The sequence below is a fragment of the Phocoena sinus genome, chromosome 1 (assembly GCF_008692025.1).
Source record: "Phocoena sinus isolate mPhoSin1 chromosome 1, mPhoSin1.pri, whole genome shotgun sequence".
NCBI classification, from domain to species: domain Eukaryota; kingdom Metazoa; phylum Chordata; class Mammalia; order Artiodactyla; family Phocoenidae; genus Phocoena; species Phocoena sinus.
The window spans coordinates 508,338-632,766 of record NC_045763.1 but is presented as its reverse complement, the minus strand read 5'-3'; the positions used below and the strand labels follow the sequence as shown (position 1 = coordinate 632,766).

The window sequence follows — 124,429 nt, the reverse complement described above, 5'->3', positions numbered from 1 at the left end:
TGCTCAGGGCCAGCCCCAGCTGGACCTCCCAACGTCGAGTGCCCGCTTGCTCACCCAACAGGAGACCCGGGGGACCACGTTATCGTTGCACGGAAACGGTTTCTCCTTCCTTGTGGTCTCTGCCTCACCTTGCTGGCCCCTTGCAGGAAGCTGAGCCCTGGGGTTCAGTCTGTGTCCACAGTCCACAGCTGGGGAAGGGGGCGGGCCTCTGGACCCCAGCCAGGGTGGGGGGCGGGTGGGGCTGGGGGAAGATGCTCAGGTCTTCAGGGACGGATGTCAGGCAGAGGGAGTGACCTGGGGGTTCTAGGAAAGGGAAGGGGTCAGGGTGGAGGGGTGGGAGGTGGAGTTGGCAAGGTCAGCGGGGCCGGCAGGCCACGCGCTAGGTGGGACTCTGAGTTGCAATGGTCAGAAAGCTGGTGTTCCAGTGTCTGCACAGAGGGGCTTTCCTGGCCCCTGTGCCTTTGAAGTCCAGGGGTGGGCTTGCTTCAGGCCATGTTGGATCCAGACACTTGGTGCAAATACTCTGGCAGGTTTCTTTTTTTCCTTTTTAAAAAAAATTTTTTGTATTTCTTTATTTATTTGGCTGCGTTGGGTCTTAGTTGCGGCATGCGGTCGGCTTCTCTCTAGTTGTGGCTCGCAGGCTTAGTAGTTGCGGTGTGCAGGCTTAGTTGCCCCGTGGCACGTGGGATCTTAGTTTCCCGACCAGGGATCGAATCCGCGTGCCCTGCACTGGAAGGCGGATTCTTAACCACAGCACCACCAGGGAAGTCCCTCTGGCAGGTTTCTTGCCTCCCTCAGGGGATGGCTTCATTCTCAGACCAGCTCTTCCCCTGAGAGACCTTTCGATCAGCAGCTGGACGTCTACTTCTGCCAGTAGAGCAACCACACTTTCCCGTAAGCTTCGGCAAAGACCTCGAGGCCAAGGGGACGACGGTCTGAATGGCCAGGCCTGGGTGCTCCAGCAGCCCCTGGGCGAGGTGGGTGAGCCCACCCAAAGCCCCACAGCCTGAGAGCAGAGAATAGAGGCCCCCAAAGGGAAATGGAGGCGCTAGCACTGGGAGTCAGGACAAGCGTGGGGCAGGAAGGTGCCACCTGCCCGCGACGTGGTGTGGGGTGTGGGGGCATTGGGTTTGCCTTCAGCTCACATGTTGGTCCCTCTCTGTCTGCTGCCCCTCCCCTGTCTTCACTCCAGCCTGGCTGTGCCCAGCACTGGCTTCCGTGTCTGCACAGCCGGGGCTCCATCCTCTGGTTTCCAGTGCAATTGCCTAGGAAGCTGGCTCCAGCCAGAAGGAGGGTCTCTGTGCAGTGAGGGAGCTACCCTGGTGGGTGAGCAGCAGCTTAAAGGTGGGCCATCTGGTCTTTGAGGTCTTGCCCACGTGCCCTTTCCGGTGGGAGGGAGGCCACTCGTGCCACGGTCGGCTCCCTGGGGAAGGTGGGCACTGACCTTGACTTCCCCCTCACCTTCCCTGATGGGGCAGGAACGACAGCAGCCCCAGATGCTCCTGTAAACCCCATTAGCTCCTACTTCTGGGCAGGGAGCTGTCGGGGGCTCTGGCTGGGGGATCTCAGGGCTGGTAGGTCCAGGATCTGAGATGGGCTGTCTCTATGGGGCCAGGGGAAGGGGCCCAGGATCCATCCACCTTCCTCAGAGGCTGTGGCTGGTGGCAGAGGGAGCTCCAGCCCCTCCACAGAGCTAAGCCCTGGTACTGGGCCTTCGGAGGACAACAGACGGCAACCCCGCTGGCCACTGGCAGGGGCAGCTGCAGAGGTGGGTATGGGGCCTGATGTGGGGTGAAGGGGGGGTCCCCCGTGATCTCTGGGGACAGTTTGCTTCACCAGCCCAGAACCCTCAGCTGGGAAGCAGAGCTTTCTCACGTCTGCCCTCCCCAGTCCTGCGGCAGCTCAGGAGATCCTGCACAGGGACACGTAGGGCACAGCCCTCCCCCTCCCCTCCCCTGCTCTTTGCCCAAAGATGCCCTGCACAGAGAAAATGCCCAGGTGGGGGAGCAGCAAAGCTGGCAACCCCATGCCTGGCCCTTCCACCTAGCCAGGAGCTGCCAGACCAGGAAGAGCTCAGCCTGGTGAGCCCCCAGCCCCAGAACAGGCTAAGGGCATGGGTATCAGGCTCCGCAGGGAGGCCTCAGGCTGGATCTAATTGGATTCTCTCCCCTACCCCCCACCAGCTGCAAAAGCTCTGAACAGTCCCGTTTCTGCCCAGCTCCTCTCTGGAGTGGGCAGGTGGAATGGTCACCTGGCTGCTCTCTGGCCCAGAAGACCTGGCAGTGGAGACCTGGGCCACCGTAGAGCATGGCACCCTCTGACCACTGTCCCATCCCTACCCCTCGGGCAGAGCGGCCACAGCGACCTCAGCTTCCCCAGGAAACCGGTGTGAGAAAGCTGGTCGAGGCCCCAGGGAGCTCGGGGTGAGGACGCGGGGTCCCTGGACCACGGTCACTTTCTGCCCCCTGAGTCCCCCACAAAGCTGGGCAGGAGTCTGAGCCCAGGGCCCTCCCTGCCTGGGGAGGGGGTAGAAGCCAGGGGCAGGGCCAGGGGTGCCTCTCTCCAAAACTTCCCCCCCAGGCCTCCCCCACTAGGTGCAGCGGCCTGGGGAGACCCTGCTTGGGGTCTCAGGGAGCTGGAGAGGCCTGGTGTTGGGGGCAGGGTTTTCTGGCCGGTGTGCTGGGTCTGGGTAGGGGGCCGCTGACCCTTGGCTTCAGGCTCTGGTAGAGGGCTTGCGATCTGGTGCTGACCTGGAATTTGGGGGGATGACCAGGAAATAGTGAGGCGGGGGTGGAGGTGGAGTGCTCCTTGGATGGGTGAATGGGGACCAAGGACTCAGTGAGTGTTGCAGCCCACCTAGTCCCTCCTCTCTCTCCCCCAGATGAGAACAGCACCTGGAAGTGGCTGCTGGGAAACTACAGTCCACAGGACAGTTGCCAGGGACCCCTCCTCGCCTCCCTGCCCAGGGCTCAGAGGTGTGCTCCCTGCACATGGTGTGCTACTTCACATCCAGTCACGTCAGGCAGGCCTGGCTGCGTGTCCCCCGGCCCTGGAGAGGTGTCTTGAGCACGGGACGGTTAGACTGGAGGGGATGGAAGGCCTACGGTCTCAGACCTCCTGGACACCGGAGTGGGGGAAGGTATGTGTCCCTCCTTCCCCGGGTAGTGATGCCCACCCTCTGCACCAGGTGGACTTGTGGCGGGGCTGTTCCCTTTGTCCAGCCTTGGCCCTCTTCCCGGGCGATCCGGAGGGCTGCCCCAGGGCCATATCTGCGGGGAGGCGGGGGAAGGATTAATTAGAGCCGAGAGTGGTCCACCCTGTAGCTGCCTCTTTGGTGCGGAGTGAATAGTTTTCAGCAGAGGAAGTCTCATCTCTCTGGCGCCCCTCCCAGGTCGGCGCTGTCCACTTCGAAATGAGCAGAAGCCCTGAGGGCGGAGGAGTTTCCGTCCTCACCCCCTCCAGGTCACGACAGATGGTACCCTTTCTTTGCCGGTCCCCACCGCGGGTGTGGGATGGGGCGGCGTGGAGCTGCGCGCGCTCGCTCCAGGCCGCTGCTCCCCACCATCTGGAGGCACGGCATCCTTGCCAGGTGTGGCCAAGGAGAGTCGCGAAGCTGCCCCCGGGTGCCACGACTCGAGACCCCAGCCCGCCGCGGACCACTGGAAAGCCCGGAAAAAGCCTGTTAGGGGAGGGTAAAGGGCAGGGCTCCGAAGGGCGCTCACACGGCGAGAGGCCGAGGGGCACAGCCGCCCCGGCAGCGCCGGGCCTCTCCCGACCCGCGCGGCCGCCCCCTCTCCTTCGAGGTCCGCCCTCCGGGGGGGCCGCGGCCCGGCGAGGGTTAAGGGGGGCGGGGCGGGGGTGGCCCCGCCTCCGCCGCCGCGCCGGGTCCGAGCGCGCACGGGGCGCGGGGGCGGGTCGGAGCGGGCGGCGGCGGAGGGCGCGGCGAGCCGGGCGAGCGCGGGGAGCGGTGGCGCGGCCGGCGTGACCCACTGCCCGCGCCCGTGCGCCCCCGAGCCCGCGCCCCGCCGCCGCCCGGCCCAGCCGCAGGATGCGCGCTCCGCTGCTGCTGCTGCTGCTGCTGCTGCTGCTGGCCGCCTGCGCGCCGCCGCCCTGCGCCGCGGCCGCCCCGACGCCGCCGGGCTGGGAGCCGTCGGCAGACGCGCCCTGGTGCCCCTACAAGGTGCTGCCCGAGGGCCCCGAGGCGGGCGGCGGGCGCCTGTGCTTCCGCAGCCCGGCGCGCGGCTTCCGCTGCCAGGCGCCCGCCTGCGCGGCGCACGCCTCGGCCGGCCGCGCGCTGCGCGCCAGCGTCCTGCGCAACCGCAGCGTGCTACTGCAGTGGCGCTTGGCGCCGGCCGAGGCGCGCCGCGTGCGCGCCTTCGCGCTCAACTGCTCGTGGCGCGGCGCCTACACGCGCTTCCCGTGCGAGCGCGTGCTGCTCGGCGCCTCCTGCCGCGACTACCTGCTGCCCGACGTGCACGACGGCGTGCGCTACCGCCTGTGCCTGCAGTCGCTGCCGCTGCGCGCCGAGCCCCCCGTCGCCCCGGAGCCCGCCGTCGTCCCGGAGCCTGCCGCGTCCGCCGAGTGCGTGGAGTTCGCCGCCGAGCCGGCCGGCATGCGGGAGATCGTTGTGGCCATGACGGCGGTGGGCGGCTCCATCTGCGTCATGCTCGTGGTTATCTGCCTACTCGTGGCCTACATCACGGAGAACCTCATGCACCCGGCCTTCGGGCGCCCGGGCCTGCGCCGGCAGCCCTGAAGTGCGAGGCGCCCGCCAGACCGGGCTCTGCCTGCCCGACTAGGGTGCGGGAGGCCCCAGGCCCTTGGCCCGCTCTCCCCTCCCCGCTCTCGCTCCATCCTGAGGATCTCCACGCAGGGCCTGCTGGAGATAGATGGGGCACCGGCCGGCCCTTCCCAGGGCCTTGGAGTCACCGCACGACCTTTCCAGCTGAGCAGCCGCCTCCCAAACTCCAGCTCGGGACTGGCCCTTGGGCCTGAGTGGAGATGCCAGCCGCGTGCAGGGCTCTCCCCGCTCTCCAGAGCCCTTGGGGGGTACCATCAGAGCACAGAGACCCTCTTCGCAAGAGCCATTGGCACCCCCGGGCCGTCACCCTGCGCCTCCAGTCTGTGACGAGTTGGAAAAAACCAGGCTGTCGTTATGGCTTGGTCACTGTGTGCTTTTCCCACTCAAGGGGGCCGCTTGGAGCCTGTCCTCTCCCCGCCCCACCCCAGTGGGCTTAGGTAGCTTCGTGCCTTAGTATCTCGGGCCCACTGCGGGAGCCAGCCACCCTTCCAGTGCTGTCCAAGAGGGTCTGTGGCCCCGATGCTGGCAGCTTGCGCGTGCTTCTGGCCAGAGCCCCCCTGGGGACCCTCCCTTCAAGCTTTGCAGGAACATCCAGTTTGGGTAAGAAGCGTCCTGCGGTGTTTCCCTGTGTGGGCATTTGACAAGTTGGGAGCCGTGACTTAGCTCGGCAGGCGGCCCAGCGTCCAGCTGTTGTTTCCGGGGGTGAGTGTCCCCTGACCTCGGGGGGAGCTGGCAGTTCACCAGGGCTGGGCTCCCTCCCCTTCCTTTTGTGTGTCTGGTGAGGACTTTCCATGGGGACTGGGGGTCTGAAAGAGCAGTGCCGTATCCAGAGGGTGAAGGATAGATGCCAACTTGCCCAGCTGGACCTTCCACTGTGATCTGGATCCCAAGCCTCAACCACGGCATGACGGACAGCACCATGCCACCCCATCCCCGAGCCAGTGGCCAGCTGCCCCGGATCTGGCTGGGTGCTGCCCCCTGCCCACCTACCCGCTCGCCGTGGACTGAAGGCTGGCCTTGCCCGTCTCCGGGCAGACCTGAGCATCTTGGCCGAGGTTCCCTCCTGTGCCAGCCACCTGACGATGCTGGGCGCTGGGAGGGGCGAAGCATGGCTCGCCCGGCTCTGCGTGAGCCCCCGACTGTGGCTGTCCTGGACCCGGCACATCTGGAGTCACTGTGGCGAACTCCCCCTCCCCCAGCAGCCACCAGCGACCCTCACACCAGCAGCCTGGCTGGTGCCCCTGCAGCGCCCACTCCCTACCTCTCTGTCCTTGCTCTGCCCGCCCCTGGTGTGGCACTGGTCAGGCGTGAGCCTGGCGCCAGTGTCTAAATGTCTATCATTCTTAGACCCAAACCACTGTCTTGTGTACTTATTTGGGAGGGGGGAGAGAAGGGTGAGGGGGAGAGTTGAACCCCTTTTTCCCAGCTCCTCAGGCATCAGCCCAGTGGTTGGCCCTGGAGCCTTTGCAGGTCACGTGGGGTTAGCCCAGGCCGGGAGCACAGGCACCCTGCCCTTGTGGCTTGTGGCAGAGGGACAGGCAGGGTGTGTCTCAGCTGGCCTGTCCGCCTTCAGAGCTTGGACAAGCATCTTCTCTGGGGTCTGCTCTGTGGGGCGGGGCTGGGGAGTGGCACCTGCCGCAGTTGGAAATAGCCCCGCCTCAGGAATGACCCGCTTGAGCTGTGACAGGCAGCAGTGAGGTGGCTCCAGAAGGGCCCCCTCCCCGGCCCGGGCATCCCCACGCGGTGCTAGAGCTGGGGGGTGGGGGCCAGAGGACGGACCTGGGGCCCCTGTGTGTGGCGCACACTGTGTCACCCCCTGCATTCCCTACTGGGCCTCCCCCACCTGGGCTAGGCTGTCCTTGAGATCCTGGAGCCGGCTGTGACCCTGAGGGGCAAACAGCTGGGGGTGGGCCATGCTCTGAGGAGTGACTCATCCCCCCTTCCGCCAAGGGAGCGGGGTGCAGTGAAGTGTCTAGACAGCCAGCAGGAGTGGAAGGGGTTCCAATTCCTCCAGCCTGGCTCCCTGGGGGACCTTTTCCTCTTGCAGCTTTAGGCTACCCGCGACAGGCGCTGAGGTGTCTTCCACATGGGTGGGGCTGGCAGCCCTGGTCCCAGGCCCTGGTGCCCTGCTGTCCATCCTCTAGCTCCTGTGTGCAGCTGGGTTCACAACCGGCCACTGTGAAGTACTTGGAGGCCTGCCCTGGGCCCTTCCCCCAGCCGTGCAGCTGATTTGGGGCCCTGTCTGTGGCCCTGACTGGGCTCACGCCAGCTAGAGCCACAGGCCTGTCCTACCCGCCGATTCTCGAGGCTGGTCAGTACGGACCCGCAGCCCTCCGCCCCAGAGATGCCTCTTCAGGGCTCTCTTCAAGGGCTTCTTGGAGGCCCAGTGTCCAGCCCAGCAGGGTCCAGTGGGGGAGCCCTGGCCTGGAGACGGCATGGAGCTGGTGTCCATGAGGAGCACTTCTGCTCCTGAACCGTTGCCACCCCTGAAAACTGCTTCCCCAGGTGGCCCTTCCATTCTGGGGGCGCGGGGACACCCAGGCTCCTCCCCTACGAGCCCCCAGTCCTCCATCCCCACCACATCCCGGTGGCTCTCTCTCTGACTCGTGGCTGGCGGGTAGACGTGCGGCTTCCCTGTGCCCTGGAGGTGGAGGTCCGGATGCCTTGTCCCTCAGTCAAGACTTCGTCTTTCTCGTGGTGCCTGAAGGTAACTACCTTAAGCTTATGATTTCCTGACGTGGAGTAGAAAGAACTGCTCTGATTCTAAAACACTGAAGGGTTGCCTGGGCTGTCAGCCTGGCCCTGCCTTTCAAGAGCCATGCACCCTTTCAATGCCTCAGTCTCCTTGTCTGTGAAGTGGAAACAGTCATAGGACCTAACTCAGAGGCTTGTGTGGAGGCTTATGTGAGATCAGCCAGGCGGAGAAGCGTAAGTGGTCCGTGCTTGGTCCCGTCTGTGCCACGACTTGATGCGCATCCAGGCCAAGACCACCCCCGCCCACGGCTGCATCCCTAGCCTGACCCTGCTCAGAATCCCGAGGTCCTTGAAATTCCACCACCAAACACACTCCCTGCTCACTCCCCAAAGCTGACCCACAGCTTGTGTTCCTCACTCAGCCAGCAGGAGGGATTCACGGTCATTCTGTGGACGAATGCCCAATGCCCTGTGTGGCAGGCTCTGGGGGCCCAGCAGTGACACCGGAGGTAAGATGCGGGCCGGCCGGCCTGCTCAGGCCCCTCCCCACGGCCCCCAGGGCAGCTGCTAACTCCCCGGGTCCCCCGGACATTCAGCCCTCCGGCCTCCGGCCTCCGAGGAGAAGCTGGTTTCATCAGCGCTGGCTCGTGAGGACCTCACACTCCCGGGGGCCGCTAAGCCAGGGGGTGGGGGTGGACACACAAACGCGCAGGCAGCATGAGGTGCGATGGAGGAAACGTTTCCCCACTGGGGCAGGGCTGTGCGGCTGGCGTTTCCCTGGTGATCTCAGGATTGGGGGACTGGGCTGTTGGAGTTGGTCTACATGGACAGCCAGGGAGCTGCTGGAGACCCTGGCCCGGGGGATGGGCATTTTGGCCCCTTCAGCCTGAGTCTAGAGAGTCCTGGGTCCCTGACACCCAGAGCCTCCTCCAGCCGCATCTCTCTGGGGACTGGAAGCGTGACCCCAGCAAACGCCGGCCAAGAGGGGAGGAAGCGTCCACATCCCAGGGTGGGGTCAGGCTGCACCTTCTGAAGTCAGGAGCCCAAGGGCCACACACACACTGCCTCTTTCTTTCAAGGTCCCCCCAGATATCCCCCCTCCTTTAGAGATCTGTTATTTCATTTCTATGCTGTATCGGCTGTCTTTTCAAACTTTCATTTTTTCTAATGACCTCAGTAAAATGTTCCCTCCATTTCTGATGCGGGGTGTTCTTTCATAACTTTTGTTTTCCTAACTCTGTTTAGCTTATGACGAAATATTCAGTTAAAATGTCTACTTATTTTGGGGGCATGCCTCTCTGGCTTGTCTTCTCTACCTACAGGGATGTCAGCACGCTTCTTTTTTTCTTATGGAGAGTCTGGGTGGGAGTCACTCGCTGCTCTGTCCCCTTGGCCACATGTAACGAAGCTGGGTTTCCCTCGCTCTTAGGTGGGGAGTGGGTGGGCTGGGATAGCGTTCAGAACTTCCCAGCTCTGCTGTTAACCACTGCGTTGATTACGTGGCCTCACACGTCTGGGATCTGCCTTTCCTTCCCCTCCCCCACTTTTATCTGGACTGTCTCCTTCCTTTGTCCCACGTGTCTCTGTCCTGCTCAATTTGGATCCCAGCGCGACAGATTCTCCCCATGCCGTTCCCTTCCTCCCTCATGGCAACCACTCCGATGTTGTGCTGCTGGGCTTGTTTTTAATTTTTACTCAACACCGTGTCTTTGAGATTTATCCATGTTGCAGAATGCACAAATGTTTAATTGTTTCTGTTCATTGCATGCAATTTCTAGTGTGTGTCCACCAGGCTGACTTGTCCTCAGCCCTGAGGGTACACGGGTAACTGCAATGCTAATCACAGTGTCGCCATGATAATGCCCATCCACATTCCTCAGGGACCCGTGTGAGGATTTCTCTAGGTGAGGGGCAGTGGATCTTAGGGGTGTGTGTACCTAACCACCACCATTATCAGTTTGTCCTTAACGGCCAAAGCAGTCAGCACTCCCGCCAGCAGGGCAGGTAGGTTTCTACTTCCGCAACCTCTCACAAACACTGTGTATTGTTTGGTTTCGTAGCTTTTGCCCATCTGTTGGCTGTGTAGCAGTAACTGGATTTGATTTTAATTTGCTTTCTTCTGATCACTGGAGAGGCTGCACACCACTTACTATTCAAGTGGCTAATACCACTTGAATTTCCCTGCTGAATAACTGCTTATTCATAATTTTTGTACATTTTCCCATTGCTGTGGCTTTTTCCTCTTGATTTTCAAGAGGTCCACAAATAGTGCTGTCCAACAGGACTTTCTGAAATTATGAAAATGTTATCTGTGCTGTATTAGTTTCCTGGGGCTGCTATAACAAAACCACAAACTGGGTGTCTTAGAACAACAGAACTTTATTCTCTCATGGTTCTGGAGGCTGGAGGTCCGAAATCAAGGTGTTGCCAGAGGTGGCTCCTTCTGGAGGCTCTGAGGGAACGTTTCATGCCCGTTTCACGCCTCTCTCCAGTGTCTGGTGTGGCCGGCAATCTTTGGGGCTCCCTGGCTAGCGGACACATCACTCCAATCTCCAAGGACACCCCTGTTATGGCCTCCTCCTGTCTGTCTGTCTCCTCTGAGGCTCTGTGTCTGAATTTCCATCTCCTTTCTCTTATAAAGACACCACTCACTGTATTATTGCCCACTCTAATCCATTATAATTTTAAAGTATTTTATTTAGTTATCTATTTATTTGGTTACACCAGGTCTTAGTTGTGGCTCACCAGCTCCTTAGTTGTGGCATGTGAACTCTTAGTTGCGGCATGCATGTGGGATCTAGTTCCCTGACCAGGGATCAAACCCGGGCCCCCTGCATTGGGAGCACGAAGTCCTAACCACTGCACCACCAGGGAAGTCCCCTAATCCATTATAACTTAATTTTATTCCATCTGCAAAGACCCCTATTTTCAAATAAGGGCACATCCACAGGTCCCAGGGGTTAGGGTATCAACATATTCTTTTGAGGAACATGATTCACAGTAGTCACTAGTCTAGTCAGTATCTACTAGTCATTGTGGCTCTTTGGGGACTTGAAATGTGACTAGTATAACCAAGAAACCACATCTTAAGTTTTAATTAATTTAAACGTAAGTTCAAATAGCCGTATATATTTAGTGGGGCTGTACTGAACAGCACAGTTCTAGATACATACCTTTGACTATTTATTTTTTAATTAATTAATTTATGGCTGCACTGGGTCTTCATTGCTGTGCACGGGCTTTCTCTAGTTGCGGCTAGTGGGGGCTACTCTTCATTGTGGTGTGTGGGCTTCTCGTTGCAGTGGCTTCTCTTGCTGTGGAGCACGGGTTCTAGGCACGCGGGCTCAGTAGTTGTGGCGCACGGACTCTAGACTGCGGGCTCAGTAGTTGTGGCGCACGGGCTCTAGACTGCGGGCTCAGTAGTTGTGGAGCACGGGTTCTAGGCACGCAGGCTCAGTAGTTGTGGCACACGGGCTCTAGACTGCGGGCTCAGTAGTTGTGGCGCACGGGCTCTAGACTGCGGGCTCAGTAGTTGTGGCGCACGGGCTCTAGACTGCGGGCTCAGTAGTTGTGGCGCACGGGCTCTAGACTGCGGGCTCAGTAGTTGTGGCGCACGGGTTCTAGGCACGCAGGCTCAGTAGTTGTGGCGCACGGGCTCTAGACTGCGGGCTCAGTAGTTGTGGCGCACGGGCTCTAGACTGCGGGCTCAGTAGTTGTGGCGCACGGGCTCTAGACTGCAGGCTCAGTAGTTGTGGCGCACGGGCTCTAGACTGCGGGCTCAGTAGTTGTGGCGCATGGGCTCTAGACTGCGGGCTCAGTAGTTGCGGCGCACAGGCTTAGTTGATCCGCAGCATATGGGATCTTCCCAGACCGGGACTCAAATCCACGTCCCCTGCACTGGCAGGCGGATTCTTAATCACTGCGCCAGCAGGGAAGCCCCCCTTTGACTGTCTAGATGTTGCAAGTATTTTCTCCTATACTGTGAACATTGTTAACAGTGTCCTTTGTTGAAAACAAATCCCTAATTTTGATGACATCATCAGACCTATCTTTTTTTCCCTATATGTTGTATGCACTTTTTTTTTGGTCTTAAGCAATCCTTGCACACCCAGATAATACATAAATATTCCCCATGAGAATATTTTTTTCGACTGGCTTTATGACTTTACTTTTCATATTTAATTGTCTAAAGGTCACATTGTATATGGTGTGAGGTAGGGATCCAACTTTTTATATCAGCACACTGAGCCGATTTCCCCAATCCAGTCTGCAGAAACAATCCATCCTTTTCCATATGTGGTGGCCCCATATCATACACCACAACCCCACAGGTGCATGGGCCTATTTATGGGCTATTGTATTCTATTGGTCTGTTTGTCTTTTCGTACAGTGGTACCATATTATCTTTATTGTTATGATCTTAACATCTGTAGGGTGAGTTTCCACACTGCACTCTCTTTAAATTGATATGTATGTTAAAAATATTTATTTACGTATTTATTTATTAACATCTGTAGGGTGAGTTCCCACACAGCACTCTCTTTAAATTGATATGTATATTAAAAATATTTATTTACGTATTTATTTATTTAGGCTGCACCAGGCCTTAGTTGCAGTATGCAGGATCTTCGTTGTGGCATGCGGGATCTTTTTTTTTCAGTTGTGGCATGCGGACCCCTTGGTTGTGGCATGCAGGATCTAGTTCCCTGACCAGGGGATTGAACCTGGGCCCCCTGCATTAGGAGCACAGAGTCTTACCCACTGGACCACCAGGGAAGTCCCACATTTCACTCCTTTAAAATGGACTCAGTGAGACTTCTGATTCCAGCCAAGATGAAGTAACAGGGACCAGAATTACCCTTTCACCTGAAACAACTAAAAATTCATACAAAATATGTGAAACAACAGTTCCAAATACATTGGCTATAATGCAATGAAGGGCCATGACCTCTGAGAGAAAGGAAAGAAATGAATTGAGTTCTGTGACTGCTCCAGCTTACTGTCTGGAGGATTTTCAGGATGCAGAGCAAGGAGGAGGGACTCAGGCAGAGCCCAGTATTGTCCTGAGTTAAATGGATGGATCTGGGAGGCCAGGGAGGCCAAGATGGCTGGAGTTTGGGGGGCAGAACACAGAATAAGAAAGAGGATGTGAAGATCTATAGCTTAGGACTGAACAGTGTGTGTGTGAGGGAATCACCAGGCCAAGAAAGGAGCCAACAAACAGGATTAGAGGCAAGACTCCTCAGAGTTCAAGCAGGGCCAGGAGCAGTGTCTCTGACAACCAGCCAGAGTGCAAACCCACCCCCGGGGCACCGATTACACATGTATCAGCTGCTGGAGGTTGCCCCACAACCTGATGCTCTGTTTATTTTTTCTCTTTCATTTTGTTTTGCTTTTCTGTTTCATTTATACTTTTTATTTATATGTCTTCAATTTCACTAACCTTCTCTTCTTCAATGTCTAATCTACCATTAAACCCATCCAGTATATTTTTCATATCAGATATTTTAGTGCAATGTATAAGAGAACAAGTTGGTAAATTGTACTTTATCAAACTTAAGAACTTTTGTCCTTCGAAAGACATTGATAGGAGAACAAGACGAACCACAGGGAGAAAATATCTATATATCACATATCTGGAATATATATACATAAACTTAATAACAACACAATGATAAATGCACAAATGATTTGGACATCTCAGCAAAGAAGACGTAGTGACGGCAAATAAACACCCGAAATTATGCTCCATTTCATTAGTCACTAGGTAAATACACATTACAAACACACTGAGATACCGTGAGGTACCTCGTCTAAAAATGTCTAAAACTGAAAAGACTATCACATCAAATGCTGGCAAGGATGTGGAGAACCTGGAACACTGCTCATGGGAATGTAAAATAGTGCATCCACGGGACTTCCTTGGCAGTAAGACTCCATGCTTCCAGTGCAAGGGGTGCAGGTTCGATCCCTGGTCGGGGAACTAAGATCCCACGTGTGGCGTGGCACAGCCAAGAAAATATGAAGGAAAAAAAAATAGTACATCGCTTTGTAAACAATTTAGCAGCAGTTTCTTAAAAAGTTAAACGTACATCTAAACATATGATCCAATCATCCTACACCCAAGCATTAGGCCAAGAGAAATGAAAGAATACGTCCATACAAAGACTCATTCATGGGGACTTCCCTGGTGGCGCAGTGGTTAAGAATCCCCCCGCCAATGCAGGGGACACGGGTTCAAGCCCTGGTCCGGGAAGATCCCACATGCTGTGAAGCAACTAAGCACGTACGCCACAACTACTGAGCCTGCACTCTAGAGCCCGAGAGCCACAAGTACTGAGCCCGTGAGCCACAACTACTGAAGCCTGCATGCCTAGAGCCCGTGCTCCGCAACAAAAGAAGTCACCGCAACGAGAAGCCTGTGCACCACAAAGAAAAGTAGCCCCCGCTCGCCACAACTAGGGAAAGCCCACGCACAGCAATGAAGACCCAAAGCAGCCAAAAAAAAAAAAAAAAAAAAAGACTCATTCATGCATGTTCACAGCAGCCTTATTTGTAATAGCTAGAAGCTGGAAACAACCCAAATGTCTATCAACAGGTTAATGGATAAACAAAATGGGGTATATCCATATAATGGCATACTTCTCAGCAACAGAAATGAACTATTTATACATGCAACATTATGGGTGAATCTCAAAATGATTATGGTGAGTGACAGAAACAAGACCCCCGAACCCCCCCCCAAAAAAGTACTCTATGATTCCATTTATATAAAATTCTGAAAATTACAAACTAATCTATACAACAGGAAGCAGCTCAGTGGTCACCCGGTGAGATGGGGGGTCAGGTGGAGGGGAGTGCAGGAAGGAATTACAAAGGGGTATGAAGAAACTTTTGAAGGTGATAAATACTATCTTGTTGCTATTTTAAATAAATTTAATTAATTAATTAATTGGCTGCATTGGGTCTTTGTTGCTGTGCACGGGCTTTCTCTAGCTGCGGGGAGCGGGGGCTACTCTTCGTTGTGGTGCACAGGCTTCTCATTGCGGTGGCTTCTCTTGTTGTGGAGCACGGGCTTTAGGCACCTGGGCTTCAGTAGTTATGGCACGTGAGCTCAGTATAAAGAACGGCACCAAGAAACGGAGGAGAGCTTAAACAAGCTTTATTTGGGAACACTCCCGGGCGAGGTTCACTGGTCCGAGAGAGAGGGGCCAGAGAAGTCGCGCCCGGGCGAGGGTTTGGGAAGAATTTATAGGGGAAGAAGGGAAAGGGGTGTGGTGAATCCGGGAGGGCGCAGGTTATTCCTTATTTGGTGGTCTCTTCGGGTACCGTGGCAATATCCGGTGCCGGTTGCATCAGTCTTGGGACCGTTAGTCCCGCCCCTCGAAAGGCGGGAAGGCTGGGCCGGGTGGAAAGTCCCCACTGGAACTGGGTGGTCCGGAAAGTGTCCAGGTCAGTTTCTGGAACTGGGTGGTCCGGAAAGTTTCGGTCTGATGCATCCTGTGAGTCTGATTGCGTTCCCCTGCCTCGGGCCAGTTGGCCTTACAAGTAGCTGTGGCTCGCAGGCTCAGTAGTTGTAGCGCACGGGCTTATTTGCTCTGAGGCACGAGGGATCTTCCCGGACCAGGGCTCGAACCCGTGTCCCCTGCACTGGCAGGCGGATTCTCAACCACTGCGCCACCGGGGAAGTTCCCAAGACTAGTTATATTTCAGCTTGGGGTTCCCACATCATGATGAAAGTATAAAGTTCATCAGATGCTGGTAGCATAAGCACAGACAGTGCACAGAGGGCTCTGACAACCACCTGGGCACCTTCTCCCTCATGTACCTGCCCGATGAGTACTCAGTGAGTGCCTCTAGAGGAACATTTCTAAATGCACCACACATAAGGCAACAGAGCCATCTGGGCTGGAAGTGGAGTCCCTAGCCCTCTGTAGCTCAGAGTCTATGAATGCAGTGGGGCAGAGATGCACAGAATGCTAAGTGTTCAGAACCAAACGAGTAAGTTGAGGGTGGTGCTGGGAGCAGAGAAAGGCCAGCAGGAGAAGAGGAGGACGCAGGTAAGCTTTCTTGAGGCTGGTGACATCTATCTGAACCTCAGTGCCTGGACTACGACTTGAGGTATGGGGGTGGCGTACGCAGAGGTAAGAAAGGCATGGGACAGTTTCCAGCTGGTGCTCCCTTAAGTTCTAAACAAGAAGCAGGGAGAGGTGAGGTAGGAGAGCTCGGTATTGCACCGGTACCGTCAGACCATAGTGTCTTTGAATTCAGGAGCACATACGGGGGAAGCCGTGGAGGGGGCTTTCCTTTCAAAATGTAAACAGCGCTATTATTTGTGGTGGGGGTAAGAGAAAATACATGTTCATCATAAAATACAAAGTTAAGGAATTCAAAAAAGTATAACGGGCATTCAAAGCACTGTTAACCCTACCACCCATAAATGCCCTCTTTCCGGGGCTTCCCTGGTGGTGCAGTGGTTGAGGGTCTGCCTGCCAATGCAGGGGACACGGGTTCGAGCCCTGGTCCAGGAAGATCCCACATGCCGCGAAGCAACGAAGCCCGTGCGCCACAACTACTGAGCCTGTGCTCTAGAGCCCGTCCTCCGCAACAAGAGAAGCCACCGCAATGAGAAGCCCATGCCCCGCAATGAAAAGTAGCCCCTGCTCGCCAAAACTGGAGAAAGCCCGCAGCCCGCGTGCAGCAACGAAGACCTAACACAGCCAAAAATAAATAAATAAAATTAATTAATTAAAATAAATAAAAATAAATGCCGTCTTTCCCACTGCCAAATTTCAGTGTATGTCTTCCTGGATTTATGTCTGCATATATTCAAATACATACAGAGCAGGGTGCGGGGAGTGGGGGCAGATGCCCTCGTTCCTCCTCATTCATCCCTCAACCCCCAGGTCCTTCCAAGTAAATGCTTCCTTCTTGCAGTCACGCACTGTCCCTCCCATACACTGTGCCCGAGGGTCCTTAAGTATTCTGAGCGTCTGGTTCTCGGCTTTTTTCTCTGTGAAAACATCAGGAGCAATGGTAGGACATCAGTGAGGATGGGCCCTCACTGCTCTGGCTTCTGAGTTTCTCCCTCTCCAACAGGAAGATTCTCTTCTGCTCTTGCCTGTGGTAACGCCTAACCTATAGGTATTCAAAAGGCGGCCCCCTCCACACCCTGTTTCAAGTATCCTGCTCTACCACCGTTTGGCTCTGGTGACATTTCTTCCACTGGGATCTCCAATCCAGAGCACACAGTACCTTTCCACTGCGGCACCCCTTCATGTCCCTTCATATCTCATCATTTCTGGATCCACGGCGGAGAATCGCCATTCCCTTGCCCCCTCCCTTTGCTGCGCTTCCAGATCAAAACATCAACTCATTGGCCACTCCAGGCGGCCGGACGTGGCTGGAGAACAACAAAACCGGGTTGATTAGTTTCACTGTCATATCATTACCCCAAACCTCACGCCCGCAGCGCCTCCAAACCAACTCAAGGATCTAAGTCAATTTGCTCTCCCAACCCGAGAGGTTTCCTCACACCTCCTTACGCCTCCTCTCTAATCATCTCTTTAAATACTTTCACAACATCACTTAAATGTCAAACTTCCCAAGGCTTTCAGAGGACAGCCACGCGCTGGCGTCTGCGCGAGCTTGGGGACGGGAGGCCGGTAAGAGGCCGTGGCAGTCGTCCCAGGAGGGGCGCGGGGGCTCGGCCTAGACCGGTGGAGGCGCGCAAGGAGCGACATGGAGGATCTCGGGGACTGGCTGAGGGCGAGCGGAGAGCGGGCGAGGGAGGATCGCCGGCTCGGGCGGCAGGTGCGAAAACCGGGGTGGACGGAGCGCGCAGATCGGTACCTGTAGACGCCGAGCACGACCAGTCACCTCCAACGCCCGCCCCAGGGGCCGCGGCGCCTCTCGCGTCACTCCAGGCGACGGCGACGGCGCGCGTGACGTCACAGGAGCCGGCGCGACGCCTTGCGCGTCACTAGCGGCGACGGCGGCGGGGGCTTGTGACGTCAGGACGCCAACGCAGGGCGCCAGGAGGCTTCCGTGCCAAGCGCCGGCCTCGGCGCTCGCGCCCGAAGGAGCGGCGCGCTCGCTGGCCGGTGTGGCGCCCGGGGAGCTGGGCCTCCCACGGTCCGCAGTCCAGCTCTCTGGGCCGGCGCTGGGAAGCCGCTGGGACGCCGTACACACGCCAGCGCCGCGCCTCCTGACGCGCTACGTCGCCGGCGCCGCCGCTTCGCGTAATGACTTCCGGGCGCCGGGGCCGCCATCTTGCTCGCGCGGAAGCGGCGCGGCTGGGTGGGAGTCCTGAAGCGGGAGTCGCGGACCGTGCGGCCACCGCCATGCCGTCATCGCCGTTGCGGGTGGCGGTGGTGTGCTCGAGCAACCAGAACCGGAGCATGGAGGCGCACAACATCCTCAGGTAGTTGGGGCCTCCGCCCTGGCCCAGCGCGCCCCGCGGACGCCGGCCGACCGGCCGTCCCTACGGCCGACCGGCCCGTGCTGGGCGGTTCCGGCTCCCGGCCCGTGCTGTGTGGCGGCGGCCGCGGTTCCCGGCCCCGGTTCTCCCTGACCCGTGCTGGGCAGCCCAGGTTCCCAGGCGGGCGGTGCGCGGCGGCCCCCGAAGGACGGCCGAGAGGCCTCGCCGCCTCCAGGCTCGTTGGCTACAGGGCCGAGCGCAGCGAGGAATCGACAAAACTCGGTCCGCCGCGCGGTCCCCCACGTGTGCTTAGCGTCGCGAAAAATTCACATTCTGAGCCGAAATGTTTCCGGGTCGCTGAAACCTCAAAGCTGCTAGTAAACCTGAAAGGCTGATGCTGTTCGCATCTACTTCGTACGCACGTCTGTGTATCTGAAAATCATGGCCTCTGTAAAATGCTCAGCAGTGAGGCGGTAAGTTGCAAGATGAAGGTTAGGGTCCACGAGAGGATAGGCCGGTTGTGTCCAGGGCGTGTCGCCTTTTTATCAAATATGGAAAACTTGCGCGACAGGATCTCAGGATAGAACAAGTCGTAAAAACACGGAAATGGCCTATTTTAATTTCATGCATTTGTGTATTTGCTTCTATCTACATTTTTCAAGTCTCATGCAAAAAAATCCTTTCTCCTCCCTTGGAAAATCTCCAGTCGATAATTTCTGAACCACACGTGAGTTTGGTTTCACGTTTCAGTGCTAACTACCCTTTTGTGACGCTGGTGTTGTATATGTTTAATAAAATTTTATTCCCGTTTGATAAATTTTTTTTCGTTCAGAATCACTTTACAGAATGTGAAATTGACACCTTGCATTACAGTTAAAGTTTGGTGTACCTGTCAACTTTGATAGTAAAAGTTGAAACTGCCGTTTCTTCTGAAGTTTTCTTATGTGGACATTACAGGACAGCCATGCCTCGCTGCTTCTCCTACTACGGCAGTCAGCTTTGACTCTACCGAGGAAATCAGAATTCTCCCTCGCCCCTCGTTTTTAATGAAGCTGGACGCACCAGGTGTCCACGATCTGCTAGTTCTGAGTTTAATTCTTCCTAACATCTACCACACTGTCTGCAGTATTCAGTTAATGTTGTTGTTGGGTCTAGTGTGATATGCTTGCAACCTTACAAACCAATGTGGAGTTCGTTTCTAAACTAGAATTTTTTAAACTGTAAAGTTGTTTTAAAATTGGAAAAGTGCAAGAATTACAGTGTGTTGGATCTCATCCCCAAACTGCATCTATCTGTTCAGAGTCACTAAAAGTGGTAACTTTAAGGAAAAGATTGCAAGGTTCACGCTCCAGGAAAATTATTCAAGGAAAATAAAATTTAATGTCTTTAATTAGAATGACAAGTGATCTGGAGACCACCTCATTCTGCTGGTTCTGGCTGGTGATCCTTTATTTAAGCTCTTCTCTATCTGCATAACAAAGTTGGGGTGAAATGTTACAAAAGGAAATGTTTTTAAATTTCCTGTAGCAACTTTGATAGTAAATCTGTTCCAAAGTCTTGCCTATCTGATAGCCCTGAGACAGTCACCAGCAAGATTTAAGCCCTTGCTTAGTTCAGAGTAACTGGCACAGCCTTGGGTCTCCTGCGGAAATGAGGGTGCAGAAGAGCCCCCAAATAATCACCAAGTAGGAATGCTTGTGTACTTTTACCCATTTTACTATTTTTCAAATTTACTCATGAGAAGAGTAGATTCAGAATGAGGGCAAAAGGAGGTAAGTTTAGGGTAACATACATTATTTGTATCATGAATGTGAAGTTATTTTAGACATGAATCTTTAATTTCTAAAATGCTTATATTTGGGGGGTGTTTTCCTTTGTTAAAATGATAGTATTTGCTTGTTGCAAAAAATCCTCGCTGTAAAAAATATAGAAGATGAAGAAGATAAGGATCACGGTACCATTTTGGGGTACACCCTTCTTTCTGGATGTTCTTGCAGACATCCGGACACACACTGAAGGGAGGCCAGAGCACTGTTAGGTAATCTCTCCACAGAACGTGAACATAGTTTGATTTCAATATTCATTTCTGCTTTTATTTTTATACATTGGATTTGAACATATCTATTCATGTTGAGTAATAGCAGTGGTTACAAAACCACGAGCCAGTACTCAGAGCAGTCCTGTGCAGCAGTCACTTTGTACCCACTCCCCGTAACAGGTGGTTGGTTTTCAGTTTTATAATGTCCACATTCTTGTGCCATTTTAAGTATCTTTGTACTTTTCTAGTTATTTCCTTGGCATAAATTGCTGAGTCCAAAACTAGGCATATTTTACATTTTCATACATTCTGCCAAACTGCCTTCCAGAAAAGTACCTGTTTATAGAATTCCCATTTCCTCACAATACGGGCATTATTTATATCTTTTCATGCTGCTGGGGCAAAAGTATCTCGCCCTTTAGTTTTAAAATTGCCATTGAGATTGAACAACTTTTTGTGTCGTTTTCACTTCTGAAAATTATTTATGGCTTTATCTCTTTCGATAACTTACAGGGTTTAAAAAGATGTTTAAGAAATTTATATGATGGTTTTTGTTACAACTAGTAGAGCTTATAAAAGATTTAGAGACTTAGGCCTTGAAGATGATTGTGAAAAGCATTTTAAAATGGTACGATTAAATAAATAAATAAAATTTTAAAAATGGTACGATAGGGCTTCCCTGGTGGCACAGTGGTTGAGAGTCCGCCTGCCGATGCAGGGGACACGGGTTCATGCCCCAGTCTGGGACGATCCCACATGCCTCAGAGCGGCTGGGCCCGTGAGCCATGGCCGCTGAGCCTGCGCGTCCGGAGCCTGTGCTCTGCGTTGGAAGCGACCACAACAGTGAGAGGCCCACGTACTGCAAAAAAAAAAAAAAAAAAAAAGGTACCATAAGGGGCTTCCCTTGTGGTCCACTGGTTAAGACTCTGAGCTCCCAATGCAGGGGCCACAGGTTCAATTCCTGGTGGGGGAACTAAGATCCCACATGCTGCAGGGCGTGGCCAAAAAAAAAATGTATAAGTGAAGGAAAATTGTGTATGCAGTTTGGTTACAACTAAATAAAACTATGCATAGGAAAACTTCTGAAATGAACTATCATAAGGAATGTAGTTGATCAAGCATACACACTAGGTCATTTATTAGTGAAACCCAATTTTATTTTTGCCTCCTTGAAAATCTGCTCAGGCTGTATTTTTCTGAGAAGTCAAATACAAGTGTTAATAAATGTTGGCATTTTCTAGAGCTAGTCATAATGTTCCCTGGGGTGATCATTTTTGATCTTTTGAGACTAAATTGTTTGAAATACTAGTCCTGGAGCCATTCAGGTTTTTTAAGGGGTGCAGGAAGCCTATGTTTGTTTCCACAGAGCCTCCTGTTCTTTGTACTCTGTGGATTAAGGTGTCCCTTTGGAACCAATTAATTTATTTTTTTGTTCCAGACTCTCTGTTAGAGGTCAAGGGGCCTGCTGATTTTTGGAAGCTGGTTGTTTTTTTTTTTTGCTGTACGCGGGCCTCTCACTGCTGTGGCCTCTCCCGTTGCGGAGCACAGGCTCTGGACGCGCAGACTCAGCGGCCATGGCTCACGGGCCCAGCCGCTCCGCGGCATGTGGGATCTTCCCGGACCGGGACACGAACCCGTGTCCCCTGCATCGGCAGGCGGATTCTCAACCACTGCGCCACCAGGGAAGCCCTGGAAGCTGTTTTTAATTGTAGGAATTCAAAACAGATTTTAAAGAAAGACTTCTCTAAATTACTGTTTTCAATCATAATTTCCTGGGCAGTTTGATTTTGGGAAGATGAGCAGAGAGGCTGCAGATGTGGAAGAAAAAAGGTTAGAATCAGTCTCTTGAGCTCCTCTGTGCCAGGTGCTTTGCAAATGCCATCTGATTTCGTCCTCACAACTCTTAGGATGTGCACATGTACACAGGTGAGGAGATAATACCCAGAGCAAGAAGCCCCAGCTCATGTGTGACAGCAAGGATCTGCCTACAAGGGGCTCCAGTGCTGACGGATGAGTGACAGAACTGATGGGATAGAACGCGGGCTGGAGGAGGATCCAGGCTGCGGGGAGTGCAACAGTCAGCTGAGATCCTGTGATTCTCCGATTTGGGGTGGGGCGCTCAAGTCTTAATGTCATGAGTAGAGTATGTGGACCCTAGCCACACTGGGATGGAGGTACTCAGACAGCCTCTCCCAGAGGGGACTGAGTCTCAGGGCTGCTGGGATCTGAACACAGGATCTGAGTGAGCCCAGGCGGCTTGACACAGCACTCTCCCAGACGGTGCTAAACTCTCCCCTTGTCTTGAACACATTTCCAGAAGCCTCTTGTTCTAAACCAGGGAGGGATTGTCCGCTATCCCCTGCGGCCCCTTTGGCTGCATTTTTTTTTTTTTTTTTTTTTTTTTTTGGGCTGCATTTTTGATACTTTGTTTCTGGGTACACTTGAAGAAGGTAAACTGGAAACTATCTGGGGAGGTGGAAGATTTGAAATTGTGTGTATAAGGATAGAAGAGGTGCCTACAGGGGACACGTTTGCCATCATAGATTTTAAGGGACTCTGCATTGTTTTTTTGCTTTTTGTCTTCAGGAGGCAGAACTAAGACAGAAGTCTTGGTTGGAAGAAGGTAGATTTCTGTTTGGATGTGAACATTGAGACGAAACTGGGTAGACCAAGCATGGTATCAGTTCCAGCAGCTAAAACATTTTCCCCTGCCTTAAGGATCATCATCTCCAACCTTCTGTAGGTGAGAACAGGTCGAGCCCAGGGAAGATAGTTGAGCGGGTTCACCATGGTTAGTAGCGCTTAGCGCAGTGCTGGGACTGGAACAGCTTAAGTACCAGATCTTGAGGCCCTACTTTGCTGGCCCTGCACCCTGGGGAGGCCGACAGTGGCCGGCAGAGCAAGCTGGCCTTCAAGAAGTCAGGGTCGAGGAAGAGCAGGCCTGGAGCAGGGACATCTAAGCAGGAGCTCTCTTGGGCGCTAAACAAAGTGGCATGTTTGACAAGCTCTGTGCATGGTGATCTCATGCTGAGAGGCCTTTTGTTTTCTTCTTGACCTATGGGAGGGTAAGAATAAAATAAACCCTAGAAAACATTGGGAAGTGCTTAGGCTGACGTTTTACTAGGGGTGACATCAACTTTACTGGAATATTAACATTTCAGGAAGTTGATCTTCCCAGCTTGTGGCTATACCACAGTGAAACTGCGGGCGGGTGTTATAGTGTCTTGGCGCTTGAGCAGTTGGTCTGTGTTGGGTAAGCGTGAGGTCATTGTGCAGCTAGAAACGGCTGATTGAGTAGTGGGCGACTTTACCTGTAGTAAAGGTGACTTATGCTCGTAAGCATCTTGTGTCCTACTCAGGGACAGGTCCTACTTTCAGAAGGTTTGCAGTGGTCTAGGATTTCAGTCTTAGCCACAATAATGCTTTGAATTAGGTTAATAACCACACTATAGAAAATAGAAAAAAAATGGCATAACCCATACTGTAAATTTGGGTGTTTTCTTTTTTTTCTTTTTCTTTTCTTTTTTTGCGGTATGCGGGCCTCTCACTGTTGTGGCCTCTCCCGTTTCAGAGCACAGGCTCCGGACACGCAGTCTCAGCGGCCATGGCTCACAGGCCCAGCCGCTCAGCGGCATGTGGGATCTTCCCGGACCGGGGCACGAACCTGTGTCCTCTGCATCGGCAGGCGGACTCTCAACCACTGCGCCACCAGGGAAGCCCTGGGTGTTTTCTTGATTGGTATTCATTTTAACTTTATTATTTTACCTTTAGGCATCAGGATAACAACGAAACAATTCTGTTTCCCAAAATTCAACTTTTTTTTTTTTTTTTTTTTTTTGCGGTACGCGGGCCTCTCACTGCTGTGGCCTCTCCCGTTGCAGAGCACAGGCTCCAGACGCACAGGCTCAGCAACCATGGCTCACACGCCCAGCCGCTCCGCGGCATGTGGGATCCTCCCGGACTAGGACACGAACCCGTGTCCCCTGCATCGGCAGGCGGACTCTCAACCGCTGTGCCACCAGGGAAGCCCCAATGTTTTTTATGATAGTGTAGTCTTTTCTGTAACTTAACGTTTCTGTATCTTAATGTGTAACATAATTTCTATATCTTTCTGATAGATTTTTGATACCTATAAACACAACTTTGGTAAATACTTGTCTGGAAGATTTGTTTAACATACAAAATAATTGGCCCCTGAGACAAAGCCTTTTGGTGGTCAGCAATATTTTTACGGCGCTCAGTCCTTTTATGTAAGAAACACATTGTCCCTGTACATAGTCACACGCGGGATGGGCTGTTCTGTCAGTTGCACGAGCTTAGAAGAAACAGGGCTTCTGTCGTTAACTAGCCTTTTTGCCACTTGGGACCATTTTGTTGGGGGAAGAACAAACTGGGTTTCTTTTTGTGTGTGCAGTTTAAATTCTTCTGCCAGTAAATTCCTCTTTTGGGGTTTCATTTTACTTTTAAATATGCTTGAGTAACATTTCAGGCAGTTAGGGAGGGCAGTGAGGAGAAGGCAGCTGCGGCCCCCCTCCCCCGACGGTTTCTAGTAGGACAGACCTCACCCAGCCTTTCAGACCTAGCAGGCATCCTCTTAGAAGCCCTGTTAGGGATCAGCTGTGTGGAAAATGGGCCCAGGTTATCTTCGGGGTGATCTACTTTTAGGGATATGGACAGTGTTTCACTTGGACACCTAGCGCACACCTCAGCCCCTGTTGTGACAGGAGGTGAGGGAAGGAGATTGTCCACCCGGGCAGTTCAGGCTCGCTGCCCCGGCAGGAGGCGGGGGCATGGGAGACCCTGTGCTGGGGCCTCTCCACCTAGGGCCTCTTGGGAACCCTATGGGCAGTTTTTCAGTGGCACACATGCCCTACACCAACCCCAGAAACACCCTGGGGTCCTGTCTGGGGCCTGCATCACGGGGTGCAGGATGTGTTGGGAGCCCCCAGGCACCCTGTTTCCCATCACCCCCAGCCCCGCAGCTTTGCCATCTCTGTGCTTCCCCCGTTCTGTGTCCTGGAGGGTAACCTACTTTGTTCCCACTCCCAGAGCATCTGAGGAGAGGGATTTAGGTCTGTTGCGATCACTGCTGAATCCCCAGCACATATAGTAAGCTCCAGAAAATACCATTGGATCAAAAATGGAATGGCTAACCTGCCACCAGTAGAAGTGGTGGTGGCTTTTCAGTCTTAAAACTTTAGCCGTTGGGGATTTAACAGTCTCTTTTCCTGCTGCCTGGCTAAATTAAGACTTATTCAGTATATATTTCATTAATGTATTTCAAGAGTAGTTGTGCTTGGGCTCATTTTAATAAATTTGAACTTAGGTTTAAGAGTTGGGCTCATGTAAATACGTTCTTTAATTATGAGTAAGTATCTCAAAGGAATGACCAGAAGGAAATGACTGAGATGTAGAAATACTGATTTTTTTTGAAAAAGTGATGGAGAAACTGTGTCTAAATGAATCTTTCACTTATTTTTGTTGGGAAGCGTTTTGTTTTTCCCACTGTTCCCCCGGATGATTTTTGGGACCCCTTTTGGAGCAGGCTTCTTGGGTAGCTAGCTGAGAAAAGTGGTCTCAGCCGTGGTTTCTTATTCTGACCTGTAAAGGCACTATCTCTCACATATTTAACTTACTCATTATTTGGTTTCAAATGACTTGTTTTAAAGCATCCACCAGAAGACAGGCCTTTCTCCCAAGATCTTGTGAACAGATAACGTGGCCTTTGGAGACAGGCCCGGGGTGGCCCCAGGAGTGTGTCGAGCAGTTGGCTTCACGCAGTCACTGTGTCGCTTCCTGGCAGGGTCACACCTTGGGCTCCCTCTGCAGGGACTGGACTCAGCTCCAAGCCCTCAGGGACCTTGCTTCTGTGGGTTAGTGTTTTTCCATAGCACACGTTCCTCCCTCAAGGACCTGCTCCCTCCAGGGTATTTTTGGGGTGAGGGGCTTGGCACTACGAGGATAAGCTCTCTGTTTCGGGCAGTTCTTGTGGAGTAGTGGCAAATTATGAAGCCGGCAAGACAAGCGTGGCCCACTGCTGTGTGTTCCCATGGCACCCGTGGCCGTGACCTGTTCCCGGTCACTGTCTCGGGAGAGTGTGACCCCCGCACGGCTGTTGTCAAGGGGGCCTTCATCCCTGGCTTGTTGGTCCTTTGACAGAAAACATTTCTTTTATTGTACGTACCTGACCTGCTGAGGAAACGGGTTGGGTGACGTGGTCTGTTGGGCACCTGCTGGAGCCTGTGGGTGGAGGTGCCCGCGTAGCTGGGCCCCTGCATCCCAGCCTCCCTGTCCCCGGGGCCCGGAGCTGCACGTAAACTGGGGCTGGGTTGGTTGTGGTCCGTTTACAGCTCAGGTGGCCATGGCCCCATTCACTCCTCAATCGTGCCTGTTGTCCCCCGTGTTCTCCATCACAGTGACCTCTGGGGCCTGGTTGAGGGCACAGCTCGGGCCTTCCAGGGACAGAGGGACATTACCAGCTTTTACCAGCTTCAGAGGACTCAGGCAAGGTGTTTGACCCAAACCGGATGAGAAGCGCTTTAAAAACGTGTGTCCGTGAGGCTCTGTCACACCAGGCGCAGTGGCTGCGCTCCTCGCGTCCCTCCCCGTTCTCACAGTGACAGCAAGTGACCTGTGGGTCCTTCCTGTCTTTTGTGGGAGGGACAGTGACTCTCGGGCTGGGCTTCTAGAAGTGCTGTGTGTGCTGGGAGAGACCACGGGTCTTGCTCCACGGGCGTCGGGGGCCGAGTGAGGTTTCCTCCCTTATTTGTCCGCCTTTCAGCAGAGAGGCATCGGTGCCCGGGAGGCATTGGTGCCCACGAGGGATCGGGGGAGTGGCGCCTGCAGACCTGGGCTTCCCCACGTGCTGGGATGTGTGTGCATGGACACGCTCGCTCCTCCGTGGGCCTCCAGATGTGGCCAGACACCTCTGAGCTGCAATAAAATGTGCAAAAAAGCTTGAGACAGTGACTGCGGCCGCCTCAGAGCCTGCGGGGCCGTGAGGAGAACGTCGGGGCTGGTGGGCCTGGGGCCTGCTCCCGAGTTGGCAGGCAGGGATGCTTCCACACGGACGTTTTAGTGATGTATAAACACGAGGATAGGATGAGAAGGCCGTTTCACGTAGACGCTTTGAACACTCCCAGTGTTGGCTTTCACCGCTTGTGAGTTTGAGGGAATGTGGGGTCTGCAGCTGGGGTCTGAGTGAGGATGGCGTTGGGGCCGCGGTGTGTGCGATGACCTTCCTTGCTTAGGGTGCAATTGTGGCTCGTGGACGCTGCCTGTCAGGGAGGTTCCCTCAGTTTATTAGGAGACACTCAGCCATTCCCTTATCTCTGGCCCTCGCAGCTGGCGCCTTGAGGTTGGAGGCCGGGGGAGTGTCCCTCTGCTCCGGGGCTCCGGAAACTCCGTTCTTGGTCCTGGGAAACCTGCATCACAGCAGCTGGAAACCTGGACAAATGGTTTCCTTCTAGAGACCAGGACAAGAGTCAGATGACAAGACGTTCTAGGTGAAATCTTCCCTCTACCACGTGTCTATCCTGTGGCCATCACAGACATCCACCTCGTTCCCTTATGTTCCAGGATCCTTTGTCTTCTGTTTGGATTGGCTTCACCTAGCTTTTGTGTAACGTGCTACAGGATTTTTTTAAATTTGCAAATAAAATACTTAGAGTTAAGAATTGAGAAACATGTTCTTTGAGACCAACAAAATTGTTCATATAGTCCCATTTCCCATTTCATTTTCCTTTTTAGCATTTTGTGTCTCATTTAATCCAACTGTGATTCTCTGTCGTTTTGTGTCTTTCAGCAAACGAGGATTCAGCGTCCGGTCCTTCGGAACAGGAACTCACGTGAAGCTTCCAGGACCAGCACCCGACAAGCCAAACGTTTATGATTTCAAAACCACATATGACCAGATGTACAACGATCTCCTTAGGAAAGACAAAGAACTGCATCCCAGTGGTTGCCCTTTAACCCTGTGTGCTTGTCTCTGACAGGTGTCACCTGTGGGCACCACTCAGGGGCACCTGTGAGGCAGGGGACGCGGCGGCCCATTTGAGGTGTGCGGGGTCACTGGGTTTCTGTTCTGGTGCTCACGGGAACGTCCAGAGGTTGGAGCCACTCGGGGCCGTGGGCTGCAGTTCACGTGGACACAGTCGGGGAAGGTTGTGATACAGTCTTAGAGCAGCTTAGGTGAGGAAGGTGGGACCCCGCCATCCGTGGCTTTGCACACTGCAGGTAGGTGTGGGCGTGGGTGTGCACTGGTTCACGGGCGGCTGCCTCACACTCTGGTGCTCTTTCTGGAGGGTCAGCTCGTGAGAGGGCCGCATTGGGTGCCGAAGGAAGCATGTTAGAAGCAGGGAATTTGAGAGGACTTGACTTCCTTTCAGGAAGAGACAAAACAGACTTTGTTTGCTTCCTAAGACTCACGGGAAAGGAAGGTATTTTAAAGCCAGATTCGTGTGAGTGTGACCCCAGGCTGTGGATATTAAGATCATCCTTGCTGGCTGGGTTTTGACCAGACACTTCACGGTCACCCCAGGCTGCTTTAAATTCCTGGGACACCTCATGTTACCATGAGTGATGGTGGTTCTCAGGATGGAGACCAGACACATCCCAAGCGAGAGGAGTATAGACCCCAGGTGGAAAGCTTCCTTCACTTCGGCATTCTTGCAATTGTGAATAAACTACGAACGTTCTCTGTACACCTATAGATTAATTAGTTAGCTGCGAGGGGCCCCGGAGGTCATTCCAGCGAAACGCACTGGGCGCTGGTGGTGGCTGCACGCTCCACCCCGTGCCCGCTCCTCCCCAGCTGCAAGGGAGACGTCGGGTGGGGGCATTGGGGCAGAAATGCAGGTATTTCTCGTCAGTGCCCCAGCCGGGCACTGATGCTGGGGGTCCAGGACTCACGCCCACCAGAACCAGCACCCCCCGCTGCCCCATGCAGTCCCAAGGCCCTCCCGGGGGTGTGGGAGCCCCAAGAGACCCTGCAGCGCACCTTGCGCACACACTCCTTTCTCAGAAGGCGCAGACCACGTTAGGAACAGCTCTGCGTACTGCCGGGGAGATGCCAGCTGTGTCCTGGGCTCCGCGTGGTGGTGCCGTGTGGTGAGAGCCGTCCTAACCTTGTGGAGAGGCGCCAGCCACGGCCGCTCCCCTGGGAAAGCTGTGATCCAACTGCAGGCTTTTGGTTCTTGCACTGAAAACTCTCTGTTGATAAGCTTAACTTGAGACCCCATCTAGTGAGTTGGCCAGAAATTTCTTTGGGCTTTTCTGTAGGGTAAGATGTTACAGAAAAACCCGAAAGAACTTTTTGGCCAACCCAGTATTTTTTAAGATTATTGTTCAGTTAGCGCCATTCGTTTTTTAAAGACTTAAACTCAACAAGAGAAACGACAACAGCTAATGCATGCGCTTGTCTGTACTCCCTTAATTATTGTAAGTTAGGTCTTTCACATCAGAGCTACTTCTGGGAATGGGCAGCATTTACACGTTGTAGACCAAATCTGGAGGGATTTTGTACGTGTCCCTGGTGGCTCTGAACGAAGGGGCAGAGCCCAGCCTCTCAGAACTCAGACTCTCCTCTTGGGGTGACTGTACAGGCCCGTGGTCTCCCCAGCAGCATCCAGTCCAGGGGATGGTTGTGCCTGCCGTCCGGGCCCCGTGTAGGGAAGTTGCCTCCATAGACCGCCCCCCCCCCACCCCCGTTGGTTGCCCTTCACGAGCCTCTGGGAGGGAGCCTTGCCGCTTTGCTGGCTTCACTTGGGTGGGATTTCTACCTTCTGGGTGGGGTGGGAAGGGGCAAAACAAGGCTGTGTCTGGCACTATGCCCAGCTCTGCTTGAGTCAGCCCTTGGCCAGTAACAGGAGCATCTGCAGGCAGTGGGGGACAGGGAGTCCACTGGGACACTGGCAGGATGCCAGGGGGCGGGGGGCCGGAGGCCCTGCCAACTTGGGCAGGGTTGATGATCAGGTGTGGGGCAGGGAGCCCCGCGTTTCCCCATGTGCTCAGGACACAGCAGACGAGGTAAAAAACCTAAATCTGTAGCATAGAATACCTGGACATTTGCAGAAGTGGTGGCTTTTGTAACAGTGCAAAGCTAGGAAAATATTGTAAGATGAAACCCAAGGACAAAACAACATTCAGTAAATGTTTGAATTTTCAGGGAAGAGAAGATGCCCCTTGTTGGGCAGAGCCGGGGAGTTGAGGCCGAGTGGCTGGCAGGGACAGATGGGCCCTGGAGACGTCTGCGGGCTTTGCCTGGGCACCGCTCTGCCCCCTGTGGGCTGGGGCCTGGGGCCCTGTGCTTCTTGAGCCCTCAGTGAGTTCTGGTCTGTAGTCGTTAGTAGCCAGGCAGTTTATTTGTTAATTATTTGGCTGTAAATAGGGGTTTTGCTTTTGGTTTTCTCGCCACAAGCAGGAGTGGGTTGGGTTGAGAGGCTACGGCCTCGGTCCTACGCTGACAGGTGTGGCCGCAGAGCACCTGCCTGGTGTCGCCCAGCCCTGTGAGGAGCTAGACAGCCTGGTGAGGTTTACGTTTCCCTCCCCCTGTGGGAATTCTCAACGATAGTGCAGGAAATCTGGGTTCACCTGACCCTCCCCAGGCATGTAAGAGGGTCTTCTCTTCGGACGCCTCTAAGGCGGGAGCTGTCCTTGACTGTGAGACGACCTACCTGCTTCAAGTGCACGGCTTCGCGGGTCCACGGGGCTGTGCACTCAGCAGACTGTAGGATGTTTTCCCCTCAGGAAGCCCCCTGGCAGCTGCTGGCCCAGTCCCCGCCTGTGGCTCTGCCTCTTCTGGACGTTTCTGATCCACAGGTCGTACAGCACGGGTCTTTAGGAGCTAGCTTCTGCCTAACGTCGGAAGTTGAGCTGTCCTTTTGTCGTTGTCGTTGAGCTGTCCTCTTTTATGTGTAAATGTTCCCGTGGGCCTTAAGTTTTTTCATCCCTTTGCCTTGGAGTCCTTTTGAATACAGAGCAGCTTCAAACTTGATGTTCCGTTTGGGGGCTGTAGTGTACCTCCTGTGTCAAGTTGGTGGAGGCTTCCAGATCTTTCCATTTTCTGCCTGAGCCACTTTCCACACTTGAGCTTCCTCCCGGGCTCTCCAGCACCAGTTGAGCAGAATCTGCACCTGAACCTCAGCCTACTTGGAGCACTTTTGGGGGAAGATAAGTCATTTTCTTCTAAACGTAAGACTGGCCAACCTGTGACCTAAGGAACAGGGTCCCTGGGCCCAGTCACGGAGGAGGGGCCGCCAGGAAAGGTGAGGCTGGCAGTGTCCTCGTGGCTCCAGGAGAGCTATCTTTCATTGGTTTTGGATAATTGCTTTGTGAGTTACAAAACCACTTGTCTTAAAAAGCAAGTGAATGTGTAGCTGTAAATATAGTTCATGTGATTTTTAATACATGTGACCAATTGCTCCCCAGACAGTGAGTTGAAGTGCAGATACAACTAACACTCGCCCAGATCCTGACTTTACCCTGTAAGTGGAGGCTGCGTGTTGAACTTGTATCTCGCATACTTTCCCTCTTTCTCCTGTGGCTCTTTTGTAATTAAATACCTCTGGGGTTAGATTGTTTTTTAACTATTTGTTTATTCATTTTCAGTTTCTCGATTTCATTGTCTTTTAGGCCTTAGATTAATTTATGTGTATACTCACTTCTCCACTGTGTAATTTTTGTTGTCTTGGGGTAAAAGGTAATAATAAATGTGATTTCTAAGAGTATAAATCCCACAGCCTCCGGGCCTCCATCCTGGGTACGAGGTTAGTGGACACAGCAGCTCCGTCCTGCTCAAGGCCCCTGGGCTTTTCCAGAACCTTGTTCTTGGGGTCTCGTCAGACCCTCCTCGCCTTCTCCTGCTGCGCTCGGTGGCATGGGGTGGCTGCCCGGCCCTGCCCTGAGGACACTTCCTGCACTTCAAGTCCAAGCCCCTTGGGCTCCCACCTTCAGCGTGTCCTGCCTGACCCCCGTCGTGGACGGTCCCTGGTCACCCTCACTGGCCCCGTGCGTACCTGGCGTGAGCTCGCCTATCTGACCCCATCTCATTTCACCCTGGTTGGCAGCTGTGCTTTCAAGTGGTTACTGAAAACAGTGTCTGTTTAACATACGAGTGTGTTCCTAAGCCAGACACTGGTTCCCAGGGAAACTCTGATCTAGATTTACTGATGCTTAAGGTTTTGGATTTTAGAAAAGCACTCAAGCTTAAAATAAACATTAAGGCCTTCAGGTATTTCAGATGTGGCCGGAAGAGAAGCTTGCATGTCTGACAGGCATTGCCCCGAGTCGAGCAGCTGGCCGCCCGAGGTGGCTGCGGGGTCCCTCCTGAGGCGACAGCAGGGCAGGTCGGGCCTGGTCCCCCACAGCCTGCGGCAGGTGGGGTGCAGGCGCAGCGTGTAGCCGGTGGGTGACGCCGCAGCCCACGTTGGTGGGTTCACTTTGGGGACCGGGGTGGCGAGGCCATTGCAGACCACACCAGAGCTCCCGCCGCCAGCCTCAGGAGTGGTGGGGCCTCGTGACAGCTTGTGGTGAATCGGCTCTTCATGTTCGAGGGTCCCAGCAGTCGCCACAACCCTTTGAGAGTATTTCGAGCCTAAAGCTGTTTGCTGTCGGCCTTGCTCATGCCCAGGCGTGCTGAGGACGCCGCTCCCACGGCTGGTGGCTGAGTGTGTGCTCGTGACCACGCACAGCAGCTGCGGCGCCACCTGCCCGCCTACCGGCCTCGCCCCCCGGCTCCAGGGAGGAAGGGGCCCGATTCAGAGCCATGGGCGGCCGCAGTTGGGCCCCTGTGCTGCCCCAGCCCCGTGGCTCGAGGGAGACCTCTTGCATCCATGCTGCTTTGCCGTGAAAACACAGACTGGGTGCCTTGGAGGGGAGGGTGTCTCCATCCATAACAGGTGAGGGGTTGTCAGGGTTCCCTGGGGGGGGGGGAGCAGTAGTCAGCTCTGGCCCCTCCCGTTGGCACCTGGCATGTGTCTGTAGTCTGAATTCGAGGTGGCCGTGGCCTGTGGCCAGCGTTGAGGGCCGGCCGGCCGGTGGGAATCTGGGTGAGCTGTGACAGCTCCGAGGTCGGGGGCCGGGTGGGCATCAGGAATGCCCTCCCCCCCGCCTCAGGGCAGGGCTTGTGAGGAGGTGTGGGAGTGGGCTGGGCCGGCCTTGCCGCGGGCGGGTGTGGGTCTAGGTGCCAGCACCGCGTGGGTACGGCTTTCCCCCTGGCCCTGAACCCTGACGGGGTCCAGCCACGTCCACCTCGGCACTGACCGCTCCTCGTGTGGATGGGGACTAAAGGAGTGCGTACACCAGCGGCCTTGTGCCCAAGCTGTGTCGCCATTAGGTGCCCCACGCTCCTGCCCCCGAAATGCCCCGTCCACACGTGAACCTGCACCTTCCCGATGCCATCCTCTAAAGCAAGGGACTTGAGCAGGGCGTCTTCGGGGACACACATCCTGGAAACTAGAGAAGCACTGTCATGGGGGCCTTCAGGGAGGGTCTGGGTCACACGTCCGTGTCTGGGGGCAGGGCCTCTCGCTGGCACGGGGTTGGGCTCGAGGAATCTGGCCCCAAAGCGCCATCTCCGCGGACACTTCGTGGAGCATCTCCCTGGTGCGTGGGCGTCACCTGTAAGCTCCTGAACTCCGCTGTCGGCCTTCCCTGGCTCGTGTGTGGGAGCACAGCCACCCCGCCCCAGCCCCATCAGGACAGGCAGGGCGTCACCGTGACCACCGGAATAAGAACGGACAGTCTGTCAGGACAGGCTCTGCCAGGCTGTGTCGGGCAGCCCTTGGTGTGTCCCAGGTAGCTGGGGTCACTCGGCAGCGCTCCTCCTCTCAGCTGCTTCCTGCCTGGGAGGCTTGCGGCCCTTCCTTCCTCTGCTGTGTTTCTCAGAGGCCTCTCGACCCTGGCTGCTCCCGCGGGTCCCCACGGGGAACCCTGCTGGGCACAGGTGGGTTGGTTTGCAATGACCACTGGCCTCTTGGCCAGCCCCCCACCCTCCCTCCATCTTAGCCAGACGGTTTGGTTTCTTGTGCAAACTGCGTGGTCTCGAGAACGCCAAGCTTGGCCAGGGCTCGGCAGGGAGCACGGGGGGTCATCCAGGGACATCTGGGTCGGTGGCCACCCTGGGCTTGGCCACCCTGGGCTTGGTGCTGTTCCTGCTTAAATCACTCAGTAAGTGGAATTTCAGTGAGGGTGGGGGTCATTTTATTTTTCCTTGAACTCACAGTGTTTGGGGTGGATCTCGGGCGCTGCTTGGAGGTGGGCGGTAGGCGGCCAGGAGATCGGCACCTAGAGCATCACCACGTTGTTCCCCCACCGCACCCTCCCCACCCGCCCGCCGCCCTGTGATGTTTGGGATTTAGTCTGTTTTGAACCATTTATGTAGAAGTGATTTGGTATTTGCAGACTAATTCATGATCTGAGGGTTTTTTCTCAAAAAGTAAGTAAAATGCTCCAGCCTAGGACTCAGGTTTTCTCTTTTGTTTTGAGATCAAAATTTTTATGATGTCACACAGCTGGAGGGTAGGTACGTGTCTATTTGAAACAAAACACTAAGACTAAAGATATTTTTCCCATTGCATTTTTATTTATCCAGCCAATTTATTAAAAAAAATATTTTCTTGAGCTTCCTCTCAAATTTAAATAAATGTAGCATTTTACCCTATTTGGACAAGTGGTCTACCACTTTTATTTATTTTTAAAAATAAATTTATTTATTATTTTTGGCTGTGTTGGGTCTTCGTTGCTACACGCAGGCTTTCTCTGGTTGCAGCGAGCAGGGGCTACTCTTCGTTGCGGTGCGCGGGCTTCTCATTGCGGTGGCTTCTCTTGTCGTGGAACACGGGCTCTAGGCACGCAGGCTTCAGTAGTTGTGGCACACGGGCTCAGTAGTTGTGGTTCGCGGGCTCTAGAGCGCAGGCTTCAGTAGTTGTGGCGCACGGGCTTAGTTGCTCCACGGCATGCGGGATCTTCCTGGACCAGGGCTCAAACCCGTGTCCCCTGCATCGGCAGGCAGACTCTCAACCACTGCGCCACCAGGGAAGCCCTACTTGTATTATTTAAAGTCTGCTAAAGCCGCACCTGGTTACACGGTGTTGTCTGTCTCTGCCATCTGTCCCCTTCAGGCTGACTTAAGGCGGCTTCTGAGGTCGGGTTTCTGAGGAGGAGACATTGGACTGGAGGGTTGCAGAGTCTGCTTTCTGGTCGTCACTGTTTTGTTTTGTTTCTAACACCATTGTGCAGGGAGTGTTTCCTTTGAAGAAGAGGGATGGCGGGTTCTTACCTCCCGGGCCCCAGGCCCCGTGCAGAAGAGGCCGGGCGAGCAGAGCCCCTAGGATGCTGTGCCCGTCCCGGGAGGGCTGGTGGAGGGGCCCTGGTCGATCAGACGGGTGAGTGTTCCTCGCCTTCCGGTCCAGGCTGTGTTCTTGGCGGGGGGTGGGGGGATGGCAGCTGCCCTCCGGGGGGCTCCACACGACCGGGACGTGCTCTGGAAGCTGGGCCTGTGACTAGTGTGTGTGGAACATGATTACGGATGAAACGTATTTGCTACTTCCCAATTCATTTTTTGCTGACTTTGGCCCGACCAAAGCGACCTCGCTGCTACGTTGCAGTCTGGGGAGTTGTAGTCGCTCCTCTGCTTCGGTTTGTCCTTTCCTGGCTGCCTGTGGCCCTGCTCGCCCAGCCCCGGCCCCACGGGCGGCTCACGAGACAGAGGCTTCCGGTCCTCGCGGGCCTCAGGCCGTTTGGAGCACATGCTGCTCAAGAGGTTTGTTTTTCTCATTTTCATCATTCTTTTTCTACGTGATACCTGCTCCAAAAAACGGCCCAGTTATGCATCCCGTGGCTCCCTGCGCTGCCCTCCAGGGCGTCCTTTGTGCAGCACGTGTGTCTGCGGCACCCAGTTTGTTCTTAAGTTTTCTGTCTGGGGATGTGGCCGTTTCACAGACACGAGGCTGTCACCCATCCTGCCTCCCCCAGTGGCCAGTGACTGTGCTGCTTGGGCTTGTCTTTTCACGAGGCCTTATGAGGCTAATGGCTCTGACACAAAACCCTGGGGGTATTGTGACAGCAGACTGTTGGCGGCACAGGGAAGGCATGGGTGAGGGCTGGACCCGTGCAGCCGCGGTTGGTGCCCATCCGAAATGAAGGTGGCGAGGTTGTCGTTAGGTAGTGAGGCTAAAATTTGAGCAAAATGATTTAATTGTTCCCGAGATGGGGTGGGAGGCCCATTTCCCTGCAGAGCCGCACATCCACTCAGTGCCCAGGAGGCTTCATGTGCAGGGAGGGAGCTCCTGGCTGCCTCCCCCTCCCCCGGGACGGGCACCCCAGAGGGAAGCCCCACAGGTGGGCAGGGCTCTGAGTGGATTCTTGAATCCAGCAGAGAAGAGCGCAGGGCCGCTGACCAGGGGTCCAGACTCCTGGATTTGGAGTTGGGAGGTCACCGTTGGCTTCCAGAGGCACAAGGTCCTGCTTACCTTGGTGCTGTGCTCGGCCCAGTGGGTTTGCACAAGCCCCAGCTCTTGCCCGTGGCTGGCCAGTGGTCACCCGTCCAGGCCAGCGGGGGGCTGGTCCTTGTCTTTGAGGACCTTTCCCCAGAGGCACTTGGGCCCCTGTGTGAGGGGTTTTGCATCTTCTGTTTCAGTTGGATCAAGCTGGGTACTGGAGGTAGAATTAGGTTGGAGGATGCCTGGGACGAGTGTGTTCTGGGGCACAGCCCAGTTGGCCAGCTCCAGCCGTGGGATTTGGGTTCACACCCCGGGCTAAGCCTTGAGGCGGGAAACGCCTGGTGCCATTGGGGGGCAGAGGTGCTGTTGCCGATGGACCAGAACGTCCCTGGGCTCCGTTTGGTCAGCATCCGAGGAACAGTTCGGACGAGGGCATCCTCTCTCGGTGAAGCACACACCGCAACGGTCCAGCCAGGGCCTGCCCGAGCCGCCCCCTGCCCGCTCCATTCCCAGAGCCCCAGTGCGGGGGCAGAGCCGGGCTCCCGGGCCTGGCTGTTGGGAGAGAACACAGGTGGTAGCGGCCGGCGGGCCTGGGAGGCCACTTGCCGGAAGCGCCTTCCCGACAGGGCTCGGCTGGCACTGCCTCTGGCCCCCTCGCCCACTTCCTCGGGGTTCTGACTCCACCTGGAGATCCTGCTTCTGTTCTCGGTGTTCCGAAGCTGTCTCTTCCCAGGTTTGTCTCCATCACGTGCGCTGGGTGATGTTTGTGGGCGACCAGGCTGAGGTGTGTCACTTCCGACCCTAGGAAGGGAAGCACTTCTGTCCCTGGGGGAGCGGGAGCCTGGCCGGTCCTCGGCAGAGGCCTGGGCCCTGGGCTGGGAGGGGACGTGGGGGCGTGGGCTCCACTGTTAAACCTCCGAGGGAGCGTCTGACCCCATATGTGGGTTCTGTCGGCGCCTCACCCCTGCCCTGGAATCGGCCCATCCGTCTCCTCACTGGTCGGGCCCCAGCCTCTGCCCTCAGCCACCTGCCTTCACAGGGGGCATCTCTGCTTTGACCCCAGGTTCCCAGCATGGGCTCCGCGCACCGGGGCCTGCTGTGTGCCGGCCTGGCCCCCTCTGCCCACCTCCCGGGCCCTCCTTGTCCGACGGGAAACAGAACCGCATCCTCGCCGAATCCCCCCACACGGCTGGGCTGGGGCAGCAGGAGGAATGATGTGCTTGCGCTCCGAGGGCTCGGGAAGGCGTTGCCTCGGGCGCCCAGAAGTCACGTCTGCCAGACGCACTGTCAGGCCCGTATCTCTCAGCATCACTGTTGAGACAGAAGCGTTCAGCTGAACCTGTTTTCCGTGCTGAGCACACGTATGTAGGATGAACTCGTGGTTGGGGGCTAAACCTCACATCTGAGAAGTTGCCTTGAACTAGAACAGACTGGAGCCCTCGGGCACCCGGGTCAGAGCAGGTTCTGCCATTCCGGACGGGCAGCCTCCAGGCCCAGGTCCTGGCTCAAGGCCGGTCTGTGGTCCCTTTGGGTGCATCTCAAACCCTCCGGTATGTTTGCCTTTTGCCCTTGAACTTTGGACACAAGCCCCCTGTGCCTGCCGTGTTCCCCTCAGGACAGTCCCTGGGCCCATCCTGAATCTGAGTGTCCCCCGCGGGGTCGCTCCAGCAGGCTTGCCAGTGCGCATGTAGCAGTTTCGAGAGCATGTGCTCTCCGCTGACAGGGTCTGCATCGTTTGATGGGTAGGACCCCAGAGTGTTTCAGAACGATCCTTTGTTGTCGTACTTCCTGTGGCAGCAGACAGAACCTCTCGTCTTTCTGGGGCCCCCACCCTTGAGGAGCTGCAGATCTGCACCGCAGAGGAGGTGCCCACGCCGCCCTTCACCTGTCCCAGGTGAGAGGGGGAGACCCGCCCTCTGAAGGTGCAGCAGCTCCAGGCGTGAGCTGGGGTGCACAGCCGCAGCCCAGAGACGTGGTGCAGGGGCAGGGGCCCAGACACCGTGTTCCCTGCCTGCACCCACCTCGGCCTCCGTCCGCCTGGGTTGGGCTCTTGAGCTAGCTTTCCCCGCCTCGGGGGTTTACTTCTGACAAGCGTGTGAGCTCAAAGGGAGGCCCCAGCCAGCTCTCCCTCCCTCAGGGAGGCTTCCTGCCTCGGCAGGTCGGCTGGCCCTTTACCCACTGTGGTCAGCCAGGCCTGCCGCTGCCTCTGGGCCCAAGGTCGCTGTTGGCTGGGGGAGCACCCGTGTGGGGTGGGAGTGGTTCTAGGGACCTAACGTGTCCTTCGCACCCCGCAGGGCCCCAGGGCGTGGTCCTGGCTGCCCGGCTCCCCTGCAGCTCTGGTCCACGGGCTTGGCCTTGGTGGGTTCGGTGCAGATGCCTCGAGTGGCCGGGGCCCTGCTGCCTTGGCCCCTGCGGGTCGTGGCTCAGCTAGGAGTGCTCGGCCCCTGAGTCTGCAGCATCCCAACCTCCGTGGGGTGAGCACGCCCCCTGCCTCCCTCCCTCCCTCCCTCTGTGCACAGAGCGTGGGCCTTCCCTCAGAAGCCAGGCCCTAATGAAGGCTTTGTCTTGGTGGCAGACAGCTGTCGCCATCTTGATCCCCACTTTTCCTGTCTCACCCTGGTGTGAGGCGGGAGTTCAGGCAGGTCCCTGGGAATCCAGTGTTTCGTTGTTTCATCCTCAAGGACCCACACCCGCACCCAGCATGCGCTGTCCTTGGTCCTGCCTGCCACGGCCTGGGCCCTGCGTATCCGGGATTTGCCAGAAAATAGTCTCAAAAGGTCTCTGTTACTCCTTCCTTGTTACACTGATGAAGGTGAGGCTTTGATCTCTGAACTAGGCCTTTTGTCCTCAGTTACGTGCAGCTGACTTTCATTTGTTACACCATCTATGTGCATAACTGAGGGTCAAGGAAAGAAGGAAGGGGCTTTGCAAGACTGCTGGGGACCCTGAGGAGCCCCCCTAGCACCTGGTGGCCTCCCCTCTGAGGGAGCCATCACCGTGAGCCTTGGTGTCACCTGAAGCCGGGCTGTCTGGGTGGCCGGTCTTGGAGCCACTGTGGGCCTCCACCACCAGCCCCGCACCACGTGGGGCCTCCCTGGCCTGTGTCTTTCTGCCGGACGTAGATGCCAGGTGTCCGAAGGACCAGGTTCTGGGGAGGAAGACCTAGATGTAGCAGCGCAGCCTCTGTGGGCAGCCAGGAGGCGGCAGGGCCAGCCCGGGGACGCAGGCCAGCATGAGGTGGCCGTGGTTATTACGCTTGTCTAAAACATGGCAAGAACCAAAAACGCCCCACAGCTAACAGTCAAGTGTCTTTTCAAGTGAAAACTCTTAATTAAATGTATTTTAAAAGCCATTTTCACCATCCAAGCAGGTAGGAAATGTATTTTGAGTAATACGAGCTTATTGGAATAAACTCTCATAACTTAAAATCTGGGAAAGACAGTGAATGTATCCCTCAGAGTTCCTAAATCAGCTCGTCTGTGTCCGAGTAGAGTGGACAACATGCTTGTTTCAAACTATCCAGAATGACCCTTAGAGACCACGGGCTTCGTCTTTGGGGCAGTGAGCCCTCTCCTGGGGCCAAGGACACATCGGGGTTGGGGGTGGTGGTGGGGTCCTGTCTGGAGGGTCCCAGAGGAGGCACTTCCAGCTCAGGGCCACCTGCTTGGCACAGACCTTGACTGCGGGACCTGTGTGGCCCATCCGAGCTCCGAGGGACTCGGCCCTTCCAGGTCCTGGGCCTGGGCTCCCTTCACTCTGCCCTCAGTTCACCCAAGGCTTCTCCCTCCTGGACACTCTTCGTGTCCTCTCTTGGGTGGGCTTCCGGATTTTCTCACTGCCATGCTGGGCTAGGCTTGGGATTGGGTTTCCAGGTTAGCTTTGTCTTTGCCGAAGGGCTTGGGTTCAGCATGAGCGTTTGCCAAGACTGCAGGACGAAAAAGGCCATCAGTGACTTCCTGGCGGCCCAGTGGTTAAGACTCTGAGCTTCCACTGCAGGGGGTGCAGCTTCGATCCCTGGTTGGGGAAACACGGACCTGGGAGAAGGCTGCAGACACTAGGTCTGCTTTCTGGAGAGGCGTGGGTCCGAGGGCAGCCGGTAGGCTGGGCTGGGGGCGAGCACCCTCACCTGACTTGTCTCCTGCGGGTGGGATGGGGGATTGCGGCCCAGCCTGCCCCCACGTGCCTCCGTGCCTCCGTCGCCCTGATGCTCCTGCTGGGGGGGGGGGGGGGGGCGGGTGGCTGCACCTACGCGGACGCTGGGGGGGGGGCGGGGCCTTTATCCAGAGTTCCTTAACTCGGGCACTCAGCTACACGCAGAATGGCATTTTACACATGCTGGACAGAAATAAGAGGATCAAGCCCCGGCCAGAAAGGTTCCAGAACTGCAAAGATCTGTTTGATCTGATCCTCACCTGTGAAGAGCGGGTGTACGACCAGGTGGTGGAAGGTAAGCGCAACAGCTGCAGCGCCAGGCCCTGTGCCGTGCCCTCTGTCCTGCTGTGCGTCCAGCGCCTCTGAGGCAGCCGGGCCATCCTGTGCGTGGTGTCTGTTCCTGGCCCAGGGCTGGAGAAGGGTTCCCGGTGTGTCTGTGGGCTCCGACAGGCGGGGGAAATGGGGCAAGGCCACAGAGAGGTGGACAGAGGGCCCCTGACCTGTGTGGGCCCTGGGAGGAGGTGGGGGCAGGAGATGGTGGCCTTGGGGCTGACCGTGTTCACCAGGGCAAAACCACCTGTGCCAGCCAACAGCACAGTGCAGGTTCAGGGTCTTTGTGGCACAGCAAGAGCACGTGTGGTGCAGAGGGACCGGGGCCTGGTGCTTTGTAAGTGAGGGTGCTGTCAGCTGCTGTCCCGCGGGACAGGCTGGAGTTGGCGGGTGTGACCAGGTGGCCTGGGGTCCACTTCATGAGCGCGAGCTTTCCTGCGGTCCCAGCCGTATTTGGCGTGAGGCTCCTCCCGGGGTTGGCGAGAGGTGGGGGGGCGGGGAGCGCTCGGCCTGGTCGGATGCTCTGATGTTGGTCCCTAACTGCATCCCCGAAGGAAGGCTGGGCAGCACACAGCCTCCTGCGCTCTGTTCTGAGGCCTCTGACTTCCGTCCTCTTGTCACGGTCAGATCTGAATTCTAGGGAGCAGGAGACGTGCCAGCCTGTGCATGTGATCAACGTGGACATCCAGGACAACCACGAGGAGGCCACCCTGGGGGCGTTCCTCATCTGTGAGCTCTGCCAGTGCGTGAGTATCGGGCCCTGGGCGGGCCTGCGTCGTGCACACAAGGGCTTCAGCATGAACGTGACGAGCACACCGCTCGGTTCACGGTCCACTTATTGCCAAACGTTAAAACCCATAAATGCAGAGGTGCCCACAGGTGAGAGTCACCGAGTCAGCTCTGGCTAAAGAATCCACCTTTGAGCGTTTTAGGTTGATTGCAGGGGTGAGTGACCTGCCGGGGTCTGGCTTCTGTGGAGATGGCTCCCAGGACTTAGGCCCCCTGCCAAGACCCCAAACAGCTAGAGGAGCCCGGGAGCCCCCAGAGATGGCGTCAAAGGGCTCTGGTCCTCTTCTGCCCCCGCACTTCTCATTCCAGACATCCAGCCCTCCCCAAGTGGCCCTGGGCGTCTTCCCTTGTACAGGAAACCCCAAGAGCTTTTGCAGCCACTGTGCAGCTGTGCTCAGAGCCAAACATTTCCTCTTAGATGTGACAAAAGGACCGACCCAACTCACATGTCTGGTCATATCTTTGGCCTGTGGCTTCTGCATTTAGGCCAACTAACTGTGAGTGATAGAAAAATGAAGAAAACGAGGCTTAACCAAGAAGTCTGGAGACAGGCAGGCCTGGACGGGTTTGCTGTGTGAGGGGCCCAGGCCCCTGCTCTCTTGTTGCTTTGCCCAGCACAGCTTCTGTTCCCAAGGTGTCTCATGGTCCAGGGTGGCTGCTGAAGCTCCAGCAGTTGTTCCCATGGTCTGGCCATCATGCAAAAGACAGGGCTGAAGGGGCTGACACGTCCCAGAAATAGCACACGTGACAGCCACTTGGGTCGGGCTGGCGAGAGCTTGCAGAGGAGAGGCACTGCTCACAGGCCGAGACTGGGGGCAGCGAGGGGCCTCGGCCGCAGGCCAGCCCCTGCCAGGACAGGCGGGCTGAGGAGCTGGCCCCGGACGCCTCCTTCCAGGGCGGTGGTTCTCCACCAGGGGACATCTAACCGCACACACGGTGGGCCTCACAGCCGGGAGAGACGCTAGTGGCAGCTGGCGGGTGGGGGCCACAGGCGCTGCTTGACCCACTGCAGTGCACGGGACGGCCCCTGGGCTTCCTCGCTGGCTGACCGGGCCCGCGACGGTACTGTCTGGGTCGGGTCTGCTCGTTTTCAGGGTGGGGGCAGTGCAGGCGGCGAGCGTCTGCAGTGCGCGTATGTGTGGCATCTGAGGCCACCCGCCCTGCTGCAGCCGCTCCGTGTCCCGTCCCTGTCGGGCTCCCCTCGGCCCTGCCCCGCACACGCACGGGCGGCACCAGGCCGGGGCGGGGTGGGGCTGCCTGTTGGGCGCGGGCGGCTCAGGGCGGCTCTCCTCTGGCTCCAGATCCAGCACACGGAGGACATGGAGAACGAGATTGACGAGCTGCTGCAGGAGTTTGAGGAGAAGAGCGGCAGGACCTTCCTGCACACCGTCTGCTTCTACTGATGGCCCCGCCCGCCTGGAGCCACCTTGCTGAGCTTCCTTTTGTTAATACTTCTTCCTTCCTGATATTTGTTTTTACCTTTAGGTATTCTGCCGATGGACGGACGGTGGCAGTGCCCAAATAAACTGTACATATGAAATGAGAAGATAAACATAAATGCCAGATTACAATCAAGTTTTTCCCATCCCACTTTTACTTACGAGTGGGATATTGATTATAGTTTTTTTTCTTTAACCAAAAAAGAAAAAAACGGTTGATAGCACATTTCCCCCCAGCCGTCTGCCTCTCACTGAGCACCCCTTTCCCGTCTCCCCTAACTGGCCGCAATGTACAAATCCCTGAATAAAGCAACAGGCTGTACTTTTTGGGAAAGAACCTGCCATTGTCTCATCAGTAGATGTTGCTGGTCGTCCTGGCTTCATCCAGAGTACCCTGTCTGGCCTGGACCTCCCGTCAGGGTCCTCAGACGGCAGTCCGGGCCTGTGGGTCAAGCTGAGCTCTCTAGCACCACCCCGAGGGCCTCCCGTCCACTGGGACTCTGGAGGGATGTGGTACCTGCTCCCTGGGCGGGGACCGCTCTCGCCTGGTGACCCCTCCTGGTCTCCGTGGCACAGAGGTGTTCCGGGGACTCCTCTGTGGGCGGTGCTGTCCCCCGGCCTGTGGATGGTGGGCTGGCTCAATGACCCCTCCCCAGCCCCCAGCAACATGGGGCAGCCATATCAGGGCTACGACGCGGGCCTCTGAGCTTCGTGGCCCACCCCTGAGGAGAGCCGGGGCTGACGCTGGCCCTGCCCCCGCAGTAGGGGATCCTTTAGCCTTTGTTGGGCCCCGTCCTTGTGCCATGTGGCCATGGCTCCGGAGTGACCTCCCTGGCAGCGACCCTGCGGCCCCTCCACTAAAGGCAGCCTCTTGCCGGAGGAGGCTGGGTGCTGACCAGTCTGCCCGCAGCCCCTCACCCGGCGACCCCGGGCGGGCGGGGAGGAGGGGCCTCCAGCTGAGAAGTGGGGAGGAGGAGAGCGGAAGGAAGCCCGGGGCCTCTCCGGGATCGCCCCGGCGGGTCGGGACGGGACGCGGCCCGTGGTCCGGGGGCGCTGGGCAGGCAGCCAGGGCCGGCACTGGCCAGATGGGGGCGAGCGGGCCCTGCGGCCCCCGGGGAGGGGTCCGGCCGGCGTCGCGGGGGCGAGCGGCCGCGGGCGGCGAGGTCCCTCCCGGGAGGCGGGCGCGGGGGAGGCCGCGGGGGGAGGGGGCCGGAGCCGCGCCGCGCGCAGAGCGGGAGGCAGAGCCGAGGGCGGAGCGGAGCGCGGCGGGCGCGGCGAGCGCGCGGGCCGGGCGGCCGAGGACCCCGGGAGCGCCGCGTCCCCTGCCCCGCGCCGGCCCCGCGCCTCCTCCCCGGCCGACGGCGGTGGGTGCGCGGCGGGCTGACCTCTGCAGAGGCGGCGGGGGCTCAGCATCGGGCCGGGGCCGGGGGGGCGCCGGGGCCGGGGGGCGGCGCTCCGGCCCGGCCCGGCCCCGCCCGATGTCCATGAGCGCCAACACCATGATCTTCATGATTCTGGGGGCGTCGATCGTGATGGTGAGCGGAGGGGCTTCCCGCGCGCCCGCTCCCCGCACCCGCTCCCGCCTCCGCGCCCGCGCGCCGCCTCCCCCTCCCGCGCCTTGTTTACCGGCCCGGGCGGCCTGCGCTCCCCCATCCCCAGCGCGTCGGCCCCCGCCGGGGGGCGCCGGCCCAGCCTCTCGCTCCTCGGCGCTGACCGGTCATGGGCTCTTCCAGGCCATCGCGTGCTTGATGGACATGAACGCGCTGCTGGACCGATTCCACAACTACATCCTCCCGCACCTGCGGGGCGAGGACCGCGTCTGCCACTGCAACTGTGGCCGGTGAGTCTGCGCCCAGAGGGGCACACGCGTGATCACACATGTGGGGGGGAGGTGGGGCCGACTGGGGCTCCAGCGAGCGCCATGCAGGCCGGGCTGCAAGGCCCAGCTGGGCCAGGCCGGTGGGGGCTGCTGAGGCTGGCGCCAGGCCGGGTGGGGGAAGGACCGGCCAGCTTCCGTGGCACAGAGGTGTTCCGGGAGTGGGGAGCATGCCCGAGGCAGTAGGACCCCCTCCCAAATCGCCTTTAGAGAAAGGGCCCGCGGGTGATGGGCAGAACGGGTCCAGGGCCTCCTGGCCCGGGGCGTGGAGACCAGGAGAGCAGCAGGCCAGCCTGGTGTCCCGGGAGGGATCCTGCGCACGGCTATGCCCACAGAGGACACCATCCTCCTCCCTGGGCCCTGAGCTGTGTCCGTGACATTTCCTGGGAGCCAGCTAGGGGGAAGAGCAGAAGGTCAAGGTGGGCAGGGCCTACCTTGAGGGGCATCTGACCCAACCCCCTCGCTGTCCACGGGAGGAACTGAGGCCGGGGGTGGAGTCTGCTCAAGGTCACACAGAGAGAGGGGAGAGCCCAGGTCCCTACACCCACTGTGTGACCCCCCCCATTCTGTGCACATGTAGTGATGGAGTCTTCCTGGCCATGCATGTTTGTATGTCCACGTACGAAATAAACATCTTCTCATGAGACGCGCATGTGTGTACCGTCTGTGCATATACATGTGCGTACACGCAGCAGCCCCTCAGCCCCACGCACGCTGGGGCCCCGAGAGAGGGGACGGAGGCTGAGCAGACAGACTTGCCCAGGGCCGTGCGGCCGGCAGGGAACTCGTGTTCTTGACCCTGCCCTGTGCTGCTGCTCCAGGGACGTGTGCACACGTACTGGGCGACGGGTGTGTGAGAGACAGGACAGTTGCATGCCTCACTAAGCATGCTACATGCCTGTGTGTGCAGACCGGGTGTCGAAGCAGAACATGGGCAGCAGGGCAGATGGAGATGGGCGTGTAAACGGCCCTCACGAGTGTTGGCCGGGAATCATCCGGAGTGCTGGCTGGGCGGCCACACCCTCGCGGAGATCCGCGTGTTCCTGCCTGGTGCGCACGGCCCGAGGCCAAGGAGCGGCAGGAGGTCAGCTCCACGCTCCCTGGGCCGACCCAGCCTGGGGGTGTGAGCGGGGGTCCTGAGACCCTCCCGGAGACCGGAGGTGTGCCCGCCACCGGCCCGGGGTTCAGCTCCCTAAACATTAGTGAGGCCCATTTTCCGTGCAGGGCTGTTGCAGTGTGACCTGCACATATGTGCCTAAGACCTCACACTGAGGCCCTTCTGGGCAGACAGGGTGTGTTTTCAGAGTGTATTTGCTCCGGGTATGTGTACGGGTCATGTGTAGTGTCCAGAGTACACGTGGATTGTGTAAAACAAGTGCCCATGGAGTGCAAGCCACAGCGAGGCCTGAGTGCACAGCTTAGACACAGACAACACGAGAGCCACGCCTGCTGTAGGCGTAGAGTGTTTCCGTGTGTGTGTGTGTCCATGTATGTGTGCTTTGTACACATCACTACATACAGGATGTGTAAATTCCGTGTACAAAGTATTCTGGTATATTGACGACACGCATGTGTGCGCGCAGTACATGTGTGTAACACAATATACAGCACCCGTGTGCGCCCTGTGGGCACAGTGCATGTCTGCAGGGTCCAGTCTGGCATATCAGGCCCCTGTGTACAAACCATGTACACATGTTGCCACAATGAACTCTACTTGTGTGTACACCCCGTTTGCAGAGAAGGCGCACACACGCTTGTGTGCCTTCTACATGCCGATACGGAGAATTTCATACAGAGGACACGTGTGTAAATGCTGTGAAGCGTGCGTGCCAGCAGGCTGTGTCTGTGGGTGCACGCCCGTGCGTATGCCACGGTGCCCACAGAGAGGACGGCTGTGCGCAAAGCCCCGCGCACGTGCGTCTCCGTGTGACACGCAGCGTGCTCGTGCCCGGGCGAGCGTGCCCATGCACACATGTGGAGCTCATGGGCCGAGTCCGTGGTATACACGCCACGTCCTGTGCATGTGGCCGGCGTGTATACACAACATGCGTCCGACCTCAGGGAGACACATGCAACATGCGTGGCCCAGGCAGGACACATGTATGTACACATCACGGAAATACGTGTGCACGTGGGTGACCTGAGCCCCCACCTGCCCCCCCCCCCACCCCGGGGCCTGCCTGACTTGGAGGAAGGAGGAGGGCAAGGAGCAGGGGAAGAGCGGCAGGTGCTAGGACAGCAATGGGGGCACAGGTCATGACCTTTCGCCCCTGGAGGTCCCACCCCCACCCCCCACCCCCGGGGCGGTCGGGGCCCTGGCCTTGTCCTACTTGCAGGGGCGTTTCTGGCTTCCTCGGTGACTCCATCTTCAAGTTTCCTGCCCTGTCCAGGGGTAGGAAGTCGTGGTCCCGAGGAAGACCCTCCCTGTCGGGGTCCGGAAGGCAGGAGGGCAGGAGATGGCGGCGACGCTCAGTGTTATCAGCTGCTGGAGGCCTGGCCTGGCCAGGGTGACGAAGGGCGTCCTCTGCTGCTACGCATTCCGGGCGCTCATCAGTGGTTCTCCGTCTCTTATTGATGATGGATAAAGGCCATTGGCGAGCTGTGGCCACGTGAGCTACGGCCGCCACCATGTGTCAGGCAGTCCTCTCCAACTAACCCAGGTGTGGTGGCCCCTGCTCAAGGGGCCGTGGTGGCTGAGGCCCCACCTACTCTGGACAAGCTGAGCCGGATGGGCTCCAGGAGTCCCCAGGGGAGCGGGAGGGGGGTGACATGGGGCCTGCCCGCTGCTGTCTCCACGGGGTGGAAAGCAGTGTGTGGCCCCCACTGGCACAGGGATGTCGGTGATGGACGGGCAACAGGGGCCTGGGGTCAGGGATGTCCTGGGGGGTTTCCATTTGCAAGGGCGGGGACGGGGACCCATCTCAGCTGGAGACCAGGCAGAGGTGTCGACATGTAACCGAGGGAAGATGGGGAGAAGCAGGTTGGGGAGGGAGGAGCTATTTTTAGGTGCAAATTTGAGGTGTCTGTAGATCCCACGTGGAGACGCCATGCAGGCAGCTGGAGCTCAAAGCAGACGTGGGGTGCCGCGGGGACGTGCTGGGGGTGGAGAGTTGGAGAAGCCAGCTGAGGGGCTCGGTAGGAGGGGAGCCAGGCAGGCGCACCCCAAGGTGGCTCCTGCACTTCGGGGAAGGAGGGGCCCCAGGGTGACTGGGGGCTCAGGGTGCACGGACCCCACACGCCTCGGGCACCCAGGGCCTGCAGCTCCTTCTCCCCGGCCCTCCTGTCGGTGGTGGGGGGGGCATGGAGCCCAGAGTCTGTTGCCCTGGGTACTGGTCTCTGGGCAGGGCCACCCCACCCGGGATCGTGGGGCCCAAAGGGCTTCCTGGAGGAAGAGAGGATCCAGGCAGGCCTGAGGCTAGAGGGAGCCTTGTGGGGAGGGTTCAGTGTGGCCTCCGCCTGGATTGTCAAGGGAGGGGAGGCTGAGGGGAACGGCCCAGGCCTCAGTGGGTGCTGGGATGCAGGGGACAGACCATGGTCCAGGGTCTGTCCCAGGAGCCGGGATCTGTGTGGGGCACGGTTAAGGGGGTGCCCCGGAGCCTCAAGCACAGAGAACTGCGGCAGGGGAGGTTCCTGCAAGGGACAGAGGGGCAAAAGGAAGACCAGAGGCCCAAGGCAGGGCTCATCCCATGCGGCTTTCCTTGGAGGGGAAGCTGAGGAAAGGGCGGAGTGACTGCAGGGTGGGAGGGAGAGGCCAGAGGGGCAGTGCCCCAGGAGCCAGTGGGGGCCTCTGGGCACAGGCCCACGGGCGGGCTGTGACCCTGTCACTGGGCGGGGGCACCCCGCCTGGGCCCTCGCCCCGGTACGCCTTCTCCACCTGCGCTGTGCTGTCACCGTGTCAGGGTTGACTCTGAGCCCCGGGATGGGCAGAGGAGGGAGGAGGGTGATGCGTGGAGGCCAGCCACTGGACTTCACGCTGACCTATGACCTCGCACACTCCCATCCTGCGGGCAGCCTCCCACCTGGTGACCTGGGTCCTGGGCGAGTGCGCTGGCCCCTCCCGACCTCAGCACCCCACAAGGTCTGCTTCAAAGACCCCTGCAGGCAAACGGGTGCAGCTTGCTGCGGGGTCCCCGCCCGCCCCGCGGGACAGGTGCCAGCCCGCCCTGCCGCCCCCAGGCACCACGTCCACTACGTGATCCCGTACGACGGGGACCAGTCTGTGGTGGACGCCTCCGAGAACTACTTCGTGACAGACAACGTCACCAAGCAGGAGATCGACCTCATGCTGGGGCTGCTGCTCGGCTTCTGCATCAGCTGGTTCCTGGTGTGGATGGACGGCGTCCTGCACTGCGCCGTGCGTGCCTGGAGGGCCGGCCGGCGCTACGGTGAGTGCGCGGCGCGGGGACCCGGAGACAGCCTCGTCCGCGCCGGGGCCACGCCCTCCCCCACGCCCAGGCCATGCCCACTCCCGGCCCCGCCCACCAGCCCACGCCCTGACCGCGCCCCCCGCCCCGCAGACGGCTCGTGGACCTGGCTGCCCAAGCTGTGCAGCCTGCGGGAGCTGGGCCGGCGGCCACACAGGCCGTTCGAGGAGGCGGCCGGGAACATGGTGCATGTGAAGCAGAAACTCTACCACAACGGTCACCCGAGCCCGCGGCACCTCTGAGCCGCGCGCAGGACTCGCGGGGCCGCCGGCCACCGCGCCCACGCTCACGGGACTGGACGGCCGGCCCGGGCCAGGGCGCCCGCGGCCGTCGGGCGCGTCCGGCGGAAGGTGCTGTCTCCTCTTCTTTTTATAAAGGGGGTCGGGGTGGGGCCGGGGCGGGGGCGCGGGGACAGCGGCACCGGGGGCGCGGGTGGGACCGCCCGCCCAGCCCAGGACCACGTCCGCCGCTGGAAACCGGCGGCTTCCTGTGCGCCCGCGTCTGTCTCTCCGTCCGTCCGTCTGGTTTCCGGAGCCGGAGCCGGTTCTGCCGGAGGCGAGCACGGCCGGGAGCCGGGTGCGCCCACGTCTGCACACGGGAGCACGTGCATGAGGCGTGTGCGCCCGCGGCCCGCAGTGGGGGCGCGGGCAGGGGTCCGGGGGAGGCCCGGGCCCAGCGGGCGGCAGCCCAGCTCGGGCGCCTCACTGTGACTCCCACCCGTGCTGGTCAGTAAATTCTCTAGAAAGCTCCAGCCTCTGCTTCTCCTTTTTGCCTCTGACCCAGGGATCCGCACATCAGCCATGAGACAGACACTGAGACGTATCTGTCAGTTTTTATTAGATTCTGGATAAAAAGACCCCCAATTCCAATCCGGGAGAGCTTCGCCTTCCGTGGGCTGGGCAGTCCCCCCGCTCCACACGTCCTTGGCCATCGCGGGTCGCTGGGCTGGTTCTTGGCACCCGGCTTTACGGGTTCACAGACCTCAAGGGCACTGCCCTTCCGAGGACAGCTGGGCTGCACAGAGGCCAGCTCTGCTCATCGTGGGCTCGGGTCTGGCCCTGGGAGGGACTGGGCAAGGTCAGGTCCCCTCCCTTGGCCGGGCCCCCTACTGCTGGTCACTGCTGCAGCAGCCAGCATCTGCCTGGGAAGCTGTACTGCCAGCTTGGCCACTGCCCCCGGCATGGCGGACAGTGCCTGCTCCCCGTCTGGGCCGGGCTTGGAGGGACACGTCTCCCAGGAGTGTCCTGGGGGCGGCTGCGGGGTCAGGGGAACCAACCCCACCTCGAGGCTGCACCGCGCTGCTGGTCCTGAGCCGAGGCCTTTAATGCTGCCCTGCCGCCCTGGGCCTGACCAGAGGAAGGTTACACACGCCAGGAGGGGGGCGGCTGTGTGGTGTCACCACATCCGCTGGGAGCTGGGGCACCAGGTCAGCGTGCTGCAGGTGTCCAGGCCCGGCTCACTCGGCCTGTGAGCTTGGGAGCAGGGGTCGGCTCCCCTCTGCCTGCAGCCACTGCATCTTCTGCTTGTGCTGCTGGATGGCATCCTGGACCCGGGCGTCCATCATGGCCTCGGTGAGGACCCCATCCTCAGAGGCATACGCCATGGCCTGGCAGGGGAAGAGAGCACTGAGGCAGGGCAGCACAGCGGCTGCCCGCGTGGGGCAAGGGCCTCAGCCTGAGGCTCAGGGCCCACCAGTCACCACTCACCCGTGTAGGCCAGGCCCGGCCAGCCCCGTCCTTGCTGCACTCGCCGCCCACCGTGGAGACACCCCCCGGGGCAGGGGCAGGTGGGGCAAAGCGTGGACTGCTCTCCCGGGCCTGCGCTCAGCTGCAGGAGGGGCCTGGCCGCTCAGCACGAGGCGCACGCCGACACGCGGCAGCACACACGTGCTCGCAGGCGACCCTGCAGCCCAGAGCAGCCGCCATCCCTGCAAAACCCGGGGACCTGCCCGCGCCCCCGGCTGGCGCCAGTGCTGGCTGCTCCACTGGCTTTCTCAGTGGCTTTTGAAGAAGAGAAACCCAGAGGCCCGCTGTCAGGGGGCAACCCAGCCCCCAACCGCAGACCGGAGGGCCCTGCCCCGTGGACAGCAGGGCTCAGGGCCAACGAGCAGCCAACAGAACCACCACAGGCCACGCAGACACCAGGAGAGGCAGAGCGCCCAGGGCCCCACTGTCTGCAGACGGTCCTCCCAGAACCACGGGCTGCCGCGGTCCAGGCTGCCGGCGGCCCTCTGCACCCGCGATGCCCAGGCTCCCGGGCCGTGCACGTGGGCGGGGTAACCGAAGTTCGGCTCATCGGGCCCCACTGTGGTCCACAGCACTTCAGCTGCCAAGGCAGGTCTCCTCTGGCCAGGCTGCACGCCTCCTGGGTGACCCCGTACCCCATCTGCTTCCTGTCACCCAGCCTGTGGCTCTGACATGTGCACTCAAGTGTCCACCGAGCAGGGAGCCCAAGCCAGTCCAGATGTTTCTCTCTAGGTCCACGCAGGACACAGGGAGCAAGTTCCCAATATCCGAGATGACCAGTCACTTTGCTCCCCACACGGCTGTCCTCAGCGCCTGGCTGAAGCTGCAGAGGGAGGGGCCGTCCCTGAGGCCTCCCGCGAGGAGCCTGAGTTCTGCAAAGCAGCTGAGGAGGTGGGGTGGCAGCCAGAGGGGGTCCCTGATGGGGAGGGGCAGGTAGAGGGTGTGCAGCGACTTTACCACAGAGAAGCCAGGTGGGCACCAGGGGATCCAGGCCAACATCCCTGTGATGTCGTGTGGATGTCTGGTGCCCCCTGATACAATGTGACCAGAAGGGGCCCTCACCTCTGGTTTCCTCCAAAAACCCACAATCCCATTCCACTCATGAGAAAGCCATCAGACAGACCCAACGAGGGACGTCCTACAGGACTCCTCAAAACTGCCGGGATCGTCAGAAACAAGGGACGTCTGAGAACTGTCACAGCCCAGAGAAGCCCAAGACAGGAGGACTGAATGTCATGGGCATTTGGGTGGGTTCTGGGAGAGATCACGTCTGAGGTGGAATTGAGGGATGTGGTGAGACGGCCACCGTGTGGAGGGAGCTGTGCTAGCCTTGCGACTTTTCTGTGAACCTGGAATTATTCAAAAACAGAAAAAATTCACTGAAAAAAAGCTTAAAGGAGAGCTAACACCCATCCTTCTCAAACTCTTCCAAGCACTGGAGAGGAAGAAACACTTCCTACTCACTCTGAGGTCAGCATCACCCTGATACCAAAACCAGACAAAACACCACACAGAACCAGACCCTCTGTGAAAACTGATGCAAAACGCTCAACGAAATACTAACAACCAAACTCGGTAGCGTATTGAAAGGATTATACACCGCAACCACGTGGGCTTTTTTTCCCTGGAGTGCAAGGATGGTTCACCTAGGGAAAAAAGTCAACCTAGGCAAGTAATTAAGAGAATGAAGGACAAAAAGCACTTGATTGTCTCAATTAATACAGGAAAACACTTGGCAAAATTCAACACCCTTTCTTGATGAAAACAATAAACGAGGGGGAATTCCCTGGCAGTCCAGGGGTTAGGACTCCACACTTTCACTGCCGAGGGCCCAGGCATGATCCCTGGTCAGGGAAGCACAGCCAAACAAACAATAAACTAGGAATGCGAGGAAACTTCCTCATCCTGATAAAAGCCAGATAAGAAAACATCAGCAAACGTCATCTCAGTGGTGAGACTGAAAGCTTTTCCTCTGAGATCAGGATCAAGGCAAGGATGCCCGTTTTCATCACTTCTAGTCAACAGAGCACTAGAGATTGTAGACAGATCAGGCAGAAAAAAGAAATAAAAGACATCCAGACTGGAAAGGAAGAAGTAAACTTAACTGTCTGCAGGTGATATGATCTTATTATATATACTAAATCCTAAGTAATAACTTCAGCAAAGTTGCTAGACACAAAATTAATGCACAAAACAATTTGTGTCTCTACACAGTAACACTGAATAATTGGAAAAGTAATTAAGAAAACAATTCTATTTACAACACCATTGAAAAGAATAAAATACTTAGGAATTACCTTACCTAAGAAGGTGAAAGCCTTGTACACTGAAAACTAGAAAATGTTGCTAGAATTAAGGACATGAAAACACAGAAAAATATCTGCGTTCATGCATTGGAAGACAACGTTGTTATACTACCCAACGCAATCTACAGATTCAATGCAATCCCTATCAAAATTTCAATGATGTTTTTTGCAGAAATTAACACAAAAAAAATCCACCCCAAAATTCATATGCAATCTCACGGGGCCCCAAGCAGCCAAAACAATCTTCAATAAGAATATGTTGGAAGTCTCACATATCCCGATTTTAAAATCTACTACAAAGCTACAGTGATCAAGACAGTGTGGTACTGGCACTAAGACAGACACAGGCCAGTGGAATAGAACAAAGAGCCCAGAAATAAACCCTCACATATGGTCAAGTGACCTCCAACAAAGATGCTGAGATCACTGAATGGAAACAACAGTCTTTTCAACAAATGGCGCTGGGAAAACTGGGTATTCATATACAGAAGAACAAAGTTGTACCGTATATACAAAAATCAACTCTAAATGGATCAGAGATCTAAACATAAGACCTCAAACTATAAACCTCATAGATAAAAACAGACGGGAGAAGCTTCCAGACATTGTATTTAGCAATGACTTGTTGGCTATGACAGTAAAAGCAGGTGACAAAAGAAAAAAAAAATAAATATTGGACTTCATCAAAATTAAAAACTTTTGTGCTTCAAAGGACACTATCAACAGAGTAAAAAAGGCAACCCGCAGAAAAGAGGAAAATGTTTGCAAACTACTATCTGAGACAAGGTTAATATCCAGAATACATAAAGAACCCCTACAATTCAACAAGAAAAGCTCAAACAACCCAGTTAAAAAAAGGTCAAAGGACTCGAACAGACCTTTCTCAAAGGAAGACACACACATGGCCAACAGGCTCATGACAAGACGCTCAGCATCACTGATCATCAGGGAGCGCGAATCAACAGCACAGCGAGACACCACCTCACACCCATGGCCGCCATCAAAAAACAGAAACCAGGGCTTCCCTGGTGGCGCAGTGGTTGGCAGTCCGCCTGCCGAGGCAAGGGACACGGGTTCGTGCCCTGGTCCGGGAAGATCCCACATGCCGCGAAGCGGCTGGGCCCGTGAGCCATGGCCGCTGAGCCTGCACGTCCAGAGCCTGTGCTCCGCAACGGGAGAGGCCACAACAGTGAGAGGCCCGCGTACCGCAAAAAAAAAAAAAAAAAAAAAGTTAAAATAATGAGTTTTATGTTTAAAAAAAAAAAAACAGTAGGTCCCCATGATAGGTAGCTGCAGGGTAAGAAGCACGGACCTGCACTGACAAAACCATCGCACAGGGGTGGCAGCTGCAGCGGGGTCCACGCGACACCAGCAGGTGGGCTTCGGGGAGCAGGTGCACAGGTCCCCGGCTGCTCAGCCTGGAGGGAGGAGGGTGGGCAGGAGCCACCACAGCAGCCCAGCCCCGTGCACCTGGGGCCACAGGGGAGAAACTCCAAGGGGACACACTGACAGGTCCTGTCCCAGACGGTGGGACCCCCAAGGCATTTTGGCCCTCTCTCACCGGGGGTGGGGGTGGGGACTAGCAGACGTGCCCAGGGCCCAGCTGCCCAGGGGCTGGACACACAGGGAGCGCCTCCACGGGCTCTGGGCCTCCACACGCAGACGCTCACCCTCACATGCCCGTGCGGGGGCCACTATCCTCAGCTCCCCATACGCATGCACACAGGCCTGTCCCCTGGTTCCCCAACGAGCAGGGAGGGCAGGGCAGGGCGGGGGAGGGGAGGTGCGCCAGGGCGGCTCCCCACCACTGGGACTGGACGCCACTGGGACTGAGCCTTTGTCGCCCCCCAGTTCACGCTGAAGCCCTAACCCCCAGTGTGGCTGCACATGGAAATGGGGCTTCTAAGGAAGCGATTCAGGTTGGGTGAGGTCCTAAGGGTGGGGCCTGATCCTACAGGACTGGCGTCCTTGTACGAAGATACCCCCAAGGGCTCTGCACAAGCACACAGCAAGAAAGCGGCTGGAAGGCAGCCAGGAAGCGGACCCACATTGGAACCCCCCTCGCTGGCATCCTGATTTGGGACCTCCAGCCTCCAGAACCATGAGATGAATGTCTGTTCAAGCGCCTGGCTGTGGCATCTTGTCATGGCCGCCCAGGCTAAGACACCCTGTTCGCCACTCTGTTGGTCGTGGAAACAGCCAACCTCGTGAGGCCTGGTTCCTGAGTGAGGCCAGCCTGGAGCAGGGCACCCTGTGACTCACATGAGGACAGAGTTTGCAATCTGGGGCTGTCTGTTACAACAGCATGACCTAGTTCATTCTGACTAATACAGCCCCCCTGTGTATCTAGGCAAGGATGTTCAAATCCAAGCAGATGTCTACTTAGCATTCATGCTAAGTTAACAGTGGCCAGGTTGTCACGTGGCCACAGACATGAGCCACTCAGCACCCTCCACCTGGCAAGGACCATGGGGAAACTTGTTCTGAATGGCTGCACCCAAGGCTCCTGGGAGTCAATGGGCTTCCCTGCCCTGGGCACCCATGGAACCACCGCCGGGATGTTTCAGATGAAAGCCTGGGTATTGGGAATGACAAGGGCCGCTCTGGCCTGTGTGCCCTGAGCCACAAGGTGAAGATGGAATCACCTCCCGTGGTCCAGCTGTCCTCAGGCCCTCAGGACTCAGCAAACCCATCCAAAACGCCAGAACGCCTGAGGCCTTCACGCCCCCGCAGACAGTCCCGAAGGCAGCAGTCTGCCTCTAGGGGCTGGGAAGGTGACACCTGACTCCTCATCAGGTCAGTCGCCTCCCGGCTCCTCACGTCCTACGCCCTCGGATGAGCCCACCGACAGCTCACGGTGCTCCATCCCTGGCCCAGGCAGTGTCCCCCGGACCCTCCACCCGTCTGCAGTTTGCTGTGCCAACTGTCCTGGGCCCCAGCTTGGGACAAAGCCCGGGTTCCTAAGACCCTGAGCTTGACGACCACTGGACACGCTGCTGATTTGAGAGGGCCACGCCTGACCCGGGCCAGAATGACACCGGGAAGGACCGTAACGCGCGAAGCCACGGACGGCCCCGGCCCACTCTCCCTGCTGCGGGGGGCAGAGGGTGGTGGCGGGAAGGGAGGGCATCAAGTCACGTCTGTGCAGAAAATCACTCAGAAACACCCTGGGGGGGGGGAGGGGCAGGTGCCAGCCCAGTCACCTCTCGACAACTCTGAGGGTCCCTGGCTCGGTCGGGCTCTGGCCTGCGGGGTGCATCCCCAGCTCACCTGCCACGCCACAGCAAGCTGGGAGATCTCCCGGCCCGACATGCCCTCCGTCAGCTGTGCGATCTCTGAGCACTTCTTCCCGTAATCAAACTGGGCCAGCTTCAAGCGCCTGGTAAAGAGTTCCCAAGTGATGCCTGGGCACCCACAGGACCCGGGCCAGAGCAGAGGCCCGTGAGGGACCCAGGCTCCCACACAGACGGAGAGCAGGAGCCTGTGCTGGGAAACCCCAGGCGGGACACGTCCGACCCCCTCACTTTAATGAGCTACCCCCTGCCAACGTCCACTGCTGGGGCCAGGTCTGGCCGTTCCACCTTCCTACCCTGCTGGGCATATGTCCCTTCCTCGTGGAACCCAAGACGGGGCCCGGGTGGGGCACATGCTGCGCTCAGGGGCAGCCGTGGGGCCGCTCAGAACGTGGGAGAACGGAGGAGCTCTGGGGGCCTGTTCCCAGCTCCACCGCCTGCCTGGGGGCAGGGACCCCGCCCAGCACTCAGACAGCGGCCGAACTCCTAATCCCGCCCCCGCAGGCGGATGCCAGGCCCAGTCAGGCCTGGCTGAAGGCCCAAGAGAGCCCGCTCAGACTCCTGTGAAAAGTCCTCAGAACCTCAGGCTACATGCAGTGTCCAGGCTGCAGCTGGGCTAGGACGTGCCATCGGGAGCTGGAGTAGGGTGTGGAGGTGGGGGACTGGGGCCAGCCAGGGGCAAAAGGAAAAAGAGACCCAGATAAGAGAGCTTGGGGGCAGCTGAGAGACGGGTGGCAGGGGCAGGCAAAGCCCGCCGCAGAACAGAAGACAGCTCAGCAGCGCCAGGCGGGAACCAGGTCGGTGGGGCTGAGAGCTGGTCCCCGGAGAGGGTTACAAATAGACCAGCGCTGGCTTATCTGGAACGCTCCCGACAACAGTGAGAGAGAGCCTGGACGAGCAGGGAGGGCACCCCCGGCCTGGTGTGTCCCGCTGTGTGCTGGGGAGGGGCCCCAGAGGGAGGCTCAGCGAGGCCAGAAATGGGCCGGCACAGCCCGCCACTGCCAGAGCCTGACTGTGGCCTGGATCTGAGCATTTCAAAGGCAGGATGGGGCAGCAAGGCCTCCAGTGATGGGCGATCATGACCCCACACGTGAAACCCAGGGGCAGGGGCACGGGCGGGGAGCGGCCGTGGTGGCGGGACACTTACTGCTTTCCTTCTGTGGCTGGTTTAAGAACATACTTGTCAAAATACAGTCTCACCAGGCGCTCCCGCGCCTCTCGCCGCGGCAGGTCAAAGCCGACCATCTCGCCGATGCGGTCGTTGATGGCCCAGTCAAGCTGCTCGGGCTGGTTGGTGGCCAGGACCAGCATGAACCTGCAGCCAGCACACGGCAAGAGCTCAGGGCTCGGGGCCAGCAGAACCCGCCACGCGGCGTCCTCACACGCAAGACCCCGCCGCACCGGCGCTGCCCTCTGCCTCCCATCCCTCCCTGTCTTGCCCCAGCTCATGCCTCTCCCCGACTGGTGGCCCAGCCATGGAAGCCTCCCTGTGTGCAAGAGGGACGGGGACCCAGGGACCCAGGTCTGAGACAGACCCCTGCCCCTCCCACACCAAGTGCTGGGGTCTTGAAGCCTGGGGCTCAGCTAAGCAGACGTGCCAACTCAGCAGGAACTCGACACACCCCTGGGGGTCTCAGTGGGGGTACGGTCTCCACTGGCAGCAGCTACAGCAGGCAAGGCCAGTGAGTCTGGCGTGGTAGCCACGTTGGCTGACTGGCAGGGCTAGATGCCACCAGCGGGCAAGGGGCTGGAGGGGCCTCACCCACCTGGAGGAGTGGGATTAGGGGGCCCAGAAGGGCCAGCCCAATCCTAGGGCAACCTGCAACCTGGGGCCCCTGGCTGTGGGGTGAGCCCCTGACAATGCCTCTCATGGGCAGCCGGAAATGCCCAGGGCCTGAGCCAAGGGCAGTAGCCTGTGGACGAGTCTGTGCCCCTCGGCTCTTCCTCAGAGACCCCAGCACATTGTCTCCGCAGCTCCACAGACGCCCCACGGCGCCCAACGGGCCGTCCCACTGCGTCCGGCCACGTGGGTCAGGCGTGAGCCTGCTCGGTCGGCTGCCCCGCAGCAGCCGCGTGAGCTGAGGCAGTGCCACGGCCCCCGCACATGGGCTCTCCTCACTTGCTGCTGTGCTGGCCTGTCCGGTGCAGGAACGCGTTCAGGGTGGCCCTGAGGTCCTCACTGATCTTCTCCTGCAGAGACAGAAGTCCAGTGTCAGGTGCGCACGCCGGAGTGCTATAAGCAGCCACGGGGGGCGCTAAGGAAAGCCTCCGCAGAAAGGCGCAACCCCCGCTCGTCCACGACAGAATGAATCTAAGTTCGAAGGCCGAAGCTTGACTCCGAAGGCGCTGAACTTCCACTTTTCAAACAAAATGGACGAAGAAAGCGCAGCTGAGGAGCAGGTTCCCGGTGACCTTCCCAGGAAGTGCAGACGCCGCGGCCCAGGCCGCCCGCCCTGCCCGCTCCCCAGGCCAGAGGGCGGCCTCCAGACACTCACAGTCGCCCGCTTCCTGAGAAACGCATCTGCTTCGTCCACGAAGAGCAGGAGGCTGCAAGGGCAGGGCCGCGTGAGGCGGGCAGGGCACGGCCCCGTGGGAAGCCCGAGCTTTGCACTGCCCCCACCGGGGCCCAGACCTTGGCCGCAGACCGGGGCGTGTCAAGTGCCAGTGTCACGAGAAAGTAACTAAAGATAGGCTGGTAACCCCTTGTCTTAAACATTTTAAAGTCTCCGGGACTGGGCCTCCCTGGTGGCGCAGTGGTTAAGAATCCGCCTGCCAATGCACGGGACACGGGTTCGGGCCCTGGTCCGGGAAGATCCCACGTGCCGTGGAGCAACTAAGCCCGTGCACCACAACTACTGAGCCTGTGCTCTACAGCCCGCGAGCCACAACTACTGAGCCCACGTGCCACAACCACTGAAGCCCACGCGCCTAGAGCCCGTGCTCCGCAACAAGAGAAGCCACCACAATGAGAAGCCCACACACCACAACGAAGAGCAGCCCCCGCTCGCCACAACTAGAGAAAGCCCACGTGCGGCAACGAAGACCTAACGCAGCCAAAAATAAAATAAAAGAAAGCCTCTGGGACCAAGAGGCTCCCGGACCTTGGGGACAGGCTGTGGGGAAAGTCACCAACCCCCCTTCCCAGCAGGAGCCCCAGGGCCACCCAGGAGGCACCCAGCTCACCCTCGCCGGCTGGTGTTGGCCCAGTCAAAGACCTTGTGCATGGCGGTCACGCCGTCCCGCCCCATGGGGGCCACATCCCCACCCGTCATGATGGCGTAGTCCATGCCTGAGTGCAGCGCGAGTTTCTGGGTGGGAAAGGCACTTTAATGCCTGCTCCGTCTGCTCTCCAGCCCACCGCCCCGGTCGCTGGGGACCAGACCGCGTGTGGGGAGACACCCTTCCTGGAAGAGCTGGGCAGGGGCTGCCTCCCACGTGTCCCCCGCCCACGGCACCTCTCCCCAGTAAGTGAGACTCCATAACCCCCAGCTACTGTGCCCTCACCTTGGCAAACAGTGTCTTGCCCGTCCCAGGTGGCCCGTACATGAGGATGTTCCGGTACACACTCCTGTTCTTCCTGGTGTTCCTCGTGGCAATGGCGATGTCCCGCACGCGAGCCTCCAGGCTGGGCTGCCAGGGGACACGAGGTTTGGGGACGCTCTGCCGCTGAGTCCATCCCTCCTGAGTGCCTGGGTCAGTGCGAGAGGCCGCCTCTCCCTGGCTGGGGCTCAGCCAGCAAACCGGACTCCAGGAAGGTCGAGCAGCCCCGCCCGGGCGGGAAGGTCCCAGGGATAGGCAGCCCCACTTACGCTGAGGACGACGCCCTCCAATGCATCCTGAGGCTTACTGAGGAGCCGCCTGCTGACCTGCGGGGCGCGGGGGGTATCAGGGTCAACGGCGGTGCCCACGGCGCAGCCACCCCAGAACACGCATTACCAGCCGTCCTGGAGAAGGCCGGCAGGGGAGACTGTCGGCGACACTGACCTCTAGCAACGGCCCACAGCACCGCCCGTGGGTGCACAGCACCCGTGCCAGGCAGGAAGCCTGGCTCCCCTCGAGGAAGGCAGCCGACACAGGGCTGCTTCCAGCGACTTATCTTATGGGTAGATGGCTTGCTGAAGCCCCAGAAATTTGTATACAACCTCCAGTCCACCCAGGGGGACGGTCATGCCCACAGACCCACAGAGGGATGGAGCGGACTGGCGTGAGGGTCCCCCCAGTGCTGACGCCACAGGGCCAGAGGAATAGCGTCAGGAAGAGAAAGCCAAATGCAAATCTGTGAGCAGGGGAACGGGGCAGCATTGGGTAAAAAGGGGAGAAGGGCCCACGTGTGCGACTCGGCTGTAAGGCCACCCGGACCCAGGGGGCCCGCGGTCACCTGCACAGGGTGCCGCAGCAGCTCCAGCACCGTGATTCGCGAGGTCTCCCGCACCAGGGACGGCTTCCCCAGCCGGGTCTCCACGTAGCGCCCTATGGCCGACGTGGCGTTCTTGGCGGAATAGATGCCAACGGCCAGCAGCGTCAGCCCAGCCACCTGGAACAGGGCAGAAGCAGGTGGCGCCCACCCCATCCCCGGCAGTCTTGGGGCTCCCCCACCAGCTCCCTGAGTCTCAGCCGGGCCCCACCAGTACCTTTCCAAAGGGCAGGCACTGGTGTGGAGATGAAACGGACGCCTGGCACCCCTCCCACACCCTCCTCCCAGCCCCACCAGGGCCAACACTGAGCTGTTCCGAGCGCCCCAAACCCAAAGGCTGCGTCACTTGTGGTTTTCCAGTGGCAGTGGGGGGCGCGGGGGCAGCGACCGCCTCAGCCGTAGGTCTATGAACGCTCAGAGCGCCAGGCGCCTCTCACGGCCAGCAGAGACCCCAACACGTGACACAGACCGCAAGGAAAACGGCAGCGTTGTTTACCGTGGCTGTCACTTTGTCCCAGTCTGTCACAAAGGCCTGGAATCCTTCACCAAACACGGTGCCAGCCATCCTGTAGGGGAAGCAGTGGCATGACTGGGAAGGAATCGGGCTGTGCCCGTGCGCCTAGCCCAGGCTCCAAGGTCAGCCCCAAAGGTCACCGCAGAAGGACCGGCCAGGGGAGTAGTGGGGTGCCTGCTCGGGGGAAGGGGCGAGAGGATGCCCGCTGGGCACGGCCTCACCTGATGGACTCCAGGATGGTCTGGCGCTGCTCAGCAGCCTTCAGGCGGATCTGCTCACGGGTGATGTCAGCATTGTCGCGCTCAGCCTTGGCCCGGGCACGCGCCTCAGCCTCCACCCGCAGCATCTCGTTCTTGTGCCGAAGCTCCATCTCCCGCTCCACGGTGGCTGCCCAGGGAGAGCGGGGAGCAGCGCTCATCCCGAGGCCCGTGGCCCCCCGACCCAGGATGAAGCGCAAGCACAGGGTATCCCCCGGGTACCCCCCCACCCCCCTCTCCCAAGGGTCTCAGCGCGCCCGCTGCTTCACGCTGCTTGGGAAGCACAGGGCCTGAAGCAAGGCCCGTGGCCCTTGGCCCGTGAGCTCCCAGGCCAGGGCCCTACCTCGCCGCAGGGCCTCCTGCTTCTGCACGGACTCCTCCTGCTTCCGTAAGTTCTCCTCGTTGAGAAGTTGCTGAAAAGGAGCCACAAGGGAAAGGGAAGGGCTTCGAGATTAGGAAACGGTCAATATCACACCAACAGGTTAGCTGCTCTGGCCTCAGAGATGTCCCCATCGCCCCGGGGGCTCCTACCCCATGGGACGGTCACCTTATGGCCTGCAGGCTGCATGGCCCGAGGCAGGAGCCACGGCCGCCAGCCTAGCTCGGCCTCAGGGCAGCCCTGACCCACAGCTGTCCTCACAAAACAGGCTTTTTGCTGGACTGTTTAATTTAAAAACTAAAGTGCCCACAATAGGCTCGACGTTTGAATGCCCCCCACAGACCCGTCAGTCAGGGTCCCACCCGGGAGACCCTCGGGGCGGCGCGGGCAGATCCCCACCCCTCCAACGCAGTGGTTACTACCGGGCGGACCCCAGCCTCTGGCCCCTACCCGCCCCAAGGGATGCCCACGCCCTCAGGGAAGACAGGCGGCTGGGCAGAGTTCACCTGCTGCTTCAGCTGGTCCTCGTAGCGCTGCCGGGACAGCTTGTCCTGGTACTGGGCCCTCTAGGGAGGGAAAGGGCGGTGTGCACACGGCCCGGGCACAGAAGCCACGGTCCAGGGTGGGACTCGGCGGGCGCGGGACCCGAGGAGCGCCCCGCGTGCCCCACCCCCGCCGCCTTACGGCCTGGTGCTGCCGCGTCTCCTCACTCAGAGTCTTCCTCCGCTCCTCGGCCTGCACCCGGACCTGCTCGCCCTTCAGCTGCTCCACGGCGGCCTCATACTCCTGCGCGACACACCAGCCGCCCTGAGCCCAGGGCCCGGCCAGGCCTCCCGCCCTGACACCCCTCCCCTGCGTGGGCTCCAAAGGAGCCGGACAGCCTGTGCAGCCCCTGGGCAGGGATGCAGCCTGGTCTGCACCCCACAGGCCTGTGGGTGCTCAGCTGTAGCCTCACCTAGGCCCGGGAGGACCCAGACCCACAGGCAGAGAGAAGCCAGGAAAACGGACAGGGCCAGGCCCCAAAGCAGCCAGACGGTCTCCTGGGGTGCCTGTCACTCCCCCAGCCCCCCACACCGTTTCCGCTGCACTTATGCCACGTGCTTGCTTTCCGATTCGCTTTACAACAGCCCGTGGTGGAGGGCAGAGCCTGTGCTTTTCCTACACTCGCTCACTACGTGCTCAGAGTGACGGCAGGCGTCCCCCCTCGGGGAGACCAGCCTCCTCACCCACATCTGCCCTTCCAGATAGTTCTGTACAAAACTCAGGCCGCACACCTGTCTTTGATCCCCGCTTCCCTCAAATCCTAGAGGGAGGTGCTGCACCCACCGCCCACGTTCTGTCTGTCCGGGGGCCCCTCAGCCTCGGGGCTGCAGCCCACCTCTGCCAGCACCACACCCACACTCACCTTGAGCTTCGCCTGATGTTCCAGCTGAAGCGTCTGCTCCTGCATCTGTGCCAGACTCAGCGCCTCCTTGGCGTGTCCTGCAGCGGGGGCAGGTGTGTGGGCTTCAGGACACCGGGCGAGTGTTCACGAGTGCCAGGGGCTGCTCAGGGACACCACAGCCCACCTCGACCTGAGCACACGCGTGGCCACCCTGGTCGGACCTGCTCAGCCACCCATCCCTCCAAGGGCCACCTGTGTATGCTCCATCCCCAGCGGAAAGCGTGTGCGAGGTCTGCCCCTCGGGGACTGTCACACTCCAAAGGGTTCCATCAGAGAGGCTGTCCCCCGCCCGCCTGTTGACAGCAGGAGGGTCAACATGGTGGTCGTTTCCCCATTAAACAAAAAGCAAGCCTGTGGCTAGAACGTCCTTTATTTTTCCAGTGCGAACGTTTTTCCTGAGCCTCTGATACCTGTTACTGATTCACAGACAGGCGAGCGCAGGCAGGCAAGAACGTAAGGGGCAAACGAGGATTAAACCAGGAAGAAGGGACTTCCCTGGTGGTCCAGGGGCTAAGACCCTGTGCTCCCAGTGCAGGGGTCTAGGTCCCTGGTCAGGGAACCAGATCCTACATGTCACAACTACGAGTTCACCCGCGGCAACTGAGACCTGGTGCAGCCAAATAAATAAATGTTAAAAAAAAAAAACCCAAACCCAGAACGAAGCCGATACACACAGGCTGACAGCTCTTCACAGGCCACATGTTAGAAACACGTGTGTGTGTGAGTGACAACTTCCAGACGTATTCTCTTCATCAGGGGAAGTCACATGTGGAGATATGTGGGTATCCGGTACTCTCCTTGCTAACAAAGCCTGCACGTCGGGCCTCTCTAATAGATCCGTGATGACAGAGTTCTCCTGTGCGCCACGCTTCACTACGAAAACTTTCTAACACATAAAGGCACGGAGAGAAGGTTGGGACCCCATGAGCCCACCTCCCTGATGCTACCACGCTCCCAGGTTGCTGCCCACACGTCCACCCTTCTACCCCCCCACCACAATCTGTCTTATTTTTTGAGGCCTTCAGGGTAAGCTGCAGACCCCAGGACCCCAAGCTGCAGCACCTGCATCACTGACTGCAGCGTAACCCCTGGGGCTCGCTGGCTCCAAGCACGTGTTAGGCATGTGGTGGAAGCTCTAGGGCTGAGGTAGGCTGGGGCTCGTGGTTTGGCTTCAGAGTTTGGGGAGGACCTGCAGCTGGCCTGCTTACTCACGCCGTGACCTTTGACAGGTAGGCTGACTGCTCCGAGCACCTTGCCTGCCAATGGAGCAGGGCGCTCCCTCCCCCGACCCGTGGAGTGAGGTGGAGAAAGCACGTAAATCGCTCAGCACAGGCACCCGTGAGCCCCCCTAATCACAAGCTACGACCTCAGTGCTGACAATGATGACTGTCACCTCGAAGTCGTCCTACACTGAGATGTGCGAGCCGCCACGTTAACTGCACCCACCACAGGCAGGCACCCTGTACGTGCGTGGAGCACACAGCTCAAGGCCAATGTGCTGCTCTGGCGTCCAAGGAGGGCCTGGGAAACCTGGGGAACTGGGTAGCGTCAGACTGGGCCCCGAAGGACACAGACGGTGGTCAGGCTGTAAGAAGCAGCTGGGGACGTCTCTGGTTTGCGTGGAGAGGGCAGTGAGGTGAACAAGAGCAGGTACAGGCCAACCAGGGCAGGCACTCTGGCTGTGAACTGGGAGCATCTCCAGACAACAGGCCTGCAGAGGGGCTAAGGACAGAAGGGGCTCGGGCACCCTGGGAAGGAGGGTTTGGGGACAGAAGGGGCGGCAGCCCAGGGTGAAACCTCCCCCATCGGCCAGCAAAAAAGCCAGGAAAGATGGCAGGAACAAAAATGACGTAGAGTCCGCACTTGAGACAGTATCACCGGATGTGGAGGCCAGCGGGGTGGACCATGCTTCTAGGTGGTGGTAGCTGGGGACTCTGCAGGAGATGCTGCTTGGTGGGGAAATGGGGGAGCAGAGGCCAAGGCTCTGGGGACCCAGATGGAGAACGTCCTGGGGCAAGAGCTCTGGGGCAGCCAGTGCAGGGAAGGTCATCAACTGGCCCAGGGCTGCTTGATCTGTTGCTTTATAGACCTCGCCTACCTGAACGTTAACCTTTTCCAACGATAAATGCAAATGTGCTTTATTTCCCTTAAGACCAACGCCCCTCAAACACATTTCCCTTCTTAGGCGGAAAACTGCCAAGCAACCACCACGGACGGCTCCCCTACCTGGCCACCCTTGGCCGTTCCACGTGGAGACGGCAAGAGGCGGTAACTGGAGACCAGGGTGCAGCCCTGCCAGCTGCTGCCTGTACCCTCTGAGTCCCCTCGGCACCGGTTTCCCCACTTGAAGGACGCGTGGCAACTGGGAAGATGCCAGAGAATCAGGGGATCCCGAACCTCCCTGCACGCAGGGTGGCTCCGGCTGGCTTACCGCTGGAGACCGGTTTCCCCCCGACGGCCACTCGCCGCTCGATCCCTCAGACCACCAAGGGCCACCGTGCCCCCGAGCCCGCCGCCCGGCCGCCCTCCCCGCGCCCAACCCCCGCACTCACGCGAATGCTCCAGCTCGCGTGCCGCCTTGGCCGCGCGCTCCAGGCCCGTCGGGTCGAAGTTGCTCCATTTGTCCTTGGGCGCAGGCCGGTCCCCCGCGCCGCGGTCCCCGCCGCCCTCGGCCCCGGGCTGCACGGGCGGCAGCGGAAGCGGCGGCCCCGCGCCTTCGCCCTTGGGGCCCTTGATGCCGAAGAGCCACGACATGTCTCGCGAGCTCCACGCGCCGCCGCCGGAACCCGTAGCCGTGCGGACGCGCGCGACGCAGAGCACGGTCCACGCGCCTCGAGCCGGCGGCAGAGACTGCGCAGGCGCGGCGGGGGCCCTTCCTCCAGGGCGACGGATGCGCGTGAGGTCCATGCCCCCCCGAGCGGCCCTCGGATTGGCTGCGAGGACCGTGACGTCACGGCATCGCTGCAGCGATTGCAGGAGCTGGCTCGGCGGGGGGGGCGGGTAGGCCGTCAGGGGGCGGGGCGAGGTGCCAGGTGACCGGGGTTGGTCAGGGACGAAATTGAGGGTCTGGGCGCGTGCGCGCCCTTGGGTTCGTCATTTCCGCGTGGCAACGACACTGGCCCCGTTGCTATGGGCGCCCACAGAGTTCCGGCCCCCGGGGCCGCAGAGAAGCCAGTGCTGGAGCCGAGGCCACTTGATGCGCGGCGTCCCGACCGAGGGAGAGGCCTACGAGAGGAAGAGTGTGGGAGGCGGCCGATAGGCGGGGGAGGACCCCGCCCGGGGCGGGCGCGGGGTCGGGGGTCCGGGGACCGGGCCCAAGAGCAGGCGCCGGCGCCGCGGGCTGAGCGGCCCCCTCGGACAGCGGAGCACGGGCTGGCCGTGTCCAGCGCAGAGCAAACCGCCCTACGGGCCGGGCGTGTCCGGCGCGGGGCAAGCCGGCCCGGTGCTTAGTGGGTCTCGGTGCTAGCGCATACAGTCAGTGCTACGGAGATGATGGAAGAGCGGAAGCGCGGCCCCGGCCAATCTCCCGCAACCGTCAGTAGAATGAAGGGCTCTCCCGAGCCTCCTCTTCGGCGTCACAACAAAACTCAGCGGTCCGTGGTTGTAGGTAAAGTGGCTCCCAAGGGAGGGGACAGAGCTCTGCAACCCCAGAAGTATGGGACGGCAGAGCCCCCGAGGCCCCACAGAGGGCGCCGTCGCGGAAGGAGAGCTCCTCAAGGCCCAGGGGTCCTGGCTCTGGTCTCTGCCTGGTGAGGTTTCTCCTTGGGAACCCCCAGAGGCCACGTGCCTGCTTCAGGGACCAAGGTGCAGGCTGGACCGCCTGGGGCAGAGGGAGACAAGGATGGACAGAGGCCAGCGTTGCTCTAGAACCCAGTGTCCAAAGTTAGCAGAGTTTGCTTCTTGGGCCAAAATCCAAGTTGCCCCTGCGTTCTTTCCCTGATGTAATTTGTTGAGTTCCCAGTATTATACGGAGTTTCTCCACTAGATTGAAAACAGTCTTAATCTTAAGCCTGAAGAAAAATAGGAAAAAAAAAAATTCTAAGATAATTCTGTCTGGGGTTTGTTGTTTGTTTCGTTTCCCCAAATCAAGAGAAAAACCAAAGATGTCCCTCATTGGCCATCATCAAGGCCTCTACAGACCAGCCACAAACCATACAACCAATAGAACTACGGGCTGGCTTTGCTGGATAAAGAAGAAATGGGTAAGAGAAGTGAGGTCCTGGGTCACAGGCAACTCTCTAGCTCCATCCACAGGCCAGCATTTGGAAAGCTTGTGTACTTTTGTATGACAAGGAATAATTGAAAATAAAGCTCTGCGTTTAAAAAGTCAGTTTCAGGGACTTGCCTGATGGTCCAGCAGTTAAGACTCCATGCTCCCAATGCAGGGGGCCTGGGTTGGATCCTTGGTCGGGGAACTAAGACCCTACATACCCCAACTACTGAGCCTGCATGCCACAACACAGAGCCCGCATGCTGCAACGAAGACCCAGCGCAGCCACAATCAATTAAAAAATAACAAAAAATTAAAAAGTAATAATAATAAAAATTATTTAAAAATAAAGATCCCGCATGCCGCAACTAAAGATTCCGCAGGCTGCAACTAAAACAAACAAAAGATCCCACGCGCTGCAACTAAGACCCAGGGCAGTCAAATAAATAAATAAACATATTTTAAAGTCAGTTTCACAAAAAAGTCAGTTTCGTTTAACTTGGCTTAAAAAACAGAAATCTTAAGATTTAGGTGCTTGCACCGCCCCCCCTTTGATGGAGGGGTTCCTTCCGGGTTCCCTCGTCACAGCGGTGCTGCTCACACTTTCCGGTTTCCAATGGGCCCACAGAATGGTCCGCTTGTGTTTGTCCCTTAAAGTCTTAGGTGGAAGCCACTAGGCAGGACAGACACCGCTTTCCTAAAGACACTAAGTTAATAAAAGGGAATTAGGATGATGCTTTCTACCTGACGTGTTCATGTTTTGTTCTTTTTTTTTTTTTTGCGGTACACGAGCCTCTCACTGTTGTGGCCTCTCCCGTTTCAGAGCACAGGCTCCGGACGCGCAGGCTCAGCGGCCAGGGCACGAACCCGCGTCCCCTGCATCAGCAGGCGGACTCTCAACCACTGCGCCACCAGGGAAGCCCCGTGTTCATGTTTAATTGACAAACATGGGGTTCTCAGCCGCCCATGCTGCACTGTTTTGCTGACAGGATTCCCCCAACATCCCCCCTCCCCACAGGACGTTTTTTTCCTCTGAAGGAGTCCTCCAGCTTTGAAGACCTGGAGGAGAGACTGCAGAAGTTAAAGGTGCAGGTGGACAGCTTGGCCTCCAGCCTGACCTTGAGCCCAGGGTGAGGGGACACAGCTGCCCCCGAGAGCCCAGGCCAGCAGGAGCAGAGTGGGCCCCACCCAGGCCCAGTGCAGAGGACTCTGCCCCCAGAGCCTGGGCAGCAGGTGTGGTTCCTGAGTCCCCTGCATCTGGCCAGACCCTTGGGGAGCTGGGGCCTTCCATCAGGCCCCAGGACTTCCCAGCACTGAGGCTGCAGCGCCAGCTGCCCAACCTGCCCAGTGTCTCCCAGGGACAGAAGCCTTTCCACTTGAATCTGGAGCCCCCCAGCATCACTCTTCGGTCTTGCTCTCCTAGGACAGTTGGGCCTTCAGGGGCTGATCTCTCTCCCTCACCCAGCTGGGGCCCTTCCGCTCCCATTCTCTCTTCAGGCTCCAAAAGGACCTGCTGGTTCCAGTCTCTGGAGCCCCAGCTCATGCGCCCCAGTCCAGCAGAACGAAAAGCTGCTGGCTCGGCCTGGTCCCCCTGGGCCCGAGCCCCCAGGGCAGGGCCTCTGGCTGCTGGTCCCCACCCTACCGAAGCCCTCTCCTAGGGCCCCTGCAGCCCCTCCCCTCCTGGCTCCAGGGTGAAGAGGCTAGAGGGGAGGGAGCACGGAGCCCTCAGGGCCTCATTTTCCCCGCACTGTGTTTGCTGTTGGCGAGCAGGCAGCTCTCTCCTCCCCCCTGGAGCTGCACCGCACCTCCCCACCAGCTGGACCGACAGGCCCACCCGGCAGAAGGCCAGCACAGCCAGGCCATCCCCAGAGGCACGCGAGGTGGGGGGACCCTCAGCACAGGCACTCAGCTGCCTGGACACCACACTGAGGACAGGAGACAGGCCGTGAGCATTGGCCTGCCCCTTGAAGGGCTGAGCTGGGACCTCTGCCTTCCCAGGGGAAGAGCAGGGTCAGCTGCATAGTCTGGACAGAACTTGGAAGCAAGTCGCTCAAGCCCTGTGGCACTGATGGAGCCCGGGGGTCGTCTGGGAGGGGCTGGGAGTGGCGCCTTTGGGACCGGCCTCCAGTACCCTCACGTCCAGTAGGGGCTGGCCCTGGCAAAGCAGCGGGACTGGGAGCTGGCCAGGGCCCCAGGCCCACAGCAAGTTGAGAAACTCGTGGCTCTCACCCCCTGCCCTAGGAAGTGCCGTGCACCCCACGTGCGGCACCAGAGCCGGGTGGTCATGGCCTCCGCTCCCGTGGACACTGTGGTCAGGGGTTCAGGCAAGCCGCTGGCCACCCGCTGCTCTCCCTGTGCTTGTGCACACAGCTGGTGGGCACAGGGGTCTGTCCTTCCTGCGAGGCTTTAGTGTCTGTGGCTAGGACGATATGATTGGCATGGGTGCATCCAGACACTTCTGAAACATAAGCAATGAGTGGCAAGAGTTTTAACTCCTGGTGAGAACATGTCAGTGAACAGGGTTCCCGCCCGCCCCACCCTGCCCCTGCCTGGGAGACCTCAGCCCTCTCCCTTCCCAAGAAGGGCTCCGGCCTGGGAGCCCCTGCCGGTGGCCGGCAGCCAGAAGCACACCCTGCCCTCTCCACCTCCCACCCAAGGACTGGGACCTGCGGGGGAGGGTCTCCCGGGGGCCCCTCCTCACCACACTCACCTCTAGGGGGAGCTATGACTTCCACTGGCATTTTTGTTTTAATGGACGTTGGAAGAAAATTTTTCATCCCAGAAGAAAAGCACAGACACACAACTGTCAGCCTCAAGCTTCCTGAGCTGCCCCCTCACCACAGCAGGAGGCTGTGAGGACACACGTCTCACACAGCAGCCCGACACCATTTCTTTCTGTCGCCATGGTAACAGCTAGTGCTCCAGGGAGCTACCAGTGGCTGCACCACCCACTTCTGGACACCCACCTCCAGAAGCCTGATCCAGACCCAGCAGCCATCTGGCCTTCTCACAGACAGCCTTTGTCCATTACCTGGCCCTTGCAGCTTCCTGCCATCGGGCAAGCCCTGGGCTGCAGGGAAGAGCCCACACGGGATGAGTGTGACATGCAGCCTTGGGGAAATCCTTAGCTTCTCCTCGTCAAGTTAGGAAGCAGCAGCAACCTTCGTGAGTGTGAGAACTGTGCCCGCCCAGCATCACCAGAAGAGCCTCCCTTTGGGGTCCCCCAGAAGCAGCAGGATCCTCCCCTGCCTGGCCCACTCCTGCTGCGTGGACCTGGGCTGCCATGTGGATCATAAACTCTTGCATGGCCCTTCCTGACTTTCATGTGCTCCCAGAAGCTCGTAGTTGCCTTAGGAAGTGGCACGTGTAAGTCCCCGCGGGCCTCAGCCTGGGTCCCAGACCCAGAGTGGACCACGGAGCCAGGGCCTGCGAGTCAGGGGCTGTAGAGGGGAGGGGTGGAGACCGGGACAAAGCTGTTTCCTGGAGACTCTTTCCAGACGTGGCCCAGACTCCAAGACCTTTAAGAACTGCCTGGGATGATGCAAGGCCGGCACTTCCGAGACAAGGGCTTCCAGGAGGGGCGTTCCTTGGCCTGGAGGTAGATGTGGGGCTCCTCTCTCTGGGCCTCAGCGTCCAGCAGAGATGAGGCGAGGCTGGAGCCTCTTCCAGGGGGTGGGGGCGTGCGTCTTCCAGCTGCTCTGCCCTCTCTCGGGGTTGGAGGCATGTTTGGGGGGCAGGGGCTCACAGCTCAACTTGTCTTTAGTGTGTGACTGAGCCACTAGGAAACGCCCCGCCAGCACCTCCTGCTTTTTCTCCTGCCGCCTACACGGTGCGCTGCAACCTGGGCTCAGGGGTGCAGCGTCAAAGGGGTGCCTCTCTGGGTGCCCAGTGGGCTGTGACCCGCGAGCACCCAGGGGATTGGAGTGGGGGATGCAGGCCTCCACAGGGGGAATTCTGCCCATCAGGGATGGATCAGGCCCAGGTCCCAGCAATGCCCTCAGAAACGGGGCCTGCGCTCTCTGAAGAGGAGATGCACAGGGCGGCCGCAGGGGGCACAGTGGCCTGAGCCCCAGCACTGGGAGGGGGAGGCTCCCCCCTCCCCTTCTCCAGCACCAGCCGGGGTACCATCCGTCCTCCACCCAAGACGTATTTTTTAACTTGCAACCTTTTATGGGGCTGGCGTGTTTTGACAAGGAATACACTCTCAGGAGACTGCAGGACTAAGTTTACATCTGATTTACTGTATTTTAAAGTCTGGTGTGTTAGTGGGGAAGAGGCAAAGTGAGCACTGAGTCAGCGCAGGCGGAGGAGGAGGTGCGGGGTGGGGCTGAGGGAGCGCAGCACTGCCTGCCCTTGGGACTTGCCTGGTGGCCCCAGGATAAAAGCAGTGACAGGAGGTGGGGTCAGAAGGCCCTGCAGAGAATGCCTGGGGTGCAGCACCCAGGGGAATCTTGCTTGTCCCTGCCCCTGCCTGGAGGTCCTCCAGCCAGAAGCAGGGAAAGCTCCCTCCAAGTGCCAGCCGTGGGGCCCCGCAAGAACAAGCTCGCCTGTCTCCAGGGTCCCAAACGCCAAGCTCCTGTCCCATTCCTCCCAAAAGGGGCCATCTGCGTCCCAGTGGCTGTGGCTGGGCCCAGTGGGGTCCTGGGTAGGCAGGAAGGGCCACTGTTCCCAGCAAGCACTTCCCCCAAGCCGGCTGAGCATGCCGGTGAAGACTGTCCCTCCAGCCACCCAGATGCTGACCACACGATCAACTCCCAGCACTTCCCCTCCCCATTCCCAGACCCTGCGCCCTCCAGGAAGCCTCTGAGGACCTGGCCAGAGCCACCTCCTTCCTTTCCCATCCAGGACCTGAGTGGCTGGAGGAGACTCGGAGCTGCCACGGAGACCAAGCTCCTTCAAACAAATGCTAGCCTTTGCCACCAGAGGGTGTGGCCCTTAATACAAGTGTGAGGTCCGGCCGCCCCGGCGCCCTGTGGTCCTGGGCCCAGAGCCATCTCGGGCCTCACGTTCTCAACGGGACCCTGACTCCCTGTCCATCTCCCCGCTAAATCCTGCCCAAGCTCTAGGCCGGGCAGGGGAGGGAGTCGCGAGGGCACGCGCCGCTGCCAGAGCTGCCGCGGAGGGTCAGGCGAGGCCGCGTCCTGGAGGGCCGACGCCGGAGCAGGGCGCCCTCTTGCGCGGGGGTCCCGCGGGCCAAAGGCCGGCCAGCATCCCACCCCTGGGGCAAGACCCACCGAGCTCGGGAGAAGGGCGCCCTCGGGTGCGCGGGCGCGGCCTGCTCACGGCTCCCGGCCCCCAGCGCCCGGCGACTGGGGGCGCGGGGCGCGGCTGCGCTCGCCGTCGGGCGTGCAGGCCTTGGCCGACAGCGCCCTCTCGCGGCCGGAGCGGAAGGCCGCCGTCACGGTCACCAGGTAGGCGGTGCCCGGCGCCAGGCCCTGCAGCGTGGTGCTGTTCCGGCCCGCGGGCACCTCCATGAGCTGCGCCGCGCCGCCCCGCAGGGGCCCGACCTGCACGTGGTAGCCGAGCGCGGCGGCCGGGCCCAGCGCCGGGGCCCAGCTCACGCGCAGGCTGCGCGGCCTGGCGTGCGAGATGACGATGCGCTCCGGCCCGGTCTCCTCTGCGGGGGAAGTGCCTGTGAGCTGGGAGGGGGCCGCGCCACCCGGCCCCGCGCCCTGCCCGGTCGCGCCGGCACCCCCAGCCCACCCGGCCCCGCGTCCCGCCTCACCCGGCAGAGTGCGCACCCGCAGGTGCTGTGGCCTCAGGAGCCGCACGTTGGACTCCGGCACCAGCGCCACGTCGTAGTCCGTGTCGGGGTCCAGGCCGGCCCAGGCCCAGCCCGTGGCGTTCCCTGGCAGCTGCTGGCGGCGCGCCGTTCCCGGCTTGGCGCTGGGCGCCAGCTCCAACAGGTAGTAGCCCGAGTCGGCGGTCAGTAGGGGCGGCCAGGCCAGACGGAAGCCGCTGGACGTAACCTCGGAGGCACGGAGCTGATGCGGCCACATCGCGTCTGCGGGGTGACAGGGCAGAGAACAGAGATGCCTCCTCGCACCGGACCCTGGGGCACTGACTGTTGACTCCCGGAAGACACCCAGAGGCGGGGAGCAGGGCGCGGGGCGCCAGGCCGGCCCCGGCCACGCCCACCAGATGCTAAGGATCCGCAGAAGGACATAAGTGCAGCCAGTCCCCTACTTTGCCCGGTCAGGAGTTTCCCTCCTGGCCTCAGCTCCAAGCTCAAACCAGTGTGGAGGTATAGCAGCCGCCTCCCACCCAGTCCAGTGGCCTGGACAAGGGCCCCTCAAAGGTGGCAGGATCCAAACTGATGTCATGATGTCAGAGAACAGAGGACCAGCCCCCAGTCCAGCCTGAGTGGCCAGCACAGAGTCTGGGGTCAGCTCAGCTCTGAACAGTCAAGGAAAAGGGGGCCCACGGTACAGCCAAGAGACGGGGAGCCACTGGAGAATGCCCCGAGGGGCAGCAGAGATGTGACAACCCCAGGAGCAGCTGGACCTGGAGTTTCGGGTGCTGCCGGCGTCCAGTCCCCAGGAGAGTGTGTTGGGAGCACTCCAGGGTGGGACCCCCAAACGTGTGTTACTCCTGGGCTTTGATGCCGAGCACCACAGGGCCGTCTGAGTGACGGTGCAGGGGGGTGAAGCTGATAAGTGTCTGGACAGGGTTAAGCCCTTCGGGACCCCATGCTGCCTTTAATGCTGGGCGTGCAGCTGCCCGGCTGGCACGTCCTTGCCCCTCCCCCACACTCAGACCCTGCCCCCGCTCCCGGGAGCCCCCGCCCTACTGCCTCACTGCCCTGCAGCCTTGGGTTTTTCCTGTGTAGCTGCTTGCCCTTTCTCCTGCTGTTGCCTCCAGGCTCAGCCACAGTGGTTGACCCAGGGGCCACCAGGGCCAGGTGTCCTGGAGTAAATCTTCGGAAGGACACTCTACCTCCCTCCAACCCACAGTTCAACCCCTTCCGGTTTCAGGTGGACGATTAACCACAGGTGGAGACTTGGGAGGACCCTGGGGTCGTTGGCATTTTTCAGTGGCTACAGCCAACCTTGCCAGTGGCCAGGCCCTTCAACACCAGCTCCCTCTCCCGCCAGGTTTAGCTGGGTCAGGGCGTTCCACAAGAAACTTGGAGGGGAGCTGCTAGCCCCCGCAGCGGGCCCTCCAAGGCCCGGCCTCCTCTCCAGCAATCCCCACAACCGCCTGCAGTGCTAGTCCCACTCCAACCCTCCGCGGCTGCCCTTGTCCCGTAAGCTCTTGGGGGGCAGTCTCGGCCCTTCCTGACACCTGGCCCTCCCCCTCCCTCCAGGCTTGGTGGGCCCCTCTGCAGAGTCTCCAGGCTTTGGAAAACCTCCTACGCTTCTTCTCCAGGTAGACACATTCCACCAGATGCAGCGCCTGAGTGTCCCTCAGCCCACACCAAGTCCCCCACTCTCCAGCAGAGAGCCCCAACTGGAGGTGTTTTACTCAAGCCTGCCCCTCTGTCCGGCCCTCAGCCCAGGTTGGGTGGCACGTGTGGGGTGAACGGCTGGAGTGTGTCCCTGGAGAAGCCGACGTGTGCACCTCTGTCCCCTGCAGCCCTGGCCTCTGCTCCAGGCATGTAGGTCCTCCTGGAGGCTCACCTGGCCCTCTTCCTGAGTTCCCCGCTGGGGCTCCCCGGGCTCCGCCTCCTCCCACTTACCGAGAATGGAGCCCCTCAGCGCCTGGGTTGATGATGTGCAGGGTCATCCACATCCACGAAGTGCAGATGCTTCTCAGTGGGGGCCGAGAGGCGGCGGCCGACAGCTCCAGGAGGTTGCCGCGGCCAGTGCTGACGACGAAGACTGGTGGACGCCCAGGTCCTTCAGCTCCTGCATGGGGGGCCCCACGGGGGTCGCTGGAGCCGCCGTCTGTCACCCACACCAGCACCTTGGGCACCCCCGGCCGGGCCCCCGCCGCCTTGGCAAACAGCTGCTCCTTGGCATATGCCAGCGCAGGCCAGTGGTTGGTGTCACCCATGCGCTGGGCTGCAGCGTGTATGGCGTCCTGGATGGCCGAGCCTGAGCTGTGCTGGCCGAAGGGGAACTCGGTGTGCGGCCGACTGCCCACGTGCACCAGGCTGGCACGCAGGGCCCCAGGGCCCAGGGGCAGCAGGGCCGCCAGCCGCCCCAAAAACTCCCGAACTCGGGAAAACTCATAATGAGACACGCTGGCCGAGCTGTCCAACAGAAACAGCAGGTCCCCCTGGGGGGCAGATGCCGGGGGGCCTGGGGGAGAGGGAAGGGTTCAGCCCCAGGTGGTGGCCCCCAGACAGCCCCACACCCAGGTCAGAACCCCCAGGGCCTGAGCTTTCCCTAAGCTGGTATTTGCCCTTACCCAAGAAAGCCCTGAAAGCCTGCTCAGTCACACCCCAAAGGTCCTGGGGTGGCACCCCAGAGGGGAGAGGGGTCCTAAGCCAAGAAGAGGTCCACACTCTCAGCAGTTCCAACTCTGCATCCTGGCCACATGCCTGGGGCACCCCCTGGGCTCATGTCTCGTCTGCAAAGGAGAGCTGACCCCTCCAAGCCCCCACACCCTCCCTGTCTTCAGCAGACTCTGTGCGCAGGCTGGACCCGGCCCAGCCCCCAGGAGTGGTGGGTGGATGGGTCTGGGCCACCAAGGCTTAGCTTTCAAGAAGCAGCCTACACCGCTCAGCCTCCAGGTAAAGCAACCGGTGGGGGCACAAAGGCAGCTGGGGAGACTGGGGACAGAGGTGGAGGCATGGGGGGGGCAGAGGTGGAGGCATGGGGGGAACAGAGCGCTGACTGCAGCCCCTCCCACAGCCCGGAGTCCCGGTTGGAGTCCTGACCCCACTTACAGATGATGTCACCCCTCCCCTGGCCCCCATCCTCTGCTCCACCTGGACCCAGGAAGCAGGTTACCTGCTGCAGCAGCCCGAGGGCCCTATATGTCCCTCCGGGGCCTCCCCCTTCCTCCCGGCACCCCGGGGGGCAGACGGGGCCCTTCGCCAGTGTGTCATGAGCAGACAGCGGCCTGGGGTGTCTCGGTTCTGGTCCCGGCCTTGCGGCCTCAGTTTCCCCCAACCCAGTGGGGCGACGCCAACCCTCTCACCATCCCTCTATTAACGATCACGCCAAGGAAAGGGAAACTGAGGCAGGGACAAGCCTCCCTGACAGGCCCCTCCCCCTCCCCGTCCAGGCCCCAAGATCCCGCGGAGTTGCCGGCGGGGCCCGCGCCGCAGGTGGGTGTGGTCCCCTGCCAGCTGCCCCCGCCCTACAGCCGCGGAAAAGAGAGCGTGGCTCGGTGCGGACGGGGGGGGGGGGGGGGGGGGGGGCGGGGCGCTGGGACCTGAGTCCGGCCTGGCCGCCCGCCGCACTCACCACGCTCCGCGCCGCTCCGCGCCAGCCGCAGGCTCAGGGCCAGGCCGAGCACCGTCCAGGGCAGCATCGCGCGCGACGGGACGGCCACGCTCTGCCTCCGCTCGTGGCCCGCTCGCTCCTGAGCTGCGGGGCGCGCGGCCGATGAGGGTCGGACCTGGGCCCCGCCCCCGGAGCCCGCCCCCGGGAGCCCCCGCCCACCGCGGCCCCCGCCCCGAGGTCCCGCCCCTGGCGCTCGCGCTACCCCGCGTGCGGAGGAGCGCCGGCTCCGGGGAGGCGCGCGCACAAAGGGCCCAAACGTGCGGCGACACGCGGCTCTCACCGGGATGCCGCCGAGGCACACGCGGGTGGCATGCACACACAGACACTGAGGTCTCCCTTTCCGGCTGTAAGGCCTTGGAGTCAGCCCTGTCCCCTACCCCCTGCCCCCTGCCCCCAGCCAGGAGCCGAGCAGGGAGCCACCAAGCTGGGTCATCCCTAGGCCCGCTGCCCTTGGCTCCGCAGTGTTGGGAGTCCCTGAAGCCAAGCCCAAGAGAGCCCCAGGGGGTATGAGAGTGTGTGGGTGACACCAAAAACAACGTCCCCCCAACAAGTCCCAGGCCACAGAGACTGGGGAGGGGCAGGTGTATGGGAGCTGTGACATGTTCCTCCAAGGAATGACCAACAGAGATTAGGAGGGTGGAACTCAGAAAGGAGACAGGGCGTCGGGAGAGGAAAGAAGCCTAAGACCTTCAAGGGGAGCTTCCGGGGGGCACCTCACCTGGCTTCTTAGAGGAAGAGGCATAGGAGCCGAGGATGGCTGGTTCAGGCCTGTCCAGTGTGATCGTGCTGGGCATACCGCTGTCCCCATAGGCCCTGCCCAGTGAGGGGCCCAGGGCTGAGGCCAAACTCCAGGACTGAGGACAGAACCCCCCAGGCAGCCCACTGGGGAAACCCTCCACTGTGACCAGGAGCCGCGCATCTGGGATCCTGGCTAGACCAGAGCAGAGGTGGTTGGCTGCAGGGGACATCCTGAGGGACACTCAGTGCCCCCAGGGCAGATTCCTTGCCCTTAGGTGAGATGGGGCAGTGTCCCGTGGGCAGGAGTGAGGTCCAAGAGAGCCTGCCCCCCTCCCTCCTAAGATGCCTTTCCTGTGGGGTCACCGCCGCCCTCTCCCACTCCTCTCTGTGCAGCTGGGTGGGGGGCACAGGTCCCCCACAGGGAGGAGGCAGGGCCATCTCTGCCAGGATGTCCCCTCCCTTTCCTCCCTCCCCAGGAGGATGCCCAGCAGGGAGGACGGATGGGACTCAATGGTTTTCCTTCCTCCTCTCTGGCAGGTGAGACGCCAGGCTGGGAGACAGACTGGAGCTCCTGACTTTTGCCTAAATAAAGGAAGCAGCTCAGCTGAGCCTGAGGAGCTGGGGCAGGAACAAGCCAGAACTGTGTCCCCGCCGTCCCACCCCACCCCCCCCCACCCCCCCCCACCCCCCCACCCCCCGCCGGGAATCTTGGCAGTGCTGGGCTGGCTCAGCTCCACAGACCTCAGGCCTCGGCTGGGACCAGAAACTGCCTGGTGCTTCCGCCTGGGCCCCGGGGGGGGCGGCAATGGCCTCGAACCCCCAAAGTTCAGGGTGTACCGCCCAGAGGGACCGTGCCTGGCCCCCAGCCCTCCGGCACCGGAGGCTGAGCAGGGCTGCTGCGGAGGTGGGGCTGTGAGCGGAGGCAGCTGGAGGAGAGCCGGGGGCCCCGCGGGGAGCTGACCCAGGTGCAGACGGCCCACACTGGCTGGCTGGCCTGGCTCCTGTTCTAGCTTGATGGGCGCCCACCAGCAGGGAGCGGGCAGCACCGGATCTGCCCTGTGGGTCCCCACTCCTGCCCAGCGGTGGGCCCACTGTCACACCTCGGCTGTGCTGCTGGGCTGACGGGGCCTTCTGGAAAAACTGAGCCACTCTTCTTGGCCATGACTCAAGCACTCGAGGAAGCAGGCGTCCTCCTCCCTCCAGCCTCTCTGTCAGAGGGAGAAGGGACGGGGGCCTGGCCTTGGGAGTGGTCAGCCAGGGCCTCTCCCTAGCCTTGGCCGAGCTCGGCCACCTGCCTTGGCCACCTGATGCTCGTGCTGAGCTCTGGCCTGACCCCCGCAAACTGAGACCACCCCACCCCCACCGGGTCAGCTCTGCCCCCCTCAGTCCCCTGATCTGCTCTGTGGCTCAGCCGGCCACACCACCCCCTGCTGCCAGCATCACGGTGAGTATCCTCACCACCACCCCCCCCCCGAGGTGAGACATGGGCAGATGGAGGGTCCCCAGAGAACACAGGAATCAGCCAGGGGTGTAGTGGTCAGGGCCAGGGCTGGGCTTGAGACAGACGCCAGAGGAAGCACAAATATAATGGCCGGGAAACATCCTTTCTGAAGCAAGACAGGCCTGGGGGCAGGGGGGGCAGAGAAGGACGGAGGCGTCCTGGACACATCCGGCTCTGGCCCCAGCCCCCTCCCTCCCCCGGGGCCAGCCCCTGCCTGGCCCTGTGTTCTGGGGACCAGGAGGAGGGAGCAGCCTGTGGCCTTGGCCCAGTCCGGGAGTCCCCAAGCATCACTTCCCAGAGCTGGCGCACCCTGCCTGTCGGTTCACAGGCAGGTGGACAGGGCTCCACAAAACCCAGGGACAACGTCTGCTCTCCAAGGCACCGCCCCTGCTCCCCGCCGGTCTGCAGGAACGCGCCCTCCTCCACACCGTCCAGGCCTCTGCAGAGAAGAAGGGCCTTTTGTCCCCAGCTCACTGTGGTCATGTTGACCCCTGGGAAAAGGGCAGCTCCCGGGGCCTCTGACCCCACCCCTGACCCCAGCTGAGAGTCCGAGAGGCAGAGTGGCTCGGCCCCGCCCCGCCCCACAGAGATGCCTATGATGCTGGTTTTCGCGTCAGTTGTATCTTACACAGGCACCCACACACACACAGCTGGGAACACAGAAACCAGAAGTGGGGGTCGGCTGCTGTGGGCCTGGAGGGTAGCGTGGGCGAGCCCGAGGCCCCCTGACTGCACGCAACAGTCACAGGAGCAGAGGGAAGGGGTGGCCGAGAGTGGCAGGGCCCAGAGGCCCCGGCCGACACCCACCCACACATTCTTCTAGGCTCGACTTGCCTGTTTGTGGTCAGGGACGTGCCAGGGCCTGAGGGCCAGTCCTGGGGGTCTGGTGGTCCCATCGTCTCGTTCCCTAGGGGCCCGGGCCTGCCCCTTCCGGCCCCAGAGACGACCCCTGCCCAGTCCTTCAGCCAACAACACCCAGGGTGGCAGGGAAGACAGCTGATGGGGTGGGCAGCCTGGGTACGGGGGTGGGTGCCACCCCATCTGCATTCATCAGTTATCTGTGTGCTGGGCCCAGCCACACGACAGGCTCTGTACTGGGGATGTGCAGGCACTGGGCAGAGCCCCTGTCCTCCCAGCCCTGCCGGGCTAGAACGAGGATGGGCAGCGGCGAGTTTGCAAAGATGCATGTCTACTCATCTTCCCCTTGGAGGGTGGGGTCATGTCAGACCACGGGGCAGGAGCTAGAGGAAGTACCAGAGCCCTGGGGTGGGGGCCTGCCAGTGTATGTGAGGGCAGCAAGGATGCCTGGGAGGCATAAAGGGCAGGGGCAGGCTTCATGGGGGAGGCGAGGGCCTAGGGGCAGGATGGGGACTGATGCCAGGCCTCGAAGAAGTAGAGGCCCAAGGGCACAGCTGGGAGGCAGAAAGACAGGCAGGCAGCAGGTGCTCCTGGTTTTCAGCCTGTGCAGGGTACTGAACAGTGGTGCCCTTCCCGAGGGGGGACCCCTCCCTAGTTTGGGTTCCCTGTGCTGGAACCTTCTGTAACAGGGAGGTGACCCTCATACCCTGTCCTAGCCCCAAGCAGGGTTCAGGCAGGCTTACATAGGGAAAGGGAGAGCAGGGAGGGACAGAACTGTGTCAGCACCTTGGTTGGGGGGAGTCCCCGGGGTGAGCGTGGGACCATGGGGCAAGGGGAGGGGCCTCAGCCCCCAGAGTCAGCACAGGGCTGGCTCTGCCTGTTCCTCCCCAGCCCACCCAGCACAGCTCAGTTTCTGCCCAGCACCCCTTGCCTGGCCCACATGCCTGGGTGGGGCCGGGCTCACACCTGGGGTACAGACCATGGGGACAGAACGGGCCAGCTCTCCTAGCCCTGCCTAGCTGCTCACCACTCAGAGTGTGCCTGCAGACACCTGGGCTGCTAGGAAATGCTTTGTGAATCAATAAGTGGCCTTGGGCAGATCAGGGAACCTTGCGAAGCCCAGACTCTACACCTGTGGGGTCTGGACAGTGCCCCCCCCAGGGGTGTGAGGGCCGTCAGACAGAGGCGATGCAGGCACGCCCTCACATGCACACACATGTACACCCACACACGATGCACACGCGCGCACACACGCACAGGCACGCGCGTGCACGTGCACCCCCATGGCCAGGCACGCTCTTTCAGGGCAGGGGCTTGGGTACTTGCAGAAAGAGAATTTTTTGCCCAAAGTGGAGGTCACCTCTGATCCACCCAGTAGCTCAGGGCCTCTACCCTCCACTTTACCGTCCTCCCTGATGGCTGGCCCCCTAAAGCAGACCCCTAGGCTCCTCTGTCAACCTTCCACAGCCTCCCACAAGTATTCCTTTTGTGAGTGGGTGGGAAGAGCTGGAGCTGGGGCAGACTGTCCCTGGGGCCAGCTGGAGGCCATGCGGGGCTTGGGCAGGCCTGGGAAGCCGGCACACACCTTAGGAACCAGTGGGCTCAGCAGCTGAGCTCCCCATGGTGGCCTCCCCACCCCCACCAGGCCCAGCTGTTGTTTTGATGACTCCAGGGCCAGGCGGATCCTCAGGACAGTCCTCTGACGCCTGGCCAGAGCCTGCCCAGCCCTAGGCGGGAGGGGAAGGAAGGCGGCTTCGGACCGGGGAAGCTCTCCTCGGGCACGGGGCAGCCAGCCGGGCTCCCATCTGACCGGCCACAGACAATAGGAGAACCCCAAGGACTCCTGCTGGACCTGAATCAGCCCCGCTTCAGGCCCTGTTCAAGCCACGAGTGAGCCCTGAGCGCTGATCCTTGGGCACATCTGGGCCCTGACCTCCTGGTCACAGGTGGAGCCCTGGTGGCCACATGGTGTGCTAGATCCTTTCCAAGGCCTTCCACCTATTACTAGATTCGGGACGAATTACAACAAACATTTTTTTTTTTTTTTTTTTTTTTTTTTTTTGCGGTACGCGGGCCTCTCACTGTTGTGGCCTCTCCCGTTGCAGAGCACAGGCTCCGGACGCGCAGGCTCAATGGCCATGGCTCAGGGGCCCAGCCACTCCACGGCATGTGGGATCTTCCCGGACCGGGGCACGAACCCATGTCCCCTGCATCGGCAGGCAGACTCTCAACCACTGCGCCACCAGGGAAGCCCACAACAAACACATTTTTAATACACTGCTGGGCTTACAAGGCAGTAGATATCTTCCAAGCCCCCTCCCCTCAGGAAACGCTAGAAAGAAGTGCATAAATAAACAGAAGAATAGGGAACAGAAACCCAGGATGATGAACGGAAACAAATGGGAAAGCAGAGAATCCCCTGAACACAGGGATGGAGCCACAGTGCATCAGGGCCACAGTGGGGGTGCCCTGCACAGCGGGGTACTAACCAGGACCCTAACGGGGGCCCAGGTTGGTCACGGCTCACAAGGGCATCCTCTGTGGAGGGACGTGGCCTCAGAATGTTCACAGGTGGGGGCTGATGCTTAACAAGTACAAACGTTCAAAGAAACGACATGCTGTTACTGAGTCAGCAGAAGCAACAAATAACAGATTTAGGCCCCCAAAGGCAAAGGGAGTGCAGTTGTTAGGCACAGTCTGTAAAATAACTATGTGTGCGGCTTCCCTGGCGGTCCAGCGGTTAAGACTCCACGCTCCCAGTGCAGGGGGTGAGGGTTTGATCCCTGGTTGGGGAGCTAAGATGTCGCATGCCGCAGGGCACTGCCAAAAAATAAATAATTAAAAGAAAAAAAAGAAACAACTACGTGTGAAATGTTCCAGAAGTCGAAGCTGGAACCCAAATCACGAGCATATGCACCAAGAGATCATCAAAATCATCAGATTTGAATAAGAAGTGAGTAGTATAACTTTTAGATAGGGCGACATCATAATTTAAGTTAAATGGATGTGATAATCAGCAGATTAGACTCAGCTAGTGCTTAGTGAACTCAAAGAGGGAGATGAGGAAACTGCCAAGAACGCAGCACTGGGAGACAAGGAGATGGAAAACACAGAAGAGAGTTGAACTGACACGAGTGGTGAAAGCACAGTGGGAAGCATTCACATAATAGGTGTTTCCCAGGAAAGAATGTGTAGAATGAATGAGACAGAATTGAAGAAATAATGGTTGAGAATTCTCCAGAACTGCCAAAAGATGTGAATCTGTAGAAACGGGACACACCGTGTGTACCAAGGGGATAAATAAGAACATAGCCACAACCACAAACATGCTTAAAAGCACAGAAAGCAAAAGACGGAAAAGATCTTAAAATTATCCAGAGAGAACAGACAGAGCCCTCACTCTAAACGCTGACCCCGGTCTCGGGCTGAGCCCTGCATGCCCTAGTGCTCTGGCCGCTGAAGTTCTGGAACCGTGGAGCGTGGAAGTCTCCCCACCTCTGGCACTCGCTGGAGGCCGCTGCCGGACCAGACAGGGGGCCCGCAGGGACTGCCCGTTGTCGGGGCACAGGAGCCCAGGACAGCCACAGTGGCAGAAGCCAGGAAGGCCGCCTCTCTCCGAGCCTGGCCACGCGCCCCTTCTCCGAGAGCCATCTCCCTGTTCTCTGGGGGCGTCCCAGCCCCTCGGCGGCTGCGGGGACTGCGGAAGCCGGTAACGGTGGGGAAGGGCCGTCCCGGTCCGGGGGAGTCCGGTGCCACCTCGCGGCCCCTCGGAGCACTGCGCACGGGGCCGCGCGGCACGCACGGGATTTCCCGGCCGGGACCTGGACGCAGACCCTGAGCTCACCAGCCTGGAGCCACCGATGGGGGACACGGGGGGAGTTCGGGGGCCTCCGGGATTTGGAGAGGCCTCTGGGGTCACACCCAGGCTTAGAGCTGCTCCTCCCCGTCGGGGTGGCGGCAGGGTCCGGGACTCCAGGTCGGGGGTGGCAGCAGCGAGCGGAGGCGTCGGGCCAGGCGGGAGCGGGCGGCCGAGGCGAGCACCAGCAGCGGAGGCAGCGAGAGGAATCCCAACACGATGAGCGCCGCGGAGCCGCGGTCGGACAGCAGCGCGCGGCACGCAGGGCGGGGCGCCGGGTGGACCTGAGGGCGGGGCGGACGGTCAGGCGGGGCGGTACGGCCTCAGTTCCGAGACGGGGCCTGGCAGCAGGTGGACGGAGCGGGAGCTAAGCCCGGCTTCGGCTGTGAGTTGGCCGGGGGCGGGGCGGAGCCGGTGCAGCTGGACCGGGGCGGGGCCTGGTTACAAAAGGACCGGGAGAGGGCGGGGCCTCAATTCCGGGGCGGGGCCTGGGGGGGCAGAGGGATTGGGGCGGGGCCTGAGAGCAGGGGGACCGGGGCGGGGCCGGAAGAGGAGACAGCGGGGCCTGAGGTCTGGCAGAGCCGGCGTCAGGGGTGTGGGGGGGGGGGCGCTGGGGCTGGCTGTGAGGCAGGCATTTCTCAGCCGAGGATGGGAGATGGAGACCCAGGCGGTAAATGGCCCGAGTAGGAGCCCCTTGAGGGGAGGCTCAGATAATAGCTCTCTCTGCTCTCCCATGGCCCTTTCCTAAGTTGGCATCTGACCCTGAGGCCCTACCCTGGGGTGTTGCCAGCTGGCGCCACCTTGTCTACTGCGGCCCAGCGTTCGGCCCTCTTCCCCCGGCCCCCCCTTCCCCAGATGGGCAGAAAGGGGCCCATCTGCCTATACCCTCCCTATCCCAGACCAAGCCATAACCCCTTCCATACGTGGGGAAAGCCATCCCAGGGGAGGAGGGGTCTTCAGGGGGGCTGTGTGTTGGGGGAGGCTGGGAGGATGGGGACTGTGGACTGGTTAAATCTGACAATATCTTTATCTTCTCTTCCTGGAACCCTTCTCCTCTTCCCACCCTGCCCAGCTGTCCAGGCCCTGGCAGCTCCTGGTACAAGGCTGAGAGGCCTCAGGGGAGGGGAGAGAGCCTTCCCCTTGGGTGGCAAACAAAAGCCCTTCTTTTGCTGTGGCCAGTGGCGGGGGGAGGGGGGCTTGGCAGGAGAAGGAGCTCTTCAGGGAGGGGCACACGTGCCTCCAGGGACCTGCACTCCCCGAGGACCCCAGACAGTCCCTCAGCCCCGCGCCCGTGGACGGCTCAGCTCACCCTCGAGTGGCACAGGAATCCCAGGTACACAGTGGTGGCTGCGGGCAGCAGCAGCAGCAGGAACACGGCTGCGGGCAGCAGCAGATGGAGCACGAGCCCAGCCAGGGCCCGACCCAGCAGCAGCAGGACCCCCAGGCCTTGGGCAGCCAGGCCTGCCCACCCTGGGGACATCAGGTCTGAGGCCTGGCGGTCAGGAAGCCTTCGGGGCAGCATGGGTGCTGTGTCTGAAGCACCTCCTCCCTCATCCTCCTCTGTCTCCCTCTCCTGCTCACTCATGCTCTCTTGGCAGTGGGCCTGGTGGGCGCACAGTGGTGGTCACGTGGCTGGACTGATGCCCATCCTCCGCCCCCCGCCCAGGTCGGATTAGCAACCTTTTAACCCCAGGTTGCCAGGTCAGACCTCCACCCAGACCCCAGCAACCAGATAGTGGACTCAGCTGGAGGGCAGGGCCCTGGTCCAGTTAGGTCCAGCCCTGACCATCAGTCTCCAGGGTCACACCTGAGCCTCAGGTCCTCGCTGCCAGGCTGACCCTCTCTCTGCCAGGTTACTACAGCTCCAGCCCTGCCCAGTCTCCCCCGCCAGCCCCTGCGTGCTCTGGTCGGAGCCCTGCACAGCTGTCCTGAGAGCTCAGCACTGGGCTGTCCTCACCCCAGGTCCCGCCCTCTCCCCACTTCCAGACCCTGCACACAATGGTTTCATTTCATCAGTCTCAACTCTGGCAACTGCCCCATCCGTAGCTGCCACGGGAAGGTCAACATCTGACCTCGCCCCCTCTGGTTCCCTCATCCCCAAACCTGGCCCCTATCAGCATCAGAACAGCCCCAGAAGATGCTGGGTGCCCACACTGCAGGGCTGTTGAGAGGGTACATGGGTAACGTATGTGAAATGCTTAATGTGGAACTCAGCACACAGTAGGTGCTCGATAATGGCAGCTGCCATTACAGGTATCCTTGGTGTCAGAATCCAACCCATCCTGAAAACGGGGGGAGCGTGTATTCTGTGATTTCAAGTAAGCGGGGAGGAGGCATTCCCAGCCCCTCCGAAAACCCCAACTAATTTCTCCAAATATTACCAAAATACTCTTAGCACCTAACAGCCGCCCGGGGTTTCCGTGCACGACATACAGTGTTTTAAACACCACTTACAGGGACTTCCCTGGTGGTCCAGTGGGTAAGCCTCTGTGCTCCCAATGCAGGGGGCCTGGTTTTGATCCCTGGTCAGGGAACTAGCTCCTGCGTGCATGCCACAACTAAGAGTTCACATGCTGCAACTAAGAAGCCTGCATGCCTCAACTAAAGATCCCACATGCTGCAACTGAGAACCGGCGCAGCCAAAATAAATCAATAAATTAAATTATTTGAAAAATAATAGCAAATAAATAAACACCACTGACATTACTAGCTGACACTTAAACCACTGAGTGGGTTGTCTGGGAGCTGGATGAAGGAGGCCGGGTGGCACCAGATGTGAATGTTTCTCTTTCCCTCCCCCTACAGTCCGCCTCATCCCTTCCAACTTTTCTTCTAACGTTTCCCAGGCCTCTCAAGCTCACCAGCACCCCTCAGACACGTAGGGATGCTGGACGATGACAGCGACATGCACAGCTTGTTCAAGGGACGCGGTTGGAGACACGCCGGCCGGGACAGCTGCTGAGGCCCCCTGCAATGCACGCCAAGCCCTGCTGCCCAGCACGTGTGCAACTGAACTGCTTGCACTGGCACACGCGTGTGAAGATTTCACGGTAGCTGTTTATTTATTCTGATAGTGAAGTTGCGGTAAAAAAGAGAGTTCAGACAGCAAGTGTAGTGGACTCATCTCCTTTCTAAGCCCCACCCTCTCCCCCAGGTCTTCCACTCATTCATTCACTCACTCAACAAGTACTCCGCTGAGCTCCCGCTGTGCGCCAGGCACGATGGATGCCTGTGGATTCAAAGCGGAGGGAGGCAAACAGAGGCCTCTGCCTGTAGCGGGACAGCTCTTTGCAGGTCACTGAGCAAGCTGCAGTGCCCAGGCCATGGCAGAAGCGGGGGGACAGGCCCCACGGCCCACTCTCACTGCCTTCTGCCTGTGGGGAGGCCACCAGGAGGCAGTTTCTAGCTTCCGTGCCTCTGAGGTGCAGGACGGTGCACGGGGCCCCCAGGGCGCGGCTGCAGCACAGAGGCTGCTCCTCAGCAACGGGGTGCCCCTCCCACCCCGTGTCCTCGTGCCCCTGTCATCTGGCCCTGCTCCTTTCAGCGTCTTCCTGGGTCATCCCGTGGGGACAGAGTGCAGAGGCCTGACACCCTTGCTTTTCTGGCCTTTGCCGGCTGCTTAACCAGTAGACTGTCTGCATCCACCCAGAACACCTTGCTCCTTACGGGACGAATCTGCCAGCCTGTGCGACGTGCTCTCACGAAGCTCTCATTCTAGAGGAGGAGTGACCGTGGCGTACGGGGTGGGACCCGTGTGGCTGGGGAGTGGGACGGGGCCTCTCAGCTCCTTGCCTGGAGACCCACCCTTTGGATCCGGCACCTGGAAGGGCTGCCTCTCTGGAGGGCAGGGCCCTGAGGACACCTCGTCCGTCTCCGGAAGCTGGGGAGGGGCTGGGGTGGGAGCCACCACCCCAAAGCCGTGCTGCCTCTTGGTGAGCTGTCATGAGAGGCGCTGGAGGGACAAGGCTGCAGAGGCCGCCCCACGTCCTTCTCCCGTCTGGGCTCTGGACGGGTGGCCTCACCCAGGGATTGGGGGATGGGAAGGCACCCTCAGGGCCTGCCACCCACCCCGGCCCACCCCGCCCCAGGGCCCCAGAGCCACGGTGACCAACCTGGAGGCCTTACTGAGGGCTTCCTGCAGCACCACGTCCACCGTCCAGATGTAGCCCGTCTCCGATCAGTCCTCCCTCTGCCTGGCTCCCTCCTTCAACTGCCTGGGGCTCTGCCCCTTCACAGCCCCTGGAGACCTGCCTCAGTCTCCTCTCAGGGGGGCTTCCTATCCCACCCTGTGGTCCAGGTTGCCTGCCTGGTGTCCCTGGAGAATCTTCTGTCCTCATGCGGCATCTGGGTGGGGGGAAGGGTCCCACCTCACCCCGCCCACCACCCCAGCCTGGTCTTAGCCAGCAGAGACAGGAGTGGGGCTGGTGGGCAGGGCTTGAGCGGGAGACCCGGGGGAAGGTGTGTGGGTGTCTCCTGGGGACGAGTCGTGGCACATCAAAGGCTGTGCTCCTCGAGGAGCTGTGGTCCACGGGCAAGTTCCTGCCTGCCTGGTCTTTGTCTCCCGGGAGGGAGGACAAGCCAGAGGCCCTGGCAGTTGGCAGGGGCTGACGGCTGCTGGGACAGGGGCTGTGGCCCGCAGGCAGGGCCTCCCCCTTAAGTTGCTGGGTAAACAGGTGGAGAACTGGCCCTTAGCCCGGCCCCCGGGAGGCCCCACCGCCACCGCACAACTGCAGCTCCAGCCTTCCACCTTCTGGGAGCAGATACCCCACCGCTGTGCCTTCAGGGGGAGTTTCATGAAAGGGCCACCAGGCTGTGGCTGGACCGGGACGGCATGTAGAGGACCCCCAGACGGAGGACAGAGCCCCTGGGTGGGCTCGCTTTGGGGGTAGCTGAGAGCCAAGGCCGTCTGAAGGCTAAGTGGTAGCCAGGTTCCCCTGGGGAGATAAGGGGTTCATGTCGGCCTGGGGACAGTGGGCTGGGTCTGGCCTGGGCCTCCAGCATCCATGCTGTATTCCTGTTCTTTCCAGATGGACTCTAGGGTCTCTGAGCCCCGGGAGCAGGACCTGACAGAGGCAGGGGCAGAGCAGGAACTACGGTGGTTGGAGCTGGGCTCCGAGGAGGCCCCAGGAGCTGGGACAGAGGGGCCCAGCGCCCCACAGGCCTGGGGGCGCCTGCTGCAGGCCGTGTGGAAGGGTCACGTGGGCCTGGTGACTCAGCTACTGCGGCAAGGGGCCAGTGTGGAGGAGAGGTGAGCCCAGGGGTAGGACCGGGTACTCCACGGGGGTGGGGGTAGGGATGGTGGCTTGTGTCCCTTCAGTGGGAGATGGAGGCATTGGTCCCTTGCGGGGTGGAGAGGGTTCCCTCCTGGGCAAAGGTAGCAGGTCTCTTCCCCGTGCCCCGCCCTCGCCCGTGCCGCCCTCCCCACCCCGTAGGGACCGCGCGGGCAGGACCCCGCTGCATCTGGCCGTGCTGCGTGGCCACGTGCCGCTGGTGCGTCTCCTGCTGCAGCGCGGGGCCCGGGCCGTAGCTGCAGACCGCGCGGGGCGCACGCCGCTGCACGAGGCCGCCTGGCACGGGCCCTCGCGGGCGGCCGAGCTGCTCCTACAGCGCGGGGCGTCAGCGAACGTGCGCTGTGGGGCCGGCCTCACGCCACTGCACTGGGCCGCCGCGCTGGGCCGCACGTTGCTGGCCAGGCGCCTGCTGGACGCACCGGGCCCGGGCCCCGCGGCGGCGGACGCACACGGCTGGATGGCAACACACTGGGCGGCCGCGGGCGGCCGGCTGCCGGTGCTCGAGCTGCTGGCGGCGGGCGGTGGCGCGGGCCTGGACGGCGCCCTGCTCGTGGCGGCCGCGGCCGGGCAGTCGGCAGCGCTGCGCCTCCTCCTGACGCACGGGGCGCGGGTGGACGCCCGGGACGGCACGGGGGCCACGGCGCTGGGTGTCGCTGCCGACCTGGGCCGCCGGCAGGTACGTCTCGGCCCGGGCCCCGCGTGATCGTGCGGGTGGTGGGGAGGGGCCAGGCACCAGGGCCCTGAGTGCCGCCCTGCCGTCACTCCCCTTGGTAACCAGCTCTTGGAAGCCCAGGGAGGGCGCTGGGCCGGCAGCACCAAATATTTATTGGGCACTGGCCATGGGCCTGAGTCCAGCCGGGCCCCGGGCGGTGCAGAGGGGCTACAGGCGGCTCAGGACCATTAGGGGGCAAGTGCGGTCTCCAAGTAGAGACCCAGCAGGTGCCATAGGCGGCACCAAATAAGGAAGCAGTGTGGAGAAAGGGGGCGCTGAGGGCAGCTGAGCACTGTGTGGACCGCCCAGGCCAGCCCTGCCCCTGCCCCCTTCTCTTCTAGGACATGGAGGTGCTACTTGAGCATGGGGCCGACTCAAGCCTCAAGGACAGGCACGGCCGCTCTGCACTCCACAGGGCTGCTGCCGGTGGACATCTGCTCGCCGTCCAACTGCTGGCCGCCTGGGGAGCAGACGTGGACGCTCGGGACACGTTGGGCCTCACCCCCCTGCACCACGCTGCCCGGGGAGGCCACATGGAGGTCGCCGGCCACCTCCTGGCCAGGGGCGCGAAGGTCGACGCTGCTGGCTGGCTCCATGTGACCCCCCTAAATCTTGCCGTGGAGCGCGGCCATGGCTCCACCGCAGAGCTTTTGCTGAGCTGGGGGGCCAGCCCCACCCAGAGGACACAGTGGGGGGAGGTGGCCCAGGATCTGGGGCCTGCCGTCTCCACAGCCTGCCGTGGAGAGCAGGAGGTGCCCCATGGGCCCCAGGCCTGCAGGGCCAGAGCAGGACCAGAGGCTGCAAGCTCCCACGGCCTTCAGGGCGTGCAGGCTCCTCTCTGCTGGTCTGAGGCTGCCTGCCAGGGTGCACGGGAGAACACCCCAGAGGTTCCTGGAGAAGAAGGAAGCAGTGGCTGGAGCCCGAGCAAGAAGCGTGTGGCTGACCTGGAACTATTCCAGACTCCCAGGGCCACGTCAGCCCTGTAGCTTCAGCCCTGTGCACGCTCTTTGGCGGAGAGACTGAGTCGTGGCCACAGAACTGACCAAAACCCAATGGGTTCCTGTTTGTGCGTCCCCCATCGGGGTGTCAGCCTCGGTGCTCCCCCCGGGCACACCGGCACTCTTACTGTGTTTCCTTAGATTCGGTATTTGTCTCTTGGCACCCACTCACTAATGACAGGGCCAGTTGTCCTCCTCTCCCCTGCTGTCCCGACCCATGCCCTGAACGGCTGCCTTCTCTCACGTGCCCAGCTGACATCCCCCTGCCCGAAGTCACCCAGGGCCAGGCCTGCCTCTGTGCACCAAGGCCCACTGGATTATCAAACAAACCAATCAGAAGCTGTTTCCCTGCCCTGCCTTGCCTTTCCTGTGGGAACCCCAATAAAGGCCTGAGCCTTCCCCGGGCCCCTGCTCTTACCACCCGATCGACACTGCTGTTTCTGCCTGTGTCCCTGTGGGGCGTGGTGTGCCCTCCCCTCAGGAAATGTAAGGCATAAAAATCTGCTTTCAGGAGCTTCCCTCATGGTGCAGTGGTTAGGAATCTGCCTGCCGATGCAGGGGACACAGCTTTGAGCCCTGGTCCGGGAAGATCCCACATGCCACGGAGCAACTAAGCTCGTGTGCCACAACTACTGAGCCTGCGCTCTAGAGCCTGCAAGCCACAACTACTGAAGCCTGTGCACCACAACTACTGAACCCATGCGCCTAGAGCCCGTGCTCCGCAACAAGAGAAGCCACCGCAATGAGAGGCCCGTGCACCGCAACGAAGAGCAGGCCCCGCTCGCCACAACTAGAGAGAGCCCCTGTGTGCAGCAACGAAGACCCAACGCAGCCAAAAAATACCCGCTTTCAGTAGCTTTAGCCTCTCCCTGTCATCACTCAGCCATCTCTGTAAATTAAAAACCCTGCAGTGCAACAGATACAGAGTGACAGTTGTCTCTGATTGTCCACACCTGCATCCTCATAGAAAATCAATGTCCTTAGATTTTTCTGGAAGAACAGCTTTAGAGGACAGATTTCATCTTTTGAAAGTGAGAGCCGTCTTGCTAAATTAGCGACTGTCCGGGGACCCTGGGAGCACTTGGATTTTACCCCCAAGACAACGGAAGCCTTTGGGGAGCGTGAGCTCACGTGACATGGTCTTTCTGGCTCACGGGGCCTGCAAGTGCAGGGTAAACTGTAACTGGGAGGAGGAAACCCGGGAGACCAGTGAGACGGTGACGGCATAGCAGTGGGGGCGGGAGAAACAGGCAGAATTGGGACAGTTCTGTGGGCACAGCCCTCTGGACCTGCTGATGGTTGGATGTGGGGAGGGGCAGGGAAAGGGAGACATAACAATGACTCCTGGCGGGGCCTGGGCCCGAGGTGGAGGGGTGGGTGGGAGACCAGATGCACAGGAGACGAGAATGGGGCAAAGATGAGGCCTGGAGTGACATCTCTGGAGTCCTCAGAGTAAGGGTGGGTTTTCTTTGTTTTGTTTTTGGATTTTTGGGGGCGCGCCGAGTGGCCTGTGGGACCTGCGGGATCTTAGTTCCCCAACCAGGGATCAAACCCGAGTCCTCTGCAGTGGAAGCGTGGAGTCTGAACCACTGGACCACCAGGGAAGTCCCGGGGTGGTTTTTAAAGCTGCAGGATGGACCTCCAGCCAGCCTCCAGCACAGCCTGCGGGCTCGACCTCAGAGCACACCCACAGCCCGACTGCCTCTCACCTCCCCTGCTGCATCCACCATGTCCAGGCCACCGTCAGCCTTGCCTGGAATGCTGCCGTAACCAGGCCAGCCCCCAGCCTAACTGTTCTTCTCGCCTGATCCCTTGACTCCCAAGGGGCTGTTCTCAGAATAGTAGCCATAATCCTGTTCACTGTCCTGCGCAATCCCCCAGTGGCTCCCTTTCACAGAGTGTAGACCAAATGTGGTGTACGGTGTTGTTCGCAGATGCCTCAGCGACCTGGCCCGTTGCACGTGCTTCTACCTCAACATCTGCTGACAGGGGAGCCTGTGATGACTCCCAAAGTATTTCACTACAAACTATGTATTAGTTCAAACGTAAATGCGGTGGAGAAACCTGGCAAACAATACTGTAACCAAATGGTCAAAGCTGACATCACCCGTGTTGGGACAAGCTGCCATCGTGGCCTCCTGGTGCCACGCACCGAGAAAGACACAATATAATTTCTGAAGTATTCTGCTACAAATGTGTAACCTGATTCTAATCACGAGGAAACATCAAACTCAAATTGAGAGGCACTCTACAAAGTAAGTAGCCTGTACTCTTTAAGAATGCCAAGGTCAAGAAAGACAAAGAAAGGCTGAGGGACTGTTCCAGATTAACCCTGAAAGTTAGACATAAGAACTCCACGCACTGCATGATCCTGGACAGGGAAAAAAGCGGTAAGAATATGTGACAGAACTGGAATGCAGACTGTGGACCTGACGGCAGTATTGCATTAATGTTGAATTTCCTGATTTTGATCCTTGCGCTGGGATTTGTAAGAGAATGTCCTTGTTCTTAGGAAATACACAGTGAAGTATTTAGCTATCTCCAACTTCCCTTCAACTGGACCAGAAGAATACCTCAATAATGTGCTTATAAACATTTACGGAGGGCTTCCTTGGTGGCACAGTGGTTAAGAATACGCCTGCCAATGCAGGGGACACGGGGTCGAGCCCTGGTCCGGGAAGATCCCACATGCTGTGGAGCAACTAAGCACGTGCGCTACTGAGCCTGCGGTCTAGAGCCCGCGAGCCACAGCTACTGAAGCCCGTGAGCCACAACTACTGAAGCCCGCGCGCCTAGAGTCCGTGCTCCACAACAAGAAAAACCACCTCAACGAGAAGCCCACGCACCGCAACAAAGACCCAGTGCAGCCTAAATAAATAAATAACTTCATTAAAAAAATAAAGTGCACAGCTCCGCGGCATAAGAGGACCAGGCCCCTCGGTGGGACGCAGCGCTTCTCCGCTCCACCGGACGCCACCCCCGGCTGTCCGCCCTCCAGCTGCCGGTGTGGGGGGGCTGGGGGGGCGGGATCCTTTCCTCCACCGCCTAGGCCCTGCCCAGCCCCGGCACCGCCCCCTGAGCTCGAGCATGCGCACAGGAGAGGGATAGCGGCGCGGACCCAGAGCGCACGCGCAGAGACCCGGAAGTTCCCCTGGGTGAGGGAAGAGCTGACCCGGAATCGCTGGGGAGGGGTGGCGACCGAGGTGCGACGCTCACCTTGGTGAGCAGAGGCGCGGGCTGCGGGCGCCATGGTCTTCCTCACGGCGCAGCTCTGGCTGCGGAATCGCATCACCGACCGCTACTGGCGGGTCCAGGAGGTGCTGAAGCACGCGCGGGTGAGTGTGCCGTGCGCCCCGCGCCCCCGTCTGGCCCGGCGCGCGCGGGTCCCGCCGACCGCCTCCTCTCCCGTTTCTTGACCAGCACTTCCGGGGGAGGAAGAATCGGTGCTACCGGCTGGCCGTCAGGGCTGTGACGCGAGCGTTCGTGCAGTGCACCCGAGCCCGCAGGCTGAAGAAGAGGAACCTGCGGACGGTAAGCGCGGCCCGCTCGGTCTCGCCCCGCTGCCCCAGCCCTCCCGAACCCGCGGGGCCTCGCGGCCGCAGGTGCACCGCGCCCGGCGAGCCGCTCCTGTGCACGCGGTTCGCGCGCAGCCCCGTTGGCACCGGCTAGGCCCGATGCGGTGTGCGGGTGTCGGGGGCGCGAGGGTGGCAGCGGGTCCGGCGCGGCAGCCTCACACGGAACCTGCTGGACAGATGCACGCAGAACTTCCCCAGCCCGGCTTCCCCTGCAGCGCTCAGATCTCTCGCAAGGCCTGGAGCGGACGCCGCTGCCCCGCCAGCCTGGCCCTTCTCGAGGCCCCTGCCTCCTCCCCTCCAGGCCTTCACCTCCGTGAAGCTTCCACCTGGACCCTTGCTACGCCCAGAGCTGTGTCTGCCCCAGAATCTCTTGCTCATCTTTGTATCCTGCCTCGGCGCCTAAAGATGTGTGTGGAGTTAATGCTTTGCAGCCGGCATTTGGATAAAGAGCACCAGCTTTTGCTAACTGTTCTTTATACTTCAGCCTGAATAGGACACTGACTTTTGTATTTGCTCTTACAAAAAAAACCTTTTAGTCTAGTGACAACCTTCGTTGAGAGATGTGGATGTAACATACAGCTGGTTCTTAAGCATCTCAGTGTTTCTCATTTCAGCTCTGGATCAGTCGAGTTACAGCTGCTTCCCAGGAACACGGCCTGAAGTACCCAGCATTCATCCTCAACTTGATTAAGGTATGGTCGAGGATGTGGTCCTGCCGAGATGTTAAACGTCTTCATAACCCGTCCAGTTGTCGGGGTCCAGCAGCGCGGGCAGTGGAATGTTAGCAGCCCAACTTTGCTTTTGTTCTTGGAGTGGGGTTCTGGCGGGTTCGGGGACGCACCACACTGGCTCTGCCGCTGCCCCGCTGGTAGCACAATTGGTAATAGGGTATGTGGCACCAAGACATAAGCCCTGGTGTTGCCCCGTCAAGAGAAAGAGGTAGAAAAACTTGGCTTTAACTTTAAAGTTTAATTTCAAAGTTTTTACACTGAATGAATTCTGGTGAGGTAGCAGATCAAGTTGAATCATAGTCAAAAAGGAGGGAAACATCTTGGAGGGAATAAAGCAAGCATGTGCCACAGAACCTTGGTCACTTGCATCTGGTGAGTATGGTATTCCCTCTGCTTTTGTGTGCATTGACGTTTTTTCTTAAAAAGCTAGGGGGAATGGGTCCTTGTGCCAGGCCCTGTGTCTGGCACTTTACAAAGATCCTCGGGGTAAGTGTAGGTGCGACACCTCTGTTTTACTGATGGGGAACTAGGCTCAAAAGGAGAGGGACTCTGCCCACAGCACAGGGGTCCCAGGTGGTAGAACAGGACTGACTTCTCCTGCACAGCTGCCTTTAATGTCAGGAGACCATCCCCCGCTTCTTTCTGCACCCCAGACTCACTGGCACTGTCCATCCATTTTCTGTTGCTTCACTCGGTAGATGACTTTGGCTCTCTCATGTAATGAGCGCCCGGTTTTGATCTTAATTCCTCTGCTTGTGCCTCACACACCTTTTCTGTGTCTTATTTTTCATCGTTTGTGGAATGGAAATTGTGGTTTCCTCTTCCCATCTGCCTTAAAGGGTACCCCAGGCCAGAGTCTGGCTGACAGCCCTTGGTTTCCCCCCCTGCCCCCCGCCCCCCTTCTCCTCCCGCGTCCTGCTTGAACAGGACTCACCACTCCCTCTCCCCCACTGGAGCTCAAGTGGTGTGTGCTAAGGTGATTCAGATCACAGGGTGCTTAGCCGTGTTCCAAGTCTTCCTGTGTTTCACTGAAATGCATTTCTGATGCTGATACAGGCTCTAATTTTCTTCCCAGTGCCAGGTGGAGCTCAACAGGAAAGTACTTGCAGATCTAGCCATCTACGAACCAAAGACTTTTAAATCTTTGGCTGCTTTGGCCAAAAGGAGGCGACAGGAAGGATTTGCTGCTGCCTTGGGGGATGGGAAGGAGCCCGAAGGCATTTTCTCCAGGGTGGCACAGCACGTCTGAGGGGGATGCTGACACCCACTGACGGCCCTTTGAGGCTGAGCATCTTGGGAAAAGTTTCCTTCTTCCCCCATGTGATGATTATACTAAAATAGGGACTAAGAGTTATTTGTCAACAATGAGTAAGTTTGACTTGCATTTGTGTTAATTTACATTTCAGTAACAGGCCTGAGAGAAAAGGCCTTATCTGCCTCTCTTGGCACAGGTTCAGAAATCTCACATGGATTGTGTAAATAAAATATTTGTGTTCTTTGGCACAAACACCTTGGGTCGGCCCTGCCTGAGTGCCCGTGTGCTGGGTGGTAATTAGGGCAAGGCTTCCCCTAGGAACCCTAGATCCTCCCGCAGGCTGGGGGGTGGCAGCAGGCCCTGCTGGTGCTTGACCTCCCCCTTCCCCTCCTTGGGTTTCCAGCAGGGACTCCCTGGCGCAGCTCTTCAGCCACTGAGCGCTAGCTGGTTTCCCTCACTCCCCAGACCAGCAGGCAGGGTGGCTGTCCGGGTCCTGGGCTTGCCTTAGCCCCCGCAGGCGGGGTGACCATCAAATCACCTGGGGAGCCTTAATGTAAGGGTCTCGGCCCCTCCCCCAAATACCTGACTTCATTAGTTCTGGAGTCAAGCCTAGAAATCTCTGACAGGGGCCGCCTCACAGCAGATCTACCAGCCCTGCTTCCCTTACAGCCCTGTCCTCCCCCTCTGACCGCTCCCACGTAGAGGTGTCCACCCTCCTCTTGGGCTGGAATGGAACTTGTGTGCCCCTCCTGCTCAGGAACAGGGCCTCCCCTTGGCCTTCTCCAGGAGCCTCGTCTGCATTCTGAGCCCCTTCCAGCTCTGGCCTCCTGTCACTGGGTCTGTGAGCAGCTCTGCCACGCCCTGACAGCTCTCAGCAAAGCCGTCTCCTGGTCCCCAAGTCCAAGGGACACAGCCCTTGCCCCGGAGGACCATGCGCTCCCTTCCCTCCAGGACTGCCGTCCTTCCCCTCCTGTACACGCTCTGCTCTAGGAGAGCTCTTCAGGCCCACCAGAGCAGTCGCTGTCTGCTTGCTGATGACCCCTGCGTTTACCTGGCAATGCCCGCCTGACCGCACTCCGAACCCCCATGCTGGGCCCTGTGGCGATGCCGTCCCCCACCCTTTGCCAGCCCTGCCCTGGAAGTCACCCTCCTCAGACAACACCCATCTCCAGCTCAGTACAGAACCGGTCAAATCTTTTCACTCTGCCCACTTTCCTCCATCCTCATGCGGGTGAACATCTCTTCCAGCTGCAATTACTGCTCTGGCTTAAGAAGCCCTTGTCGCTGTGTCCAAACATGGCCACTGGACCAAGCACTTGGAGGCAGGTGCCTGAGTCCTGTTCTGCCATGCTGAGTGCAGTGCCTGACTATGCGCCTTGTCAGAAAATGGTTCATATTGTAAACAACAGGGTGGAGGATACAAAGAGCTCTCTGGCGTGGCGGACCAAGTTCTGTGCAAGATGCACTGCTGTGAAGGAAGTGCCTTCTCTTCGTTCATCTTGATAAAGGCAGGTGGGGACGTGGCAGACAACTGTGGGCTGTTCCTGGCACCCCTGCCCTGGCCACAGAACCAGGTTTCCCTTTGTGCTGTGGCCGTGTCCCCGGCTCCAGAGTCTGGCCCTGACTGTCTAGAGCCATCAGTTTTTCCCTTTCCTCTGGCCAATCACTGTTAGGGGATGGACAGGCAGCCCAGACAGGGCCCACAAGAAACAAGTTGTTTCCTGGAGTGTGCTGCTGTGGCCCGCAGAGAGGAAAGCTCCCTGAGCTGCCGGCTGGGGTAGGGGAGGTGGGGCACTGTAGCCATGTTGCCCACAGAGGTGAAGACAGGACACTGGCGCTTAGTTCGCACAGGTCTGAGCTGCAGGATCAAGTCTCAGCAGGAGTGAAGTCAATGGCAGCCACTGGGTTTGGGCAGGTTTGAGTTGGGTGCAATCACTGGCAGCTCCCAAGTGTTTGAACCTGCCCCCACCGAGGCTCCTACGCTGCAATCTCCTCTCCAACCTGCCCCCCACCCCAAGCTCCCCCTCACCCAGTCTTGCTTTTCCATCATCCTCACACAGGTTCTTTCACTGGTCCTGGTGAAAGTTTGGGATAACTGTTCAGCAACGGATAACTAGATAACTCAGATGCTGTCGCAGCTGAGGCGAGAGCAACACTGCTGTCAGCTGACGTAAAAACCACCAGAAGCTGGCGGTCACTAATCCCGAGAGCGCCTGATACAACAGATGAGGAAATGGAGGGTCAAACCCCTGGATGGCTCCCCGCTGTTGGCAGGATAAAGTCCAAGCCCCTTCCCATGGCCCCCGGGGCATCCCAACCTGGCTCCTTTCCTCCCAAACCTGGGGGAACTCATGCCTCTTGCAACTTTGTAGCTGCTGTGGCTTTGTAGAAACATCGAATTAAACGTTTACAGCTACCCTCTCTCTCCTTTCTGGACTCAGCTCTGAAGGCGAGAACTTTGGGAATCTGGCGTTAATACCTGTACCCCAAGACCTGGACTCAGTAAAGGCTAGAGAGTAACTGACTGCGCCGGCGGCCACAAATTAACTCAGGGAAACAGCATCTCGTTGCTGCTGTGTGTGGGCTGGGGGACAACTTACTAGCGCGTGCGCCCATCCTTTCAGGTCGGGGGCCTCGGAAAACTCCGACAGCTCCATTCAAGCCCTGAACCACATACCCGAAGGACGCAATCCAGGCGGAAGGAGAGCCGCCCCCCGGTCCCGCCGCGCGGGTCCTCGGGGCAGGGGGCGTCCCGCCTGGCCCTGCCCACGAGGGGTCGACCCCGGGCCCCCCAAGCTCCCCTCAGCACCCGCCGGACTCCTAAGGAGCCTGGGGCTGCGGTGGGAACCTAGAGAGCTCCCGGATCTTTGCACGTAGTGCACGGCCGAACCGGGGCGGTTAGCCCATAAACCATGCCCGGGGCTGGCACCTGCGACTAGTGTTTCCGGGTCGTGGCCGAGACCGCGGTCTAGCCCGGCGCCGCAGGGCCTCCTGGGTAACGAGCCCGCTCCCGCCCGTGTCGGGTTCCGGCGTCCGCCGCGCCGCTGACGGACAGGCAGCCAAGCCAATCGCAGCAAGGGAGCGCCGGGTGGCCCGCCGGTCGAACCAATGGCACGCGGCAGGGCGGGGCGGGGCGGTCGCGGCCGTAGTGCGTCTTGGGGAGCCGCCCTGTCGGGAAGGAGCCCAAGAGGGAGTCGGCGGCGCAAGATGGCGACGGCGACGGCGACGGCCGGGGCCGGGGCTCCGGGACCGGCGGCCCCCGCGGCAGCGGCCGGCACGACGGCCTCCGGGGGCACAGCTCCCGGGTCGCAGGGGGTGCTAATCGGGGACCGGCTGTACTCCGGGGTGCTCATCACTCTGGAGAACTGCCTCCTGCCGGACGACAAGCTCCGCTTCACGCCGTCCATGTCGAGTGGCCTCGACACTGACACGGAGACCGACCTCCGCGTGGTGGGCTGCGAGCTCATCCAGGCGGCCGGCATCCTGCTCCGCCTGCCGCAGGTGAGGGAGCGGCCGCGAGCCTCGGGCCGAGGTAACCGCCGCGCTGGCGCCGGGAAGGCTGCCGGCCCCTTTGTTGGCGGGGGGGCCTTATCCGGAGCCCACTCCGTGTCCCCGCCCGGCACCCGGGCGCAGCGCCGAGCCCCTCTTCGGACCCCGACCCCGCTCCTTATTCCCACCTGGCCCCGGGCCCACCGGCCGACCCAGGCCCAGGGAGTCCCCGCTGCCGCCCACCGGAGGTGATGAGAGAGGCGAGGCAGCGGGACGCGAAGAGCCTTTGTGGACGCGGAAGCATTTTAGTTTTTGATTCTTTGTTAGGAGTCTCGTGAAACCTAATAATTTAGCTTTGAGACCTTTGAATTGGGTTTTGAAAAGGATGGAACCTTTCTCTTGTGCAGGTTGCCATGGCTACCGGGCAGGTGTTGTTCCAGCGGTTCTTCTACACCAAGTCCTTTGTGAAGCATTCCATGGAGGTGAGGCTTCCTCCCGTCTTTCTTTACCCCAGAAACGTGTTGACAGGAAACCTGGGTTTGTTGCTTTGCCCGTTGCTCAGAGGAACGAGTACTTGTCTTCCAATTGCAGCGCTGTACTTGGGGGGTTGGGAAGCCCCCTGTACTGCAGAGGTTTTTTTTCCAAGTGGCCTTTTTCTCAGGGTGCACGGCTCTTAACCGCCGTTCTTCAGCTGTTGGAGACTGTCGTCCTTGGAACAAACATCTCTGTGTTGCATCGCTTACGTTTCAGCACGTGTCAATGGCCTGTGTTCACTTGGCCTCCAAGATAGAAGAGGCTCCAAGACGGATACGGGACGTCATCAACGTGTTTCATCGCCTTCGACACCTGAGAGAGAAAAAGTGAGTTTTTATCAGACCTGTCGTACATATCCGTCTCTGTTTTCACGGCTATTCCGTTACATTAACGTTTCTGAAACAAGGTTTAGGGGGTGAGGTTTTAAACCTGTGCCCAGGAGGAGGCGTGGTGCCTGTGGCGGGGGTGGGGGGGTGTACCCAACAGATGCTGTTTAATCAGTGAAGGAACCACAGTCAGGAGGACGGGGCGCCGTGGCTGTAGTTTGGCCGTGGCCTTGGTTTCGTGGTTTGCCCACGTCAGCCTGAATGCTCTAGAGCTGGGTTCTCAACCTCAGCACTGTTTACATTTTGGGCTGGATGATTCTTTGCTGTGGGGACTGTCCTGTGCGTTGCAGGATATTTAGAAGCATCCTTGGCCCAGGCTTCCCAACGCTCCAGCTAATGGAGGGCCTTTGTAAAATGCAGCAGCCTTGGCTGTTTAAATGCCGTGCTTCTGTTGGTGTTTTGGTTTTCCCTTCATCCTCAATACATCTGCTTGTATCTTGAGGCGGATGGACGGCATGGAGTCCTTGGGCCATGAGATCTTGAGACCCTCCACTCTGTTCAGGTGGCGTTTATCATCCGTAAAGAAAACAGGGAGAGGGTCATTGAGGTGAGGTCAGCGCTGGGGTTTGAGAAAAACTGTGGTTTTGTTAGTTACAGGAAGCAAACTTCCTGACTCTGTATCTGTTGAGATTGTCACTGTTTGGGGGTAACCGTGGGATTTGATAGGCTTTGTTTTATTTGAGCCTTATGCAGATCGTGTGCTTTGTATTTGTAGAAAACCTGTGCCTCTACTGTTGGATCAAGATTACGTTAACTTAAAGAATCAAATTATAAAGGCAGAAAGGCGAGTTCTCAAAGAGTTGGGTTTCTGCGTCCATGTGAAGCACCCTCACAAGGTGGGTATGAGGCCCAGCTGCCACGTGAGTCCACCAGAGTCATTGCTTCATTCTCACCTAGATCGGAAACTGAAAAGGATTAAATGTGTCCCTGATTTGGTTTTCCAGTTTTTATCTATAATTGGAAAATAACTGTTTTCTTATTAGCTTTCTTGTATCACGTTTATTTTAGTAGTATGTTTCTAAAAGTTTTGGAAATTGCATCTTTTGAGCTTTCAAAAACGGTGATGAACTTGTAAAAATGAAATCTGTCAGTTTACTTTTTCTTTCTCAACAGCTGTTTTTCTAAAGCTGCTTTAGTAATAACCTTATTTTCTTTTATGGGGGAATTGGAAGAATTCTGAACCCTTTATTTGGAGATGAATGAAAGCTATTTTGCACTGTGTATCAGTTGAGCATACGATACCATGTATATCTTCTATGTTACACTCAAACGTGAAGAGTGCTATTTTCATCTCTGTTTCCATCCTTTTTTTACTCGGGGTTTCCTCATATCTTCTCTTGTTTGATTTTCTGGTATTAGTTCAGAATCTCGGTAGATTACTCACCACACGTTTAAGAGCTTTTTCTTCATTTGCTGAAAGTATTTTCACACCACGTTTTGTATACGTTGGTGACTGGGGTACAGAAATGTTCGGGGCAGGCCAATCTCACTGGTGGAAAGTGTGTCGAAGACGAGAATGAGCATCAGCCCTGTTCCGGCCGAGACAGACTTGGGTGCAGCTAGGTTCTCACGCGCGTTCGTGGCACCTGGCTGCAGAAGCAGGGAGCGGGCGCGTCGGCAAGAGCTCCCCTCCAGCTGAGCTGTGCACAAGAGCTCCCCTCCAGCTGAGCTGTGCACGGGGCATGCGACCGGGAGCCACCCCTGGGATCTAGGACGAGGCCCTTATTTGCTGCATGGATGCCCTCAAGATCTGAATTCTGGGTTCTCAAGGTGCTCGATAATAATTGCCTGACCCATATCTTCCAGATAATCGTTATGTACCTTCAGGTGTTAGAGTGTGAGCGTAACCGACACCTGGTCCAGACCTCATGGTGAGTTGGCCTTCCTTGTTTTATGAGACCAGCCAGGGCAGTGCAGGAGTTTGTTGATTTGAGGCACTTGGGCAGTGGGTAGTCGGTCCCATGACTTGGTTGTGGGCTGGAGTTGTCTGAGTGCCCAGTGTTCCTGCCATGTAAATTCCAGCCAGACTCCCCAGATATCAGGCACTGGTGGAACGGTAAGGTGGCCCATACCCGCCCTGCCCCTGGAGGAGAGCAGTCACTGGGCTGCCCTTTGGGGGCTATGGACTTGGCACGTCGGGGTCTTTCCCTCAGCTGCCAGTGTGGACTTAGAGGTTCACAGTAATGTGGACTTAGAGGTTCACGGTAGCGTGAACTTGCTTCTGACTGCCTCAAGGGAATCCTATGGGAGGCAGAGGGAGTGTAAAGCCTTCCTACAATCTGGGGACTGATTTTAACAATGCATTTGCTAGAAGTGAAGCCTGAAGTAACAGTTCAGAGCTGGGTGCTTTCCCACAGAGTGAAGTGTGTAAGGGTCATATTTTTGCTGCCTGAATTGTCTGGTGCTGTGCTGTGTCTAATGGAGAACCTATTTTGACTTTTCTTTTCTGTACTCTTTCAATCAAAGGGTAGCCTCTGAGGGTAAGTGACTAAGACTTCTCCTCTCCTGTCCAAGCGCTTCGGTGCAGGGACAGCGGCCGTCCTCAGCCAATCCAGTGCAGGCTCTCCGCCGAAGGCTGGCTCTAGATGGTGGTATGCGCACGATAGTCTAGTGCTGGCCCACTGCTGCTGTGGTTCTCTGACGATTGTGCTTCTTGTTAATCCTCTGTCGTGCTTGGTAATTGTATTGATTAGAGTTGATAACTGTCTTGCCATGAATTTTGTCCATTTGAAACTACTCTACCTGTGCGATAAAGATGCAGTACCTTCTCTTTAAAAAAATGGGAAGCTGTGAGAACTGGCTGGTGGGAGTTCAGACAAGTGTGGGATGGTGTTTTTATTGCTGAAAGCCCTAGAGTTGCTTTTTCAGCACTAAGTGTTGACACAGTCTAGTAAAAGGTGTGCATCTTTAAATCATTCCATGGACACTTTTTATATTGTGACTTATTTCAAAAATAGCAGTTAAGTTTAAATATATGTTTTGAGGACTTCATTTGTATTTTTTTAGGACCTAAGAGTAAACGGTTTAATAACATTATCACTATCTGAGTACTAAAGTTTTTCTTACTAGAACCAAAAAAGTTACTGACGGTTATGTTTATCAAATGTTTGAACCGTTTACTTGCAACTCTCGGGACATGTGGCCTTGGCTCCATCACACAGGCTTTTCCTTGGTCCCCTCTGGGTGCCTGGAGCGAGAGCTTCAGAGCCAGGTGCTGCTAGTGGGCAGATGGAGAATTTATCACTGAGGAATTTCTCCGTGGGTTTGTAGGTCACCTTCTCCAGGATTTTGGGCAGAGATAACCAGGGTGGGGGGTGCATCAGTCAGACCCCAGCACGACTTGGCTCCCCTCTGGATGGAGCCTGGTACCATGGGGGGATGTTACGAGCACTAAATACGTGACCTGTGCAACTGTTTTCTTGTGAAATTAGTCTTTTGTTCTTGCAATGTTGATAAAGTTAAGGTGAGATCTGATTTTTGGTCTATTAAATCTTAGAGAAATATATCTAAATGAAAATGTTGAAAATGTAGCCAATGTCAAAACTCTTTAATTTTTTTAAAAATGCAAATGTTTTGTATTTTTATATCTTCTAAAATGTGATAAAGTTTTTTAAATGTCCTGATTGTGATGAAACTTGTAGTATTTTGTTGCTTTTATGTGATTTTATGAATGTTCATTTTAAGACTCCTTGTTGAAATGGGACAGTTTGGAAACGGTTCTTTGATAAGCCTGAGAAGAGGATTTCCCTTGGGGCACTGAGCCCTCTGCATGATGTTCCCATACACCCAAGGGCGTTTTCCCCCCTTTTCAAGTGGACTCCCCGTGTGGAAGAAGCCACGCCGTGAGCACCTCTCCCCGGAAAAGGAGTGCAAGAGGACGACTTGTCTCAGAAAGGCCCTCGCAGGCTTTGTGCTGAGCCCATTCATTTGAGTTTGCATGTTTCTCTGCACTATGGATTTTGAGCATTTAGGTTTCCTTAATCAGATATGTTGAACTGCCACAGTAGACATCTTTCCGAGGCACTGTGTTTTGCATGAGAGCAGGCCAAAGGTTGAGAGGGAAAAGTAAAGTTAAAGTCGGTTCTCTTTCATAGCAACACGTATTGTCTGACATTCAGCCAGCTTTAAAAATTTTTTTCAGTTATTTCCCTGTCTTCCTGTCGTGTATTCAGAAGAAGCAGCTAGAACGTTTCTCCATGAACTTGTGAGATTCACAGGACTGTCTAGCTCTAAGTCCTGGCAGTAGACTTACTTAGTGGAGCAGTGACTTGACTTAGACAGTGCAGACAGGTGGTGTGGGCATTGCCACGGGCGTTGCAATTCTTCCTGCATCTGCTTTTCAGGAACTACATGAATGACAGCCTTCGCACAGACGTTTTTGTGAGGTTCCAGCCTGAGAGCATCGCCTGTGCCTGCATCTATCTTGCTGCCCGGACGCTGGAGGTCAGTGCTGGGCCACCCCGGGGGATTCACCGACCCCAGTGAACTTCTACATATTGTGCTTCAAATTATGCTCATTGGAGCCAGTAAAAAGCCTACATGCTGGTGACCGGCAGGCTTGTTTTTATTGCCCTGAGAATCTTGTCAGCAATGAAAAAAAGTATAACGGTGATTACTTTTTTGTGTTTACAGATCCCTTTGCCCAATCGTCCCCATTGGTTTCTTTTGTTTGGAGCAACTGAAGAAGAAATTCAAGAAATCTGCTTAAAAATTCTGCAGCTATATACTCGGAAAAAGGTTTTGTGTCTTTTCACGTCACGTGTTCCTCTGTGTTTGACTGGAAGCATCTGGTCTGAATCCTGCACTCTGGCTTTTCTAGGTTGACCTGACCCACCTGGAAGGTGAAGTGGAGAAGCGCAGGTACGCCCTTGACGAGGCAAAGGCACAAGCCAAGGGCCTGTTGCCCGGCGGCACCCAGGTGCTGGACAGCGCGTCGCGGTTCTCACCTGCCCCCAAGCCGGGTGAGCGTCAGGGCGCGCGTGTGCTCCTCTCAGGGGTGGCCCTCTCCTCCAGATTTCTCTTAGAATCACGTCTGCAGCTAGTCTGAGCACTCTGGGGGGCTCCTAGGAAGTCTGTTTTTCTGTTTTCATTAGGAAGGGGTATGGACAGGCTCCTGAAATGGCTGTTTACCCAGTCTAGCCAAATAGTTTGTCTTTAATGAAAATCTCATAAATCTGGAGCAGTAGATCATGTTGTCATATTCTAGAGTTAGGTGTGACGCCTTTCCCCGGTCCTGGAGGAGCGGGACGGGTGACCTTCCTGCGTCTGGTGGTTCGAAGCCCGGCGGGGAGCAGGGAGTCACGGTCGGCAGCGGCAGTCCTGCGGGAGAGGCCCCACCTTGCTTGGCTGACCCGTTTCTCAGCAGAACAGCTGTCGGGTTGTAACTTCTCATACTTGATTCTAGCGGAATCCCCCAAGGAAGGCCAAGGAGACAAGCCTTCCCCACTCTCTGTGAAGAATGCCCGGAGGAAAGTGGAGGGCGTGAAGAGAGCCAAGGCCGACAGCCCGGTGAACGGGTGAGTGTCCGCGTGCCCCGACAGGCCGCTGGGGTTGGCTGCAAAGACGTGGGGTCTGAAACTCTGCTCTCCGCCCTGTTCTCAGCTTGCCGAGGGGGCGAGGGGCTCGAAGTCGGAGTGGGAGTCACGAGCAGAGTTACTCCAGGTCCCCGTCGCCATCCGCTTCTCCTAAGAGAAGGTGTGTGCCGCTCGGGGCACTTGGGGCTGCACCTGGCAGGGTGGGTGTCTTCCCTGGGAGGTGGTGTGGCCTCTCCTCAGGACAGCTGCTCCTGACCCAGAGGTGGGCGGGGTGGGCGGTCACCCACCCAGTGGTCTCCTTCACAGGAAAAGCGACAGCGGCTCTACCTCTGGCGGGTCCAAGTCACAGAGCCGCTCACGGAGCCGGAGTGACTCCCCACCCAGACAGGCCCATCGGGGTGCTCCCTACAAAGGCTCCAAGGTAAGGAGCTACCGGAGGTCCAAGGACTGCAAGTACTCTGCCCAGAAGCCACACAAGTCTCGGAGCCGGAGCTCGTCCCGCTCTCGGAGCCGCTCACGGGAACGGGCGGATAATTCTGGAAAATACAAGAAGAAAAGTCATTACTGTAGAGACCAGCGACGGGAGCGTTCTCGCTCTTACGAGCGAGCGGGCCATCGCTACGAGCGGGACCACCCCGGGCACAGCAGGCACCGGAGGTGAGGGCAGGCTCCCTGAAGGTCTGCCCTTCGGCCCTCGGCATGCTCACCTCGGCCACTGGCCCTGGGGCGTGACTCTTTCTGGAAATGGTTGTTGACTCGGGACTGTGTGATGAATTTGGAGATGGAATGGAGAGGCCAGCAAGCCGCCCTTTAGTGTGGCCCGGGCCCAGCTCACCCTGCCCGCCTCAGCAGCCGCCCTGCTGGTTGCAAAGGCGGGGTGCGCACCTCCCAGTGGCGTGGCTTGGTGCTACGACAGGCTGTCTCTTCACTTCCATACCGATACTCAATTACGTTAAACCAAGAAAATGACTTTTCGAACCTTTGCCTATATTAGGTTGTACGTATTTTGCAATGTTTCACTATGAGAAAATGGCCTTAACAGCCCCTCACTCTGTCCACGTTGTAAATAAACATGTTTAATACAAGTTAAAGCTATATACAAAAACTCAGAACTTGAATTCTGTCAGCTTAAAACTTGTGTAGAGAATTCTGATTTTTTAAATGTGAAGGTATTTAGATCTGTGTTGAAAGTCGTATATTTTTATCTGTGCGATGCTGAGTGCAGGCCACCAGCTCCTAAATAGAGAAGTTTCCTATATATACGTTTTATGTGGTTAAATAAACACAATTCTCTCTACTCAGGATATTTGGAAAGTTAAAGGGTTTGTGGTTTGTCAACGTGCTTGCTGGCTCCCGTGCACAGCTGGCAGTACCTGTTCTAGTGGTACGTCTGTGCTGCCGTCTCTCATCTCATTAAAGCGTTGGGTTTTGTATTGAGTTTTGTGCACCTGCTCTTCTGTGAGGGTTTGTGAGGAGTCTGAGCTGTCTGCTGCTGGTGGGGTAGAGGGAGGGTTTGAAAAGGACATAATGGTCTGGAGTCCCCTAGTGCCTGAGGGACATTGGTTTGTAATGCGCTTTTGTCAGGTTTTGTCAGGCTGGCGGCAGCCAGGAACAAGGACCCCAGAGGAGCATCACCCAGGTGGGGTCCTCCGTCAGAGTGGGTGGCGGGCGAGTAGACAGGTTGGTGGTGAAGGTGAGCAGGGTGGGCGTCGGGCCTGTCTCTGGGTGCTGCGTGTGCTCTGTGCAGATCGAGGGCTGTTGGGCCTGTCCTGCGCCCCGTGTTGGCTCTCCCCAGACCAGCACTGCTGTGCGGGTGGGAGGCGTGGCCTTCCTGGAGCCAGTGGGCCTGGAGAAAGGTGCTCGAAGTCAGTACAGCCAAGAAGGTGTGAAAGCGGCAGGGTCAGTGCCCAGGGTGCAGGTGGCTCACTCTTACGATCAAACCACAAAAGCCTGGGGAGGCCGTGCAGCTGGAGGGAGGGGTGGGCTCCAGGACGTGTTCAGAGACCTTCCGACCTGGGAACCGGAAGCAGTCCCTTGGGCAGAAGGGTGTCCTCTGGTGACTCAGTTACGGAGCTGGGCCGGGAGCCTACGGTTTCTGCCTTCCTACTGGCCTATCGTCCACTCCCTGCTTAGACAGGTTGGGGCCTGGGGGTGTCCAGGCCTGGCCATTTCGTGCCTAAGACTCACTGGAAGCAAGCAAGCCTCCCAGTAGAACCAATGAGACTCCCCACATCCCAGTGCCAGCAGGAGCCCCCCGCACGTCCATTCTTGAGATCCTGCCATCCTAGCCAACCTCAGCGAGGACAACGGAGCCTTTCTGGCCCAGATGGGTGAAGTGGTGCCCTCGGAGCCCCCTACCCTGAGGAGCAACGCTGGGTCTTAGCCAAACACCATGCTCCACGGAGGTTGCTTTTGGTTTTCGGACAAAAACTTCCCATGGGCACAGGATGGGAGCTTGTTTGCTTTGAGGAAGGAAAAAACACTCCACCTATGCAAAAAGCGTTAGACGCGGGGCCTCCTCCGCTTATCCAGACTGGCAGAGAGAGGAGGCTGCAAGCCAAAGGGATGGGGCGGCGGGTCCAAGACCCCCGAGTCCTTCCTGACGGCGCCCCGACTCTGCCCCCAACGCCCGGCACGGCACTCCTGGCACCCGGGCTGCAGAAGCCCGGGCCGAGCCGCCGTCACCTGTCTGCCAGCTTCCCTCCCATCCTCGGGAGGAGGGCGCGGGGGTGGACGCCACGCCCCGCAGACCCGGCAGCTCCGGTTCTTCGCCTCCGGCCCCAGCAGCCGCAGTATCTCGGGCCACTTCCGTCGCCCTTGCAAACCCTATTTCCGTCGACAGGATAACGTCCCTTCCGCAGTCCCGAAACGCCACTTCCGGCCTCCCGGGACAACGGGCCCCTGACCCATGGGGGGGGCGACGGGAGTTTGGGCCACGCAGGCGCAGAGGGCCCCCCTGGGGTTGTGGGAAATGTAGTTTTCTAGCCTCCGCAAGGGACAGGCGGAGCCGGCGAGCCGTGGGAGGAGCTGGGGCGGGGCGCGGGGGGGGGGGGGGGCGGCTCCTCCGGCCGGAAACCGTCGCTTTCTGGGCCGGGTGGGACCTGCACCGACGCGGAGCGGGGCGCCGGCCGTAGGAACCAGCGGGCGGCCCACGCGGGCTGGGGGCCAGTTTAGGTACGGACCGGAAGTGCCTTAGCGCGGCGGCTGAATGGCCAGCTGAGACTATCGGTTGCGTCTGGGAAGAGTCAGCGTGAGGTAGAGGCGTGTGGGCTCCAGGGACGGCGGAGGCGACCGCGGTCGGCTGGGGCTCGGGGCCTAAGACCCGAGCGTCGACACCACCCGCGCGGTGGGCGCCTCGGGGTAAAACTAGGTTCAGGGAGTCAGTACCTGCCCAGAGTCGCGCAGCTGGGGAGCGGCGGAGGGTTTGAGGGAGGGAGCCGTGCTCGAAGCAGCGTGCTCGTGGTGGGATAGGGTGGTGAGGGAGACGGGGTGCGGGAATGAGGGCGAGACCGGAGTCCCCGGAGTGACCTAGGCGTGCACCTGTGTTCCAGCTCGGCTGAGTGCCTGGGGCCGCCGCCAAGCACAGACCATGTTCATGGTGCGCCTGACTTCCCAGCTGCTCAGGGCTGTTCCCCGGGCAGGTGAGAGGCCCCGTGGGGGCAGATGGGCGGGAGGCGCACCTGGGTTAGGAACGTGGCGTCAGCAGCTCAGTTCCCCCCGCTGCTGTGCCTCACCAGCGGGAGGCGGGGCCCGGCCACAAACTACCTCGTAAACGTCCAGATTTCACAGAGGGGAAGTCTGGGCCTGAGAATGTCAGCTCCCCAGGCCCGGTGGCCGTGCATAGGTCGTGTAGCCCCACGAGCGGTAACTAACTGGGCCATCTTGTCTCCTGCAGGTTGCAGTGGGCCTTGGCCTGTCTGCGGAGTGTTGGGCAGGCATGCCTGCAGGCCTCGTTACAGCATGCAACCAATAGGCCCAAGTGGGGTTGCCTCCCTCCCTGACCGGCGGGTCCACATGGAGCTTGAGGAGATGCTGGTCCCCAGGAAGATGTCTGTCAGCCCCCTGGAGAGCTGGCTGACCGTTCGCTACCTCCTGCCCAGACTGGACGCTGGGGCCCCAGGGACTGTGTCTCCAGCCCAAGTCTATGAGTGTCCGCCCAGCCGGGTGGGGGAAGGGGTCGAGCAGGGGGGTAAGGAGGTCTGGGACGCACCCCAGATACAGTGCAGAAACGTGCTCAAGATCCGCCGGCGGAAAATGAATCATCACAAGTACCGCAAGCTGGTCAAGAGGACCCGGTTCCTGCGGCGGAAAGTCAGGGAGGGCCGCCTGAGACGGAAGCAGGTGAGCGCGGGCCCTCGGTCCAGAGCTGGGCAGGGTGGTTGAGGTGCGTGGCTGTGCCGCAGACCTGTTGGTGCTCCCTCTCTCTGCCCTCGCAGATGAGGTTCGAGAGAGACCTGAGGCGTATCTGGCTGAAGGCGGGCCTGAAGGAAGCCCCCGCAGGCTGGCAGACCCCCAAGATCTACCTGAAGGGCAAATGAGTCTCGTGTGTCCCTCCCCCAGCCCTGTCACTGCTGATGACCCATTGTAATAAATATTCAGAGAACTTAGTCATTCTTGCTGGCCTGGACCCTCTTCTGCCTGGGGTGAGCTGTCTTGGGGTTGAGGCTGGCGCCAGCGTCTGCTGTTACAAGAGACACAAGGGCCCTGGGTGGCAGATTGGCGGTCCCTTCCCCGAGCTGGCCCTTGTCCTGGTGCCAGGGCTGCAGGAGTGACAGCCTGGCTTTTCACGAACTGGTGCATGGGGACAGCTGAGGAGAGTCCCAGCCCTGCCCCTGAGGAGCACGCAGATGGGAACTGTGCCAAGGGGACCAGCTTGGAGGTTAGGGAGTGCCCCGATGGAGGTGGTGATGTGGTTAGGGTACACGGTTGACTCTCTGCAGTCGAAATACCCGAGCAGAGCTCATAGTCAGCGCTCCTCTGTGGTGCCAGGTTCAACCAACTGTGCGTCGTGTGGTGCCGTGAGACCTATTTACTGGGAAAAAAAACATGCGTGCGGCTGGACCCGCACAGTTGAGGGGGCAGAGAGGGCCTCACTGGGGAGACGGGGAGGGGAGGCAGGAAAGGGCCTCAGAGATGATGGGTGGGGTCCTTCAGGCCCTGCTACCTGGGCCTCAAGTGCAGTCCCCTGCTCAGCTGCAGCTGGGGACCCGTGGCCTGCTGTGAGCTCCTTGGCCTCTGCCACTTTCTGGGGCCCTGAAGGGGGGTGGCGAAGGGCTCACCAGGAAGGGATGGCCCACTCTGGAAGGTTCAGGGGTGGGCTGGCTGAGGAAGGGGTGCCGTTTATGGAGCTGGGGAAGCGTAGAGCCTTAGTGTGAGCTGGTGGTCCTCAGGAATTCCAGGTTTCTCCTGCGTGGAGGGGAACGTGTTGTCGCTAATAGTGAGGGGCCCCTGGGCCTCTGTACCCAGGCCTGGGGAGCTGGACTGCAGGCGGAGGAGCCCGGTCAGAGTCCGTGAGTGCAGGTGAGGCTCGTTCTCATCCTCAGCGTCTGCCCGGCTCCCGATACTGGGTTCAAGGAGGGGAAGGTGGGTACGTCTCTCCTGAGCCCTGGAGTGGCGTCTGCGAGGGACACAGTTCTGTTGCTGATGCCCCCGTCCCGCTTCACACCAGGGCGGTGCGGTCTCCTCGTGTTTTGTCAGAGTTGCGTCTGTGGCCCGGGTTGGGTTCCCTGCAGGTTTAGCAGATCTGGGGGCAGGGGGTGTGCTTGGACACAGGCTTCCCAGCATTTCTCCTGGAACGGAACAGACAACCCCGATGCTTCAGTGAGCCAGGTGGGCCCCTGTCCTGTGCGTGCCTGCCAGCCGGGTAAGCAGGCGTCTAACCGTGGGGCCTGTGTGAGTCCCTGTCCATCAGGGGAGATGGGCTCATAGAGTAGCTGCACAGAGTGGGCGTGAGAAGCGTGAAGCTGACCCTGACCTGGAGGAGACCAGAGGCCCTTGAGGGCACAGGACTGCTTCTATGGGTGGCCACTAGGGGGCAATGATTAGGCTCCTGGCAGCCCTTGGGGTCCCGGCTGAGGACCAGGACACGGGCATCCTTCCTGGGTCTCAGTTTCCTCAGCTGTGGGTGGGGCAGGGGTCCCAGGGCCAGGGTCTGGGCCTCAGCAGTGGAGCCTCCCTCGGGTGGGATTGTCATGCCCTCTTGGTGCCAAGTCCGGCCCCAGCTCCACCAGGCCTCCCAGCAGGGCCTTGGCCTGCCAGTGACGCCCTTGGCTGACGCCCACGGCCGCTGAGCAGCTGCTCCCGGTGTTTCTTCCAGCCCCCGTGTGGGAGCTGCCCCGTGGCTCACCCCACCCTTCCCTGGCTGAGTCTGGAGACAAAGCTCAGCTGGGGCCATGAGTGCTGGGGATACAACTGGCCGACCTGTGCAGGGGGGTGCAGACCCAGACGCCTGGAGGCTGCCAGCTGGCAGAGCGCCACAGGGCCCTGGCACCCGGGTCACCTACTCCAGCCTCCTCCACCGTGAGGTGGGTGCCAGCTGGGGCGCCACCAGAAGGCAGGCTGCCCAGTGGTTCCAAGCCACGCGGCCTCACCATTCCTTCACAACAGTGGTTCTTAAGTGGGCATTCGGCCACATCTGGAGACAGTTTTGGTTGTCACAGTGGGGGTCACAGTTGGAGGAGGCCGGGGATGCTGTGAAATGCCCTACAGTGCACAGGGAAGCCCCTGCCCGAGAGCAGGTAGCCCCGGACATCAGTGGTACCATGGTCGAGGCCCCTGTTCCTGAGGTCACCGATCCTGTCGGGTCAGCTCCTGGGCTGGCCCAGCCCTGCTCTTTCTCCCCAGTCCCTGTCCCTTCCCCTGCCCTGCAGGCCCTGCACCTTGGCAGCCCTCTCCCTGCCCCAGCTCGTGTGTGCAGACCTCATCCTGCCTGTGGCTTGGGTGCCCTGGGCCCCAAGCATGATCTCAGGAGGTGGTTTGGGGGTTTTATTTTTACTCTAGCTCCCCCCGGACCACCAGAGGCCTCTCCCCACCTCCCGACGGGGCCTCCACCCTCCCCCAGCTCCTCCCCATGGCTCCTGTTCTAGCCCTGAGCACCCCCTGAGGTGGGGCGCAGAGGGAGGGCCCGTGCTGTGTGATGTGGTTCTGGCCTGTGGTCTGCACTTAGCCCGTAGCAGTGCCTAGGGCTTGGGTTCAGCCAGAGGAGGGCCCCAGCGAGGGCTTGAGCCGATGGGGGTGGTCTTGGGCACTGACTGGGGATCTGCCTTTTGGACCCAGTGTGGAGGCACCTCCGTGAGCTCAGCCGCCACCCCTTGTCCCTGTGCTCCTCCATGCCTGGGGCACGGCCAGTGTCTTCTGGCCTGGGCGTTCCTGCCCACATAGTGGGCCAAAGAGGGAGCCAGGCGGGCTCAAGCCCTGCGGGAGGATGTGAGGCTGGACACTGGGCCCTGGGAGGGGCTGGCTGGGGCCCTGCCCCAGTCAGACACGCATATACGTGTGCGCCCCCAAACTGCATGCAAATAGCTGTGCTCCCCGCCGTCCGAGGAGCCTGCAGGCTGGTGAGGGCGATGGAGGGCCTCGGCGTGGGGCAGAGGTTGGCCTCACTCCCCTGGCCTGGCCATGGCCCGCTGAACTTGCCTGGAAGGATGCTGGAACCTGGGGGGACAGAGGAGGCAGGGAACATTCCTCTCCGGGTCTGAATTTTGGAAAAAGCCGCTGAAGGGCTCTTGAGCTGCAGCCCCAGGATGGGGCAGAGGAGTCCAGACCTGGGTCTGGAGTTAGCCTGAGGGTGGGGGCCAGGGGGCGACAGCCCCTGCCGCCTGGCTGGCAGCCACAGCCCCTGCTCCTTGTCGGATTCTGTCTAGTGCTGTCCTCAGCCTCACAGGGCACTGCTGGACCATTTGTGGATGAGCGGGCTGAGCCGTGGCATTGGGTCCCTCACCTGACCTGGGGGTCACACGTCAGCCGAGTAGCAGGGCTGGGGCTCGAGTTCACCCCAGCTGAGACTGCCACCTCCCAAACTGGAGTTCTCTGTGTGGGCGGCCTCTGTGTATTTTGAGGATCCTTCCCGGCTGAGTAGGGAGGGAAGCACCGCAGACTCAGGTGGGGCAGCACCAGGCCGGCAGCCCCCTTGCTTCAGCTGTGCAGCGGCGGGGCTGTCAGGGCTCCTGAGGCCAAGAGGAGGGACGGCCTCAACCTGCAGGCGGGTGGGAGTTGTGACACCTCCGTGGGAGCCTCTGAGCCGTGGCCAAGACTCACGATCGGGGTGAGCCAGGTCGCCGGCATTCATCGTGCCTGTGTTGTGTGGAGTGTAGATGGACCCAGTGAATTTGGGAGCACAGGACAGGGGTGACTGCCCCATGACCTGGCACCCCACACCCTCACCACCCCAGGGTAGGTGATCTGAGGTGCAGGGTAGGAGACTGATTCAGCCTGGAGTCCTGCCGAGTGGACCTGGCCACCCCGAGGCCCCTCTGGGTGGAGGAGGCCCCAGAGGCCACCAAGACTGGGAGTCTATCCTGGAGTCCCCAAGGCCTTGGAACACCAAAGCCCTCACGTGAACAGGGTGGGTGGGTCACCTCCAGGTCCTCTGGGGCTCAGACCTGAGCTTCCCTGTGAATCCGGGCAAGGGTACCCTCTCCCCGTCAAGAGGGGCCTGTTTGCTTTGCTTATTCTTGTTGGTTTTGTTACTTTGTATTTACAGTTGAATTCTTATTTGTTGATTTGCCGGCTGGTTAGGATTGTACGTGGCTCAGTGTGGAGTTGTCAGCCCCTGCCTCACCTCACCTCACCCACCCCGAGCCTGCGCCAGGGCAGCAACTTCAGCTCCTCTGCTGGCCTCGGCCTCCTCTGGGTGTAGTCTACCACAGTTTAAATGGCCCCACAGCTCAGCAAGCTTGTATCTCCTTTCTCATTCAGCTCTTTATCCTCCAGTCTTGTTTTTTCTTCTGCACGTTTTTCTATGTATCACTAACTCAGCTCCAAACTTGCTGACGGAATTTAAAAACTCTCACTTCCGTCCAGCTCCTCAAGTGACTCTTGTTCAGGTGGAGCCGCCCTCCTGGCGCCCTGTCTGGGCTGCCCTGGGCCCTTGATGGCACCAGCAGGGTCTCCCTGGGATGCCCTTGGCCTGATCAGCTGGAGCCTCTGTTTCTGGAATGCCGTGTTTTCCTGCCTTGTGGTTTACTTTCTTGTTTTCACAGAGTACATCCTAGAATGGCTTTCTGAGAAAAGGTGCATCAGAGATAGATTGTAGAATAAGAATTATGTTTTTAAACTATTAGTAATTGACATGTTTGAGTGATTCCTTCCACCACAGGCATTGTGTTAGGTTCTTCACAGGACTTACCTCACAACAAATCTATAATGAACCTTGTTTGATAAGGGAGGACCCTTAAGTACAGAGATGAACTTGCCCACATGGCTGCGAAGCCATGATTCAGCTCTATTTGACTCCAAAACTTAATTTTTTAAAAAATAAATTTGTTTATTTACTTTTGGCTGCATTGGGTCTTAGTTGTTGTGTGCGGGCTTTCTCTAGTTGCGGAAAGCAGGGACTACTCTTTGTTGTGTGTGGGCTTCTCATTGTGGTGGCTTCTCTTGTTGCGGAGCACAGGCTCTAGGCACGCGGGCCTCAGTAATTGTAGCGTGTGGGCTCAGTAGTGGTGGCTCGTGGGCTCAGTAGTTGTGGCGCATGGGCCTAGCTGCTCCACGGCACGTGGGATCTTCCCAGACCAGGGCTCGAACCTGTGTCCCCTGTTGTGGCACTACATTTTGTTTTCCTCGTGGGTGCCATGTGCTGCCCCTCCTCACTGCCCCTCCTCTGACTCGGTGGCCTGTGAGTTGGGGGACGTGAGTGTCTGTTCACGTGGAGACACTGTCACTGCTTTTCCTTCCCCGTGAGTTTTTGTTTTCCCTGGAATCAGTAATTGTGTTGTTTTTTTTTTTCTTCCTTTTCAGTTGCTTTAGTTTTCTGTGCCCTCATCACAATTTCAACACCAAGTTCTCAGCCCAGCTCCCAGAAACAGCTGAGGTTCATTCATCTCAGAGTGAAGTCTCTTCCTGGATTTCTCACCTGTCCAGCTGGCTGTTTGCCCATCACATCTAGGCCCAGCTTTCACCCTGGGGATTCTCTCAGACTCTCTGCTCCCCTGATCCCTCATCTTCCCTTTTCCTTCCCTTTTTTTTTTTCTTCATTTTTAACTTTTTTTTCTTTTTTCCTTACCTTACTTTGAAAGAGCACATCCTCCAGTCTCCTGCGGAAAGAAACACAAGAGAAAATTTTGAAACCTTGCAAATCTGCAGACATCTTTATTGGGTCCTGTTTCTTGGTTCACAATTTGGCTGGATATGGAATTCTAGGTTGGAAATTTTTTTTTTTTTTAAGTTGGTTGGAAATTATTTGCTATAAAACCCCATAGGTGTCACTTTGTTGTCTTCTGGTTCCCAGTGTTGTTGTTGAGAAAATTGAACGCAATTTGAGTCCAGAGCCTTTGTGATTTTCTCTTTCGAAGCTCCTCTTTTCCTTCACTGGTGGAGACACTCCCAGTGACATATATACTTTGGTGTGGATCTGCTTTCGTCCCCACAGGAGCCCATTTCAATCTGGAAACTCCTAACCTTCTGGGATTCAGTTTGGGGATGTTTTCTCGAACCGTTTTGTTATCATTTCTTCCACTCTGTTTCTTATCTTTTTTATGAAACGCCTGTTGTTTGGATGACTTTCTCTTCTATATTTTATCTCGTTGGCATATTCAACATTTTCTTCTAATCCATTTAATGAATTTCTTTCATTTCTGTTACCTTCTTAATTTCTAAGAGACTTGATTTTTGAGTGTTTTTAGTGGTGTCCTGTTTATGTTTCATGGGTGTGGTGGCATCTCCTTGTGGGGATGTTAATGCTACATATTTTCTCTGCCCCCCACGGCCAAGTCTAGTTTCTGTTTCTGCCAAGTGCGTTCCTCTGTTGACTTTGGCCTCTGTTTCCCACATCAGTGGGCTTCCTCTGGTGGCACTTGGCTGTGTGCTTATGTTTGAGAGTGAGGTCTACCAACCAAGACCCCCAGAAGTGGCTCTAAGTGCCCTCCCCCACTTCTGGTGGGAGCCAGGACTCTTTGGAGACATGGCTAGTTCCTGGTAAGGTTGCCAACTTCAGCAAATAAAAATACAGGCCCCTAGTTAAATTTGAATTTCAGATAAGCAACGAATAACTTCTCAGTATGTCCTGTGCGATGTTTACCTGGAAACCCTAACACCAGACCTGTGGCAGGAAGCGCATGAGAACCTGCCGTGTCTCTTCATGTCAGAGGCCACGGGAGGCACCAGGAGGGTGCAAAGGGCTTCACTGGCCAAAGATGGGACAATATGAGGGCTAAAGCACACGAAGCGTGTTGAGACCCATCCACTGGGCAGCCATGGAGGATACAGAGGCCCAAGTCCCAGGGTCTCGGCTGAGATTCTATTAGGTTCTTGGGCCGTATGACTGGGCCCATTCTCTGAGCATTTTAGTATAACTTCCTGTCTTCCTGGAAACCAAAATAATGTATATTGATTATAAAGCTTCCGTGCTGATGGCTTCAATAGACTAATGCATGCTTTCATAGATTTAAAATAGAGAACGTTAGATTTCCGGAAAGAAAAAAGGAATTGAACTTCTAATGCTTTAAAAAAAAAAAGTCATTTTCTTGCAGAATCCACAGCTAAAAAAATAAAACCTGGGACAATTGTTCATCGTTGGATAACAAGCAGAGAGATGTGAATTCTGGCAGAGAGCAAATGTTGCCGAGGAGACTTTATGTCATATAAACATCAATATTGTTTAAATGTTGGGCTGGAAAATGTGGAGTTTAACAACTAGTGGTAGAAAAAGTTCAGGGAATTTTTTTTTTTAAAGACTCAATCTTATTTATTTATTTTTGGTTGTGTCGGGTCTTCGTTGCTGCACGCGGGCTTTCTAGTTTCTGTTTGTGGTGAGCGGGGGCGACTCTCTGTTGAGGTGCGTGGGTTTCTCATTGCGGTGGCTTTGCTGCGGAGCGTGGGCTCTAGGCACGTGGGCTCTAGAGCGCACGCTCAGTAGTTGTGGCGCACGGGCTTAGTTGCTCCGTGGTATGTGGGATCTTCCCGGGCCAGGGCTTGAACCCATGTCCCCTGCATTGGCAGGCGGGTTCTTAACCACTGCGCCACCAGGGAAGCCCCCATCGTTCACTTTTTAGCACTTCCTTCCTTTTCGGCACTCCAGGCTTATCTCGTGTTCCCTCCCGCACCCTAAGACCAGCCATTTCTCCAAGGAGCCCTGGTTCCTTGTATGGGAAGTGGTCTTAGAAACCATTTTGATCTGGAGCTGGGTGTGCTCACTGCTGCTGGGCCTTCTCAGATGACAGAGCCGACCACGCATCCGCACACCTATAACCGCTGCTACAGGCGTCCGCCTTTATTTGTGTTGCGCTGAACATGAGTTCACAGCAGTGTCTCCAACTGTGATCCCGACCTCGCGGGTCATTCCAGCCCCTCTTGCTTTTCCATAACCTGGTCCACGTCCCCTACGGCAGTATCAGAGCTGATAAGCCACAGCCGGTGGGAAACACTCGTGTCAGCTCAAGCACGGTGCTGCGTGCAGGCCCCTCTGCTTTTGGTCACAGGCTCTGCTCACTCCCGAGGCCCTCAGGTTGGCACTTCCACACCCCTTCAGTGGTGTTGCCCCGTTTGTGAGTCAGCCAGATTTCTTGGCCTCATTCTGATTACCTGACCACCTAAATGAGTTGTTTAGACTTTTCACACATTAAGATTCCCTCTTTGTGCCATGCAGTTCATTGGATTTTGATAAACGCATAGTGCCGTGAATCCCCCTAATGGGGGATCATACAGAACAGTTTCGTTGCTCTGAAGAATCCCCTGTGCGCCACCTCTGCATCCCTGCCCCCGGCTTGTGGTTTCCAGGTGCTCGTTATGCAGCAAATACCCGGAGCCTTTCTAAAGATACTGAAATTCACAGAGAGAGCGATTACAGAAATAGTGCGTTACTGTCTAAAAATAGCCCTTCTTTGTCCAGATTACATCTAATTTGGACCGTGAAGTTAAAACATACGCTGTGTAATACATACAGTTACATAAACTAAAGCTCTCCGTTTAAATTTGTCAATAACAGTATAAATATTTGTGTACTTAGAATAAACATTCACAGAGAGGTATATCAGTATCGTTAAGTGGAGGAAGTGTATATATTATATAATAAAGAGGAAAAGAGTTGTCTTTTACATGCACAGCATATTCTAAACAAAAAGAAAAGCTGTTGTTTCCTCTGCTGGGTCAGGGAGTGCATTTCTCTCCCCCAGGCTTATCCCCATTTGGGCCCTTATCCCCTCAGGTTCCCACCACGACTTGACCCTGTTTTACCAGATGGTCCTTGTTTCTAAGATGGCAAACACTGCCAGTAATCATTCAGTGCTGTGCTCGTTTTAGATGCTGTCACCCGGATTGGTTAAAACTCTAGCCAACGTGATCCTCATGTCTTGTGTGTGGTCAACAGTGACGACGTGCCTGCCCCAGATCCAGGCCTGAGATCCAGACTTGGAAAAACTGACAGTGTGTCTTAAACCTCACCTGTCTTTGGGGTTCCCCCAGACCGCCGTTGGCAACACGAAGGCCTCCTCCCTTGGATAAAATGAAGAGCAGTGCAGACGATGGAATATACTTATCACTACCGTATTTAACCGCCTCTTCGCAAGTTTGGAAGCCCCCGTTTACGAAGCCCGTAATATGGGAAAGTCAGACTATTTATACACAAAAGGAATGTTGTTCTGACTGTGTTGGAGCAACTTTGCGATCTCGCGTTGGTGGGAAGCTGCCACGTTCGCGTGTGCGGCGAGGATGGCTCTGATTGCTGTGTTGTGAGGCCCTCCCCGCCAGTACCTGCAGGTCGGAAGGCTCTGTGAGGTAAACACACTCTCGTGACTGAATCCTGGGGAAGTACGTGACACCTTAAAAGAGATTCCGCTCTCTGGCCTTTGGACGTGCTGTGCAGCCGCGCGGCAGTGGTGGCCTCCCGGGAGCCGTCTCCGGGGTCCCTGACTGTTGACGCGACAGGAAACAGCCTCACTAGACAGGCCGACACTTGCCACACTGTCCCCAGGGGCCAGCTCAGGGCCGGGGGCCCCTGTGCACCAGAAGCAGATGACCCGGAACTTGCAGTCCGGCCCAAGTCCACAGGACAGGCAGAGGAGTTGGACGTGTCTCGCTGAGGTGGTGTGGGCATGAGACAGCACAGGCTGTAATGAAGTGTCTGTAAATGGATCTCATTCAACTGGCCCTCAGAGTTCAGGAGAAAATATCACAAGAAACTCTTAATACAGATGTGAAGCCAGTGATTCTTCAGAAAAACTGAAAATTCTGGAAGCGGTAGGAGGGAACCACTCAGGACGGTACCCGAGGGGTGGCCCTGGGTCCAGTCGGGACCAGGAAGCTCGGGGAGTCTGGTGGTTGGTTCACCCCCACTCCTCCCACCCCCCTAACCCCGACAGCAGAGGAGTCCTTGGGCTGGCAGGCTGGGCGGGCAGGGGAGGTGGGAGCCCTCCAGGCTGCAGGGCCGAGGGGCGTTGGTGGCCATGCCGAGGGCCGCAGGGAGGCCAGGTCAAGGCTTCGGGGTGGCTGAGGGACTGTGTTGCAGGCAGGACACCACGGACCACCCTCCCTCCCTCCCGTGGCTTCCCCCACACCCTCTGTGGGGAGCTCGAGCCCCTCTTCATAAAGCAGAGCTGCTGAAGGGAGCCTCGGTGTCACCAGAACCCGTGGTGAAGGGGCTCCCTTGCTGGAAGCATCGCATTTAAAGGTAAATCTCCCTGGTGAGGCGCCAGGGACCCAGGGCGCCCGTCCACGTGGAAGCAGCGCTCGCGGCCCCCAGGAAGCCAGCCTGGTGGCTGCTCTAAGCCTCGTGGCTGCTCTAAGCTTGTCAGCCCTGGCCTTCCCAAGGCGCCAGCAACCAGCTGGACCTGGGGACTTTGTAACTTTGTAACTCCTGCAGTGAGAGGCACCACGGGTGAAATCTGCTAGGAGTCAGGTCTGTGGTCCTTGATTCCTGGCTGCAAAACTGATGAATCGATAAGGACGGTAAGGAAACACTTCTGGCATGATGGGAGAGAAGAAAATACAGTGGCCAACCTTGGAGCCTGAGGTCATGGTTCGAGTCTATGACCCATACAATCCGGCCGGCGCCCCTGCACCTTCATGAACAGAACGAACCAAACAGAGGGGACGCAGGCAGGCGTCAGAGGCGCTGTGGGCTCGGTTCAGGCCACCGCAGGCACGCAAGGCACACAAACCTTTTGGTTTCCCAGCGCATATAAAAGTTATGTTTAAAGTGTAGGCTATTAAGTGTGCCATAGCATTATGTCTAAAAAACGTACATGCCTTAATTTTTTAAAAAAATTTGTTTATTTTTGGCTGCGTTGGGTCTTCGTTGCTGCGTGTGGGCTTTCTCTAGTTGCGGCGCGCGGGCTTCTCATTGCAGTGGCTTCTCTTGTTGCAGAGCTCGCGCTCTAGGTGCGCGGGCTTCAACAGTTGTGGCACACAGGCTCAGTAGTTGTGGCACACGGGCTTAGTTGCTCCACGGCATGTGGGATCTTCCCAGACCAGGGCTCGAACCCATGTCCCCTGCGTTGGCAGGTGGATTCTTAACCACTGCACTACCAGGGAAGTCCCATATATATTTTTTTAAATTTTACATGCCTTAATTTAACACTACTTTGTCTCTAAGAAATGCTAACCATCATCTGAGGCTTCAGCAAGTCAGAATTTTTTGCTGGTGGAAGGTTTGAAATAATGTGAGAACTACCAAAGTGTGACACAGAGACATGAAGTGAGCAGACGCTGTTGGGAAAATGGCACTGATAGACTTGCCTGACAGAGGGTCACCCCAAAACTTCAGTTTGTAAAAAGGGCAGAGTCTGCAAAGTGCAGTACAATGAGGGGTGCCTGAACCCTGTTAATGCCACGCAGGAAACCACTGATGTGGGTTTGACCACGACCACTAAAATCTTTGATCTTGGCTCCCTGACATTTTCTCAAGATAAAAGGGTTGGCTGGCCCATGAAATAATGGATCTAGATTTCCAGATTTTCTCGTCTGTATTTTCGAATCAGTGTCCCAGTGGACTGATGACCTCCCAGCCTCTGTCTGACCTGTGGTCTCCACCGGAAGGAGAAAGAGAGCCTCCACGGGACACCCGGCTCTTCAGACATGGGGCCTGCAGAGCCCCTGCCTCACGGGGTGAGCCCCGGCACCGGGCAGGCCACCAGGTCCCCAGAAGAAGGACCAACACACTCACAAGTGACCTGGTGCTTGTACGAGACCTGGTCAGAATGAGAAGAGCAGCGTGAGGGGGAAATGGCGAGTGCCGTGGCCTGTGACACGGCACCACCCTCTGGCCTCACCTCGTCTGATGATGGGTCAGCGCAGCTCCCAAGGACACCCCAGGGACCCTGCTGCTCAGCGACCTGCCCCCACAAGCCAGTCCCTAACAAGACGCCATCCCTGAGACCTGTGCTTTTCTCCTTTTAAGTCCTGCCCCTGCTTTGCTCAGGGAGACAGTCGTATTTGTCTCCTGTTGCTGCATCAAAAATCCACACAAACTCAGCAGCTTCCCTCAACGTGTTCATTACCGCACGGCTGGCATGGGGCACGCGTCTGGATGTGAGTTTGCTGGGAGCTCCGCCCAGGGTCTCACCAGGTGAAACCTGTGTCGGCAGGGCTGTGTCCTCACCTGGGGTCCTCTTCCAGGCTTATCTGGTGGGTGGCATAATGCATTCCTTGCGGTTGTAGGACTGAGATCCATTTTCTTCTTGCGGGGGTGGCTGGGGCCTCAGGGTTTGCACTTGGGTCAACCCCATGGGCGCTTTCACAGCCCAGCAGGCAGAGAAGCTGAGGCTTTTTGTCCGGCTGAGGTGCATACTCTGCCTCAGGGAGCAACCTGCAGTCACGTCTGTCACGTGGTGCGAAGGGCTATCCCGCCAAGGTTGGTCACACTCTGGGGGAGGAAACGGGCTGGGTGCCCTGGGGAGCATCTCAGAACTCTGTCCATTTCCCTGATGTGTTCGTGTAAATCCTGACGGGTCTAAACTAACCATCTTGGCGTTTCCTGCATCATCAGACCACATCTCTCCCGCATGTAAACCCCCTTAGGCCTCATCGTACTTCACGTGAGAGCCCAGCACGCTCTCCCCTACCCGGCAGGCAGCTTCCTGGGCCCCAGCCTAGCTATTCACTTGTGGGTGTGGGTCCCCGAGGGGCTGTCCTGGTTGGTCTGGCGGAGGGAGCCCCTTACCTGTGTTAATCTCGCCATGTTTAAAATGCCCTCATTCATCAGCAGCTGGGTCTGCAGGCTGCCTGCCCTCTAACAGCTACAAGAGGGCAGGAGCTTGGCAGCCGGTGCGGTGCTGAGTCCCAGTGCCTGGCACACAGTAGGTGCGCAGCGTTTGCTGAATGACAGCGTGTGTGAACACGTGTCTGTGTGTCTGGTTGTGCGTCTGAGTGCCTGTGGTTTCTCCTCCCAGTGATCCTGGCTGCCTGGAATGTCCGGGTCCCCAGGATTGGAGCCAGAGTCTGAGTCTGTCTCAGTGGGGCTC

General features: G+C 58.5%; 10 protein-coding genes across 27 annotated transcripts; 7 read left to right on the top strand and 3 right to left on the bottom strand.

Annotated features, from left to right (window-relative positions):
- Positions 1-4,039: 4,039 nt before the first annotated feature.
- FNDC10 (fibronectin type III domain containing 10) lies at positions 4,040-6,155 on the top strand. The gene has a single exon (XM_032613179.1). It carries the CDS (start codon positions 4,049-4,051, stop codon positions 4,754-4,756), a length of 708 nt encoding a protein of 235 aa, XP_032469070.1. The 5' UTR covers positions 4,040-4,048; the 3' UTR covers positions 4,757-6,155.
- Positions 6,156-17,494: 11,339 nt separating this feature from the next.
- SSU72 (SSU72 homolog, RNA polymerase II CTD phosphatase) lies at positions 17,495-43,439 on the top strand. 2 transcript variants are annotated; one of them, XM_032610821.1, is made up of 5 exons: positions 17,495-17,918; positions 27,758-27,901; positions 40,700-40,839; positions 41,502-41,620; positions 43,149-43,439. In XM_032610821.1, the coding sequence occupies exons 1-5, from the start codon at positions 17,740-17,742 to the stop codon at positions 43,212-43,214; spliced, it is 648 nt and encodes a 215-aa protein (XP_032466712.1). In that variant the 5' UTR covers positions 17,495-17,739; the 3' UTR covers positions 43,215-43,439. The 2 variants fall into 2 exon arrangements, with proteins under 2 accessions (XP_032466712.1, XP_032466704.1); XM_032610813.1 differs by having other exon boundaries at positions 17,532-17,918; positions 42,965-43,439.
- Positions 43,440-44,380: 941 nt separating this feature from the next.
- TMEM240 (transmembrane protein 240) lies at positions 44,381-50,142 on the top strand. 2 transcript variants are annotated; one of them, XM_032610797.1, is made up of 4 exons: positions 44,381-44,637; positions 44,836-44,942; positions 49,155-49,363; positions 49,496-50,142. In XM_032610797.1, the coding sequence occupies exons 1-4, from the start codon at positions 44,581-44,583 to the stop codon at positions 49,642-49,644; spliced, it is 522 nt and encodes a 173-aa protein (XP_032466688.1). In that variant the 5' UTR covers positions 44,381-44,580; the 3' UTR covers positions 49,645-50,142. The 2 variants fall into 2 exon arrangements, with proteins under 2 accessions (XP_032466688.1, XP_032466678.1); XM_032610787.1 differs by having other exon boundaries at positions 44,381-44,942.
- A 73-nt stretch (positions 50,143-50,215) lies between these two features.
- Positions 50,216-66,615, bottom strand: LOC116742869 (ATPase family AAA domain-containing protein 3). The gene is made up of 16 exons (XM_032610710.1): positions 66,307-66,615; positions 63,716-63,792; positions 62,995-63,096; positions 62,817-62,876; positions 62,275-62,344; positions 61,896-62,061; positions 61,657-61,726; positions 61,125-61,280; positions 60,556-60,612; positions 60,251-60,376; positions 59,930-60,054; positions 59,242-59,293; positions 58,866-58,936; positions 57,894-58,061; positions 56,724-56,832; positions 50,216-51,008 (listed from the first exon to the last, which is right to left on the bottom strand). The coding sequence occupies exons 1-16, from the start codon at positions 66,506-66,508 to the stop codon at positions 50,859-50,861; spliced, it is 1,761 nt and encodes a 586-aa protein (XP_032466601.1). The 5' UTR covers positions 66,509-66,615; the 3' UTR covers positions 50,216-50,858.
- Positions 66,616-73,100: 6,485 nt separating this feature from the next.
- On the bottom strand, positions 73,101-78,714 carry VWA1 (von Willebrand factor A domain containing 1). The gene is given in 9 exon segments (XM_032610774.1): positions 73,101-73,581; positions 73,690-73,968; positions 75,643-75,675; positions 75,678-75,729; positions 75,732-75,788; positions 75,791-75,832; positions 75,834-76,207; positions 77,321-77,443; positions 78,078-78,714. Coding segments are annotated over 9 exon segments (1,548 nt in total). The 5' UTR covers positions 78,328-78,714; the 3' UTR covers positions 73,101-73,243.
- Positions 78,715-79,502: 788 nt separating this feature from the next.
- ANKRD65 (ankyrin repeat domain 65) lies at positions 79,503-92,232 on the top strand. 6 transcript variants are annotated; one of them, XM_032610731.1, is made up of 6 exons: positions 84,912-84,982; positions 85,385-85,645; positions 87,159-87,362; positions 89,340-89,560; positions 89,745-90,279; positions 90,657-92,232. In XM_032610731.1, the coding sequence occupies exons 3-6, from the start codon at positions 87,207-87,209 to the stop codon at positions 91,299-91,301; spliced, it is 1,557 nt and encodes a 518-aa protein (XP_032466622.1). In that variant the 5' UTR covers positions 84,912-84,982; positions 85,385-85,645; positions 87,159-87,206; the 3' UTR covers positions 91,302-92,232. The 6 variants fall into 6 exon arrangements, with proteins under 6 accessions (XP_032466628.1, XP_032466622.1, XP_032466614.1 ...); XM_032610737.1 differs by lacking the exons at positions 84,912-84,982; positions 85,385-85,645 and adding an exon at positions 79,503-79,541; XM_032610723.1 differs by having other exon boundaries at positions 84,927-85,645.
- TMEM88B (transmembrane protein 88B) lies at positions 82,526-86,882 on the bottom strand. The gene is made up of 2 exons (XM_032610835.1): positions 85,622-86,882; positions 82,526-84,596 (listed from the first exon to the last, which is right to left on the bottom strand). The coding sequence occupies exons 1-2, from the start codon at positions 85,895-85,897 to the stop codon at positions 84,384-84,386; spliced, it is 489 nt and encodes a 162-aa protein (XP_032466726.1). The 5' UTR covers positions 85,898-86,882; the 3' UTR covers positions 82,526-84,383.
- A 2,246-nt stretch (positions 92,233-94,478) lies between the features above and the next one.
- MRPL20 (mitochondrial ribosomal protein L20) lies at positions 94,479-97,128 on the top strand. Its single transcript, XM_032613773.1, has 4 exons — positions 94,479-94,648; positions 94,734-94,844; positions 95,503-95,580; positions 96,695-97,128. The coding sequence occupies exons 1-4, from the start codon at positions 94,562-94,564 to the stop codon at positions 96,866-96,868; spliced, it is 450 nt and encodes a 149-aa protein (XP_032469664.1). The 5' UTR covers positions 94,479-94,561; the 3' UTR covers positions 96,869-97,128.
- A 2,899-nt stretch (positions 97,129-100,027) lies between these two features.
- CCNL2 (cyclin L2) lies at positions 100,028-108,254 on the top strand. Of its 5 annotated transcripts, none has more exons than XR_004351553.1 (11): positions 100,028-100,375; positions 100,771-100,845; positions 101,114-101,223; positions 101,999-102,119; positions 103,090-103,154; positions 103,750-105,726; positions 105,916-106,020; positions 106,103-106,244; positions 106,688-106,799; positions 106,885-106,977; positions 107,124-108,254. XR_004351553.1 is itself a non-coding variant. In XM_032643972.1 (11 exons), exons 1-11 carry the CDS (start codon positions 100,082-100,084, stop codon positions 107,476-107,478), a joined length of 1,572 nt encoding a protein of 523 aa, XP_032499863.1. In that variant the 5' UTR covers positions 100,032-100,081; the 3' UTR covers positions 107,479-108,254. The 5 variants fall into 5 exon arrangements, 4 of the variants coding, with proteins under 4 accessions (XP_032499863.1, XP_032499872.1, XP_032499886.1 ...); XM_032643972.1 differs by having other exon boundaries at positions 100,032-100,375; positions 105,627-105,726; XM_032643995.1 differs by having other exon boundaries at positions 100,051-100,375.
- Positions 108,255-109,907: 1,653 nt separating this feature from the next.
- AURKAIP1 (aurora kinase A interacting protein 1) lies at positions 109,908-122,250 on the top strand. 7 transcript variants are annotated; one of them, XM_032629693.1, is made up of 4 exons: positions 109,908-109,991; positions 110,369-110,458; positions 110,713-111,158; positions 111,254-111,444. In XM_032629693.1, the coding sequence occupies exons 2-4, from the start codon at positions 110,407-110,409 to the stop codon at positions 111,353-111,355; spliced, it is 600 nt and encodes a 199-aa protein (XP_032485584.1). In that variant the 5' UTR covers positions 109,908-109,991; positions 110,369-110,406; the 3' UTR covers positions 111,356-111,444. The 7 variants fall into 7 exon arrangements, with proteins under 7 accessions (XP_032485584.1, XP_032485398.1, XP_032485847.1 ...); XM_032629507.1 differs by having other exon boundaries at positions 109,990-110,072; XM_032629777.1 differs by lacking the exons at positions 109,908-109,991; positions 111,254-111,444 and adding exons at positions 110,021-110,177; positions 120,273-122,250.
- The last annotated feature ends 2,179 nt before the right edge of the window (positions 122,251-124,429 follow it).

Excerpts from the sequence above, each read along its gene's own strand:
- FNDC10 (XM_032613179.1), top strand. The coding sequence starts at position 4,049 with ATGCGCGCTCCGCTGCTGCTGCTGCTGCTGCTGCTGCTGCTGGCCGCC.
- SSU72 (XM_032610813.1), top strand. The coding sequence starts at position 17,740 with ATGACTTCCGGGCGCCGGGGCCGCCATCTTGCTCGCGCGGAAGCGGCG. Across the intron at positions 17,919-27,757 it reads GAGGCGCACAACATCCTCAG|CAAACGAGGATTCAGCGTCC; the intron begins GTAGTTGGGGCC and ends TGTGTCTTTCAG. Across the intron at positions 40,840-41,501 it reads GTACGACCAGGTGGTGGAAG|ATCTGAATTCTAGGGAGCAG; the intron begins GTAAGCGCAACA and ends TGTCACGGTCAG.
- TMEM240 (XM_032610787.1), top strand. The coding sequence starts at position 44,581 with ATGTCCATGAGCGCCAACACCATGATCTTCATGATTCTGGGGGCGTCG. Across the intron at positions 44,943-49,154 it reads TGCCACTGCAACTGTGGCCG|GCACCACGTCCACTACGTGA; the intron begins GTGAGTCTGCGC and ends TGCCGCCCCCAG. Across the intron at positions 49,364-49,495 it reads GAGGGCCGGCCGGCGCTACG|ACGGCTCGTGGACCTGGCTG; the intron begins GTGAGTGCGCGG and ends CCCGCCCCGCAG.
- LOC116742869 (XM_032610710.1), bottom strand. The coding sequence starts at position 66,508 with ATGTCGTGGCTCTTCGGCATCAAGGGCCCCAAGGGCGAAGGCGCGGGG. Across the intron at positions 61,727-61,895 it reads ACCATCCTGGAGTCCATCAG|GATGGCTGGCACCGTGTTTG; the intron begins GTGAGGCCGTGC and ends CTTCCCCTACAG. Across the intron at positions 60,055-60,250 it reads GCAAGACACTGTTTGCCAAG|AAACTCGCGCTGCACTCAGG; the intron begins GTGAGGGCACAG and ends TTTCCCACCCAG.
- TMEM88B (XM_032610835.1), bottom strand. The coding sequence starts at position 85,897 with ATGAGTGAGCAGGAGAGGGAGACAGAGGAGGATGAGGGAGGAGGTGCT. Across the intron at positions 84,597-85,621 it reads GATTCCTGTGCCACTCGAGG|GTCCACCCGGCGCCCCGCCC; the intron begins GTGAGCTGAGCC and ends CCCCGCCCTCAG.
- ANKRD65 (XM_032610737.1), top strand. The coding sequence starts at position 87,207 with ATGACAGCGACATGCACAGCTTGTTCAAGGGACGCGGTTGGAGACACG. Across the intron at positions 87,363-89,339 it reads ACGCGTGTGAAGATTTCACG|ATGGACTCTAGGGTCTCTGA; the intron begins GTAGCTGTTTAT and ends TGTTCTTTCCAG. Across the intron at positions 89,561-89,744 it reads GGGGCCAGTGTGGAGGAGAG|GGACCGCGCGGGCAGGACCC; the intron begins GTGAGCCCAGGG and ends CCCACCCCGTAG.
- MRPL20 (XM_032613773.1), top strand. The coding sequence starts at position 94,562 with ATGGTCTTCCTCACGGCGCAGCTCTGGCTGCGGAATCGCATCACCGAC. Across the intron at positions 94,845-95,502 it reads AGAAGAGGAACCTGCGGACG|CTCTGGATCAGTCGAGTTAC; the intron begins GTAAGCGCGGCC and ends TTCTCATTTCAG. Across the intron at positions 95,581-96,694 it reads TCATCCTCAACTTGATTAAG|TGCCAGGTGGAGCTCAACAG; the intron begins GTATGGTCGAGG and ends TTTTCTTCCCAG.
- CCNL2 (XM_032643972.1), top strand. The coding sequence starts at position 100,082 with ATGGCGACGGCGACGGCGACGGCCGGGGCCGGGGCTCCGGGACCGGCG. Across the intron at positions 100,846-101,113 it reads TTGTGAAGCATTCCATGGAG|CACGTGTCAATGGCCTGTGT; the intron begins GTGAGGCTTCCT and ends CTTACGTTTCAG. Across the intron at positions 106,245-106,687 it reads CTCACCTGCCCCCAAGCCGG|CGGAATCCCCCAAGGAAGGC; the intron begins GTGAGCGTCAGG and ends ACTTGATTCTAG.
- AURKAIP1 (XM_032629693.1), top strand. The coding sequence starts at position 110,407 with ATGTTCATGGTGCGCCTGACTTCCCAGCTGCTCAGGGCTGTTCCCCGG. Across the intron at positions 110,459-110,712 it reads CAGGGCTGTTCCCCGGGCAG|GTTGCAGTGGGCCTTGGCCT; the intron begins GTGAGAGGCCCC and ends TGTCTCCTGCAG. Across the intron at positions 111,159-111,253 it reads GCCGCCTGAGACGGAAGCAG|ATGAGGTTCGAGAGAGACCT; the intron begins GTGAGCGCGGGC and ends CTGCCCTCGCAG.